The sequence below is a fragment of the Schistocerca nitens genome, chromosome 5 (genome assembly GCF_023898315.1).
Source record: "Schistocerca nitens isolate TAMUIC-IGC-003100 chromosome 5, iqSchNite1.1, whole genome shotgun sequence".
Classification (NCBI taxonomy): domain Eukaryota; kingdom Metazoa; phylum Arthropoda; class Insecta; order Orthoptera; family Acrididae; genus Schistocerca; species Schistocerca nitens.
In genome coordinates this window covers 808,520,985-808,665,163 of record NC_064618.1, presented here as the reverse complement: position 1 = coordinate 808,665,163, position 144,179 = coordinate 808,520,985, and the positions used below count along the sequence as shown (strand labels likewise).

The 144,179-nt window shown below is 41.1% G+C and overlaps 1 protein-coding gene across 2 annotated transcripts; it reads right to left on the bottom strand.

The window, feature by feature from the left end:
- Positions 1–35,577: 35,577 nt before the first annotated feature.
- On the bottom strand, positions 35,578–138,155 carry LOC126259599 (ubiquitin-conjugating enzyme E2-22 kDa). Of its 2 annotated transcripts, none has more exons than XM_049956508.1 (5): positions 137,953–138,155; positions 119,955–120,107; positions 89,596–89,678; positions 72,688–72,851; positions 35,578–36,109 (listed from the first exon to the last, which is right to left on the bottom strand). In XM_049956508.1, exons 1-5 carry the CDS (start codon positions 138,013–138,015, stop codon positions 35,973–35,975), a joined length of 600 nt encoding a protein of 199 aa, XP_049812465.1. In that variant the 5' UTR covers positions 138,016–138,155; the 3' UTR covers positions 35,578–35,972. The 2 variants fall into 2 exon arrangements, with proteins under 2 accessions (XP_049812465.1, XP_049812466.1); XM_049956509.1 differs by lacking the exon at positions 137,953–138,155 and adding an exon at positions 85,581–86,037 and having other exon boundaries at positions 119,955–119,986.
- Between the last annotated feature and the right edge of the window lie 6,024 nt (positions 138,156–144,179).

The following is a 144,179-nucleotide window of genomic DNA, read 5'->3' as shown; positions in this document are numbered from 1 at the left end:
ATTAAACACGAGGAGTCATGCCAAGTTGCAACGCAGCAGGTTTGATGGCATCTTCACAGTCCTAGATGAAAGTGACGATGCTGCCTTTCCAGCAGCCACTGCAGATGCAGATTTTGTCTACAACGCTCTCAGCCCACAACATGCCAAGAGGGAGGATGTGAGATCATCACTACCACCATTCAAGGGACAGATGATTGTTACCAATCTTGCAACTTGCCTCACAGTGAGTGAAGTCTGATATCATTGTGAAATAAGAAGAAAAGAATATGGTGTCAGGTAATCTCTGCAACTGCAAAGACTACCTCTGCAAGATAGGTGAAGCAACACAGGCCACTGATCGTTTTACACACTTGCCACACTCCACACATCCAGGCAAATCATCAAGCCTGTTTTTCATAGCTTCCTGCAGATGATACAGCCTGATCACCTTAAAGAAGAGCTGGAGGACCTAGGGTTCGTGGTATGCACCATTATGCGTATGAAATCCCCGAATGCAGGCAAAGATGACCCTGTCCTGCTGGCCACTGCTGTAGACAATTCCGAAAATCTTAAGTTGTTGCAAGTCAAGGTGATGGTTAAGACAGTGGTCATTGTGGGAAACTTGAAGTCAAGGTGAGTGTCGTGTCAATGCTTCAGATGCCAGTGCATTGAGTGTGTGGCATGCCACTGCTTCAAGCCTGACATCTGTATAAAGTTTGCTGGTGGCCATCCGAGTCAGTGCTGCTCACTTCAAAGAGAAGTGAAGTTGAAGTGTGTGAACTATGGCAGGAAACATGGCGAGTTATTGCAGTCACGAAAAATTCAGTTCTGTGTTAGCTATCCAATGTGGACTGCCTTACAGGATACCACAGAAGCAAAAGGCAGCCTACTCCAGTCACTGTCCACGCCCCAGCCAGTGACGAGATGCCAGCAATACAGAGTGCTCCATCTACCATCTGTATCCACTTGCACCACAGAGTGTGAACAGGGCAGACAACATCATCAGTGCAGAACTACCGCAGACACCAGCCACAGACACAGTAGCTGGGGCTACAAAATACCGTCAAAGACAGTGTGCTTGCGCCAGAATGAAAAGGGCAAAACTGAAGGCGATCAATGGTGAATGTACAACCAGATCTACAGGGAGAAGAAGCGCAGGACCTATGTGTTGCAACATTCACCATAAGAAGCTTGAAGGGGATTTCTGCGAAGAATGACCCAGTAGATACACATTGTAGAGGAAAAGTACTGTTGTAGAATCATAAACGATTATTCGATCATGTTGTTTGGAGAGAAATTGTACGAATTGTACTGTGAAGAAATTTATAAAGCAGTCATAGTAGATGGAAGTCTCAGCTATTTCTTACATATTTCTTCAGCACTTTGTCCAGTTTTTCCCTAAAACCAGCCACTGCAAAAGTGAGCAGAAGCAAAGGTTTGGGAAGGATAACTCCTAGGATTAAAGTAGCTTGAAATTAAACATGCCCTATGTTCTTTAAGTGATTATCTTTTACACAATTATGAAGCAATTTACAACATTATGAAAACGACTTTGCAAAAATTAGCTTTGGTAGAAAAGAAGACACACTGGTTATCACTGGCACCAAATTCAATGATTACTTCTTCACAGTAGCAATAAACATTGCACCCACTCACAAACAACCAAATACAGATGCATTAGAATTACTATGGTAGACACTGTGTGGCAGGGTGGGGTCGTTCTTTGGTCTCCTTCTGTTTCTCAAACACTTTCATCGAACGGTTCACCTACCTGTATATTTCTTCCTTCCGACGTCCCTTCACTCTGCAGTAGTAGATGCACGCTAGGCAGTGCAAAGCAGCGTTGATGAAACCATTACCTAATACCTACTACACAGAGGCCGTGTAACTAAAGTTGTAACCTCCTCCTCACTTATCGACCTTAATGACAGTGAAAAATTAAACCACATGTACCTAATGGAAATTTGGGAAAAGCAATCGTCACCGAAGTTAATCTGTCGGTAAAGAGGGAGGAAAGGTTTACATCTAAATGAAAGGAAAAATGCAAATGAAATTGGTGGAAATTAATTTTGAGAAAAGGGTAAAATTAATAAAGAAAGTAAATGTGTGGTCATAACATTAACAATTAATTGGCGTTAATTAGATATTTAAGATTTGGGGAAAATTACGGTCGCCAGTCCTATGGACAACTACTATCATAATTGAAAAAGAAAGGTTATTGCGCATATAATTAGCACTAAAAATGTGGCAACTGAAGGTTGACACGTGTTGTGTGAAAACTGAAAGTTTGTCACAAGTAATAAATTTCGCTACACTCTGACTTAATTTAGCAAAAGAATTAATAAAACCGGAAAATTGAAAGTTAATTTAGTGACTGAATTTAATAATGATATTTGTTTCTGAAGCACTACGAAATTCAGTAAAATAAGGTTAGTCTTGGGCTACCTCAACAATCATTTCAAAAGCTACTTGAATCCACGCAATTTAAAAATAATAGATTTAACTTTGAACTTGAATTAAATGATTCTGGACAATTAACAATAGTGACAAACTGCCTATTGGCTTCTGTCTCGGGCACCACCGGCAATGGAGGGTGAAGCTTTGACAATGCCAGCCACTCGTGCTGGCGAAACGTCAGAAAAATCATTAGATGAACGTCGGCCGAAGAACCCGAGACAGAAGCCAATAGGCAGTTTGTCAACAAGTGGCCACGAAAGCCTTAACAATTTTGAATTAACAATAGTAACATTTAGTACGTACCAAGCTGAGCTGCAGTCACAGGTGAGCTAAAATATGCTAACAAAACTCGCACTCTTAATTTGTGCTTGTGTAATCTAAATATTGTAGCCAGCTATGAATACCTTAACTGAACTTTGAAATTAAAGCAGTGAAACGGAATGATATTTCTTTAATGCTGGCGTCTGAATTTCAACGACACTCGGGTTCATTTCGGAAAAAGGAAGGGACCCTGTTTGGTAATGCAATTGGGACAACGAGCAACAAAGGTTCATGCTACGTTGCTGTAAGTTAGTGAGAAAAATTTAACAGTTTGAAAAGCTGAGGTCTGCCATACAGTTCTAAAACATTACGTGCTTCCAGTCTTCCTTGTTGGTTGATTGAAGGTTTGAAGTCGTCGATCGAGGAGGTGGCGACAGTCACTCATTGTCGCTGTTGCAGAAGCTGGATGTTGGCGCGCCTTCTTCTCGACACGGTCTCCAGCCGAAACGGGCTCTTGATGTGTGCCAGCTAACACTCCCGTCCGCGACACCATGTCAGAAACTAACATAGCAAGTCGAGCGCAATTACATGCTGCCAAACCCCGAAAGCGCGGCAACTCGCGGGAGCGTCACACTACACACCTGCTCCACTGCCCTCCTCCAGCCAGACTCTGCTCCGCCCGCGCTCCACGCGGCCGAGTTCACACTACCAAAGATCCTAAACACTTTGGTTCTCCACACGACCTATCGATGTATTCGTTCGATAGCATAGTTTTCCCTAGGCAAGACCCAGCGTAAAAATACAAATAGTATTTACAAAACAAACCAATTATACATCGACATAAATGCATGTATATACAAATAGTAAAACAATTAGAATATACAAAGACACAGAAACGTCATATCTTCAGGTAACAAAATAAGGAAAAAAATTTATAGTACAATAGATGGAAATAGGAGGATATGCATTTCCGGCGTTACAATGTTGCAAATCAGTTCCTGGAAGTTCATTGTCACAAATTTCGAGCAGTAGAAGAACGCAGTTTAATTGCAGTAAGCATTTGAAAATTCTATGAAGGTCTTTTTATCCATAAGGAAGCACATGAAATGGCTATCAAGTCCATATTTAATAAGGCAAATGCTCTATCATTTCAAGTTCACCGTCTATACAACATATTTCACACGAAAAAGCAGCCAGAATTTCTGCAAGCCCGACCCAATTAATTTTGCGATCTAATAGTCACTGACCCACCACTATTAGCGAGTTGAACATTCGGTCATTTCAGTCGTCTTGTATGTTAGAAGTGCTCGCCAAAGTATTCCATAAAGAATACTGAATATGCTACGTGGAACTGTATCTATGACCAAAAGATCACACGCTTATAAAGCTTTAACTAATTAGTTCCAAAACATCACACTTTCCTCAAAATGTTCACAACTTAAACTGCTTTAGTCATGACATATTCTATTTCTAATGATCTCACTAGCTCTTCATTTTACATACTATTATCGCGGAGACATCTAGCACGTTGTTACTTGGAAAAACGTTAGTAAGCGACTCTCTCGATGCTCCTCTCCTCTCCTCTCCTCTCTGCCTAACTAACTATCTGCACGCAGGAACCGCTTAATTCTAATTGGCTATTGATCAGAATCCATCCAGATCATTCTCGCTGCAAAACTTTCCTTAGCCAACCACTAATCAGATAGTCATTTACTTCATTACAATTTCAATTTCTTATATATTGTTTCATAAAATAGAACGAAATGCAAAATATTCTTTAAATTAATTTTGAAACTTATTCCGCTTCAGACTTTTATTCTGGCTGCTCTCTTACAAAAGCAAGCACACATCGACATACGTCTTAAGCATTTTCCCACAGTTCAATTTCACAAGGTTTTAGATAAAATGACATTAAATTTTAACGTATGTCCCACATATACTCTCTCATTCATTCCCATGTATTCACACAACAAAATAATAAGCAAATAATAATTTTGAACGATTTGTATAGTACATGATGTAGAGTAATTAAAGTTTTGAAAAGAAAATTCCAGTTAAGTGATTTTATATACTGTGAGCTTTGTTATGACTTCAGATGACACTAAAAGACATTTGGTTACTGTTCCTAACTGAGTTTTTAAAAATAAGTGTCCGCTTTAGGACATTTAAATAATTTTCTCAATCTTCAAAACTATAATAGATAAAACTCTGAAATTTTAAGGGGATCCCTTCCTTAATATGAAAAGATTGCGTACCAGTTTTGAACAAAATTGGATGATAATTACTATGGTTTATTTAGATTCGTAGGGGGTATGAATTTCTGTACCAACTGAATGTTACTTGAGACCGTTCTCATGGCTGGTAGCGTCAGCTGTGCTGTGAGTCAGAGGGAAGAAAAAATATAAACATCCTGAAGCCGCCATGCTACACAACCATGTGCCTTACTTCATGGAATGTCATCTCGTAATAACTTGCTACGTTACAACTGCATGCAACAAAAGTTTAAAAATATGTCCCATAAGGAGATTATATAATTCATCAGACTTAAAAAAAAATAGTAAATATACTTCTAGCAGAAAACTAAAATCTCGTGTTGACTTCATAGAGCTACCCTGTAGTTATCTTTGTAATCATTCAATGACTTATAACATATTCCCAGACAAACTTAAATATGCTATAGTAACACTTATCCATTAAACCAGGGTTAAGCTAACCAACTTCAATTTCTGGCCCGTTTCACTCCTTCCAGTTATTCTATAAGTTTTTGAAAAAGTGGCACTTGACAGTTTATGAAATATTGAATTTTTGAAAAAGTGGCACTTGACAGTTTATGAAATATTGAATTGAACATGACTTAATGCACAGAGGATCTCACAGAAGACGACTTGGTAGGGATAAACAGGATAAATTATCCTATTGATGTGTTTTATAATCTTGTCAAAGCCCTTGTGTGGATGACAAAATCCTACCAACCAAACTGGCAGTTGCAGTGAGCTGGACTCGGTAGCTTTGTGCACCTTCCTCAACCAATCATGTAGCGCGATTTTTTGAACATAGCACCATTTCAGTGTTGTCATATCTATACTGATGACTGTTGTTCTGCAGCTGTTAGCGTTACCCAGCTGAAAGCTGGCAACAGTTTAATTAATTGTCAGGGATCTTCTTATGCCAACTTAGCTATAGTATTGTGGTATCTACATCCATATTCCGCAAGCCACCTGACGGTGTGTGGCGGAGTACCTCTATCGGTTTTCCCTTCTATTCCAGTCTCGTATTGTTCGTGGAAAGAGAGATTGTCGGTATGCCTCTGTGTGGGCTCTAATTTCTCTGATTTTATCCTCATGGTCTCTTTGCGAGATATATGAAGAAGGGAGCAATATACTGCTTGACTCCTCGGTAAAGGTATGTTCTTGAAACTTCAACAAAAGCTCGTACCAAGCTACATCTACATCTACATCTATACTCCGCGAGCCACCTTACGGTGTGTGGCGGAGGGTACTTATTGTACCACTATCTGATCCCCCCTTCCCTGTTCCATTCACGAATTGTGCGTGGGAAGAACGACTGCTTGTAAGTCTCCGTATTTGCTCTAATTTCTCGGATCTTTTCGTTGTGATCATTACGCGAGATATATGTGGGCGGTAGTAATATGTTGCCCATCTCTTCCCGGAATGTGCTCTCTCGTAATTTCGATAATAAACCTCTCCGTATTGCGTAACGCCTTTCTTGAAGTGTCCGCCACTGGAGCTTGTTCAGCATCTCCATAACGCTCTCGCGCTACTGAGCATCTCTGCTGCAGAGTCTTCCACTGGAGTTTATCTATTATCTCCGTAACGCTTTCGTGATTACTAAATGATCCTGTAACGAAGCGCGCTGCTCTCCATTGGATCTTCTCTCTCTCTCTTCTATCACCCCTATCTGGTACGGATCCCACACTGGTGAGCAATATTCAAGCAGTGGGCGAACAAATGTACTGTAAGCTACTTCCTTTGTTTTCGGATTGCATTTCTTTAGGATTCTTCCAATGAATCTCAGTCTGGCATCCACTTTACCGACGATCAACTTTACAAGATCATTCCATTTTAAATCACTCCTAATGCATACTCCCAGATAATTCACAGAATTAACTGCTTCCAGTTGCTGACCTGCTATATTGTAGCTAAATGATAAAGGATCTTTCTTTCTATGTATTCGCAGCATATTACACTTGTCTACATTGGACTGATGACCATAGATGTTAAGTCCCATAGTGCTCAGAGCCATTTGAACTTGTCTACATTGAGATTCAATTGCCATTCCCTGCACCATGCGTCAATTCATTACAGATCCTCCTGCTTTTCAGTACAATTTTCCATTGTTACAACCTCTCGATATACCACAGCATCATCAGCAAAAAGCCTCAGTGAACTTGTGATGACCTCAACCCACAGGAAAAATAATTATCAAAATCTGAACTGTGAAGTCATCCAAAATTCTAGTTGGAAAACCACACTCTTTGTTTTACTTCTCAATTGCTCACGATCCCACTTTGTTTATAACTGAAAACTCTAATATTCACAAGAAACTGCTCTGAAATTAACCTGAACCGTCAAAATTGTGTATATATTCTCTGCAACTTGAAAGACATCTAAGACAATATCTGAAAGGAATTAGAAAAAGTGACAAAATTTCGTGAATCGCACACAATACTGTTAACAATCGCATGAACACTGGGGGAGTTTCACCATACATCTACCCACTTTTGAGTATAACCAGTGTCTTAATACTACGACTCGTAGCAATACAATTTCAAAAACTTTTATTATTGGGTAAACAGTCACTACGTGATTTGACAGCTGACATTTATAATTCCCGCTCACGTCAGGAAAAGCACCAATACGGGAATAGCAGCTTTTACGTTATTGGTCAGAACGCAAGCAATTATGGCGGTCGCCGTAATTTTCGCGCGAAGCCATATTTCGCGACAAAATACTCTTATTAGTCACTGTCATATATCTAATCTCATAACAATACATAAAACTACATAAAATAACTACAATAATTTTGACATGCCATACGAATTAGTCCTGATGAGAGGAAGAAGTTTATATTTACTGGTGTTTCAACAATGACTACCAGGCAACTTTTAATTCACTGATTGTAATTTTATTTTCGTTAGCGGAAAGCAAACAAACTAAACAAAGAATTTAATTAAATAGAGTCTGTAATTCTTTTACTTTTAATAGAGAAAGAAAGTTTCTAGATCAGGGGATAGCGTTCGGCGAAATCCCTTAACTTTTTGTTGCATACGAAGCGTTGCGTTAGGCAGCACGATGTCGGCGGGTTACGATGATGGGAGCAGGATACAGACAGTTCCGCTGGTTAATCTTCTCCGGCGAAACGTAAATAAAGTTCCGGCACAGCTCTATCATTAACCCCGTGGTGATTAACAAACCACTAGACGCCAGTATACGAACGTTGTTGACATGTCCTCTCTTTCAAAGTACATGACGTAGACATCGCTCGTTTTTATACTTTATGCACTGTCCGTGACGCTATCGTCCATAATTACACGGTTCGTCACATTCATATAGTCTTAGCCACAAATACACAGTTCATAGAATTGTTCTTGTGTGTGAAGCACACCGTAAACAATGTTCACTCTGTTCTCGCATTTCAAACTTCGACAACGTCACTGAAAGCCATTTATATTGCACAGTTAATTAGTCTTCACTTTCACGGCTTGATAGAATGTGATATACAACAGTTCCACCATCCAAAACCAATACCAGCTAAGTTCATTCGCATAAAAGCACAGTTCGAGTCGGCCACAACAAAGAAATGTTAGCGGCACTTTCACAGTCCGGTTTATTTGCTCTTAAAGTTTGCTGGCGATGGCATTACCTACTGCAGTGGTAAAGAGAATTAACAATCTGATAGTTCGGTATCACTGTCCATACAATTACGTATGCTTTTCATGAAACACAGTACTATTTTTCCCGCGCACACTTCACAGACACCCATCCACCATCCCCTCTACTACACAACAACCTTTCGACTCTCGACATCACTATCGCTGTCCTCTGTCTATAGACGTTATATCTCTATCGTAAATTACATAAACCTTTATAAATTTTATTGACTGCATTTTTCACAATTAATAATATTGCAAAAGAGAACTTTACAAACTTTACCACAGGTACAAAGCAAGAAACATATTTATCCATTGGCAAACGAAATAATCACAATTACATCTTTACATTTAAAAACCACAGTAGAATGTTACATAATCACAAATATAAATGCCCATATGAACAAAAGAAAAGAATAGAAATATAAAGAAAATCACGAAAAAAGTGTATATGCGTAATTAGCAATGCCTTCACAAACTTACGATGTTATCCACAAGGTCATTTATGTATATTGTGAATAGCGACAGTCCTACAACACTCCCCTGCGGCACACCTGAAATCAGTCTTACTTTGGACGACTTCTCTCCATTGAGAATGACATGCTGCGTTCTGTTATCTAGGAACTCTTCAATCCAATCACACAATTTGTCTGATAGTCCATATGCTCGTACTTTGTTCATTAAACGACTGTGGGGAACTGTATCGAACGCCTTGCGGAAGTCAAGAAACACGGCATCTACCTGGGAACCCGTGTCTATGGCCCTCTGAGTCTCGTGGACGAATAGCACGAGCTGGGTTTCACACGATCGTCTTTTTCGAAACCCATGCTGATTCCTATAGAGTAGATTTATAATCTCCAGAAAAGCCATTATACTCAAACGTAATACGTGTTCCAAAATTCTACAACTGATCGACGTTAGAGATATAGGTCTATTGGTCTTCACATCTGTTCGACGTCCCTTCTTGTAAACGGGGATAGCCTGTGACCTTTTCCAATCCTTTGGAACACTACGCTCTTCTAGAGACCTACGGTACACCGCTGCAAGAAGGGGGGCAAGTTCCTTCGCGTTCTCTTTGTAAAATCGAACTGGTATCCCATCAGGCCCAGCGGCCTTTCCTCTTTTGAGTGACTTTAATTGTTTCTCTATCCCTTTGTCGTCTATTTCGATATCTACCATTTTGTCATTTGTGCGACAATCTAGAGCAGGAACTACAGTGCAGTCTTCCTCTGTGAAACAGCTTTGGAAAAAGACATTTAGTATTTCGGCCTTTAGTCTGTCATCCTCTGTTTCATTACCATTTTGGTCACAGAGTGTCTGGACATTTTGTTTTGATCCACCTACGGCTTTGACATAAGACCAAAATTTCTTAGGATTTTCTGCCAAGTCAGTACATAGAACTTTACTTTCGAATTCATTGAACGCCTCTCGCATAGCCCTCCTCACACTACATGTCACTACGCGTAATTTTTGTTTGTCTGCAAGTCTTTGGCTATGTTTATGTTTGCTGTGAAGTTCCCTTTGCTTCCGCAGCAGTTTTCTAACTCGGTTGTTGTACCACGGTGGCTCTTCCATCTCTTACGATCTTGCTTGGCACATACGTATCTAATGCGTATTGTACGATGGTTTTGAACTTTGTCCACTGATCCTCAACACAATCTGTACTTGAGACAAAACTTTTGTGTTGAGCCGTCAAGTACTCTGTAATCTGCTTTTGGTCACTTTTGCTAAACAGAAAAATCTTCCTACCTTTTTTAATATTTCTATTTATGGCTGAAATCATAGCTGCAGTAACCGCTTTATGATCGCTGACTCCATGTTCTGCGTTAACTGTTTCAAATAGTTCGGGTCTGTTTGTCACCAGAAGGTCTAATACGTTATCGCCACGATTCGGTTCTCTGTTTAACTGCTCAAGATAGTTTTCAGATAATGCACTTAAAAAAATTTCACTGGATTCTTTGCCCCTGCCACCCGTTATGAACGTTTGAGCCTCCCAGTCTATATCCGGCAAATTAAAATCTCCACCCAGAACTACACTCCTGGAAATGGAAAAAAGAACACATTGACACCGGTGTGTCAGACCCACCATACTTGCTCCGGACACTGCGAGAGGGCTGTACAAGCAATGATCACACGCACGGCACAGCGGACACACCAGGAACCGCGGTGTTGGCCGTCGAATGGCGCTAGCTGCGCAGCATTTGTGCACCGCCGCCGTCAGTATCAGCCAGTTTGCCGTGGCATACGGAGCTCCATCGCAGTCTTTAACACTGGTAGCATGCCGCGACAGCGTGGACGTGAACGGTATGTGCAGTTGACGGACTTTGAGCGAGGGCGTATAGTGGGCATGCGGGAGGCCGGGTGGACGTACCGCCGAATTGCTCAACACGTGGGGCGTGAGGTCTCCACAGTACATCGATGTTGTCGCCAGTGGTCGGCGGAAGGTGCACGTGCCCGTCGACCTGGGACCGGACCCCAGCGACGCACGGATGTACGCCAAGACCGTAGGATCCTACGCAGTGTCGTAGGGGACCGCACCGCCACTTCCCAGCAAATTAGGGACACTGTTGCTCCTGGGGTATCGGCGAGGACCATTCGCAACCGTCTCCATGAAGCTGGGCTACGGTCCCGCACACCGTTAGGCCGTCTTCCGCTCACGCCCCAACATCGTGCAGCCCGCCTCCAGTGGTGTCGCGACAGGCGTGAATGGAGGGACGAATGGAGACGTGTCGTCTTCAGCGATGAGAGTCGCTTCTGCCTTGGTGTCAATGATGGTCGTATGCGTGTTTGGCGCCGTGCAGGTGAGCGCCACAATCAGGACTGCATACGACCGAGGCACACAGGGCCAACACCCGGCATCATTGTGTGGGGAGCGATCTCCTACACTGGCCGTACACCACTGGTGATCGTCGAGGGGACACTGAATAGTGCACGGTACATCCAAACCGTCATCGAACCCATCGTTCTACCATTCCTAGACCGGCAAGGGAACTTGCTGTTCCAACAGGACAATGCACGTCCGCATGTATCCCGTGCCACCCAACGTGCTCTAGAAGGTGTAAGTCAACTACCCTGGCCAGCAAGATCTCCGGATCTGTCCCCCATTGAGCATGTTTGGGACTGGATGAAGCGTCGTCTCACGCGGTCTGCACGTCCAGCACGAACGCTGGTCCAACTGAGGCGCCAGGTGGAAATGGCATGGCAAGCCGTTCCACAGGACTACATCCAGCATCTCTACGATCGTCTCCATGGGAGAATAGCAGCCTGCATTGCTGCGAAAGGTGGATATACACTGTACTAGTGCCGACATTGTGCATGCTCTGTTGCCTGTGTCTATGTGCCTGTGGTTCTGTCAGTGTGATCATGTGATGTATCTGACCCCAGGAATGTGTCAATAAAGTTTCCCCTTCCTGGGACAATGAATTCACGGTGTTCTTATTTCAATTTCCAGGAGTGTATAACATGGTGGGGAAATCTACTCGAAATATTTTCCAAATTTTCCTTTAGGTGCTCAGCCACAACAGCTGCTGAGCCAGGGGGCCTATAGAGACATCCAATTACCATGTTTGAGCCTGCTTTAACCGTGACCTTCACCAAAATTATTCCTATTTCGGATCCCCGTCAATTTCCTTCGATACTATTGCACTATTTTTCGCTATAAACACGCCTCCCCCTTCACTGTCCAGCCTGTCCCTGCAGTATACATTCCAATCTGAGTTTAGAATTTCATTACTGTTTACATCTGGTTTCAGCCAACTTACTGTCCCTAGTACTATGTGGGCATTGTGACCGTTTATTAATGAGAGCAGTTCTGGGACCTTTCTATAGACGCTCCTGCAGTTTACTATTACCACAATATTGTTATTCCCGGCATGGATGGAGTTTTTCCCGTATAACAGAAAGCACACGATCTCATTCACCATCTGTCTCAGACTGCAAAACATACCATGTGGTGTCCTACAAGAATTGGTTCTTGGCCCACTCTTGTTCTTAAACTATGTAAAGGATGGTTCAATAACCATTTGCAGATGATGCAAGTATGTTAATAAAGGGCCAAAATCAAAACTGGAAGACACAGTTAACTGAACAGGCCTAAAACTGATTTAGAGCAACCAGTTTTAAGTTTAATCTCACAAAGACTTCGATTATGCAACTTCAAAATGCAAGATAGGCTTGTTTGCACCTGAAGTACATATTAATGGTCATATATTAAATAAATCACTGCATCTAAAATTCCTTGAGGTTCCAGCATGGGCATCTGCAAAATTTTTCCATGAGAAGGTAAGATTCTAAAATTGCAATTTTTTTATATATCCGATTTAGGTAGGTTGGAAAACGTGTCCTGCATCAAGAACTATTACTTACATGACGTATACAAAACTTTTGTCTAACAATTTATTGTTATCCAATTAAGTAGATTACATTGATACCTAAACAGTAAGCATACTTCAATAGCACATGCAGAATAGATCTTTTATATTGTTAACATGAATATCGATTCCACATTTTTGATTCAACAATCTGAGATCTCATATGATTAAATTAAAGGTATCTAATGAGTTACAAATCTAGCTACAAAATATTCACAAAAAATGTTTGTATTTCGATAGTGTTAGGTTGACAATGAAAACCTAAAATTTAAAGGAGTCAGAATAATGGAGAAAAATTGTGCTGAATATCAACAAAATAGCCAACATCAAACGCCACATTAATACTCCTCAAGTGGAGAAAAAGGGAATAAACCTTAAATGTTTACTCAACTTTGACAACACTGCTTAAATACATAATTTCACTGCTCATCATGTTAATGGATTTATTGCATTACTTTCATGGTTTCTATTTTCCAATTCAAACTGACGTATCTACAGCTGAAAAAATGTGTTTTGTAAGCTACGATTGGGTAAAGTGTAGCATATTGCCAATACATGACTAAATTAACATGGGAAATCTCCCAACACCATCCTCAAATTAGCCTGTGTCGTTTCTTCAGTTTGCACATCACTGTGCAGCCATGCCATCTGAAGTACAGAATTCGTAGTTCTGTCACTACATGTGCCACTGTGGTGCATATCGTGGAGTTTGAGTAGGCCCTAATTCCAGGATGGTACATCCTGTCTAAGTTGAAATTTCAAACAGTTTTTGTCCCAATATAACATCAAGCTCCGGCACGTCGGCCTGAATCGTTACAGCTGTGAGAGAACGTCAGCCGATAGCACGCTGACTATGACTATACAACGACAGGAGCAGCCCCGTCTAGCCGCGGCCACATTATAAGACGAGCCATCATCCGAATGCTTTAGTCGTGACTTATGAACTGTTGTGTTTTATTTGCACTGAAATTGCCTATACCAAAGGACATTGATTATTCACATGTCACGAATTGCTTGCGACATGTCTTTGTGAAAATATGAAGTTAAGTATTGTCAATTTAACTTACTGTAATAAACGCTATTAATAAGTCGAGCTTTCTGAGAAAATAGATTCCTAGGCACCCTATATTAGACGAGTGGGCAGGATACGACATTTGGCGACGAAAGATAAGAAGAATCCAGTGCCTGGTGGCCACAGAATTTTCTTTTGTGTTTTGCTGGCACCTTAATTCTCTCTTATATTTACTTTGCTGGGGTTTTTACTTGCTTTAACAATCTCTTATCGCGTTTTTGCTACACAATGTTTTCAGGTGGGCTTTGCAGAAATTTTCTTTGTTTTTGTACTTATTTTTCTTACTTGCCTTTGTTTCTTGCATGTCTCTCTTCCAACATGCCACCCCACCTGTCCCTCCCCCTACTCCGGCGCCACAGCTGCCAGTGTTAGATGCAACACAGCTAATGCAGATGTTTCAGTTCCAGACTCCTCAGATATCTACACTGCTCCACCAACATGGTGCAGCAGCTACTGGCCAACACTGCGCCCCTGATGGAAGAAGCAACAACATCTACAGCAGCTATACCGCCTTTTCGCCAGTTTCATGAACAAGAAGAGGAATGGTTCGAGTGGTTGCAACAATGTAAAGTCCACGTAATTGCTCACAACGTTCCAGGCACTGTGAAACTACCCTATTTCTTGTCCACATTAAGAAGTGCGTTCTGACTTATCTGGAAGTTATATCCTAACACCACTTCCCAATTGAACTTTTGTATGATCAGGTTGGTGATTCGCTAACTAACTATTATGACCAAGTGAATGTGGTAGCAGCTAGGTATCAATTATTTACTTGTAAAAATGGTCAGGACTAACTTATCCCAAGTGGGTAACAGAGTTGCAAGGTATGACGAGGAAATGCAAATTCAAATGTGCTTGTGGTGCTTTATATTCCGAAGTTATGTTGCGTGATGCGATCGTGTACAGTGTACCTGATGTCAAACTCAGAGAACAGATTTTGAAACAGTCCGATCCATCATTTCAGCAGGTAGTGCAAATACGAGGTCAGTACAATTCAGGTGCCCTGTCGGCCGATAAATTTGAGCAGGCAGCAATTTGTCGGGTTAAGTCCGTTGCTTACGACCGGCCCATTTGGCAGCGACAGCTTGCGCTCTCCATGACGAGTAAACAATGCTTCACACCGCGTAAACAACTCCCTAAATAAGGAGCTACACTGGTGAACAGAATTAAGTCATGCCCTCTGTGTTATTCATGGCACAAACGCTAAGACTGCCCCTCCCGAGAAGCACAGTGTTATGCCTGTGGAAAGAAGGGTCACGTATAATCTGTATGTTTGCAATAGAACAAAGATAAGAATTCAGCCCACTCACAAAAACCTAGTCACAAGGCCCATGGCATTAATGCAGTACATTCAAAGTCTGCACAGGCATTCACAAAACTGGCACACAAGCAGTTTCTTCAGTGAATCGCCAGTCCAACGAACTTTTTTTTCAATTGCTTCTTTGTGGTAAATTTCAGTTGGACACGGGTGCCTCTGTTACACTGCTGAAGCGTCGCACATATGGAATGTTAGGCTCCCCACGCCTGCGACTGATTGCTTATAATGGACAAGACATTCCCGTTCTGGGAAAATATACTTTGCCTGCCATGCATCGCTCACATACATGAACAGTGACTTTTACGGTGCTACAATCACGCGATTGTGAGAACATATTTGGTCTTGACTCATTTGATTTATTTGGCTTTAACATTCAGGACAATGTATTGTCTCTGCATTCCATGAAAAAAAAAGTGTATAGCTAGCTTGCTCAAAGAATTCCCGAAACTCTTTTCTGAAGGTTTAGGCAAGGATAAGAATTTTGCTGCACATATTACTCTGAAAGACAATGCTCAGCCAACATTTTGCCGGGCCAGAACTGTTCCCATTGCATTACGGGACAAGGTTGCTGCTGAACTTCAAAGAACTGCAATATAGTAGAGCTATTTCATTCGTATACAAGCTAATCAATGGGCAAGTCCACTGGTTTTGCTACCCAACATTTCAGGTCGCATTCGCCTCTGTGTTGACTAAGTCTACAGTCAACCCACAAACTATGATTGACATTTATCCATTGTCACGCCCAGAGGATCTCATGGACAGCTTAGGTGCTGGACGCCACTTTTCAAAAATTGATTTGCGTGACGCATATCTTCAAATACCGCTTGATGATGAATCTCAAAAAGTGTGTGTCGTCAATAATCATTTGTGCTTGTTTAAATATTTGCGTTTCCCTTTTGGCAGTGCTTCCGCACATGCCATGTTCCAACGGTATTTGGAATAGCAAGTGCCAAACTGTTCAAACTATTTGGACGATATTGTCGCAGCAGGCCGCACACCTGAAGATAATATTGCAAATTTGAGTGCTTTGTTTTGTGTGTTATTTGATGGAGGACTAACATGTAGACTGGACTAGTGTGATTTTTTTAAACCTGAGTTGCAGTATCTTGGTCATATCATAAACAGTCAAGGTGTTAATCCTCTTCAGACGCATTTGTTAGTCATACGAGATTTGCCAGTTCCTCACAGTGTCGTAGAGTTGCAGCCACTCTTAGGGAAAATGAACTATTGTATACAGTTCATACCCAATGCTGCACATGTTGTAGCTCCAGTGCATTTTCGTCACAATAATGTCCCCTTTGTTTGGACACATGAGTTTGTAACGTCTCTTAGCAAAAGACATATTATGTAATAAAGAGAAAGCATTATGTGTCATGTTTTGTTCTTGTATAAAATTATGTACTGTTTTTTTATTTATTTTAGATAATATCTGTGTCAGCGAGTACTGAAACCGCCACAGACGATACTTATTAAATATCAAACAAAGATGAGAATATGTGACTAGTATAAATAATACAGAACGATTAATTTCTCTGTCGTCTTCTTGGAGTTACGTGAGTAGGATAGCCTGTGACATTATATTGTACGCTAGTGTAGCATTCTTTTGTCAAGATTGTAAGAGGGACGCCATTAGACATAGCCTTGGAAAGGTGTGTAATTAATTGAATTGTTTAAATGTTTTGAATAGAGTTACTTAGTGAAACCTTGCATTATGATTTGTAATAAGCTTGCCTGGTATTTTATCCCATCCCTTTAAGACATTTTCAGTTATTTAAATATTATTCGTGGGGCAGAGCTGCGCTACGAACGAACGAGCCGCTGCCGCGGCGCATTCAAATTGCATTAAATGAAATCTATCACACCGCAAAGAAGCGGGCAGGTAATAGTGAAGTAAAATTATTTCTTTCAGCTTTCAGAATTGCAGAGCAGAGCAGCAGATTTTATGATGTGTTTTACAGGTTGACGCGGGCTGCTGTTAATATATTACTAACAGTGCAAAAAGATAATTTACCTTCATAACATAAAAGAAATCTTGCTGTGCGTAGTTCTGGTCTGGCAACCTTATAGTAAAAACATCTTTTTTCTCCGATAATAGTCTCATGTTCTCGTGTTAGTCGTGGTACTTATTGTTGTTTTACTGTTAACAAAAATCCACTGCAAAATTTTGATGTTGAACAATCATTGCGTACTGTAACATCAGTATTGATAACGAAGTAATATTCATTAACCTTTTCAATAACTATAAAGTAAGGAAGATATGTTGAACTTTATAGCGAGTTACAGTAACGAAAAAATGTTCCTTTAATAGAAAGCCAGATCCAGTATAATAAGAACATAATATATTTTGTTTTGTTGAAAATTAATGATCCAAAGAAAGTCATAGCACAGCATCACTAAAAGGTATTTCGGGGCTCTTTTCGTAGCAACATATTTTATCTCATATATTAGTTGTTACGCGAGTAATAGTAAAACAAAGCAAATAATAATAGAAAAGAGACCAAGAGAAACTGGCGCCAGTTTCTCTTGGTCTCTTTTCTATTATTATTTGCTTTGTTTTACTATTACTCGCGTAACAACTAATATATGAGATAAAATATGTTGCTACGAAAAGAGCCCCGAAATACCTTTTAGTGATGCTGTACTATGACTTTCTTTGGATCATTAATTTTCAACAAAACAAAATATATTATGTTCTTATTGTTCTGGATCTGGCTTTCTATTAAAGGAACATTTTTTTTTCGTTACTGTAACTCGCCATAAAGTTCAACATATCTTCCTTACTTTATAGTTATTGAAAAGGTTAATGAATATTACTTCGTTATCAATACCGATGTTACAGTACGCAATGATTGTTCAACATCAAAATTTTGCAGTGGATTTTTGTTAACAGTAAAACAACAATAAGTACCACGACTAACACGAGAACATGAGACTATTATCGGAGAAAAAAGATGTTTTTACTATAAGGTTGCCAGACCAGAACTACGCACAGCAAGATTTCTTTTATGTTATGAAGGTAAATTATCTTTTTGCACTGTTAGTAATATATTATCAGCAGCCCGCGTCAACCTGTAAAACACATCATAAAATCTGCTGCTCTGCTCTGCAATTCTGAAAGCTGGAAGAAATAATTTTACTTCACTATTACCTGCCCGCTTCTTTGCGGTATGATAGATTTCATTTAATGCAATTTGAATGCGCCGCGGCAGCGGCTCGTTCGTTCATAGCGCAGCTCTGCCCCACAAATAATATTTAAATAACTGAAAATGTCTTAAAGGGATGAGATAAAATACCAGGCAAGCTTATTACAAATCATAATGCAAGGTTTCACTAAGTAACTCTATTCAAAACATTTAAACAATTCAATTAATTACACACCTTTCCAAGGCTATGTCTAATGGCGTCCCTCTCACAATCTTGACAAAAGAATGCTACGCTAGCGTACAATATAACGTCACAGGCTATCCTACTTACGTAACTCCAAGAAGACGACAGAGAAATTAATGTTCGTTCTGTATTATTTATACTAGTCACATATTCTCATCATTGTTTGATATTTAATAAGTATCGTCTGTGGCGGTTTCAGTACTCGCCGACACAGATATTATCTAAAATAAATAAAAAAACAGTACATAATTTTATACAAGAACAAAATATGACACATAATGCTTTCTCTTTATTACATAATTTTTTTTTTTTTTGCTAAGAGACGTTACAATTCCAAGTAATTTTTCAAAAACTTAAAGATGCATTGCTCAGTGATTGCTTATTTCACTTTGATCCTAACAAATCAGTTGTGTTTGAGGTTGACGCTTCCTCTTATGGAATCGGTGCAGTGCTTTCACTCAGAATCGGTGATAAAGACAGACCTATTGCTTTCGCATCAAAAGTGTTGTCCAAACATCAAAAGTGTTGTCCAAAGCGCAGTGTAACTACCCACAAATTTAAAAAAGAGACTTTGGCTATTGCGTATGGTGTCACCAAATTCCACCACTATTTGTATGGCAGAAAATTCTACTTAGTAATGGATTACAAGCCTTTGCAGTCCTTGTTTCATCCGACTAAATTGGTTCCTGTACGAACTGCCCAAAAATTGCAAGGATGGGCTTTGTTGTCTCAATGACAGTATGAGATTTTGTATCATCCGACAGCTAAACATGGTAATGTGGTTGCACTTTCACGTCTTCTGATTGGCCCTGATACAGATTTTGACGCTTCTGCTGTATCTTGCTGTTACATCAATGCTCAGGATTCTGAATTGCTTCAATCTTTTCTGATGAACTATAGGAAAATTGCACAGGTCTTGGAAGCTGATTCAGATTTGAACACTTTGCTAACATACATTTGCACATCTTGGCCTCATTCCTTGGATACCATAAAGAACTCTGTAGTGCACCAATACTTTGCACATCAGCATAGCCTCATTATACAGAAAGGAGTGATTCTTGTTCTACTGGGGGACTGTTTGTATGAAACAGCTAGCGCGTTGACAATGTACTTGGCGCGGTATGGACGCCCAAATAGAACAGCTGACATCACAGTGTCACGCTTGTGTGGAAAATCAGTCTGCTCTGTCACAAAAATTCTCTGCTTGGCCTGAGTCGCAATCACCATGGCAATGTGTGACCATAGACTTTGCGGGACCTTTTTGGAGCACTCATTAGTCGATTGTGGTTGATTCGTATCACAAGTTTCCTTTTGCTGTGCCAATGAACTCGACAACATCACATAGCACAATTCAGGTGTTGGCCTCTATTTTTTGTCTCGAAGGTTTACCTGAGGTTATAATGTCAGACAACGACCCTCAGTTCATGTGAAATGAATTTGAAACATTCTGTGAATGCAATGGCATACAGCATCTAACTAGTGCACCGTTCCGTCCACAATCAAATGGCGAAGCGGAACATTTTGTCAGAACTTTCAAGCAGCAGACGGCCAAACTTCGTTCTGCATACACCAGGAATCAAGCATTGCAACTGTTTCTCGCCTCCTGTCTTTCGCACCCGCGATATGGATCATTGCCGGTGGAATTGCTTCACAGCCACTGCCATCGGACACTGGCTCCACCGTCCTCAGCATCCGGTGCCAAAGAAAGGCCACAAGTATCGCTTTGCACTGCATGATATTGACTTTTACAGGGTTTTTAGCAGCAGAAGACGGTGGGCGAAAGGCGAGATCATCTGTTGACTTGGCACTTGCATGTATCTCCTTTCTGGTCCAGACAGGTTGCAGTGCCAACATCACAATCAACTTCGCCACTGTCAAGTGCATGGTGATACTTCTGTGTCTCTTCCCCCAGATTCGCGGGTCCTGAGGACAGTGAGGCCACAGCAATCACCAGAGGGTGTCATCATGACACCACGGGGTGACCCCACGGAGGCAGAGCCTTCTCTACTCCACCTCCTCTCGTCCTACTGACAGAGCTGGACCAGTCCACACCGCAACAGCCAACGCCTTCTTCATCTGGTTATTGGCCACTGGAGGGGGACATGTACCCTTCTGGAGGTCGTTTCCCCGGGGACGCTTCCAGCAGAGCGAAGGCCAGATGGCGGGATCCAACCACAAGCTTGACACCCCCTGCAGCTAAAGCTTCCGGTCCAGCACAGCATCCTCCCTCTGGTCTCCCCCACAATTGTCGCGCTCCCTACATGATGACAGCCTGTCACTTTGGGGGGGGGGGGGGAGGAGAGGAATGTTCCATGTTCCAGAACATCAAGCTCCAGCACATTGGCCTGGAATTTTACAGAAGAGAGGGCTGTGAGAAGACATCAGCCAACAACATGCTGACTAGGACGACATTACAACAGGAGTGGCCCCTATACAAAAAGAATATAAGCGCCGCTCCACCTAGCCACGGCCACACTGGAAGACGAGCCGTCATCCAAACATTTTAGCCGTGACTTATGAACTTGTGTTTTGCTTGCATTGAAATTATATATACCAAAGAACATTGATTATTTGCATGTCACTAATTGCTTGCGACGCATCTTTGTGAAAACGCAAAGTTAAGTTCTCTCAATTTAACTTACTGTAATAAGCTCCATTAATAAGATTTGCTTGAACTGTTGCTTAGCTATCTGAGGAAACAGCTTCCTAGGCACCCTATGTTAGACGAGTGGTCAGGATACAACAGTTTTCTCTTAGGAAGCAACAGACATAACATTAAGGATTATTCATAAGGTTTAATTCTGCCACAAATGGGATTACGCAGTATAGTGATATTTCATCAATGTATACCTTGACTTATTCCATGTCCATGAAGATTGCTCTACACTACGCATTGTGATAAAATGGCTCAAAGAGTGTTGTATTCATCAAATAAGTTTGGTGCCCAATTTAAAAGGTACCAGGAAGCGAACCCCCCTGCGACGGTACCTAATGGTTACGGCTAATGTAGTTTCTCTTCCAAACAGCACCCAATACAAGCAAAGAAGTTGCGTCTTTCCCTTGATTACTCATTCTTTAGGTACTTAAACTATGTACGGCTCTGTTTAAAAACAAATAGCTCGATGTAGTGACAGGGTTAAGCCGCGCATGTCTGCTTTCGTGTACCACAGCTAATTCACTGAAAATCATAACCTATAGCTTTGATCCTACAGTCAAATAGTCTATGCTTTGTCTAGAGTTGCAAGTTAATAAAATACACAAAAATACAAAATAAAAGTAAAATGAATAATTTAATAACAAGGGTTCTATTCTAACTTCTCTAATTGATATAGGTGACAAGATAAGTATGTTGAATAATGTTTATTTAAGAAAGGACATCTCAAATAAACAGGAAGTGGTAATACGATATTCAGTTAAAATACAGAGAGGAAACACCCTTATTAAATGCAGTAAAGTTACGTTGAGAGCGTTTTGGGAATGGTAGCAAAAATCTCCAAACTAAATAGTCATCAAAGATATGCGAAAACAAAGTCCGTTTCGTAATCAGAACACATGAAATATTCACCAGCTCAAAATAGTTCGGAGATCTACACGATGATTTACAAATTAACACATGTGATACAAAGGATAGTTACTCATAGTCTGTTCTCAGTTCCTTAACCAAGCAGAAAAAGTTAGTGTGTCCTACACTGGAGCACATTCAGACCTCTCCAAATATAAAGTCCCTTCAGTAGCGGTTGTTCACTGCCCAGAATCAAACACATCCCTGATTGAATATTCCTTGTTACTACAGGCAGTTCTGCATCCTTCCAGCAGTTGACAAAGTGTCCAGAATTGCTCCCCTAAATTCTTTTCTCAAAAAGTCCCTGTCCCCACTTGACTCCTGAAGTGTTCCACTATTGTTTGCTTTTGCATTGGCTGAAGGCCATCCTCAACAAAATACATCGTTCTTACATCAGTTATTCTCACAAGGGAACCTCCCCATCGCACCCCCCTCAGATTTAGTTATAAGTTGCCACAGTGGATAGACCTTGAAAAACAGAAGACAGATAAATCGAGAAAACAAGAAGAAGTTGTGTGGAACTATGAAAAATAAGCAAAATATACAAACTGATTAGTCCATGCACAATATAGGCAACATAAAGGACAGTGTCAGGTCAGGAGCACCGTGGTCCCATGGTTAGCGTGAGCAGCTGCGGATCGAGAGGTCCTTGGTTCAAATCTTCCTTCGAGCGAAAATTTTAATTTTTTCTTTTCAGACAATTATCAAAGTTCAGGCACTCGCACATAATCAACTTCGCTCTCCAAAATTCCAGGACATGTTCAGATTTGCTTGGACATATGCAGGATTTGACGGTCTACACACGGAAAAATTTGAAAACGTTAAAAACATATGTTTTGACGGAGCACAGGGAAAAGTGTGCGACTGTGTGACTTTTATATTCATTTGTTGCAGTTTATGTCACAAACTCTTATGTTTTCATCACTTTTTTGGGAGTAATTATCACATCCACAAGAAAACCTAAATCGGGCAACATAGAAGAATCTTTTTACCCACTCGCCAAGTGTACAAGTTAGGTGGGTCGACAACATATTCCTGTCATGTGACGCACATGCCGTCACCAGTGTCGTATAGAATATATCAGACGTGTTTTCCTGTGGAGGAATCGGTTTACCTATGACCTTGCGATCAAATGATTTCGGTTCCCATTGGAGAGGCACGTCCTTTCTCTACTAATCGCACGGTTTTGCGGTGCGGTCGCAAAACACAGACACTAAACTTATTACACTGAACAGAGACGTCAATGAACGAATGGACAGATCATAACTTCGCGAAAATAAAGAAAAATTTTTCGCTCGAGGGGAGACTTGAACCAAAGACCTCTCGTTCAGCAGCCGCTTACGCTAACCACGGGACCACGGCACTCCTCAGCTCAAACGATCCTTGATGTTGCTTATCTTCGCGTAGACTACTCAGTTTGTATATTTTGCTTATTTTTTTTATAGTTCCATACAACTTCTTCCTGTTTTCTCGATTGATCTGTGTTCAGTTTTTCAAGGCCTACCCACTGTGCCAACTTGTAACTAAATCTGAGGGGGGTGCGATGGGGAGGTTCCCTTGTCAGATCATTTCCAATAAATAAAGGTAATAGCTAGTTAATAAATAAATAAGCCAGCATTCTTGCACAAGTGTGCACACAATAAATGACAAGTTTTTCATTAAATATTTTTTAAACAATTATTGATGCCTGCTTAGCAGAAGTGGCTTTTTGGCACTCTTTACAGTAGTGGTGTCAGCTACCACAAGCGAATGACCACTTTTAATTTACCATGGTTTTTTAATAGCACTTGCAATATACATTTAGATAAAGTTACTGGCAAAATAGTAAATTATTAGGTAAATACACAACTATGACAAAATATGAGGCATTCAGGCTGCATTATTTTCATTGTGTTATTGTGGGGAATACAGTGTTCTGACAATCAATCATATAATGAGAAAGATATAAAAGATACATTAAACCAGTAAATAAATTAGATACAGATACATAGGTTTCAGGGATGATAGCTATAGTGCAATGCTATCATCTGAGATCATTTGTTGAAAACACAAAGTGATTAAAAGTTGTTAATTCATAGGTCCATTGTGTAAATGTCTTTCACTGTGAAATATTCACTTCTGCAGTTTTAGAGATACTGAATTATTGTTGTGGCACTGGACGCACCACATTATCTGAGATTGCCAATGTTTTCACATTTGTTTTAATACTTGAATGTGAATTATTATAGATTCCCAAAGAGCTGTACAAAGCCATCTTTCAGCTTGTCTGACACTCCACCATTGCTGAAGCATTATCTCCTGCACAAAGGCCATGCAAACGACAGCTGTCTAAAGTCCCAGCTTTGGGATTTATGTATTTCCAGTGGCACTGTCTGTTTTTGTACCTGACTGGTCTGTACTGGTTGCTGCGGCTTGCCCAGCTGCGGTGCTTTGGCTGAGGCTGCCATGTTGCACCCGAGCCCCAGGCCCACACAAGCAAATTCACCTCACCTCCTTACCAACCCTAGGTGGCCAAATCGCTCACCTACATACGCGTAACATTACACCCCCACAACAGAAAAGTCATTGCAGTACTTACGTTGTATGCTTGCAACTAGACTTGTCACAGGGCGATTAGCCAAAACATAAATTATGAATGGCAACATCATAAGTAACGATTATCAATCATTTATTAAAATAATGTACACAACTACTCATTTTTGGTTTGATGGTACAACACGATACTGCAATAATAATACGGAACACTGGTATGTCCTAAAATAGTGAAGATGGCTAACTAATCTGATAGTTGTTCAGTCTGGACTGTTAGTCTATTTGTTCAGACCGTGGCTGTGGTTACCCTTCACGCTGCATCACAGACAGGAACGCCTGCGATGGTGTACCCAACGACGAACCTGGTGCACGAATGGCAAAACGTCATTTTTTCGGATGAATCCAGGTTCTGTTTACAGCATCATGATGGTCGCATCCGTGTTTGGCGACATTGCGGTGAACGCACATTGGAAGTGTGTATTCGTCATCGCCAGACTGGCATATCACCTGGCGTGATGGTATGTGATGCCATTGGTTACACGTCTCTGTCACCTCTTGTTCGCATTGACGGCACTTTGAACATTGGACGTTACATTTCAGATGTGTTACGACCCATGGCTCTACCATTCATTTGATCCCTGCGAAACCCTACATTTCAGCAGGATAATGCACGACCGCATGTTGCAGGTCCTGTACGGGCCTTTCTGGATACAGAAAATGTTCGACTGCTGCCCTGGACAGCACATTCTCCAGATCTCTCACGCATATCAAGGCCGTTATTATGTCCAGAGGTGGTTGTTCTGGGTACTGATTTCTCGGGATCTATGCACCCAAATTGCGTGAAAATGTAATCACATGTCAGTTCTAGTATAATATATTTGTCCAATGAATACCCATTTATCATCTGCATTTCTTCTTGGTGTAGCAATTTTAATGGCCAGTAGTTTATTATAGAAGACAGTAATACAAGGATTGGATGCAAAGTAGTGGTAACACTACTGTAACATCAAACCAGTGAGTCGACAAGCTGCCATCTCTGTTGACACAGTGAAGGCCTGTAAGATGAGTTCATACCGTGAGCAGGGACAGTACTCTGTCAATCTACTGCAATGTGTCAACTGTTGAATGTCATAGCAATAGTGCAACTGCCCTAACATCATGTTTACAAAGACAGAGTGAAGTTGTTGGCTCAAAACTGAAGTGGCACGAGGCCAGAGTACGCAAAAATGTTTCCAGGGACTGCACGAAACATGTGGCGATGCAGCATTGCCATCATACAGCACAGTCGCATGATGGGTTAAAGGGTTCAGATTAGGCAGCGATGCATGAAGTATCACCTCTGTATGGTATGATTCCATGTGGAAGACAATATAGTCCAATTCCTAGATTCCTTGTTGGGCATTGATCACCATGGACTGCAAGTGAGTTAGCAGCAGAAGTCAGAGTATGCCATAAAATTGTGCTCCATATTCTGCATGACATTGTAAGGTACCGGAAAATTGCAGCATGTTGGATACTCATAAAATGTCTGAGGTGCAACAATGGCACCGCTTTGCCACCAAACAGGATCTGTTGGGCTGGTACCAAAGGGAATGTAACGACTTTCTTTGACGCATTGCAACTATCGACGAAACCGGGATGTGCTGAACCAAACTTGAAATGCCAATCCAAAAAATGGAGGCATCCAGGTCCTGTACACAGCACATTCCAGCCCACCAACTTCAACCAGCGCTCAGGCGAAAGTGATGACATTTCATGGAGTAGCACGCAATCGTTACACATGGCAATGCACAATGCCACATCACTGCTGCTGTTCAGGACCTCTGGTGCCATTGGCAATGGGAGAGTATGGAACATCCACCATTCTTGCCTGTCATGAGTCCCTATGACTCCAGTCTCTTTGTCAAAGTGAAAGAACTACTGCGAGAGACCCAGTACGACACCAGAGATGACATTAAAATCCATGCCATAGTCCAGTCAGTACAGGATGTCAACAGAAACAGATGCACAGATGGTATGCGCCGCCTTCTGGACATTTCGCAATAGGTCATAAATAACAGGGGCGACTATATTGAAGGTGTGTAACTATAAATACCTTTGCCAATAAAGTCATTTCTTGCCAAATATTAGTTAGCAATTGCACAACTAGGAGCAATTGCACTATTTTGGAACTTTAAATCAGGGGAAGAGTTGCCCATCAAATTGAGATTTGCCACATGGGGCAACCCTGCAACGCCTTTCATTGTACTTTGCTGACATTTCAGGTGGCAATAAAAGCCAACTTGTTTTAGCCATGTACTAGTTCCACCCGGCAGCTTATATGTGACATTCTGAGGAATTTAATATATAGCCAGACTGCTGTGTACCTGAATCAATTCTCTCTCATTTCCTGAGATTGCTTAAGGTCAGAGGACAGCAGCAGCATGCGACACACTGGCTGAAGGATTCTTGCGTGACAGACAATGGCATTCCCTTAAGGGATAATACCCCGTTGCAATATGCAGGTTGTGACTACTGATGCATAACAAATGAAGGAACTATTTTAAGACAATGAAAGTATAATAATTCAAGTACTTTACTGGTGATTTGGAATACTAAAAATGTATGTTTTGTTTATTTGGTCTGTTTCGTGTTCATTGTGAGGAGTGGAGAATGGACAAATCTTCATGTTGAGTGGCAGGTATCATCGTCTGGTAACAGTGCTCCCAAGTCATCAGTCACAGAATATAGCCTGATGCAACAAACCAGCCTCTATGATGACAAAAATGGAACTATGATAAATGTGAAATAATATTCTGTATTAGGTTCTGATCTAGCCACGATTGCTTTTGCTTACATATGGATTCACTTGGTTTCATGATACGGCAGCAGGTTGTATATAGTTCTGCCCTTTTGAAATTACATGAAAAAAGATTTTGAAAAAATTACATAACTAGAAGACACATCAAGGAGTTGTTAATATTGGTTTAGAACCAAAACTGGAATTATGGCAATAAAGTGAAAGTTTGTTATCTCTGGTAGTAAAATCTTACAACTGCTGGAAATTAATACTGAATATTTTAATGTTTGTGAAAAAATTGGAGGCAGAGATTGTCCGAAAGTGAGAAGTACTATAATTAACTATACAGAACATGACGTGAGCACTAAATTCAAATAACAACCTGCATCTACTTGAAGGTAACAATTATCTCTGAGTCATTACCTAGTTAATTATGACATCATAGTTATTCATTACATCAGGATTACCAGAATGACAGATCAACAGCTAATTTAAAATTATTTGATATCTATTAAGCCATCAAAGATCCATCATTTAATAAAACCGGCACCCACTAAATAAATTACACTTCCTGCAGTTGCAGCATTAAGTGTCTTGCATGCAATCTGATGTATAAAAAACACACACACACACACACACACACACACACACACACACACACACACACACCTCTGGCAACAAAGTTCAGTGAATAGTCCTGTAACATTAACACAGATGAACTATGAGCTTCAGTTACCTTACTGTCCTTCACAATAGCCACCTCCCATAACTATACACTGCTGAGTTTTGTGATATATTTCCTGGAAACTTTGCACTAAGTCTTCCTCTGGGATGGTGTTCAAAAACCGCATCATGTTTCGTTGGATGTCAGGAACATCGCCAAATCTCTTTCCTTTCAAAGCGAATCTGAGTCGAGGGAATAGAAAGAAATCTGGAGGATTGAGATCTGGTGAGTGTGGTGGATGTTCCAGCTGCACCACCCCCTTTGTTGCCAAGAACTGTTTGACAATATTGGCTGTGTGTGGGCGAGCATTGTCGTGAACAAAAAACCAGGAACCTTGTTGTGTGTACTGGGGCCGAACCCTGCATAGACTTTGCATGAAATGGGTAAAAATTTCAACGTACCATGCAGCGTTCAACGTCGTTCCCACAGATAGAAATTCCTGGTGGATAATGCCTTGACTATCAAAAAAGGTGATGAACATCGCATTGATGCATGATTTTTCGGCTCTGACATTTTCCCGATGAGGTGATGTCAGAGAATGCCATTCCATGCTTTGCCATTTCGTTTCGGGATAGTACCGGAGATACCAGGTTTCATCCTCCGTGACAATATGGTTCAAGAAATTTGGTGCCACATCCACCATTCCGACAAAATCCTGCCCACCATTCCAAGAAACTCCTGCGATGCCTCTAAACATGTCTGCTTCTGATCATCTATCAAGTGATGTGGCACAAGACGACAACACATTTTCCTCTTCCCTAACTTCTTGGTAAGGATTTGTCACTCAGATTCACAGTTCATCCACTATCGTGCCCACAATTAATCGATGGTCGTTCATGATTAATGTCCTCACTTTCTGGATATTTTCATCACTGACGGTGGTTGCCGTCGTCCGCTACAGGGATTATCAGAAACACTTTTGCGGCCTCCTTGAAAATGGGTTAACCACTCACACACACACTTCACGGACAGTGCTTGATCCCCATAAACATGTACCAGCAATGCCTGGATTTCTTCAAACAAAACTTTAAATTGATCGTTTGCTCGTTCATTGTCCTGCTCTCAGTTCAGAACCAACGCACTAAACAAGTACTTCATCCAACAGGTCTAACACTGAACATGCACGATGCTCAACTAAACTACCATCGGTGCACATTGTGAACACCAGCTGCTACGCAGGTGCAGTGTTGTGAGTCGCCAGTGTTGCCTGGTCGACTGTTCTGATTTTTTCATTCACCGAACTTTATTGTCAGAGGTGTGTGTGTGTGTGTGTGTGTGTGTGTGTGTGTGTGTGTGTGTGTCCAGGATCTCCTCCCAAACCCCTCAACTGATGGTAACCAAATTTGACACAACAGAAACAGCAGGCCTCAAGAGCATTAGCGTGTGGGGTTTATAACCTCCTAGACCGATAAGGAAAAGGGAAGGAGATAAGGCAGAAAAAAAGTGTTTTGTCCACCCCTGGCATATAGACTGCACTGAATGACGGGCAAGTGTAGGAACAGTGTTGTCCTGCCATATCAACATGCTCTGCAGAGCAGCCCATGTCAGGGGCAAGAACCAGTTTTCCGGGCTCTGGCATGTAGGCTGCCCAGCATGACAAGCATGTTGTGTTGGAGTAGTATTGCCTGCTTTACTGACCTGCTTTGCATGGCAGTCTGTAGGTGAGGGGCAAATAAATGATTTAATGCGTAGCCTGCCCTGCATGACAGGCATTTTGTAGTAGAAGTATTGACCTGCTTTACTTAACTGTACTGCAGGGGCTATATATGCCAATGAGTATGGCTAGAGACAGGTTTAGATAGACAGAGTGAGGAGGAGGAGGGGGAGGGGGGGGAGGAGATGCATGAGCAGGTGGAGGGTGTAGAGGGGTAGTGAGCAGATGGAAAAAGAAGAGTGGCTGGGAAAAATGGACAAAGGGGGAGGGGGCGTGAAGAAGATGGAGGGGGGAGGAGATACACAGATAGACATGGGAGGATGAGGGGTGGACACAGAGAGGGTAAAGCAGAGACGAGTTCAATATGTATGTTGAAAACATATGTGGGTGAAGCTAAGGGGAAAAGGGTAGTTAATAATTAATTAAAGGAAGTTGAAGTGCACAGTTACCAGCCCAATGTAGTATACACACTACATCCTCAAACCAGAATGTTAACTTTATAGTTCTGAAGTACTGTAATAGATTCCACATGTCAAATAACACCAAATGCAGTGCTTGAAAAAATTGTTACCTGTGGCTGTAATCATATGTGTCACAGTGAACATAATAAGGGCAGTGACTAGAAACTAGCAGTGACTAGAAACTAGCTGTCATCCCAATACAGCCATCCAGATATAGGTTTTCCTCTGTTGCTCCTAAATTACTTCAGGCAAATAGTTATAGAGTACATTTAACAATGGCCTATATTTTGCCCATACTTCTGTACTGCAAGCTTGTGGCTGTCTCTAATGACCTGATTATTCTGTTTTTTAACCATCCCTCACATTACACGTTGATGTGGGCACAAAGTACTATTATGCCCTAACCATTAACAGATAATTGAAGAATACCTGACCTAGCACCACGTGACTTATCTATTCCCCAAAGTCAAATCTGCATTAAAAGGAACAAGCTTTCAATCCACTGCAGCAGTGGAAGAAAAAAAGCGTCATGCGTCATCATAGAGCTCACAGAGGAAGACTTCCAGCACTGTTTCCATCAATGGAAAATTCACATGGAGCATTGTAGGGATAGAAGAGGAGAGTATATTGAGGATGGCAATAATTAAATATATATGTTTTTGAAATAAACATTTTGCAGCATTTTGAACTGGAAATTTAATTATAATCACTTTGGATCTGGCTTAATCTTTAACCCTCAAGCAGGTGCGCTGATTTTTGTTATCACGAGCATATGCACAGTATACTTTGTACACATGTAAACAATAACTGTATGTTACCAAGGTACCATGTATGAGAAAAATCGCGGTTTAAAATTCTTTTACTTTAACAATGATAAAATAAACTTTATGAGCCAAATCACTGTTTAATTAAACAATAAGAAAATAAACTGTCATTATATCACTCTGCTACTGCATGCAACTGTTACCACATGATACTGAGCCACTTGAAGCGTTAAACCGCACAGCTGCATCAGATTCCAGCCAAAGGCTTATTCAATTACTAATTACCTCATAAACAACTGCCTCACTGTGGGATCATGCTGTTAGCTCAGAATCTAGAGCATTTTGTTGCGTGGGTTGTAAATTTTTTCTCACCGAGCTCACTGTTTATTTTATATTACTGCAGCTTACTTATATGTATGACAACACAGCATATCACGTGTAAGCTGAAGCAATAATGAAGGAATAGGCATGGGCTCACAATTGTACAACAGTGGAGCTGAACAGTACAACTTTGTGTCTGGTTGGTGCACTGCTCAAGGTTTAAGTTAAATGATACCATATCTCACTATAAGAGACAACACCAAATTTGAAAAAGACTACAGACAACAGCAGGCATCATCAAAAACTAAGAACATTTGGTACACTGGAACAACGTTAACATCAGGCATCATCAAAAACTAAGAACATTTTGTACATTGGAACAACGTTAACATTAAAAACCAAATTTAACCTTGTTAGTGATTCATAGATTATTGCAACAAGTTTTGTGGAGAAAAGGAAGAATAATGTACAACAGTCCAGCTATGAAGGCCTATAAATGATGAAATTCTTGAATAAAAAGATATAATGATAGCCTACCAATAGTGCAATTTTTTTTCCAGATGATTAACTGAAAGTTTTGGATTAAGTTTATAACAGAAGTGGCAGTGTAGTTTCAGCTCTCTGAGACTGCAGATGTGTGTGCAAGTTGCACTTGCATGAGTGTGTGTGTGTGTGTGTGTATGTGTGACTACTGCTGGTGTTTGTGTGTCTACTGCTGACAAAGGCCTTAATGGCCGAAAGCTATGATTATGTGAATCTTTTTATTGTGCCTATCGCGGCTCAGCATCTCCACTATATGGTAAGTAGCAACTTTCCTTCTCTTGTATTGTAACAAAAGAATAATATCATATATAGAATCAAACTAACATCTGTATTGCAATTAAAGTCAGAGGTATTGCCTCACAAAGCGCACTCAGATCCCAGCTATAGCAGGATTAACTTGATCCTGTGACAACTAGGTACTGCTACATTTTAGCTCACCTCTGCACAGCACGCATGGAAAATAGACAACAGACATATTTCTTAGGCATGGTGGACAGTTGTTAATTTCACTGAATTTAGTGACAATAAGAAAGAGAAAAAGAGTAGAAAACACTTACAAAATGTTCAGTAAGTCAATGGTTTGCATCTAATGATAGGGAATTAATACGGAGGGAAGTGGAATTCATGGATAAATGTGCTATTAGGCAGCACTTCCAGAATGCTACAAAGAAATATTAACTGTTGGCAAAACTACATGCCTTTTGTCAAGCAAGATTTGTGTTCCAGGTTAGCACAGAAGGACTAAGAAAGATTATTCTACCAACAACTCTCGTTTTTAAAAAGTAACACATTAAATGAGCTACAACATGTGAATAACAAAACATAGTTGGAAAGAGAGCATATTCATGTGTGTTTCATGAGAAAATGAAGCATCAAAACTCTAAAAGGATTTATTTAGAAAAGATATAAATTCATACACCGAAAACGAATGCTGGCACAGTGAAAGAGGAATTGTTGAACACAAGTGCCAATCAGCATTAAATTGTTCTAGACATTTAGTGAGTGACAGTGCTCCACTTTTAATAACACAAGAGCATATTCTCTCTCTCTCTAGGCATGTTTCAGATACCACTCTGGCTGTGATGCTAGTTTACCTTACTAGGTAAACTTTTCCCAACATCCTACTCAGTTTTGGCACAGTATCACTATTCAACAATACAATCAAGTTTTAATACAATTCTTATAGGTTGTTGAGTGCATCATATTGTAAAATTCTGAACTAACAACATTTCAGTCACTACTGTAAGTAGCCTTCATCAGGTTATGTAATACTAATGGAGTAATGCAAATTAAACCAATTTCTCTCCTTAACCAAAAAGGTGTAACAGTATGTAATAAAATTTTCCATATGACTGGATGTAAAGATAATGGTAGTTGATGTTTTTTATTGTTTTTAATTTGTGACAGGTTGTATTGGCTGACTGAGCATTTGCAAGTGAGTTGCTTTTTGTGATGTGGTGGTGCTACTGCTACATCCAGTGGCTGTTATGATTGGTCACATAATTTTAAGCCTTCTGTGAGTTTACAGCCATAAATTCAGCACAGCCTCACAAGCACTGTCTGTCCATACACTACCTACTTATAGCAGCCAAGAAGGCAGTGGAAGCTTGTTTGCTTTCACCACTGTTTATGCTGGCAGGTTGCTCATCTATCTCAATCACTTCTTGTATCTTATTTAACTGACTGTCTAGCCAGCATGCAAGCCTCCTTGAACTATATATGTTTACTGCATTTGTTTTGCCACCACCAATTTTATTATGTAGCCAGAGACATTCGTGAAATTTGTGCTCTCCGCTGCATGCCAACAGGCTGCTCCGTCCTACTGATGAAGGCTAATTCACACACACAGCCGATATCACAAACTTTACATGTGCGCAGAAAAATCTATGGAAGAACAACATGTCTCTATGTTCATTTCTACAATTAAAGAAAGTTTAATGCACTGTTGGCAAAAAAATACTCCACACACAATCGGTGACTTCCTGCACGTATAGAAGAATGAGGCACACCTGTTTAACTCATCTTTATCGCTCATGTTCTTTATACACCACTTATACTTTCTTCACTGCCAACTATTAGATCTGAAACTGGTATGTAGTTTCTATCAGCCATCAAGCACATTACTGAAAATTATAGACAGAGACGAGTGTTTGTCAGTGTGTCATCTTTGAAGGCCACTTAAAGCTTTATGTGCTATCAAATGCACAACTTATTATGTCTGGGAATAACATAGTTAAGTGAACTGGACAAACAAACATTCTCAAAGATGGCAGTGTCTGTTCATAAGGAGCACATCGTATATGAAAGAACGTTGCCACACCTTAAGCTTACCAGGCACGAGAATAAAACAACCGTAATTGAGCTGTTTTTTTACTTTTCATGTGTTTCAGAGCCTGTGCTCAATCTTCAGGGGATGGACAAATTGCATAATTTGTTCTTTCAGTTTAGTTTATTGCCACCATAGCCTATATGGTTTTTGATACGAGAGAGAAAATGAGTACTCGTGTTTTTCTCCTGTATTATTAATTAAAAGTTAAGTAACAGGTACAACCTACAACCAATATACAAGCATGTGGAATGGAAAGCTTTCAGTCCACCCTTGGCTATAGTTCTACTTTTTATGAACACTAAAAAGTTGCAAAATACTCTCAAAAAACAATAGATGCGTGTATCATAGTCAAGTTGGTTCATACTCTCAATTACAGGTAGCAGTACAATTGTGATGATGGCTTAAAGTTTCAAGCAACAATATTCCTTTTCAGAGTAAGATTTCCTCATTCTGTAGGTTACACGTTTCCTTACTATTTTCATTGTTACATTTTATTTTGATATTCATTAGACTTCTGTTTTCACACCTGATTAATTTCCGACAATGTGAGAACTCTCATTTGTTACTGTTTATGCAACCAGGTGGGCAACATTAGGAATACTGTTTAGTGTTATGTTAAGAAACTGGTTATCGGATATGGGAAAGCATTCAGGGCTGCGAGAGAAAAAAGGTAAATAAAATGTGCTCTATACAAAAAGACAGGAAACAGAGTTTTATATAATAAACAAGAACAGCAGCCAAGAACAGCAGAAGTTATATGTTTAACTTAACAAATGAACTTAAACTGTGTAATCACTGGTATGGAATGTTCTTGTTACAATAAAATGAGGCAGAAATAGCAAATTAGAGTTGCGTGTGTGTATATATACAGTAAAACAATACAATCATTTTAATATTTGTGAATCTTATCATTTTCTGACTCTTTAAAAAAATGAGAATATTCATGGCTATTGCTTACAGCATAAACATCTTTACTTTTTTACGTGTAGCACTATCATCGGCAGTAACAACAGTTTCGTAACAAATTTCCAGGAGTTTTTTTCTTATGGAACAAAATTATAATAATTTCTGAGACTATGGTCTTCCAAGGTTTAATTTCTTACTCAACAACTACATGTGCTGCAACTGGAAATACCTATTTTATTCTTTACATTACAGCAAAATAAAAACTTCAGTGTGTGTGTGTGTGTGTGTGTGTGTGTGTGTGTGTGTGTGTGTGTGTGGGCACACGCATGTGCGCATCACAACTGACATTAGCTAACAGATTGTTGTTATAGTGTTACTTAATTCAGTTTATTTAGTGTACAAATTCCAAAACAAAAAGAAAACTTAAAAATGACAACTTGCATACATGTAAGGTATTATATTCGTATTTACATTTCACATACCGTCCATCCATTTTCACAGTATACATACATTAGTAAACTACTTGACTGCCATGTGACAATGTTCCGTTTCATAACATGACTCGCATAACTGCACTTAAGGATGGATTCCAAAGAGGTGACAATATGAATATAGCTATTTCACATCAGTTAATTCTCGTCATTTCACAGCTGACACTGTTAACTAACTGAAGAGCTGTTCTGTGGCTCTCTCCAGATCCCAGTTGTATGACGATAAGGCTACTCGTGCTTGATGATCTTCTATTCCCATATCCGTAAGCCGTCGTATTTTCAAGTCAAAATCTGAATTCCTGTGAGGACCTAGCAAAACAATAGATTAAAAATCAAAAGTTTTACAAAATGAAAATTTTCATAGACATATTTTGCACTGCATCTACCACTGCACCCACTTTTCAACTCTTCTTGAGTTTATGACTTCCTATTTAGCTATCTGATCTTGCCAAACAGGATTAATTATTACATCAAACTTTAGAATTAAATTTTTAATAACTGTCCTAAATTATTCTCCTTGATGATATCGAACAATATGTGCAATGGCTACACTTCACTTCAGATACTTAATTTGACTAATTTAACACAGTTTTTATAACGCTCGGCACTTTGTGGAAACTGATATCATATTCAGAATATTTTTTATTCGTAGACACTGCACTTCCTGTACTACAATGACAATTAAGTTTAGATAATAAAACAAAAATACTGAATACCATAATCAGGCATAGTAACTTGGATATAATATTTAGTTATACATGACATGAAGAAAAGTGAGACAAGATTTATGAAGCAGACAATATGAATATTTGATTTACATAATTTTTGTGATATTGAAATATCTGCTGATATTCCACTAGTCCTTTCATTTTCTGTATTTATATCACTATTTCAATATTTGTATTTATAAGCCTAACAACATTTTGATATAAATTATTAAATGTAACTTTTTCCAAAACCTTGGCCCTGTTCAAGTTGCAGTATTTTGCTTTGATACCATTTCTTTCAACCTGAACTACATTTCTTTTAGAGCTCTGGCTTTCAGCAGCATAGAGCTAGTGAAAATATGGGAAAATAATGGGATCTGCTGGATATTGCTTTAAGCAAATGAGTGTCTGTCGTAATATGCCACAAAAGCACCACTAATCATGTGCTGACCATGGTACACATGATGTAACCAGGTCAGTGGCAACACATCAGTCGCATCCCTTCCCAAATAATTACCCAAACATTACTTTAACACATTCTACAGCATGCTTCATCCAGGCAAGGGCTATTTGTATGGTTTAAAAACTAGCATCTTCAGTGTTAGTAGCAGTCTCAAATGTTTACCTAATGTTCATGCCAATTTTCTTTCCCAAATCACAAATGGCAAGGCTGAGCAAGGCACTTAGCCAAAAAACAACCCACCGAGCTTTGTATTAGTTCTGGTAATTCACTCCTATGACATAACTGCCAAAAAATATTTTGAAAATATAATTTAATTGGGCAAATAAAAGAAATCTACTCACCAAGTGATGGCAGGGAAAAACGCATAATTTTTAAGAAAATGTGCAAGCTTTTTGAGCCAGTCCTCCTCCTGGCAGAAGGGCTGAAGGCAAAGGAAGAGGGATGAAGTAAAAGGACTGGTGAGAATTGGGAAAATGGGGGAGAGCTACGGAAAATTTATCCAGAACACCGGGTCATGGATACTTACAGGATGGAATGAGAAGGTAAGAACAATTGTTGGTGATTGCACTGGATGAGATTTAAAAACCTGAGAATTTAAAAGTTGAAAATAGGGGAATAAGCAAGAAATAGATCACTGACAAAACAGCATGCAAGAGTTGACACAAGCAGAAAGCTATGTGCATTATACATGGTAGAGGTGGGTGGGGGGAATAGATCACAAAATAAAGATATGTAAAAAGCAAAAAGCGAGTGAAGAAAGTAATAGTTGCAGAGAAGAAATCCTGAGACCACAGAAATTAACGTAAATGAAAGCTAGTTGGGTGGCGAGAATCAAGCACATGTTGCAATGCCAGTTCCCGCATGTGGAGTTCTGAGAGACTCTTGTCAGACGGAAGAATCCAGATGGCAAGTATTATGAAACAGGCAGCATGGTCTCACCTGCCATGTTGTAGAGCAACAAGATAATGGGTGTTGCCAGTATACACCTTCTGTCTATGCCCATTCATCCTAACTGATAACTTGGTAATAGTCACAACATAGAACGCCAAACAGTGTTTATGTAACAGCTGGTACACAATGTGTCATTCCACAAGTGGCTCTCCCTTTGACAGTACATGTTTTTACCAGTTACAGCGCTGGTGTAGGTAGTGGTAGGAGGGTGCATAGTCAAGTCTTACAGTGTAGACAGACACACATGTAGGAGCCACAGGGTAGGGAAATGGATGCAGAAGGAACATAGGGTCTGACCAGGATATTGCAGATTGGTTGGTTGTTTTGGGGAAGGAGACCAGACAGCGAGGTCATCGGTCTCATCGGGTTAGAGAAGGACGGGGAAGGAAGTCGGCCGTGCCCTTTGAAAGGAACCATCCCGGCATTTGCCTGGAGCGATTTAGGGAAATCACGGAAAACCTAAATCAGAATGGTCGGACACGGGATTGAACCATCGTCCTCCCGAATGCGTGTCCAGTGTCTAACCACTGCGCCACCTCGCTCGGTGATATTGCAGATATTGGGGAGACAAAGTTATTCTAGGCATTAAATCCTTCTTCATACAGGATGGTTACGGGACCTTGGCTGTTCAGTATACAGTGTCAAATCAAAAACACCTTCAGCAGTCTATACTTCCAATTTTATTTTAGATTTGCTACCAGTTTCCACACTATACAATCTTCAAGTCCCCTGAGTGACATGTAGGAAGAATCCCACCTTTTGTACAATTCTTTTTAAAAATGCCATCCCTTCGTTCATCAATTGCACAGTCTGCAGTTGATGAACACAGGGACAGTGTTGTTAAAAAGAAATCTACAGATACCAGTGACTATATGCTGGCCCGTATTTCGATTGTAAAGAGGTGGGATTCTTCCCACACACCAATCACGGGCCTCAAGATGGCATAGTGTAATGCTGAAACTGGCAACAAAAATAAAATAAAATTGGAAATACAGACAGCTGAAAGTGTTTTTGATTTGACATTTTATTCTAGGTGTGGTGGGCAAAATGTCAGAAAGAATGGACCTCATTCCAGGGCATGATTTTAGGAAGTCATAGCCTCGTCAAAGTAGCTGATAAATACATTCCATAATAGGATAGCACTGAACGACAAGAGGTATACTCCTCCTAAGTTGTTTTTTGGAAGGATCAGCAGTACCAGGATTGGATGTGATGGCCCGGGAAATCTGTTTTTAAACTAGACCGGTGGGTAAGTATGTCAATTGAAGGCTGAAGTGGGAAGGTGATGTACCACTGTAGAGAGAATGCATCTAAACAAATACTTTTGCCTTGAATGCCAAGACTGTATAAAAGGGAACGTCACGTCAGAAGTGTGTAGCTGACCCTCAGTGAGGATGAGGTCAATATCAAGAAAAGTGGCATGGGATTAGGAAATTTAATGTGGAGAATGTATGTATAGAGTCCATAATTTTTTCTCATTTTAGCCTCACCATGAGTCCATATGGCAAGGATGTCATCAATGTGTCTAATCCAACACAGGGGCTGAACATCCTTCGATCCCAGAAAAGCTATCTTCAAGCAATCTATGAAAAGGTTATTTATAAGTATAAAATTGTTTAAGGTGAGCAGAAAGGATGTCATAGATTTGGAATCAGTTGGATGCTGCAGCAGACAGACAATGTACATGGGGGATGTTGGTATAGAGGGATATAGTGTCAATGGTGACAAGCAGGGGGCACACACAGATTTCAGATGATTTAGGAAATGATCGGTATGTGTAATATAGGATGGGAGTCTCTGTACTATAGGATCCAGGTGTTGACCAAATAAGGCAGATATACATTCAGTGGGTGCTTTGAAGCCAGCAACAATGGGAAGACCAGGGCAATTGGGTTAAGATGTGAGTGTGTGGTATGCGTGGGGTAGGAAGTTCTATGGATTGAGGTGTTAGTCCTTATGAGGGACCTGAGGTTTTAAAGATGGACCATAGGTCTTTTGTTTTCTGACCGGTCTATTGCCCCCACCCTCCCCCTCCTCAACACGTATAATGCACTTCTAATTTGGTTTCTGCTCTTATGAAGTTGATTTTGGTCTTATGAATGATTAATTTTGTCATAGTGTTAACCCTTTTGAAATGAAAGCGTCCCTTTTGAAATGAAAGAAAGAGTACCAGAATACTTGAAAACAATGCCACCTTAATTAAGCTTCTTTACAGGACTAAGGATGTATCTGTTACTGAAATCATCTTCAGAACCATACAAACATTCACACAGTCATCTGGATCTTAATTCTCATTAGGAACATCTGAATAATCATCATCAAAAAACATCTGAAAGTATTTCAGATTACATGTTGTTTTGTGAGTAATCTCTCCCTTAATTATTACGCTAACTTTCAGCTTTAAGTTCCCAGATTTTCAAATCTCACCTGGTGCAGTCCCCAGCAATTAGTCTTTCCTTTCCTTCTCGCCCCATCCACTGAGTCTCCCCTGACTCAGGGTCTTGGGTGACTTTCCCATAACTGTCCCCATTTCCTAACCTCACTAGTCCTTTTCCTTCTTCATATCTCTTCCTTCCCCTTCAATCCTTCTGCCTGGAGAAAGAGCCACTGGCTCCAAAAGCTCATACATTTCCTTAAAATTTGTGTGTTTTCTCCTGTTGTTGCTAGGTGAGTGGATTTTTTATCTACCCAGTTACATTACAATAAAATATTTTGGTCTTCTTAACAGTTTCCTTTCTAGCCTTAGATTGCACCTTAAGCCATCTCCAAAGCAATAGGACTATTTGGTATATTTAGACTCAAGTTGTAACACTTGCAAAATCTGAATTTTTTTCCCCACTGACTTTGAAAGCTTTCATGGAATCCAAGACAGGATATTATGTCATGATCATTAGAGATGAAACACAAGCTCAGATTTGGGATAGGATGTGCATGGAAATCGCCCCAGTCCTTTTTGGAAGGAATCATCACAGCACTTGTCTTAACACATTCGAGACGGTGCTCAGGTCTCACTCGTGCACTTGCACAGTCAGTGTCTGAGGAAGACTCTGATGCCATTTCAAACGAATCATTCACAAGGAATCACCTTCATTGGTATTGCCAGAATCAGTTGAAAACACTGCCACCTTATGCTTCTTTAAAGACTAATGATCATGGAATCATCTTCAGAACCATACAAGCATTCATTTACATAGTCATCTGGATCTTCATTCTCACTACAAACATCTGAATAATCAAGTCAAAAACTTCTGAAAGTAATTCAGATTCGTTCATTCAATCATATTTGATGCATTGACTATTGGTGTAAACACTTAAATAGACAAAGTAGTTAAAACACCTCACAGTAGAAAACATGAGTTACTTCAAGATCCGTCTGTAACGGATGGCCTGCAAAACATGAGTAAACTCAAGATCTATCTGCAGTGTGTTAAACAATTTAGGAAAACCACAGGAAACCTAAATCCGGATGGTTGGTCAGGGATTTGAACCACAGTTTTCCTGTATACAATTTCATTCTCTTACCATTACACCGCCTCACTCATTTATCATAAACCAGGCACCTGATCTAGCCCTAATACTGTTGCTCTTGTACCCATTCTCCTGTGCAATTGGCAAACTAGTTTGATGTTTCAAAATTAAATTTCCAATATTGCTTAGTGATAGCTATCACTACTGACCAGCATCAATTTTCATGTTAATTGTAGCACAACTGCCCCCACCCCTGCCCCTCCCATACAAGAAGACACTGGAATCTCTGCTATGTTCAATTTTTGACAACTCCACACTTGACTATTTTAGCAGTATAAATTTTTAGTTAGATATCATGATAGACATATGTGGTCTGCCATAAGCACTATGGAACTTTATAGATACTTTAAGTGATGATGGACGAACAATTATACTGTTCCAAGGGCTGTATCCAGTCATTCCTTAAATTAATAAGAACACACTTGCACTGATGTTGATTGCAAACTGTATCTTTTAATCAAATAGACATGTAACATTTGCTTGTAATTTACAATAAAAAGCAGTACAGGTCACAATTTCGGCAACTGTTTTTGCTCTATACAACCATCATCAGACCACAGGCTCTGAGAAGTACATTTATGATAACATTTTTCCTGCTAGAAACCAACATAAATGTAACATAATTATGATATAAAACAGAACAATGTGTTTTCCACATTACATGAGGAACTAGTTAATGGAGATGCTGTGTAGCATCTACTGTTGCCAGTCACACACTGTTAACTAGCTAGCAAAGGCGAGGTGTTAAAAAGGAGAAGCCCTACCCACCATATCTCAAATGATATGCAGTACTAATGTTTAACATTAACAAATATTGTGTTTTTAAACAAAAAAAGTCATAATGTACACAAAAACATGACGTAAAACTGCTTATAATCTACTATTACATTTAAAAACTTTAAAAGTTAAAAAGATTAAAAGTTAAAGATTAAAAGATTAGATTAAAAACTGCCTTCTGGTGTGTACATGAATAAGCTACTCAAACAATGGAAACTCCACGTAAGAATATCAACAATGTAGGAAAAAAGACAGATTGCTACTTACCATAAAGAAGACATGTTAAGTTGCAGACAGGCACAATTAAAAGACACTTACATAAAGCTTCCATCCACAGCCTTCATCAGCAAAAGAGAGACACACACGTCATTCATATACACAAACAAGCACACCTCATGCACACAAGACCACCAACTCCAAGCACCTTGGGCTGGAATGAACTATTCAGAGATGTAGATACTGCCTATGTGTCTAGCACTGCAGCCAAGCACAGTGCAGTTCATGATCTAAGTTCATGGCTTGTAGAAAAGAAACTAATACTAAATCACAGTAAGACTCGGTTTTTAGAGTTTCTAACACACAATTCAGCAAAACCTGACGTTTTAATTTCACATTAATGGGCATATAATTAGTGAAACTGAACAGTTCAGATTTCTAGGTGTTCAGATAGATAGTAAACTGTCATGAAAAGCCCACATTCAGGATCTTGCTCAAAGACTTAATGCTGCCTTTTTTACTATTAGAACGGTATCTGAAGCGAGTGCTCGTTCAACAAGAAAATTAGTCTACTTTGCTTATTTTCATTCGCTTATGTCGTATGGTATTATATTTTGGGGTAACTCTTTCCATTCTGAAAGGATATATTTGGCTCAGAAATGGGCGGTTCGGGCAATAAGTGGTGTAAGTTCATGAACCTCTTGTCGACCCCTGTTCACGAGTTGGATCGGACTTCCTTAACTCTTGTGCAGAAAGGTGTGCAGTATACTGCTGCATCTATTTTCAAACTCAAAAATCTTAGCAGTAATCCACACGCTTTCAAATCAAAACTGAAGTGTTTCCTCATGGGTCACTCCTATTCTGTCGAGGAGTTACTTTTGAAAAATTAAGCTGATCCTTCTTGTATTGTTTACTTAAACTTATGGATTGACTTTTTTCGGGTTCACAAACATTTTATTTTTATCTGTTTTTACTTTTATGTTGTAATTTCATGTACTGACACATTCCATGACCTTGGCGATTTGCTCCTCAATTTGGTCCTATGGAACTTGACGTGTAAATAAATAAATAAATAAGTCATGCTGTGCAGGATGTCACTTGTCGCCATGGAGACGCAATGTGGCTTGCACTGCCAACCTAGGTGTTATTTCTCCCACAGATGTGCAATACAGTACGCGTCTCCCTTTAAACTCAGTATAATGCAGTTGACTAGACATATCCTGCATACTTGTACAGACAGACACTCTACTAATTAAAACATGTCAAACAATTTAATAACATCTTACAATAAAACCTGATAACAATTCAAACAAAATGTTGCCATCTGTCATGTATTTAAAAGAACTATTAGGTAGTGTTGCAATTGGTATGGTACTACCATGAAAAGCCCAGTTCTCTTGAGCAATAATTATGTTAAACAGGACCCACATGGTCAGACACGATAGCCATTATGAAGATACACATAAGCTCGTGTCGTCACCACAGTAGTAGCTTCTCTTGCTGGTGAGCCAGTGTAACCATGTACAATGCCCAGTACTTGGCATTGGAGAAGACTGCCACTACATTGTCTAATCACAGCCTTCTTCCTTGCTTCACAAGAAGTACCTACCCACAGACATACCAACATGAAGATACCATGTTTTGATCTGTGAAGAAGTCTGTAACTGTCTGCTGTACATCATCAACTAACAGGAATCATTGCCCCTTCAAGGCTTTTTTAAAAAAAAAAAAAAACAAAAAAAAAAAAAAGTAAAGAGAGAGAGAGAGAGAGAGAGAGAGAGAGAGAGAGAGAGAGAGAGAGAGAGAGAGAGGAAGGGACAGAAGGTGTGATAATCACATGGGGTGCGATTAGGATTATGGGGGAGTGCTCGAGTATCTTTCACTTGAGTCAGCGTAGTGGATGAGGCTTGCCTCCTAGACTGACCAGCATCTTGTGTCAAATTGGGACCAGCACAGAACTTGGCACATCATTCCACAATGGTGATTTCTGACAGGTATGCTGCCCCATACACATTCTTCATTCTCTGATGAATGTCTACCGGTATTTGACTTTCGAAAGCCAAGAAAAGGACAACAGCACATAGGTCTTGTTTAGACCCATTTGGTGATAACTTCATCATAGTTCACATTTTAGCACATACTGCATATATGTTTGACAGACAGAATGCCACACTAATCCCTTGCCTACATGCCAGTGCTTCTGTGCCCACAAAAGAGTCATGCTGTGTTGCATATACACTGCAGCAACACCCTCAATGGAAACTTTTTGATCCCCCCCCCCCCCCTTATATGATAAAAGAAAAATGATTATAATGAATCATACCATACAAATGTAATGGTTTCATAACAATTCCAAAAGTTATACTATTTGCTCTAATCTATTCCTTATAAATTTAATAAAATAGCATCTCATTATGAAACCACATTATTATGTGCACACATTGACACAAAAAATTGGTTAAAACTATGTTGCTTTAAGTGTCTCATACTATTTACATTAAAACATTTTCAAAATGTAAAATACACATGATATTTGTGAATTTTAATCATTTATATTACTGATCACATGAAGAACAGTGGGCAGATATTCCCCTTTGTAACGTCTAGCCTTTGTTAGCTAGTTAGCAATGTGCAACAGGTACAAGTAGGTGCAACACACCAGCTCCATGAACTGGCTCCTCACGTCATTCAGGTAACACATCATTCTATTTTCTATCATAATTATGTTGTTTTTATGTTGATTTTTAGGTGGAAAAGTTTTGTCATACACGAGTCATTATACAAGGTGTCCCATTTATCTTGACCACCCCAAAAATCTGTTTGACCAGATACAAATTACAAAATGTTTCAAGCAAATGTTCTTTAGCTGTCAGGGGGACATCAATCAGCATGGTTGCCTTCGTTGTAGCTTTGTTTTTTTATAAAGATATGAACAGCGGTAAGACTTTTTTAAATGGCACCCTGTATTTTTTATTCAGTAGTTCATTTCCGCTCCTAAAGACCTATTCAAAAATGTATCACAGTGTGCCATTCACTGAAACACAACATTATTAATTACATAACACAACACTGACTTTGAGCCCGGGATCACAAACTCTTCCACTTGCTGGAGTTGTCAGAAAACAAATGAAAACCAAGTAAAAACATAACAGAAAATTGACTGACTCACCTGCACCACTGCCCAGGATTAGAACATTCAACGGTGCTCAAAGTGGCGACCCCGGACACCGATACACTGGTGCACTCGTTGAATGAAAGAATTATTTACTGCTTCCAGTGCTGCCAGCTGAAGAGAATTACAAGCAAGCATGATACATTCCTGCATGTCCTCTGGAGTTGTTGGAATATCATGATAGACCATGTCTTTAATGCATCCCCAAAGAAAGAAGTCCAGAGGATTTAAATCCGGAGACCTAGCAGGCCAAGTAACTGTTCCTCCTCTAACAATCCATCTGGTAGGATACCTTTGATTCAGAACATGATGTGCACGCAAGGCATTATATGGTGAACATCCACTGTGTTGAAACCGCATAAGCAGTCTGGTTCTTAACAGCACTTCATTCAGAAGAGGAGGAAGAATTCATCCATGCCGTTTAGACTTCCATTGATGAAATAAGGGCCGATAATTGTGGTACCAAGCATCCCACACCAGACGTTAACTCTCCATTGACACTGTTGTTCCACCTGTCTAAGCCATAGTGGGTTGTTGCTGGACTAATAATGCATGTTCCTTGTATTTACCTGTCCTTTGTTAGAGAAGGAACATTCATCGGCAAATAGAACATTGGAGAAGTAGTTTGGGTTGGCGAGGATTTGCTGCTATGCTCACTGACAGAACTGTACATGATTCTGGAAACAATTCCCATGGTATTATTGATGTAGGTGTCCATGGTAAGGATGGAACTGGTGACGTGTAACAATAAATGTACACTGGTCTTAGGAATGCCAATCTTGTGTTCAAGCTGTCATGTGTTCACATGTGGATTCATGGCAACGGAAGTGAGAACAGTAATTTCGGCAGCTTCATCTGTGAGAGTGCTATGACAATTGCGTTGTCGTGGGTTGAAACTTCCCATTTCCTGAGGCATCGCAGCAAGACGAGAAAACAACTGTCGGGAAGGTGGGTTCTTGTCAGGATATCGCTGTCTGTACAATTCTGTTGCCTGTGTAGCATTTCGTCTATCTTCAACAACAATTAAAGAAACGTTATGTCAATGCAGTTTGTAGAAAAGACAGCCTTTACTGTATGCCTACTCTACACAACAGTATTTAAAAGGATTAAACTACTGTACTAAATGTACCTGTACGTAAGAAAACAGTACTGCAATTACTGTTCTGCTAAATTACATTCCCCATAGATGAGTAGCATTTCTACCTTCTCTTCGTTAGTGTACATTCTACTCACACAACTCTTCAACTGACGATGGTTGACGGAATGACGGATGTGCATTCTACTTATGTTTACATTTGTCCTCTGTCAACATCAGCATGTGGATGTGTTCCATTACCCCAAGTATCTGCACTAAGCACTGTGATCCCCGGCTCAAAGTCAATGTTGTGTTATGTAATTAATAACGTTGTGTATCAGTGAATGGTACACTGTGATACATTTACGAATAGGTCTTTAAGAGAGGAAATGAATTACCGACAAAAAAATACAGGGTGCCATTTAAAAAAGTCATACCACTGTTCATATATCTGTAAAAAAAACAAAGCTACAACGAAGGCAATCATGCTGACTGATGTTCCCCTGATGGTTAAAGAACATTTGCTTGAAACATTTTGTAATTTGCATGTGGACAAACAGTTATTTAGGGTGGTCAAGATAAATGGGTCACCCTGTATATGTTATACATTTCAGAGACTCTGGAATGAAGGTCATACAGACCAAAGCTAGTTCTGAAATTAAAAATAATTAATTTATTGGGAACTGGACTGCTTTTTATTATACATATTAAGCATGATAGCATGTTCCTAAATAACAGAAAAAATATATTAACTTCTTATACGTACAAGAAATTCGCAGTAATGTACCAATGAAATGAAGTAGTATGTGTAAAATTTCCTCAAGTACAAGCTACAAGAGATTATTGTGTAAACAGTATATTGCCAAGCTAATGAAGAAAACCAGTTTCACTGCATTGGTACACTCAGAAGGATCTGTCCTTTTGTTGAACTGCAGCTTAAAATGTTAGACTAATTTGTAAACTTCCACATAATAGTGCCTCAGCAATAATTCCTGGTATACTGTACGGAAAAATCAATTAGTATACATCCTTTTAAATGTGAACATTGATAACACAGTGAAAAGTTGGTAGCCTACCTCTCAGTGGCCTCTCTCAGAACTCATAAAATCTTACTGTTGATTTCCAAGACGTACACTTTTTAGTAGCACATAAGGCTAAAATTTAGGTCCATCTAGGCCGTACTATAGTACAACACTAAATATAAAAATCAGCAAGCCAAACTGGTAACCTGGCCATGGTAGCAGCATTGTTTCATTTACACCCAAAAAGCAGGGGTTGGGGGGGAACGGGGATAGCAATAAAGTATACACTCCAGTATTCTTACAAGTGGAGTTCTGGAACACACTACACACCTTTAAATGTCCCTGAATGAAGTGCTCATTAAGAGCAAGAACAGAAACAGAAAGTATAAGGGGCATTCAAAAAGAAACGAGCCGGAGGCATAATTACAGAAACCAGTATCTGTATGTTAGAAGTATTGACCCTGGCTGTTGAGACACTTGTCCCACTGTGACACAAGGCAGTGAATGGCTGTCTCATAAAATTCCCGGGGCTACAGTGTGAATCAGTTCCGCATGTACAGCTGGACATCATTGTGCAGAGGAGATCAGGAAAGGTTATGCTGACATTGTTCTTTGACCAAGATAGCCTCCTTCTGATTCACTTCCTGCAGCAAGGGACAACAGTGAATGCCTAGCATTACTCGCAAACCTTGACCACCCTTCGCCAAACGATCAAGTCAAAACGACCAGGCAATCTTGCCTGTTAGGTCATTCTGTTCCACGACAATGCAAAGCCTCATACGGCCAACACAGTCGTGGCAGCCCTGCAGAAATTCAAATGGGAGGTTCTCTGCCACCCTCCATACAGTTCAGATCTCTCTCCCCGTGATTATGCCATTTTTGGTCCCCTTAAAAAGGCTCTGAGGGGCAAACAATTCACCTCAGACAACGACATCCAGCTGTAAGTGCGGAACTGGTTCACATCGCAGCCCCGGGACTTTTATGAGACAGCCATTCACCACTTTGTGTCACAGAGGGACAAGTGTCTCAAGAGCCAGGGTCAATACTTATAACATACAGGTACTGGTTTCTGTAATTATGCCTCCAGCTCATTTCTTTTTGAATGCACCTTATACAATATTTCTCACATTAGCTGCTAATGACATTTTGCTGACAGTATCCATCAAGCTATCTTCCCTGGTGATGCTGCTATTTCCACAGCTGAGACTGTTGATTCATTGTCTGCTGTTTCAGTAACGGATTATGAAGCAGACTCTTTGTCTGAATATGTGTAGACTGATTTTATTGTATTTTGAGTTTCCTCAGACATCTAAGTCACAGCCAGTAGTCATCACACATATTTTTGGCATGATAAACGGCCTTTCAAGTCTTTTACTGTCACAACATTAAATACCAATGTCATGGCAATAAGTGTAAACTGAACATGTGGATTAGTCATTAGTGTTGTTGGCTAGTAACACTGAGGTCCTGGTTTTAATCCCCACTGACATCTACAATTTTTTCCAATGGAAAGGTCTGGATAGAGGTCCACTCAGTCTTATGAGGCCAACTGAAAAGCTACCTGAATAAAAGCTGTGAAATGGGTGTGCAAGTCACCAAAGTAATGTTATATCAAAACGCTTGCACCAGGTAATGTGACACAAAAAGTTTATTTATGTGCAGCACCATCATCAGATGTTAATTTTTTGCATTAAGAGAGTGAGCAGCTGACTGTATTACAACTACGGAATTCATTCTTTGCATGACTTCAGACTAATTCTATAGTATTTAGGATTTGATAGTGTGGTGGCATTAGGCAGGGAACAATTCTGTTACAAGATTTTGCCGGTGGAATAATGAGGAGGGTGGTACTCCTTACTTAATGCCAAAAGTTCCCCTTTCCTTCTCTCTATGCATTTTTAACTTTTTTCCTGTTGATTTCTACATGACAGTCACAGTAAAGAGCATGAAATGGAAGTCTGTGCTGCAAATAACGAAATGTTGCCTTGGCACTGACATTTGACAATAACTGTTGCACAATGTCACTTTTCAACATTTATTCTCAGTATAGTGTATTTGAAAAATAAAAGACTCATTTATTCAGCAATCTTTCAAAATCAAACCCCACAGACGGAACACTTTTTTCTCACATTTTCTTTGCTAGCCTGTTAGCCCAGTTCTACTCAACAAAAGCTGTGAAATTTTTGTAAAGACAGTTTTCTTTGTATTGTTCATAAAATAACCGAAACTGCTGTCTAATAATTTACGTATCTATATCATCAACGGAATATTTATTGTGTACATTTTACTTGTTCTAATTTGGGCCAGATACCTGAATCCTGCTACACCCAGCTGACACTTTCACTCATAATAAACAAACATAGTTTGTTACCTTGCCTGGTATAAGCCTTTCGACATAATGCTACTTTGATGACTTGCATGTCCATTTGGCTGCATTTATAGTCAAGTAGCTTTTTTTCCTTTGGGCTCATAAAACTGAGTGGATCCCCTTTCACACCTCTCCCCCCAGGAAAAAAACGGAAATAGTCAGTGGGAATCGATTCTGGAACCTTGGCATTACTAGGCAAAAAAGTTGCTAGATCACACAGTCAACTTGCCTTTACTCCTGTGATATTAGCTTTTACTGTTGTGGTATTAGAAGACATGAAAGACTATATACCATGGCAAAAATGTGTGTGATTACAGGAAAAGACATTTTGACAGCCATAGAAACAGAATATAAAAATATAAATCAGTATAGTCTCTCTCCTTCCATAATTTGCACACAAATGACTAACTTACCTTTTGTTTGCCAACATTTGCTTGCACTTTCCCTTGCCTATCACGCCTTTCTCGTTTTCAACATTATCATGACGTTAACAGCAATTTGTTGTGGCTTCCCAGGAAGGTATTTTCCGCAATCACTTTTCACACTTCCATTGCAAGCTAACAACGCACACTACTTTGAATTGGAACTAGACTGTACCTTGTCATGTGACCAAGTTAGGTCCTGCTACAGCCGGGTAATAGTTTGAATCATGCTATAAAGTTTGTATTGTATTCTGTGTACCGGTGAACAAGTTCCCTACCTATACATGGCAGGAAACCGGAAATTATTAGTAATTAAAAATAGCACAATAATTTGTCAGCTGTTCTAAAACCAACATGTTTTTTTGGAATGTAAATTTACACTAGTATTGACAAGAATAGGGAACTAAGCCCCTATTCCTATATTCATGTGAAGTACAGAGTGGTAGACAAACCACATTTACAAGTAGAATCAGAAAAACAATTATTACTGTTCCACCAGAGTGCATTTTTGTTTACAGCACATCTGCTAACGTATTTCTTTGATGTACTGTAGAGCTCAATTCATCGAGAAAACAATGGAACAACAACATATGAGAGAATTAACTATGGAACTAACCATCAACACTAAACAACGGCAACATGAAACGTATTCAGCTTGGCTCAGAAATGGTATTGATATTTTCAGTGAAACTTTATTTTTTGTTAATATGGTACATATTCGGCAATATCTTCAGTATCTGCAGAATAGTTTTATTTATATGACTCATAAATGTGTGTTGTTAAAAATCAATAAATTGGAATACAATGTAATTGCAAAATTATTTGTTATCATCATTTATAAACTACATAAATTTGCCCATATTTTTAAAAGTTTATAGCCAAGACCGGAAAAAATAATTTTACTTTTTGGAAAATTTTTGTGTTTTTTTCCCAATTTCAATGTTATTATCTGATGGCTTATTTTTCAATTATATTCTTTATGTTGGTTGTGTTCCATTACTTTTCGTTATTATGATTCATAGGGTTAGAAATCTGGAGAAAGTGCTGTCTGTGTGTTTACATGAGGCTTAACATGATATTCTCAAAAACAGCTTTCAAATACAATAACTACTACACCCTCTTTCCTTATACACAGAATGTGGACGGCATCTGCTACTACTTTATGTGGTTGCACTGAAATTGTGAATAATACACTGAAAAACGCAACACCAAAAAATTATTAATGTAGAGTAATGACATTTCAGGAAACATTTGTCTAGGTAACATACTTAAGTAATTAACATTGGAAAATCACAGGTTAATGTAAGCACGAGATAAGTCATTACAAATGTGAAATGCTGGTGTAACTGCCACAATATTGAATGCAAGAATATAAATGTGCATAAACTGTGCTGTACAGGTACCAGATGTCAGTTCTTGGGCTGGAGTTTCATGCATGGTGGAGTTGGTTAGTCAGTGAAGGGATGATGAACGCTGTTTGAGAATGACACTGGAGTTGTCATCTGTTGATGTCCTTGATTGGTGACAAATCTACTGATCGAGCAGGTTACGGCAACATGTCGACACTCTTAGAACATGTTGGATTACAATTGCGGTATGTGGGCAAGTATTATTCTGTCGGAAAACACTCCCTGGAATGCTGTTCATGAATAGCAGCACAACAGGTCGAATTACCAGACTGTACAAATTTGCAGTCAGGGTGTGTGGGATAACCACGAAAGTGCTCCAGCTGTTATAAGAAATTGGACCCCAGACCATAATTCCAGGTGTAGGTTGAGTGTGTCGTACAGGATGGCAGCCAGTCAAGAAATGTTTTAGGGAATTGGTTTAAGAAATTTATTTCAAAGTTTTCTCCCAGAGTAATTCACGCCATGTCTACATGACAGAAATCGCTTGTCTTTCAAAACTGAGGCAGTTCTGTCCAGTTAAAGTTTTGACAGGAGACACCCTGAGCCCTCTGCTGAAACTGCTAGTAAATTCACGCCAATATCGTGCGTGGGATACCAATCACACGTGCGGACGCCGGAGCGTCCTGCGGTGCAGAACACACTTGCTTCTCTCTCTCGGAATCCAGACATCGAGGAGCACAGACGTCTTCTTGGAAGGCAGAGCCTCTGGCTCTGCTACTCGCTACTGGCCACCAACATAAGTCAAAATGAACCGTTGCCCATTCCATTTAATTGTTCAACCTCCTAGACTGGCCTAAACCTGCTAACTTCTGACCATAGGTGTGCCTTTTGTACTCCATATATTGAAATACATCCTCTTTATTATACTTAATTCCCTGTTTTGTCATTTAACGGCAGCCCTGGATGCCCATTCTCTAATCCTAACTGCTCGACCTACTGCACCCTGTCGTCACAAGGCGTATGTAACAACAACTGCCTCCCCCCCCGTACGCTCTACAGTGTGTACCACGGAGACAGGTCAATCGCAGGCCTTCAACTAGTCTCCTCCTAACCAATTCACGGCCATCAATGGTGCTGAGGCAGAATCAGCTTTCATCACAAAACACAACAGTCCTCCAATAAGCTCTCACTTGACACAACTGAAGTCACAAGTAGTGGTGGTTTGGGGGTCAGTGGAATGCAAACAACAGGACATCTGGCTCGGAGCTGTCCTTGAAGTAACTGATTTGTAACAGTTTGCTGTGTCACTATTACACCAACTACTGTTCAGATTACTGGTGCAAATTAAGTACAATGTGCCAGCGCCATACGACAACTGTGAAGGTCGTCCCTCTCTGTAGTGCTCCGTGGTCATCCCGAGCCCGGTCTTCTTATGCCCATACATTCTCGTGACCACTGCTGCCAGCAGTCACACACGGTGGCTACATTCCTGACAAGTCTTTATACAATATCTCGGAAGGAACATCCAGCTTCTCGTAGCCATATCGTGCAACCTCATTCAAACTCAGTGATGTGTTGACAATGGCATCTTTGTTGCCCTAATAGCATTCTTGGCTGACATCAACTCACCACATCCAATCTCAAAGGTGTCAAACACTCACAACTGTTGCAGTGTGAATTTGAAGTAAATCTGATTTGCATCCTCATAGTGGTGCTACTAGCACCATTCTTAAGCAACTGGTGTGAAATTTTAATGGACATCATCTTTCGAATGTAGAAATAAGCTTACCAACTTTCATTTATGTAGGGTTATTCCATATCAAATCACCCAATAAAAAATAAATTTTACACCCACCTCCTTAGATTTTCATCAAATTTGGCTCAAATGGTTCTAATACCATCCTGACAACACCTGCAATTTTTTTTGCTGTATCTCTTATAGTTTTTTTTTTTTTTTTTTAAGTTGTTATGTTTTGCGTTTTCCGAACCTTTGGAAATGGTAAATTTAATTTGTATTCACAACTTTAAAATTGCTTATCTTAAAAACTTTTTTAGATAACATCATGAATTTTTGCAGCAAGTTTATTTATTATACATATTTGAAGATAAAAATGATACTATTAAAATATATTAATATTTTCTATGAAAAAAAATATATATGTATTTTTTCTTTTTTTTATGGATGTTTTGTTTTATAAGAATTGCAATATCTAGAGTCTCAGAAATGATAAAATGCTCAAATTTGTTTTAATTTACTCTTAAACATATAGGCTACTTGATAAAACAAAAATAATGATGGCTTTTTGACAAGTTTATTAATTATAGTAGATTACATTAGAATTATGTACAAAGATAGTGTACTTACGACTGATTGCTTGAAACATTGAATTTTTTGAGTAATTTTGTCTTTTTAATAAACATTAATGCTGATTCAAACTGTTTTTCCACTTCATCCAAGAGCTTTCAGTTCTTTTGATACAGTCTTTTTTGAAGTAATACATTCTTCCAGTGCTGCTTGATTGAGGTGCGTCTACTACACAGACTATGTGCTCCAAAGGCACTATGCAAGAATCTTCTCTTTCACGCCAATAAAATGATGCAGCTGGTCCTGAAGGATGTAGAAATAGAATTTCTGCATCTTCTTCATCATTGAATATTGTTTTTACCAGTCCAAAGTACCAGTTACCATCATAATTTGCAGCCACATAGCTATTTATGGATGGTTCAACATGAACCCAATCAGAAGAAGAATGGAAAGAAAAGACTAAGGAGGGTTTTAAATTATCTGTAGTCCTTCTAATTTCAAGGTTGTTTGTTGGAACTGGTTTGAAGTTATGAAAACTTCTTGTTCCAGGAATGGTTCGGGTTGCTGAAAAACGTTTTTCTAGTTTTTACCGTAGCAAATCAGCTTCTTTTTTGTCAATAAAGTGAAAATGAATGTTCTCAATATTTTTTTTCACAAAACTTGTACACATCGATTGCTGTCATTATTTGTTCTTCGTCTGAAAGCTGTAGACTGGCTTTCCTTAAAATTCTTTTAATAGTTCCTCCTAGGTCATCACAAATTGACTTCCCATGACTTGTTGCAAAAAAAAAAGAGTGTTGGGCCTTCAAATTAAAGTCTCTCAAGTGTTCAGTCAAATTTTTAAAATTTTTTCTATTTTTGTACTGCCCAGCACAACCATCTGTAAAGTAGTGAACTGAGTCAATGTCAGTATGATGTAATGACAGCCACTTTGTAATTTCTTTTTGTACAAACTTAACAAAACCAGTGTCATGTTCTTGGTCATCACTAATAAAACAGTGGTTGGAAACAAAAACATTGTTTTCCTCATTTCTTAGAAAAACACCACCTGGGTGTAGAGTACAACCACCTCTATTCCAGTGGTAACTTTGGATCTCATTTTGTATAACAAACGAATAATTTTCACTGAAATCCATCACAGTAATTGCTGTTTTGGGTGGTGGGTCTTCTTTCAATCTTTTAAAGGCTGCTGATTGGGATTTTGCTATAAACGAGTGCGGGGTGAGCTTTTCCAATGGCCTAACCAATAAAGAAAAGTAGTCTTCAACACTGATAGACTGTTTGATCATTTCTGCCCTGTCTGTGTTAACCCACTGACTGATTACAATTTCTTCTTCTAAATCACAATCTTCACTTAGTTTTTCAGTTAAGTACTCAGTTAGCGCAGTATTTGCAGGACAGCTGTCGCAATGATGTAACATGCAGTTTTGGTTTTCCGTGTTGCACGCAAGCATCTTAATTAGGTCTTTATAAGATTCTTCAATTTTCACAGCATCCACTAATAGTTTAACATTCTGGTGGATACAGCATACACATACAGTGTGTGTGCCTGCAGCACCAGCAAGGATACACCATTTAGGTCTCAAGAAACAAAATTTTGAAAATCCTACTTCTACCTCGGGACTCTCCCATTTGAAAGAATAATAGAGTTCTCTCAAGTTACACAAAATGAGTCTTTTTTGCATGTACACATTTTTTTGAACACTTACTTTGTCTTTTGTTCCAGGTAGCACTCTGGAACTTTCATCCTTTTCATAAAAATCTGTTACAAGTCTTACTTTATTTTCAGAAAGAGTTTTACCTTTCTTTGGACCAGGAGTTTCCAAAATACCCTTTTCAGATTTTAGCTTTCTAGCTTGTCGCACCATGTACTCACTTACATTAAATTCTTTCATCACTCCAAGAATCTGGAGCCAAGGTCAGAATCTGGATTTTTCTAGACCTTCCAACAGATGAAATATTCTCTTTCATAAGAGAAATCATTACATCAAAATCCTTTGCTTTCTCAACCACACTTGTATCTTCTTCGTCATCATCAGAACTTGGTGCATCATATTTTAATGCTTTTGAAACCGCCTTTTTTGCAGTCTTTTCAATACTGCTAACCTTCCTTTTAAAATAAGACCCTTTACTTTGTTCTGACAAGCCATGAAGCTTTATCGGTGTTAAACCTAAATTATCACGAGCAATGTTTGTTTGTACGAGGGATTCACTTCTGGATTCCAATGATTCTAATTCAATCATGACTTCATCATCTGCTTCACTTTCATTGACTTCAACTCTTAATTTTTCCTCACAAAAGTTACGGCATGTTGAGCAAAGCTTTTGTCCAGGTTTTATGCTAATATTTTTGGTCAGTAATTGTTTACAAAGATCCAAGCCTACACTTCTCAATGATTGTTTGATGGGCTTTTTGTGTTTTTTTTAATGGGTCTACACATGTTGTTTGATACTTTTCAAAAACATTTAAAAAGTAGTAGCTGTGGTGTGAACATATATTCTTAAATTCACACAGATTAATTCCAGATCGTAAGTGGATCAAATCTTTTTCTTCTTCACTCAATTCAGATACCAGTTGTAACTTTTTTGAAGGTGTGTTTTGGAAACAGTCAGATTTTTTAAATAACCCTACGCTACAGGTTTGAATATCTGACATACTGATTTCACTTTTGGTCTGATTACCATTCTGGTTACTTTTATAGGATATTGGAAAAGAAACTCTGTAAACTAAGTAACAGTACTTACTGAAAGTTCGAATAAACTTAATAAAATACTATCCAAGCACTATTTAACACTGTAATAATTTTTTTACTTCAGAACACAGGAGTAACAAAACAAAAACCAAGCGTACATTGTTACTCCAAGAAGACAAAAACTTATTTTCAGTGTCTAAGTCACTTGGTACTTTTTATTTTTAAAATATAATTGATATTATTTTAAAAATTAGATAACTATTAAACAGGTTAAAAAAGCCAACATAATTTTTCTTTCATCTAATAGCCTATGCAATTAAGAGTATTTTAAAACAAATTTGAGCTTTCTATCAGGTCTGAGACTAGATATTGACAAAGTTGATGTGACTTACCAAATGAAAGTGCTGGCAGGTCGACAGACACACAAACAAACACAAACATACACAAACATACACACAGAATTCAAGCTTTCGCAACAAACTGTTGCCTCATCAGGAAGGAGGGAAGGAGAGGGAAAGACGAAAGGATGTGGCTTTTAAGGGAGAGGGTAAGGAGTCATTCCAATCCCGGGAGCGGAAAGACTCCTTACCCTCTCCCTTAAAACCCACATCCTTTTGTCTTTCCCTCTCCTTCCCTCTTTCCTGATGAGGCAACAGTTTGTTGCGAAAGCTTGAATTTTGTGTGTATGTTTTTCTTTGTGTTTGTTTGTGTGTCTGTCGACCTGCCAGCACTTTCATTTGGTAAGTCACATCATCTTTGTTTTTAGATATATTTTTCCCACGTGGAAGGTCAATAGACACACAAACAAACACAAACACACACACAAAATTCAAGCTTTTGCAACAAACTGTTGCCTCATCAGGAAAGGGGGGAAGGAGAGGGAAAGACGAAAGGATGTGGGTTTTAAGGGAGAGGGTAAGGAGTCATTCCAATCCCGGGAGCGGAAAGACTTACCTTAGGGGGAAAAAAGGACAGGTATACATTCGCACACACACACATATCCATATACACATATCTTGTTGGGTTCAAATTAGTGATATCAATATAATAGAGGGAAACATTCCACATGAGAAACATATATCTAAAAACAAAGATGATGTGACTTACCGAACGAAACACACAAACAAACACACAAAATTCAAGCTTTCGCAACAAACTGTTGCCTCATCAGGAAAGAGGGGAAGGAGAGGGAAAGACGAAAGGATGTGGGTTTTAAGGGAGAGGGTAAGGAGTCATTCCAATCCCGGGAGCGGAAAGACTCACCTTAGGGGGAAAAAAGGACAGGTATACACTGGCGAGCGCGTGCGCGCGCGCGCGCGCGCGCGCGCGCACGCACACACGCACGCGCGCGCACACACACACACACACACACACACACACACACACACACATATCCATCCGCACATACACAGACACAAGCAGACATTTGTACACACACACACACACACACACACACACACACACACACACACACACACATCCATCCGCACATACACAGACACAAGCAGACATTTGTAAAGGCAAAGAGTTTGGGCAGAGACGTCAGTTGAGGCGGAAGTGCAGAGGCAAAGATGTTGTTGAAAGACAGGTGAGGTATGAGCGGCGGCAAATTGAAATTAGCGGAGATTGAGGCCTGGCGGATAACGAGAAGAGAGGATATACTGAAGGGCAAGTTCCCATCTCCGGAGTTCTGACAGGTTGGTGTTAGTGGGAAGTATCCAGATAACCCGGACGGTGTAACACTGTGCCAAGATGTGCTGGCCGTGGACCAAGGCATGTTTAGCCACAGGGTGATCCTCATTACCAACAAACACTGTCTGCCTGTGTCCATTCATGCAACTGGACAGTTTGTTGCTGGTCATTCCCACATAGAAAGCTTCACAGTGTAGGCAGGTCAGTTGGTAAATCATGTAGGTGCTTTCACACGTGGCTCTGCCTTTGATCGTGTACACCTTCCGGGTTACAGGACTGGAGTAGGTGGTGGTGGGAGGGTGCATGGGACAGGTTTTACACCGGGGGCGGTTACAAGGGTGGGAGCCAGAGGGTAGGGAAGGTGGTTTGGCGATTTCATAGGGATGAACTAAGAGGTTACGAAGGTTAGGTGGACGGCGGAAAGACACTCTTGATGGAGTGGGTAGGATTTCATGAAGGATGGATCTCATTTCAGGGCAGGATTTGAGGAAGTCGTATCCCTGCTGGAGAGCCACATTCAGAGTCTGATCCAGTCCCGGAAAGTATCCTGTCACAAGTGGGACACTTTAGGGGTTTCTTCTGTGGAAGGTTCTGGGTTTGAGGAGATGAGGAAGTGGATCTGGTTAACTGCTTCTGTACCAGGTCGGGAGGGTAGTTGCGGGATGCGAAAGCTGTTTTCAGGTTGTTGGTGTAATGGTTCAGGGATTCCGGACTGTAGCAGATTCGTTTGCCACAAAGACCTAGGCTGTAGGGAAGGGACCGTTTGATGTGGAATGGGTGGCAGCTGTCATAATGGAGATACTGTTGCTTGTTGGTAGGTTTGATGTGGACGGACGTGTGAAGCTGGCCATAGGACAGGTGGAGGTCGACGTCAAGGAAAGTGGCATGGGATTTGGAGTAGGACCAGGTGAATCTGATGGAACCAAAGGAGTTGAGGTTGGAGAGGAAATTCTGGAGTTCTTCTTCAGTGTGAGTCCGGATCATGATGATAACCAAGAAGGCTTCCTCTAAGCCACCCATGAATAGGTTGGCCTGCGAGGAGGCCATCCTGGTACCCATGGCTATTCCCTTTAATTGTTGGTATGTCTGGCCTTCGAAAGTGAAGAAGTTGTGGGTCAGGATGAAGCTGGCTAAGGTAATGAGGAAAGAGGTTTTAGGTAGGGTGGCAGGTGATCGGCGTGAAAGGAAGTGCTCCATCGCAGCGAGGTCCTGGACGTGCGGAATATTTGTGTATAAGGAAGTGGCATCAATGGTTACAAGGATGGTTTCTGGGGGTAACAGACTGGGTAGGGATTCCAGGCGTTCGAGAAAGTGGTTGGTGTCTTTGATGAAGGATGGGAGACTGCATGTAATGGGTTGAAGGTGTTGATCTACGTAGGCAGAGATATGTTCTGTGGGGGCTTGGTAGCCAGCTACAATGGGACGGCCGGGATGATTGGGTTTGTGAATTATAGGAAGAAGGTAGAAGGTAGGGGTGCGGGGTGTTGGTGGGGTCAGGAGGTTGATGGAGTCAGCTGAAAGGTTTTGTAGGGGCCTAAGGTTCTGAGGATTCCTTGAAGCTCTGCCTGGACATCAGGAATGGGATTACCTTGGCAAACTTTGTATGTGGTGTTGTCTGACCCTGACGCAGTCCCTCAGCCACATATTCCCGACGATCAAGTACCACGGACGTAGAACCCTTGTCCGCCGGAAGAATGACGATGGATCGGTCAGCCTTCAGATCACGGATAGCCTGGGATTCAGCAGTGGTGATGTTGGGAGTAGGATTAAGGTTTTTTAAGAAGGATTGAGGGGCAAGGCTGGAAGTGAGAAATTCCTGGAAGGTTTGGAGAGGGTGATTTCGAGGAAAAGGAGGCCGGTCCCACTGTGACGGAGGACGGAACTGTTCCAGGCAGGGTTCAATTTGGATAGTGTCTTGGGGAGTTGGACCATTAGGAGTAGGATTAGGATCATTTTTCTTCGTGGCAAAGTGATATTTCCAGCAGAGAGTACGGGTGTAGGACAGTAAATCTTTGACAAGGGTTGTTTGGTTGAATCTGGGAGTGGGGCTGAAGGTGAGGCCTTTGGATAGGACAGAGGTTTCGAATTGGGAGAGAGGTTTGGAGGAAAGGTTAACTACTGAATTAGGGTGTTGTGGTTCCAGATTGTGTTCATTGGAATTTTGAGGTTTTGGGGGGAGTGGAGCTGGAAGTGGGAGATTGAGTAGATGGGAGAGACTGGTTCTGTGTGCAATGAGAGGAGGTTGAGGTTTGCTGGAAAGGTTGTGAAGGGTGAGTGAGTTGCCTTTCCGGAGGTGGGAAACCAGGAGATTGGATAGTTTTTTGAGGTGAAGGGTGGCATGCTGTTCTAATTTGCAGTTGGTCTGTAGGAGGATGCTCTGGACAGCCGGTGTGGATGTGGGAGAGGAAAGATTGAGGACTTTTATTAAGGATAGGAGTTGACGGGTGTGTTCATTGGCTGAGTTGATGTGTAGGTGAAGGATTAGGTGGGTGAGGGCAATGGATTGTTCAGTTTGGAACTGGTATAGGGACTGATGGAAAGAAGGGTTACAGCCAGAGATGGGAACTTTAAGTGTGAGGCCTTTGGGGGTAATGCCAAATGTCAGACAAGCCTGAGAAAATAAAATATGGGAGTGTAATCTGGCTAGGGCGAATGCATGTTTGCGGAGGGAATGTAAATAAAACTTAATGGGGTCATTGTGGGGATGTTGTGAGGGTGACATGGTATTAGAAGGTGGAAAGTGTAACATGAGGCTGAAATGAAAATGAAAATAAAAATATATGGCAAGAGATAAAGGTGAACTAGAAAGCAACTGGAGATCTGATGTGAAAAAAGGCGAAAAAGTGTTGGTTATACATGGGCTATGTTGATCCTGTGGTGAACTTGGGTTGATAGACAATGATGTGCACAAAGTTTATGTGGTTGTGTTGCCGCCAAAACACGTTAAAGAGTGGAGCAATTCGGGAAAATTTCGAAAAAACTGCGTGTAAATGTATTAAAAGGAGTGGTTTTGTGGTGGCAGATTGTGAAAATGAGGCTAACAATTGTCTGACTAAGAAATAATAACGTTAAAACCTGTGGGAAGCGGCTAAAAAAGATCAGTGATGTGGGAAAACCGGAAATGGAAAAAAAAAGCGAAAAAAAGCGAAAGTTATTAGAACTAGCCGAAATGGCTGTTTAATAGCTGAAAAGAACTGTTTGTGAACTGGTTCAAATCGCTCTGAGCACTATGGGACTTAACATCTGAGGTCATCAGTCCCCTAGAACTGAGGACTACTTAAACCTAACTAACCTAAGAACATCACACACATCCATGCCCGAGGCAGGATTCGAACCTGCGACCGCAGTGGTCGCGCGGTTCCAGACTGAAGCACCTAGAACCGCTCGGCCACTACGGCCGGCGTTTGTGAACTGGAAACGGTGGATTTTGTAGCAGCGGTAGTGTTGAAAGCGGAAAAAAATGTTTGGTTATGGTTTGGAAGTGGGTTATGTTCAAAATGGTTCAAATGGCTCTGAGCACTATGGGACTCAACATCTTAGGTCACAAGTCCCCTAGAACTTAGAACTACTTAAACCTAACTAACCTAAGGACATCACACACACCCATGCCCGAGGCAGGATTCGAACCTGCGACCGTAGCAGTCCCACGGTTCTGGACTGCAGTGCCAGAACCGCACGGCCACCGCGGCCGGCAGTGGGTTATGTATTATTGAGTATATATAGGCGGGATAAAATTGTATGGTAGATCGGTAAAGAGGAGAAGGTGAATACAAAGTGAAACTACTAGCAAAAACAGAAAGAGAAAATAAGATGACAGGAATGATTTCGAAATGCAACAGTAACAAACGTAATTGTTGGGTCCAAATTAATGATATGAATATAACAGAGAGAAACATTCCACATGGGAAAAATATATCTAAAAACAAAGATGATGTGACTTACCGAACAAAAGTGCTGGCAGGTCGACAGACACACGAACAAACACAAACATACACACAAAATTCAAGCTTTCGCAACAAACGGTTGCTTCATCAAGAAAGACGGAAGGAGAGGGAAAGACGAAAGGATGTGGGTTTTAAGGGAGAGGGTAAGGAGTCATTCCAATCCCGGGAGCGGAAAGACTTACCTTAGGGGGAAAAAAGGACAGGTATACACTCGCGCACACACACACACACATATCCATCCGCACATACACAGACACAAGCAGACATTTGTAAAGGCAAAAAGTTTGGGCAGAGATGTCAGTCGAGGCAGAAGTACAGAGGCAAAGATGTTGTTGAAGAACAGGTAAGGTAAGAGCGGCGACAAATTGAAATTAGCGGAGATTGAGGCCTGGCAGATAACGAGAAGAGAGGATATATTGAAGAGCAAGTTCCCATCTCCGGAGTTCTGACAGGTTGGTGTTAGTGGGAAGTATCCAGATAACCCGGACGGTGTAACACTGTGCCAAGATGTGCTGGCCGGGCACCAAGGCATGTTTAGCCACAGGGTGATCCGCATTACCAACAAACACTGTCTGCCTGTGTCCATTCATGCGAATGGACAGTTTGTTGCTGGTCATTCCCACATAGAAAGCTTCACAGTGTAGGCAGGTCAGTTGGTAAATCATGTGGGTGCTTTCACACGTGGCTCTGGCTTTGATCGTGTACACCTACCGGGTTATAGGACTGGAGTAGGTGGGGTGGGAGGGTACATGGGACAAAAAAAAATTTTCCGCTTTCAACACTACCGCTGCTACAAAATCCACCGTTTCCAGTTCACAAACAGTTCCTTTCAGTTATTAAACAGCCATTTCGGCTAGTTCTAATAACTTTCGCTTTTTTTCCATTTCCGTTTTTCCCACATCACTGATCTTTTTTAGCCCCTTCCCACAGGTTTTAACATCATCATTTCTTAGTCAGACTATTGTTAGCCTCATTTTCACAATCTGCCACCACAAAACCACTCCTTTTAATACATTTACACGCAGTTTTTTCGAAATTTTCCCGAATTGCTCCACTCTTTAACGTGTTTTGGCGGCAACACAACCACATAAACTTTGTGCACATCGTTGTCTACCAACCCAAGTTCACCACAGGATCAACATAGCCCATGTATAACCAACACCTTTTCGCCTTTTTTCACACCATATCTCCAGTTGCTTTCTAGTTCACCTTTATCTCTCGCCATATATTTTTATTTTCATTTTCATTTCAGCCTCATGTTACACTTTCCAGCTTCTAATACCATGTCACCCTCACAACATCCCCACAATGACCCCATTAAGTTTTATTTACATTCCCTCCGCAAACATGCATTCGCCCTAGCCAGATTACACTCCCACATTTTATTTTCTCAGGCTTGTCTGACATTTGGCATTACCCCCAAAGGCCTCACACTTAAAGTTCCCATCTCTGGCTGTAACCCTTCTTTCCATCAGTCCCTATACCAGTTCCAAACTGAACAATCCATTGCCCTCACCCACCTAATCCTTCACCTACACATCAACTCAGCCAATGAACACACCCGTCAACTCCTATCCTTAATAAAAGTCCTCAATCTTTCCTCTCCCACATCCACACCGGCTGTCCAGAGCATCCTCCTACAGACCAACTGCAAATTAGAACAGCATGCCACCCTTCACCTCAAAAAACTATCCAATCTCCTGGTTTCCCACCTCCGGAAAGGCAACTCACTCACCCTTCACAACCTTTCCAGCAAACCTCAACCTCCTCTCATTGCACACAGAACCAGTCTCTCCCATCTACTCAATCTCCCACTTCCAGCTCCACTCCCCCCAAAACCTCAAAATTCCAATGAACACAATCTGGAACCACAACACCCTAATTCAGTAGTTAACCTTTCCTCCAAACCTCTCTCCCAATTCGAAACCTCTGTCCTATCCAAAGGCCTCACCTTCAGCCCCACTCCCAGATTCAACCAAACAGCCCTTGTTAAAGATTTACTGTCCTACACCCGTACTCTCTGCTGGAAATATCACTTTGCCACGAAGAAAAATGATCCTAATCCTACTCCTAATGGTCCAACTCCCCAAGACACTATCCAAATTGAACCCTGCCTGAAAGAGTTCCGTCCTCCGTCACAGCGGGACCCACCTCCTCTTCCTCAAAATCACCCTCTCCAAACTATCCAGGAATTTCTGACTTCCAGCCTTGCCTCTCAATCCTTCTTAAAAAACCTTAATCCTACTCCCAACCTCACCACTGCTGAAGCCCAGGCTATCCGTGATCTGAAGGCTGACCGATCCATCGTCATTCTTCCGGCGGACAAGGGTTCCACGACCGTGGTACTTGATCGTTGGGAGTATGTGGCTGAGGGACTGCGTCAGCTTTCAGACAACACCACATACAAAGTTTCCCAAGGTAATCCCATTCCTGATGTCCAGGCGGAGCTTCAAGGAATCCTCAGAACCTTAGGCCCCTACAAAACCTTTCAGCTGACTCCATCAACCTCCTGACCCCACCAACACCCCGCACCCCTACCTTCTACCTTCTTCCTAAAATTCACAAACCCAATCATCTCGGCCGTCCAATTGTAGCTGGCTACCAAGCCCCCACAGAACGTATCTCTGCCTACGTAGATCAACACCTTCAACCCATTACATGCAGTCTCCCATCCTTCATCAAAGACACCAACCACTTTCTCGAACGCCTGGAATCCCTACCCGGTCTGTTACCCCCGGAAACCATCCTTGTAACCATTGATGCCACTTCCTTATACACAAATATTCCGCACGTCCAGGGCCTCGCTGCGATGGAGCACTTCCTTTCACGCCGATCACCTGCCACCCTACCAAATACCTCTTTCCTCATTACCTTAGCCAGCTTCATCCTGACCCACAACTTTTTCACTTTCGAAGGCCAGACATGTTGTTGTTGTTGTTGTTGTTGTTGTTGTTGTGGTCTTCAGTCCAGAGACTGGTTTGATGCAGCTCTCCATGCTACTCTATCCTGTGCAAGCTTCATCTCCCAGTACCTACTGCAACCTACATCCTTCTGAATCTGCTTAGTGTATTCATCTCTTGGTCTCCCTCTACGATTTTTACCCTCCACGCTGCCCTCCAATGCTAAATTTGTGATCCCTTGATGCCTCAAAACATGTCCTACCAACCGTTCTCTTCTTCTAGTCAAGTTGTGCCACAAACTTCTCTTCTCCCCAATCCTATTCAATACCTCCTCATTAGTTACGTGATCTACCCATCTGATCTTAAGCATTCTCCTGTAGCACCACATTTCGAAAGCTTCTATTCTCTTCTTGTCCAAACTATTTATCGTCCATGTATCACTTCCATACATGGCTACACTCCATACAAATACTTTCAGAAATGACTTCCTGACACTTAAATCTATACTCGACGTTAACAAATTTCTCTTCTTGAGAAACGCTTTCCTTGCCATTGCCAGTCTACATTTTATATCCTCTCTACTTCGACCATCATCAGTTATTTTACTCCCTAAACAGCAAAACTCCTTTACTACCTTAAGTGTCTCATTTCCTAATCTAATCCCCTCAGCATCACCCGATTTAATTTGACTACATTCCATTATCCCCGTTTTGCTTTTGTTGATGTTCATCTTATATCCTCATTTCAAGACACTGTCCATTCCGTTCAACTGCTCTTCCAAGTCCTTTTCTGTCTCTGACCGGGGCCCCCGGTGTAAAACCTGTCCCATGCACCCTCCCACCACCACCTACTCCAGTCCTGTAACCCGGAAGGTGTACACGATCAAAGGCAGAGCCACGTCTGAAAGCACCCACGTGATCTACCAACTGACCTGCCTACACTGTGACGCATTCTATGTGGGAATGACCAGCAACAAACTGTCCATTCGCATGAATGGACACAGGCAGACAGTGTTTGTTGGTAATGAGGATCACCCTGTGGCTAAACATGCCTTGCTGCACGGCCAGCACATCTTGGCACAGTGTTACACTGTCCGGGTTATCTGGATACTTCCCACTAACACCAACCTATCCAAACTCCGGAGATGGGAACTTGCTCTTCAATATATCCTCTCTTCCCGTTATCCACCAGGCCTCAATCTCCGCTAATTTCAAGTTGCCGCCACTCATACCTCACCTGTCATTCAACAACATCTTTGCCTCTGCACTTCTGCCTTGACTGACATCTCTGCCCAAACTCTTTGTCTTTAAATATGTCTGCTTGTGTCTGTATATGTGTGAATGGATATGTGTGTGTGTGCGCGAGTGTATACCCGTCCTTTTTTCCCCCTAAGGTAAGTCTTTCTGCTCCCGGGATTGGAATGACTCCTTACCCTCTCCCTTAAAACCCACATCCTTTCGTCTTTCCCTCTGCTTCCCTCTTTCCTGATGAGGCAACAGTTTGTTGCGAAAGCTTTAATTTTGTGTGTATGTTTGTGTGTGTTTGTGTGTCTGTCGACCTGCCAGCACTTTCAGTTGGTAAGTCACATCATCTTTGTTTTTAGATATATTTTTCCTACGTTGAAATATTTTTTTTCATTTGGAAGATTTTAATATATCTTTATGGTATTTTTTTTTTAACATTTAGATATAATACACAAACTTATTCCAAAATTTCATACTGATATCGTGAGTATTCTTTAATATACAAATTATTTTAGTTGTGAGGAGACGTTTAAGTTACGATTTCCGACTGCTGAAACAACGCCAAATCTAAAAACTTTAAAAATTTATTAAAAAAAAACTATAAGAGATAGAGCAAAGAAATTTTACAAGTGCTTTCAGGATGATAAAAGAAGTAATTGTACCAAGTTTCATCAAAATCTGACATGGTTGGTGTCAAGGCCTGGGTGACTTGACATGGAATGACCCTGTAGCATCCTTCTTGGCGATGGGAGTTTTCCTCTGTCAATGTTTGTGCATATTAGCATGTAATACACTTACGGCCAGACTGACATTTGTTCCATGCTACCTTCAAGTTGGAGCAATTTTAATGGTCAGAAGTGTAATTTATTTTCATTATTGGAAAAAAGAACCTTAGACCTTTTAAATTTACTAAATTGAAGAACAAATAATGCACCAATCACACACTGTTTAAAGTCATATACAGTGGATGTTCCTGAGACATACTGGGTCTCACCTTTATTTATGCAAATGATGTAGGCTGAAGCAATGAATTAAAATTTGGACCAGCACCAAGATTTGAACCCAAGTCTCCTGCTTACTAGGCAGATGCGATAACTGATGCACCACACTGGCACTTTGGCTACCACAGCTGCCCAGATTATGCTAGTATGTCTCCTTCCCCGAAACGAAGTCCAATTCCTCCCTCAGCCCATTGCTATTCCCCTTTTTAAACTTGCATCAGTATTGCAGAGGTTCTCCATTATTAGCAATGAGCAAAATGGAGTTATCCTGTCTGTACCTCAGGCGTAGCTGGTATACACAGTGCTAGCATGACGCAGCGGTTAACACATCAGTTTAGTAAACAGGAGATCTGGATTTGAATCCTGGCACTGGTACTAATTTTAATTCTCTGCTTTGGCCTACATAACTGATGTTTAAAGTATTTCAAAAGAAAATATTGTCACAGATCCCAAGTTTCAGTCTAAAAAATAATGCCCTCTAACTGTCAACACTGTGTTACCATATAAAAATGCTGCTCGGACTCTTATATTTGAACATGGAAGTCAAACTTTCTTCAGCATAACACCAGATATTTTACTGTGATATTATTTCTAATGACATGGAAACTTTGCCTGTCATTAAATTTGGAAGGGATTTGTACACCTTCAGAATATCTAGATTGCAGAGACCTGCCATACTAGAGATACTGCAAGCTCTTTTCTGTGTCATCATTAAAAGAGCTCATCACTATCATCATAAGGGTGAAATGACAACCTTGGTCTGTGAACACAGTCTAGTATCAATCTGTGGTCATTAGAGTTGGCAACATTCTTTCACCCTTGCCTGAAGTCTTTGTCTTGAAGTTTCTGAAAAGTTTGCTAGTTTCTAGCTGATGTGCCATATATGAGCTTTTTCATATTCATACCTGCATGTTACGAAATTATCGAGTTTTACTGGTGCATCACATTAAAGCTCTCTCCAAAAGATGCCATTTTTGCTATGATTTACTGTACAAAAGCACTGGGAAATATGACCACAGACAAAACTGTTACCGACTAACACCACACTTATGTACTAGTTTTTTCTAACTGGAAATGAACAGTCATTTTAAGGTTATAATTGCGTCTCAAGCCTTTAGGAAAAATTCAAGATCTGACTCCAACATTAAGTAAACATCAGTTACTAAAATTAGTAAACTGCTGCCTTCACATTTATAAAATATTTACACAGCAATGGGTAAAATGCCAAATTTCATGACTTTTGTAAAAACTGCTGATTTCATGTTATTTGTCACATTACCATTTACTTAGAATTTTCCTGTCCCTATTTTTAAGGCTTCTGCTCCTTCATTTTCAACAGTTATGAAGTGGCCAGCAAAATTCAAACATTATCATACTTCTCTTGAAGATGATCCACAGAGAGTTCCAAAACTGCAATCAGCCGTGAAAATATTGAGGAATTTCATTAAGTGGCATTAAATGGGAACCAAGTAATTTGCCCAAAATCACCAATACAACTGCCATATATAAAGTAAGTGTACCATATACGAGTACTTTGTAAGTATTATTAACAACAATTAAGCTTTGAGCAATATTGTGGGTACAACATTTGCTTAACGCTGACCACAAAAGCAAATGCAAAAATAAATTTTGCAGCAATGTTTGGACTGTTTAAATAAAAGAACCTGCAGATTTAGTGCACCATTTCATTACTATGGACAAGACATGAGGTCAACAGAGAGAGGAACTGATGCAGTGGTGAAGTAAGAGACCCTCTACAATTAAGGGTGAAGTCTATTTCATCTGCCAGAAAGTTATGGCAAGCATTTTCTGGAATGTAAAACAAATTCTTTTTACTGAATAACTTGCAAAGGATGAAACAATTACTGTCTAGCATTACACAAGTCTTTTGACAAAACTATATTTTTAAAAAGTATGCAAGAAGAGACCTAGATTTAGAAAAGGGGGAAAAAATAAGCATTCTTCAGGACAATGCAACTGCCCACAAATGTGCTTCGGCAATTGGAAAATTTACAAGGATACGGCCCAAAAACAACTCAGGTCATAAGCGCCCATGTCATAAAAGATCGACATCATACCCTATAGAGACAGCGGAGATCCAGAACCAAAGATTGAATGTCCTCCACCATATTGCACTGCTATTATGGATAAAAAATAAAATGGGGTCGACAACCTGCATGTCATTCACTAAAATGGCCAATAACTCATACAGTAAACATACATTAGAACGTAAGTTGTTAAAACAAGGGCATTCGACCAAGAAATGGTGAACCGTCAAAGGACAATGAGCACAAAGTGGTGAGGGATCACCACTTAACAAATAATGATGGCTAAAAACACAATGCCCAATACACAACTTAGGTAAAATGATCTCACAGCGAGAGGACCGACAGGAGGTCGGCCAAGCTGCTGGGAGAGGTTTAATTCCCTGGAGCTTGTTCCCACGAAGAGAAGACCAGTGGTGTTGCTGAAGTGACACCATCTGCCAACAAGACAGCAACATGGAGATGATCAGAAAGGATGGAAGAGATAGCAGACAGAGGTAGGAGGACTGCAGCCTTGGCACGAGCCTCATTTCCCATCAGACCAATGTGACCAGGAACCTACGTGAACATCGCTGTGGCTTCCTAAACAGCAAGCAAATGGAAGCTTTCTTGAGACCGTTTCACTAAGATATAGACTATGTACAACACAGAGGCTCTGAAGGACACAGAGGCTCTGAAGGACACAGAGAGAACTTGAGCATACGACACACTTAAAAAGCCTGTGTCACCACATACACTGAGTGGCCTGAAGAAGGCAAAGTGCTCTGCTGTAAATATTAAGCAGTGTTCTGGAAGCTGATGCCAAAATTGGTCGATGCCAATAATGAATGCATGCCTGACACCAGTCAGTCTTAGAGCCATCAGCGTATATGAAGGTGCTATCGTTAAGTTGGATGTGAAGTTTGAGAAACTTACTGCGATAGATCGAATCCGAAGCAGCTTCCATAGCAAGCAAATGAAGTCCAAGATGAACAATGGCTGCTGCATGAATCCAAGGTGGTGGAGGGTTCACACCCATTGGGAACATGGCAGGTAGTGTGAAGTTAAGCTGCCGGAGTAGGAGCCGAAAATGAGCTCTGGGAGGTAACAGAGAACAGGTATGCGCCCTATACTGGTGGTCAAGGGAGTCATCAAAACAGGAGGCATAGGATGGGTAACCAGGCATGGCGGAAAAATGGAATGGGAGGTAACAGAGAACAGGTATGCGCCCTATACTGGTGGTCAAGGGAGTCATCAAAACAGGAGGCATAGGATGGGTAACCAGGCATGGCGGAAAAATGGAATGCGTATCTACTGAGAAGATCATGATACTGGTATGGCAGCAGTAGTTCAGTAATGTCTGCATAGAGACTCTCAACCAGGCTAGTGTAAAAGGCGCCAGAGGCGAAACGGATTCCATGATATTGGTTTGTGTTTAGAGGCTGTTGAGATGGATGGACATGCACATGAATAAACAAAACATCCATAGTCCAGTTTCAAACGGACAAGGGATCAGTGTAAATGGAGGAGGGTGGTCCAATCCGCTCCACGGGAAGAACCGCTAAGGGCACGTAGGACACTGAGAGACCAGGTACAGCAAGCGGCCAGGCCAGACATGTGGGATGACCAAGAAAGTTTCCTATCAAGTGTGAGCCCCAAGAATTTTGTAGTTTCAGCGAATGGCAGAGCAACAGGCCCAAGATTTAAAGATGGTGGAAGAAACCCACTGTGCTGCCAGAAATTCATACAAACGGTTTTGTCAGTGGAAAATCGAAAGCCACTGTTGACGCTCCACAAGTAAAGACAATCGAGACATCGTTGAAGACGCTGCTCAAATGGACATGTCCTTGGAAAACTGCAATAGATCGCAAAGGTGTTGACAAAACGAGAGCCAGAGATGCCTGGTGGGAGTCAGGCCATAATAGGGTTAACGGCTATAGCTAACAGGACACACTCAGGACAGAGCCTTGAGGCACCCTATTCTACTGGATAAAGAGGATGTAAAACTGAATTACCAATACAAATAATTATTATTGAATAGCTGCATAGGTTTGTACCTTCCAAAGAAATGGCTATAACTGTTCTGCTGCAACTTCGAGGCTGGACCCGGTGGATGAGCATTTCTTATTCTCATTTCCAATGATTACAATTGCAAGATGAGAAGAGTAGAGGCATAGGAAAAAGAGTGGATACGCAAATAATATAGGATAGAATAGTAATGGCCAAAATGACAAAGGCTAAATGCAACACAAGAGTACCAAAACTGACTTAGTAGTTCGAAAATGTGCAAATTTTAAGTGTGGCACCTTGCAACATTTCTGACACATTACCATGAGCATAGCAGATGGATATTCCATACAAAAGGCACACTGTAAAGACAACAGTCATAGCCAGAGAACTGTGTAGCATACTGTAATGATTACACACTTCAAGAAAGTCTATTTGCATTATTGTGTTTGTTGTTCTCCTAACATCTTATTTACTGTATGTTCTGAAAGGTTTCAACTGTAGGCAACAAACTGAACACTACCAGCATGTATTCAAGAAAAAGTTTTTGAATTTACTCACTTGTAAAGAGCAATTCTACTCTATGACTCAAAGTGTTAATTTTGCTTTTTTGCAAACAATAATAACTTGAATATGTTATACTTATTATTTGTGGTATTGTGCACAATTTTGCTAGCACATAATGTCAGACAAACTAGCCAACGTCTAGTGTATGTTAATTAGAATGGAAAAGTTGAGTATCAAATGAAACAGAAACATTAAAATTGCAAATATCTAAAACTAGCACACATAGCTGAAAAATAAACAATCTTATAAACATAACACATTTAAAGATATTTCAAATAACGAGTTATGTATGTGAGGCTACAAAAAAGATTGGGTCTTCATGTATATAACACAGAAAATAATTTAAGCCATATGATTTTAAATTATATAAATTGTTCATAGTCTGTAATATTATATTTTTGGAGGAATACTATCTTAGAATATGGTTTGTTGCTGTTTCTGAATAATTCATGTTTGTTACCTCCAGCATAAATGAATGTCCAATGTCGAGCTGTTTGTCTAAACATGTCCTGATTTTCTTTGAACTGCTTTGCTACAACAGCATCTTGAGGATCATCTGGCTCAGCTGCAGCCAGAAGTGCCTGAAGGGACAGCAGAACTGTTCTCAGTGTCATTGCAGCAGCCCTGAAACACAAATGTAGGATACCACAAAGAAAAATAAATGTGTGAAGTACAGTGAACTAGCAAATACCATGGACTTGCAATGACTACTGTAGATATGGTGTCACCTATAATTATGTTGGTACATAAGTTCACAGCATTTTTGTTTTGCACATTGGTATTTTGGTTGCTCTGGGTTTATTTATCGATTTACATTTTTTATTTGTAGTTCACTGTTGCATGAGTTTACATATTGTCATTCTGTCATTAGGAAATAGCGAGTGGAGTTGTGGCTGCCAGAAAATGAAGTGCCAACTAGAGAAATTGGAACATTTCGAACACATTCTTCTGTTTGAGTTCCAAAGAGATGAGACAGCAGCTGAGGTAGCCAGAAACATTTGCAATGTGTATGGGGGTAATGCAACTGGACAGAGCACGGCAAGAAAATGGTTTTCTTGTTTTAAGGAGGTTTGTTTTGACAGTAATGACTCTTCAGTTCATGAAGATCTTGATTATTATTATTATTATTATTATTATTATTATTAGGGTTGAGAAGGGTGCTCGACATCATGGTCATCAGCACCCTGACAAAAAAGTCAGCGTGCAAATCTCATGGGTGGGTGCAAAGTATGCTGTGGAGATGGTTCCAAAAGTAAGTGTATGGGTACTGCATGCTCTAAGCTAAAATCACAAAAATCAGCAGGTGGCCAATGTGCTTGCTCGTCATTAATTGTCTCATGAACAACACTGAACATTCCTTTCGTGTATCATTTCTGGTGATGAGAAATGCTGTCTTTACACTAATATAAGGAAAATAAAGGAATGGTTGAGCCCAAAAAAAGAAGCAACTCCTCATAAAAAGACCTACATGCACCCGCACAAAAGGTAACATCATGCATCTGCTGCAGAAGCGATGGTGTGGTGTACAAACTGCTTCCCTGAGATGTAACCATCTGCTGAAATTTATTGTTAACAACTGAGACGCCTCACAGGTGCAACCCAGAAACAATGACCAGGAAGACAGCATGAAGTGATGCTACTCCACAATAATGGTTGCCACATTCCACTAGACTGACAAAAAACACTACACAGGAGTTGGGCTGGGAAGTCATTCCCCACCCACCTTATTCACCTGATCTTGTGACCTCAGATTTTCATGTTTTCTATTGAAAAACCTTCAAGGAACTTCATTTCCGGATGAAAATGTGCTCCAAACTTGGCTCGACGAGTTCTTTGCCTCAAAACCTTGTGATTTCTTGAGTCGCATAATCTAAAAGTTATCCCAGCATTGGCAGATTGTTGTAAACGGTGGAGGAAAGTATATCAAACAATGGAAAACCCATTATATTGATGACCAATGTCTCTTTTATGTTTATCTGTTGTGCTTATTAAACTTATGCAAAAATGCTACAACCTTATGCATCTACCCAATAGTATGTTTTTATGCCATTATATGCTTCAGAGACCACTGCAAGTTCTATACAATTTGTCTTCTTTCTTTTTTGCCCATGAAGCTGTTGGCAACACTGCATCCATCATAAGCTACTGAGTAACCTCACTGTTTGAAATTGTTGATATTAATTTCCAAGCTATTATTACTTGAGTGAAAGATGGGACAAATGTTCAAAGCAGTTCTGTGTAAAAGTAGGGAAAACTTGTCTAGAATTATTTGAAGTTCTGACGCAGGCTCACACAGATGATGCTCTACGTTAACTGCAATGTTACCAATTTTTTTCCAGTTTGAAAGTAACTGTCACAAAACTGAAGGTGACTTAAACAGGAATACATTCAACTCCCAACTAGTGATGCTTAATAGTGTGCTTCCGGGTATTCTGCAGAGTTGCTATTTCTAGTTTCTACACAATATTTAAACGACGGGCCCAGTCACCTTTGTCACAAACTGTGAGTTTTGCTGTTATGTGTACTCACTGCCTGGACTCCAAAACCATACTGTGAACTGATGATGTGCTCTTTGTTTTTCAGAGGTCACAGCAGTATTCTGCGAAACACAAATTCTTCCAGCATTTTCCTACTCTGGTGGGTATGGTGGCCAATGAGATTTCAATAAATTGAGTGCCAGACCCCAAACGTTATTTGAACTGAAACCCTTTATCCCTGCTAATTAGGTTTTCCAATGTCTATATTTTGATACTCCCCTTTATTATGCTGTCCCACAAACTTTGTGTTTGTACCGTAATACTGGTCAATTCATTCCACAATTATATTCGAGGTAGTGCTTGGTGGCAGTTAATTTGCTTCATTGTCATAACTGCCGTCTGCTTCACGTCTGCTGTGCAGCGAGCTACGTTAATTTAAGTATTAACTGTATTTTTCTTACTTGTCACTTCTTCTTCCGTGTGTTTTTGCTTAAGCTTTAACTATCGAGTGCTAGTAATAGTGTTCCATATATTTAGCATTTGTTTTGAATACAGTCAGAGAGAGTCCCTTTAGTCAGCCGTAGTGCCAGTAGCGCTAGTGTTTGTTTTGAATACAGTTCAGAGGCACGTAGTGCTATTTTCATTGTTTTCTACAAGAAGTGTCTAGCAACCACAGTTTAGTCAACTATCAGCCGCCTTTAGTGAATTAGCAGTATAGTTAAAAGTTGATTAACTCTCTATAATAAATTGATTTCCTAGGATGGATAGGATGTGTGACTGCTGTGTACGGACGCAGGAGGAGCTGGCCACTGTTCGCGAACAGCTGGACATGTTGATGGCCGCGGTCAGCCGTCTTCAGGCTGCTGCCTCTGAGTGTAGCGGCAGTGGGGAGTCTGGTGCGTCGCATGGTACACCCCAGGTGTTACATGCTTCACCCACTGTCCCTGCTGTCGAGACATCTTCGCGGGTACCGGCCGCAGTTGGGCCACCCTCTCCCCAAGGGGAGCGGCGGGTTCAGCGGCGTTCACGGCACACGAGGCGGAGGGTCAATGTGGAGGCTGGCCGTGTGGCATCATCCGCTCTGCCTGTGAGTAGACATGTGGCTGCTCCTTCAGCAAGGTCCGAGCAGGCACACGGGGGGAGGGGTTTATTAGTTATTGGGAGCTCCAACGTTAGGCGGGTGATGGAGCCCCTTAGGGAAATAGCGGAAAGGTCGGGGAAGAAGGCCAGTGTTCACTCTGTCTGCTTGCCGGGGGGTTTCATCCGAGATGTGGAGGAGGCCCTGCCGGTGGCGATAGAGAGCACTGGGTGCACCCGACTGCAAATTGTTGCTCATATCGGCACCAATGACTCCTGCCGTCTGGGTTCAGAGGTCATCCTCAGTTCGTACAGGCGCTTGGCGGAATTGGTGAAGGCGGAAAGCCTCGCTTGCGGTGTGGAATCGGAGCTAACTATTTGTAGTATCGTTCCCAGAACCGATCGCGGTCCTCTGGTTTGGAGCCGAGTGGAAGGCTTAAACCAGAGGCTCAGACGATTCTGCGGAGATCTGGGGTGCAAATTTCTCGACCTCCGCTATCGGGTGGAGAAATGTAGGGTCCCCCTGAATAGTAAACTGCAGGAGCGTCTACAGAAAGGTCCCAGAACTGCTCTCATTAATAAACGGTCACAATGCCCATATAGTACTAGGGACGGAAAGTTGGCTGAAACCAGACTTAAACAGTAATGAAATCCTAAACTCAGATTGGAACGTATACCGCAGAGACAGGCTGGACAGTGAAGGTGGAGGCGTGTTTATAGCGATAAGAAGTGTAATAGTATCGAAGGAAATTGATGGAGATCCGAAATGTGAAATAATTTGGGTGAAGGTCACGGTTAAAGCAGGCTCAGACATGGTAACTGGATGTCTCTATAGGCCCCCTGGCTCAGCAGCTGTCGTGACTGAGCACCTGAAGGATAATCTGGAAAATATTTCGAGTAGATTTCCCCACCATGTTATAGTTCTGGGTGGAGATTTTAATTTGCCGGATATAGACTGGGAGACTCAAATGTTCATAACGGGTGGCAGGGACAAAGAAACCAGTGACATTTTTTTAAGTGCTTTATCTGAAAACTATCTTGAGCAGTTAAACAGAGAACCGACTCGTGGCGATAACATATTAGACCTTCTGGTGACAAACAGACCCGAACTATTTAAAAAAGTTGACGCAGAACAGGGAATCAGTGATCATAAAGCAGTTACTGCATCGATGATTTCAGCCGTAAATAGAAATATTAAAAAAGGTAGGAAGATTTTTCTGTTTAGCAAAAGCGACAAAAAGCAGATTATAGAGTACCTGACAGCTCAACACAAAAGTTTTGTCTCAAGTACAGATAGTGTTGAGGATCAGTGGACTTAGGTTCAAAACCATCGTACAATATGCGTTAGATGAGTATGTGCCAAGCAAGATCGTAAGAGATAGAAAAGAGCCACGTGGTACAACAACAGTTAGAAAACTGCTGCGGAAGCAAAGGGAACTTCACAGCAAACATAAACATAGCCAAAGACTTGCAGACAAACAAAAATTATGCGAAGCGAAATGTAGTGTGAGGAGGGCTATGCGAGAGGCGTTCAATGAATGCGAAAGTAAAGTTCTATGTACTGACTTGGCAAAAAAATCCTAAGAAATTTTGGTCTTATGTCAAAGCGGTAGGTGGATCAAAACAAAATGTCCAGACACTCTGTGACCAAAATGGTACTGAAACAAAGGATGACAGACTAAAGGCCGAAATACTAAATGTCTTTTTCCAAAGCTGTTTCACAGAGGAAGACTGCACTGTAGTTCCTTCTCTAGATTGTCGCACAGATGACAAAATGGCAGATATCGAAATAGACGACAGAGGGATAGAGAAACAATTAAAATCACTCAAAAGAGGAAAGACCGCTGGACCTGATGGGATACCAGTTCGATTTTACACAGAGTACGCGAAGGAACTTGCCCCCCCTTCTTGCAGCGGTGTACCGTAGGTCTCTAGAAGAGCGTAGTGTTCCAAAGGATTGGAAAAGGTCACAGGTCATCCCCGTTTTCAAGAAGGGACGTCGAACAGATGTGCAGAACTATAGACCTATATCTCTAACGTCGATCAGTTGTAGAATTTTGGAACACGTATTATGTTTGAGTATAATGACTTTTCTGGAGACTAGAAATCTACTCTGTAGGAATCAGCATGGGTTTCGAAAAGGATGATCGTGTGAAACACAGCTCGTGCTATTCGTCCACAAGACTCAGAGGGCCATAGACACGGGTTCCCAGGTAGATGTCGTGTTTCTTGACTTCCGCAAGGCATTTGATACAGTTCCCCACAGACGTTTAATGGACAAAGTAAGAGCATATGGACTATCAGACCAATTGTGTGATTGGATTTAAGAGTTCCTAGATAACAGAACGCAGCATGTCACTCTCAATGGAGAGAAGTCTTCCGAAGTAAGAGTGATTTCAGGTGTGCCACAGGGGAGTGTTGTACGACCGTTGCTATTCACAATATACATAAATGACCTTGTGGATGACATCGGAAGTTCACTGAGGCTTTTTGCGGATGATGCTGTGGTATATCGAGAGGTTGTAACAATGGAAAATTGTACTGAAATTCAGGAGGATCTGCAGCGAATTGACGCATGGTGCAGGGAATGGCAATTGAATCTCAATGTAGACAAGTGTAATGTGCTGTGAATACATAGAAAGATAGCTCCCTTATCATTTATCTACAAAACAGCAGGTCAGCAACTGGAAGCAGTTAATTCCATAAATTATCTGGGAGTATGCGTTAGGAGTGATTTAAAATGGAATGATCATATAAAATTGATCGTTGGTAAAGCAGATGCCAGACTGAGATTCATTCGAAGAATCCTAAGGAAATGCAATCCAAAAACAAAGGAAGTACGTTACAGTACGCTTGTTTGCCCACTGCTTGAATACTGCTCAGCAGTGTGGGATCCGTACGAGATAGGGTTGATAGAAGTGATAGAGAAGATCCTACGGAGAGCAGCACGCTTCGTTACAGGATCATTTAGTAATCACGGAAGCGTTACGGAGATGATAGATAAACTCCAGTGGAAGACTCTACAGGAGAGACGCTCAGTAGCTCGGTATGGGCTTTTGTTGAAGTTTCGAGAACATACCTTCACCGAAGAGTCAAGCAGTATATTGCTCCCTCCTACGTATATCTCGCGAAGAGACCATGAGGATAAAATCAGAGAGATTAGAGCCCACACAGAGGCATACCGACAATCCTTCTTTCCACGAACAATACGAGACTGGAATAGAAGGGAGAACCGATAGAGGTACTCAAGGTACCCTCCGCCACACACCGTCAGGTGGCTTGCGGAGTATGGATGTAGATGTAGATTGTTTTAGTCGCTAATGTCCCTAGCATCTTTGTTTGATTATTCGGATAGTCTGCCCCACTTAAGATATGCCACATTCGTTGGGAAGTGGTACACATCCAGCTTTCAGAGGCCTAGATTGTTTTTAACATTACAAACAACGCTTTTTATTTTAGCTGAAGAGAGCAAAATACACCATATGTCACGTTTCACTCGATGCTGGGCTGGGTCAATCATCAAAATACTGTGCAAAAAATGGAAACAACAAGTCGGCAAAACATCCGGACACACACTATTAATCAGTCACGCCAAGAAAACCTGAGAGGTCATAGCAGTGCTTAGAGTGTCAAGAATCTGGAGCACACTAACACTTGTCTGTCAGGCGGCATGCAGAAATTGTTGAAATCTCAATTGGTTCTTGTCATAAGTTTTAACTGAAAAAATGAACATGCATCAAGTTCTAGCAAAGTTGTTCCTTGTTTGATGACATAAGAGCAGAAGGAATTTTGAGTTAATGCTTGCAACGCTCATTCTCCTCCTCCTTTTTATGCTTTTGTGACTCTACAGCTCAATGTGTGAGCATTGCCCTCTTCAACAATTTTCCAGTCATTTGCTAGAGCTCCCCCCCCCCCCCCCCCCCAAATCCATTTTTCAGAGATTCTGACTCCATTCTCCCATCTAATTCTCAGCTGACTGTGTACTCTGAATTTCCTTGTAATACCTTTCAGGATACTTCTGCATCACTCATCAAAGGTATAGTTTCCCACTGTTATTGAAGCCAGCATGTTCTCCTTCCATGTCTTCCTGGCAGGCACATTTTTTGTTTTCTGTTAGTTGATGTTTAATCTCATATTTATGCTAGCCTGTTAAAGGGTGACTCTTCCACTGCCTTTCGGGTTCTTGCCACTATACCCATGTCATCTGCGTAAGCAAGCATTTGCACTTATTTATGGAAGATCGTCCCCCTGTTAAAAATGTTTGCATCTCTCCCCACCTTTTCCAGAGCAGCATTAAAAAGGAGACAGGCCAATGCGTCTCCGTGCCATATTCTGTTTTCAATGTTTAGTGTATCAAACATCATTCTTCTCATTCTTATGCTCCATTGCGTCTCACTCATTGTCATTCTCACTAGCCGTACCAATTTTCTATGGATTCCCAATTCAGGCAGGGCATGATATAAAGACTCTATTATCTATACTATCATACGCTGCTTTGAAGTCTGACCCCGGCAGCATGAGATGGTGGTCGTGTGTGTGTGTGTGTGTGTGTGTGTGTGTGTGTGTGTGTGTGTTTACTTCAGAAGATCTTTTGGCCGAGTGCTTACTTGTTTAGCAGTGTTTTTGTTGTGTGTGTCTGCAACTCAAGATCTCCACTATATGATGAGTAGCAATGTGTTCTTTTCATAATACTGTCATTATTCCATGTTGGATTTTCCATTGTTTGACATGCTGCTTTAAAGTCTGTGAAGAGGTGTCTTCTCTAGGATTTGCCTTAGGGTATACATATGCTCTACAGCTGACTTTCTTGGAGAAATCCACACTGATATGGCACCGTCTCTCTCTGAATTACTGGGAGGACATGGTTGAACAGCATGCTGAAAAATACTTTATACTCCAAGTTAAGTAAAGAGATCCCCATATAGTTATCACATTGTAACTTATCTCCCTTCGTATATATGGGGCTTATTATTCCTTCTTACTAAAGCTGGGGCATTTTCTCCTCTTCCATTACTAAAGCAGTCACCTTTGAGAAGACCCGTTCCAATTTGCTACGTCCTTGCTTAAGCAGCTCTGCTGGCATACAGTCTGTTCCTGCTGCATTGATGTTTTCTAGATTCTTCATGGCAGTTCAAATTTCTTCTAGGTTTGGTGGATCTATGCTATCAGAGTAATTATCTCTGTGTATCTCTGTCTCTTGATGTCATTATTCTGAAGTTGAAGAGCCTTTTCGAAGTGTTGGCGCCCTCTTTCATGTCTCTTTCCCATCAGTTAAAAATTTTCGTTTCATCTTTTTTCAGGGTTGTTTTACCACCAAAGGTTTTCCATGACGCATTTACTCCTCTGCACAATTTCCTTGCCTCACCCTTATTCCTCAGAAGCCCCATTTCTTCAGTCTTTGTTTCATCCACTCTCTCTCCTTGTTCTTTGGTGGGTCCTCTTTTCAATCTTTCATTTTTCTTTATAATCTTCAACCATACTTTTTGTACACTGTGACTGTAGCGTCCTTTTATATGCCATGTTCTTTTCTTCAATTACTATTTCGCATTCGACATGAAACCATCTTATATGGCTTACTTCACTTCCCCACATTTCATTTTATGATATCTCCACTGCGCTTTTAATTATTCCCTATATTTGATGTTATTGCATACTCCAGATTTTTCAAATATCCATGATTTCCTCTGCTGGTACTGCTCTCAAATTCAGCCAATTCTTGAAGTGCTATATTATATTTAGGCGTACTGGGTCGTGTTCCTTGCACTGCATTGGAGATCCTAGCACTCACTCATGGCTATACTGGGAAATGATGCAACTCTTTATTTGAGCCTCTTAAGGCTCCCCTCATCCAATAGAACTGATCTGTGCCCCAAACCTATAAGAACATGGTCAATTTGACTTATTACGTTTCCATCTGATGATATCAGTGCTTCTTTGTGTATATCTTTTTGTGGGAACAGTATTGAACCCACAACAACATTTTTAGATGCTGCAGATAATATAAATCTTGTTCTGTTATCATTGCTTGAATGTTTGATGTGAAATCTCATTGTTGCCATAAAGATCTGTTCTTTCCCCACTTGAGCATTTAGATCACCAGCTACTATTTTAATGTCATGGCCTTGATGGCCATCATATGTTCTTTTCAAAAGTTCAAAGAATACTTTTTGCTCTTCCTCCTCAGATTCTTTGGATGTTAATTATAATCACAGAATTTGCCCTTTATCTTGAGTATTGATAACTTTGGCTAATAGTTGGTTGGTTTGTGGGATTAAAGGGACCAGATGGCAACGGTCATCGGTCCCTTTGTCCAAAAAATTAAAACCAACCAAAGAGAATAGAAACGAACAGCAGGAAAGACGTCAGACGACACGGGACAAGAAATACGCCGACAGAGATCAGACAAAACAAATTAAAATCACACAGAGTGTGACGGTGGTTGGCCGACCATAGAGAAAAAAAAAGGAAAAGCCAACCACCGAGAACACATTAAAAACTCAGTTTAAAATCGGAGGCCAAAAGCCAGAATCAACACTAAAAAACAGAAACACTCAGATTAAATGATAAAAACCCCCTGCCCGAATAAAACATAAAACTAAGCCAGCCATAGCAGGGTCATCAGTTAAAAGGGCAAGGAGCATGTCAGGCAGTGCGAACGTCTGCCTGAGCACAGCTAAAAGCGGACACTCCAAGAAAATGTGGACCACAGATAAAATGGAGCCGCAGCGACATAGAGATGGGTCCTCACGGCGCAATAAGTGGCCGTGGGTCATCCGTGTGTGCCCAATGCGCAGTCGGCATAGGACGACAGACTCCTCGCGAGAGACGCGCAAGGAGGAGTGCCACACAGTCGTCGTCTCCTTGACGGCATGGAGTTTGTTACGGGTGGTCAGACCGCGCCATTCAGCGTCTTTGGCTAATACATGTAAACCCAATTACCAAAGGTTTTAGTTGGTTATGTACCACAAACCTTGTGACAAACTCTTGCTTCCTCTTGCTGCTGCCTTAAAATATATGAATACCTTCCTCTTTTATAGAATCCTGCTTCCAGTCCACCTTACTTTTTGCACCACTATGATTATCTGTTTCAGTTTCGTTATTTGATCCAGTAACACTCTCAAGGCTTCTGGGCAATATGTAGAACCCACATTTCATTTTCTCTCCCCAAAAGTATTTGTCCATTATAGTCAATACTTTCCATGCCAAGTCCATCATTAATCTTCCCTGAAATTTCACATCCCCCCCCCCCCCCCCCCAGCATGGGTTGTCAGTCCTATGTCCAACTTCTGTCAGAGTATGGTTGATTTTTTAATCAGGGTTGCCTTCCCTTAGCCTTTGGAGAACTAAAACCATCAGCTCTTTATTAACCTCAAGGAAGAGGGTGCCTCTTCTGCTGGCCATGTCATTTCAAAGGATTCCTTTTCCACCATAGCTGCCATTGGGGTCTTCGCTGTATCACTGGCTAGGAGCTCTTATTAGGTACTGTCATCTGGGTTTGCAAGGGTCTTTGTGAGTAATCTGACAGTGGTAATGCATTCATCATCACAGTGAGATGGCAAAATATCTCATGAGGGCATAATCAGCATAAGTTTGAATTTAATGTCAAAGTGATGCTCACTCTCATATTCCCCCACAAGGAGAAATGATCATCATAATAAAATAAGAGAAATCAGAACCCACATGGAAAGATTTAAGTGTTTTGTTTTTGCTGCATGCTTTTTGGGAGTGGAAAGTAGAGAAATAGTGTGAAAGTCGTTCAATGAACCCTCCGCCAGCCACTTATGTGTGAACTGCTGACATAGAACTCTGCACTTCAACAGTTCTGTGCAGAAGATCAGGCGACTGTCCTGCCCAGCCCACACAACGATCCATGAATTTTTTTGTTTTGTTTTAAAAATAACTGCTGAAAGGATGCCCTTTGAAATCATTGATGACATTAAGGAGAATTCACTGGCAGTGAAGAGTGTTCCAAAAAATGCTGGTCAGAACAGAAAGGCAAAATGAAGAAACGGCTTCCAATCTACTTTTAATATATTATACTGGCATCAAGAGCCCGCACAACCAATGCAATTATAAACATTCCTAACAACACATTTTAAAAATATTTATCTATTCAAAAGGTTCTATAATAAATATTATGGATGCACAGTGCTCCACAGCTTGCATAAATTTCATGAATGATAATTTTTGTACATTCAGATTACAGCTGCCAATTTATCTTTTTATATTATCACTGTATCACTACTCTTACCTCTCATATTCACATACGTTGAGTGTCAATAAAACAAGCTAACCAACTACCACTCATCAAAATCTACTTACAAACACCTGGTTTCTTTACACATTCTATAGATCATATTCAAAATCAAAATTATGACTTGGAATTTCATTACTTACTGTTATTCAAGAGGTTTTTGTGAGAGGAGATATAACTTCAAATTGTTTTTAGTGAATTTGTGTCATTTGTCAGAAATTTTTAGTGTTACCTTATGAAATTCAGCTACAAGGCATATACTCTTACAACTTTTGTCATATTATTTATAATGCAAAAGTGTTCTTGTGTCATTGATAGTTCTGGATATTTTACCAATTTTTCTTTCCTGAAAATGCTCTTCTGCCAGTAGTGACAAGTTTTCTCTGGTAATTTTTTAATTTAGTACTTAATAACTTTTTGTCAACTAATTTTCAAAACAGATCTACTTGTATGACGAAACCTGAAAGTACTACCGACATTTCCAACATTATTAATTCAACGTTAATTGAAATGTAAGAGTTGAACATTCTGCCAACATTGAGGTAAGAGTTGAACATTCTGCCAACATTGAGGTCATTACAGGTTGTGCTCCAGCATAAGAGGACTAATTTTGGAGGGCTGCAATTTGCTCAATGCCCCTCTTCTTCTCCCCCTCCTCCTCCTCCCCCTCTCCTTGTCCATCTCCTCTTTCTCCCTTTCTCAGTCCATCTCCTCCTCCCTCCCTTCGCCTCCTCCTCTCCCCTCTCTATTGTGCTGTGAGTGTATGTACTTAAACTAGAAAAAGGAGCAGTAGTATGAAAGCTAACAAAGTTTATATGCTTCTGTGTCTATGCACAACACATTAATCAGTTATGTGTGAGAAATTGCCTTTCCTCACGTTTATGTATTTCTGAATTTGCTAGGTGCTGCACTGTGCTTCAGACATCACAGAACAGTGTGTTTTAAGTAATATAACTGAACACTGTGAATCACATAGAGGAAAGGAAGTATAATTTTGAAAGATATAATCTGAGTAGTGACTGGCACTTAGTTGGCATCTTCTGGTAGATTAAGCTAAAAATTGATACATTAGCCAAAAATGGTGTAATTTCATTGGTAATTTTCACCACAGCCATCTGAACAAACTCTGATGACAGCATCTGGGAATATTCAAATTTAGAATGATAGAACTTTTAAATACAGATGTATCCCTCTCATGCTGTTTTACAAAGTTGAAATTAGTTATTTTTAAAACATCCTTCTACACACACACACACACACACACACACACACACAAAAACAGTCAAGTTCATGATTGGGCGGTAATGGAAAAAGCTAAAAAAATTACAATATATTATCTGCAAAATATTGTTTTGCAATCTTATAGGTGACTGGCCACGTCATATGCAAAAATGCTGAACAAAAGGGTGGTATAAGAAATGAAGTAGAATATCTTTTCAGTTCACAGATTTATTCAGTCTGTACACAAATTTCCTTTTAACAATATACCTATGACACTCTAAAGGAGGTCAGTGTTAGGAACCCAAACAAGATACGGCAACTCACTGAAAATCCTCCTTTGATGTGAATTCCGTGCCAATCACAAACTCTTTCAACAGTTGAAGCAGATGGAAATCACCGGATATAGCACCAGGGCTGTTGTCAGGGTGGCTTTGTATCTCCAAACAGTGGCACTGTAACAAGCCACATGTGTTGTTGACCAAGCATTCCTGGGCATTATCGTGTGATAACACGGTGATTTGTTTGTAGTAAACTAAATCCATCTTCAAGAGCTGTCTCATTGCAACTGCCTCAATCTGTTGTAATGGTGGACAGTTACTGCTCTATCTTGGTGAGTAAACCAATGAGAAACATATACTTATGATCCCCGAAGAGCATCAGCATTATCTCCATTGCAGTGAGAGAGGATCCTGAACTTCTTGAAAGATGGAGATGATGTATGTTGCCATCACAGAAGCTTGCTGCATCATTGGTATCATATGCTGCACTAACATTTCATCCCCTGCAACAATACAGTGCACAAACTGCACTTCTTCCTCATGGTATAGTATCAAGTACATGACAGAGAATCCCATCGTAGTAACTCTTACCTCATGCAAGTTACCTTGGAGCTCTGGATGAATATTTTTCCCTTTTATCAGCAACTTATGATTGAAGTCTTATTCTGCTCCCAGCAAGATGTTCATTGTCTTACCAATAATATTAATTTTTTTTGGCAAAATGAAGAAGAACATTACCTTAGTATCAGATTTTATATAATGTCTTCTGTGGACTAAAAGTTTTGAAATTCGAACAATTTGAAACCTCTCACTGTGTTTCTGGATGCAATATCTGATGGTACATAAGGGTCTATAATAAAGCTGTAGCCAATCTGTCCTATTGGTTATGACACTCATAGTACAGAAAATGGGGAGTGATGTGTAGCATTGATTAAATGACACACATTTCAAGAAAATACAATGAAACGATTCCCCCCCCAAGTTTATTAAACCAGTTCTCCTAATACCAGCACAAGACAAGTGATATACTGGAAAGAGTTACCCTAAATTTCAAAATTAAGATGAGAGAAATAACAGCAGGAAAGGGATGAAATAAATTAATACAGTTCAGGCAATACGATGAAATCCTGTTATGGCCAAGACATTTTCAGAAATAAATATTTACAAAAGATATCAACACAAGGAGTCCTTCACTGGCAGAAAAATTCAAATATTTAAAAGAAAATTACGAAGGAAGGCCATAAACAAAATAAGGAATCCTCGAAAGTACACATAATAAATGTAGAGAAGAAAGAATGGGATATACCACTAAGGTTAGAAATCATGGGACACGAAACTGTTTGTTACATCAGTTCACTGCTTAAAGAAAAATCCAGGATGAAATGTAACAATATTATGAAAAGGAGAGTTGCCACTCACCATACAGCAGAGATGCTGAGTCGCAGGTAAGCACAACAAAAAGACTGTCACAAATAAAGCTTTCTGTCAGTAAGGTCTTCGTCAAAAATAGACGACACACACACACACACACACACACACACACACACACACACACACAGAGAGAGAGAGAGAGAGAGAGAGAGAGAGAGAGACGACTGCAGTCAACTTTCCTTTTCATAATATCGTTACTGCTTAAAGGTTGTGATATACATACAATATACTGACTAGTATTTTATTTCTTAATTTTTAACCTTGTATGAAGTAAAACAATAAGTACATAATTAGGACAACACACTTTTGTTTACAGCTTCCAATTTTTTACCTTTAAATTGCTTTTCAGCACACCATTGAGAGAAACAATAAATGAGTCTGCGCACAAACAACAAACAAAATTCAAAAAAATCGTAAGACTGCTTCTATACTATCTGAACTGATAGACAATGGGCAGAAAATCGGGCAGTCACAACTCATTTGATTTTTATGGAATTGGAAGCAAAGGTAGTCAAATGCATCCATCAAACCCCACAAACAGTAGGCACACAGGAAAATGGAGAGTAATGGTCCCTATACTACGATGAGTGTACTTGACTGTGGGGGGGGGGGGGGGGGGGGGGGAAATCATAGTTTCTCTAGAATTGTGTGTTGCAACACCGAATTTTAAATTCACATGTGCTTTAGTGGTGTAAATAGTTACGTAATAGATTCATACGATTGCAACGCAACCTCCTCAAAAGGCATGCTTACTCCAGCATTACATCCATTGAAACTGTGTTGTGCAGAGGTATTATCTTTCCCACAGAAATCATGAACTGCAGTGTTTGAGTTTTGAATTGTATTACGACACTGTGTTCCACCTGAACTGATGGATGAAGAGAAGGCTTAAAAGAGCCATTTCATCTTTTTTTTCTAATATCTATTCTGAATATTTTCAATTTTTATTGGCCTGGCATATGTAAAAAGGACAAAGTAAATGCAGTGTGAATACAACTTTAATAATGGCATCTGTGATAAGACATATGCGATTTTAACTGTCTTTACCCATTTCAACTGTCTTTAACTGTCAAATCCACATTAATTCTACAGCTTTAGGGCAACTGCTAAACATCTGGCATGAAAAAAAACTTCTCAGATGAGACAGAATTATTGTATAAAAAAGCATTTGTGAAGAATCTACACTGATACCAATAATCACTGTTACTATGTGTCCTTTTTGACATCATACAGTATCAATCAAATGTATGGCAAGACAGAGGACTTTTTACAAAAAGTATTGGCTATATCATCGTCAATGGTGGAATCACCAAAGCTGAAAGTAACATCGAGCATAATTAAGGAAGTGTGGTAGGGCAATTACTATTCATTATATAAATGATTCACTATACAGCACCAATCATCATCTCTGACTACTCATGAAAGAACACTACGAAACTAATGATGATACAGCTTATTAGCACATGGTGCAAAGAGTGGCAAGTGACTTTCAACACAAACAAATGAAACATGATGAACGTAAACAAACAAAAACCTGTTCTCCGATATAGATTATATAATAATTGGCTAGAGTCTGTGAATACTGTGAGGAAAGCATACGCCATGGCAAAGTTAATTGGAATAAGCCTTAAATAACATAATTATGAAGGTGGATTCATATGAAACATTTGCCAGATAAAGTCTTGAATGTTGCCCTTTCATCTCTGATTCTTACCCAAAATGAATAATAGATGAGGTGAAAAAAAGTTCTTAAAGGAATCATTTGATCTTAAAGGAATCATTTGATTCATTTAAGGGTTGAATAATGGAAGGAGTAAAGGTAACAGCTCACCATATACTGGTACATAAGGTGTAGAGTGACTGAGAGCCAAGAGTGAAAATGTTGCTAAACTTTTGGACAATGTCCTTCTCCAGAGACAATCTCTACAGAACACACATACATCTGCATGGCTACATTTTACTGGCTGACTATTGGGAGACTGTAAGACATGCAGGTATGCGAATTCTATAGTAGCTCTGAAAGAGAAAACTACCCAAAGCTTTAGCAACAAGCTCAATTTTGTTTATGTATCTACAGATTACTCAATGCCTCAAATATACACCTTCCAATATTTATATTCCACTGAGGGTTTTCATTTACTATCATTGTAGGCCTGACTAATTAAAATTGGGGTAGGAGACTGCTGTTAACCACGAAGCCACCTCCCAAAGCAAATAAATAAATAAAAAATAATAAGATCTGCACGAATATCATCAAATAATGTCAATGTTACACCTAAATTCAGAGACTTTCAAAGGCATACTGTTAGTTGTTGTTCTTACACCTAACCTATTCACTAGTAAAATAGGAGAGGACAGAAAGGAAGAGAGGTGTAAAATTCGTACACTTTGCTCCATTTTACTCACTTCTTTGCAGAATATAAATGTAGATGTAAATACAGTCTCACATTTCAAAAAGGTGGGAAAAATATCCTCCAATTCACTCAAGTTACCTATTGAATCATATGTTAAAAGAGTCCCTGTGGTACAATTTATACAATGTTATTACATTTTATATAAAATTATTGCACATTTTATTTTAATGTTATTTGAGTCAACTACGTTAATGAAAGTGATAAAGAAATACATACCACTGATCTTTTAATATGTCCAAACATATTGCACCTGTTACAGACGATATATTTGGGTGCCAGATTTTTGTTATAAACCGTACCTGGAATAAGATAAAAATTTATAATTACGTTTTCAAAACAAGAAAGTCAAATTCAATGTAAAGAAAGCTTCAAATATAAAGTTTTTATTGTGTGATCGTGTATAGGTATGCTGTTTTACTAGTTTCGACAGTATTGAGCTGCCACCTTCAGATACACAGTGTACAGCTTAAGAAATCATGCTGTCCAATAAACCCCATGTTTGTTTTTGTGCCATCATAATGGACTCATAAAAAAAGGCAGTAGAACATTAAGAAATATAGCTGTGTTCACATGGCAAGACAAGAGTCATTTAAGTGTGGCACATCAAGAAGTATTGCATGTGCCTGGGTTGGCTGCAGGCTGGGTATGTAGTGGCAGCTGACCCAGGCACATGCGACACATCTGTGTATCACATTTTTATGACTCCTGTTTTGCCATGTGGACACAGTTATATTTTTTATGCTCTACTTTCTTTTTATTATGAGTCCATTAAGATGGAACGAAAACAAATGTGCAGTTTACCGCATAGCATGATTTCTTAACTTGTAAACTGTTGATCTGAAGACAGCAGCCCAGTCCTGTCAAAAATAGTAATCCGGTGTACCTACACATGATCAAGACAATGAAAACTTCATATTTAAAGTTTTCTTTACAACGAAACATTGATCACTCTCCAGCCAACGATGTAAGTTATTTATTGAAATGAAATTCATATGGTTACCAGTAATGAAAATAGATGTACAGGGGTCGTTTGATAAGTCTGGTAAATTTTGATGAAAGAATGTAACATTTTTCTTTGCGCCTTCAATGCTGGTTAGCTTGATTATTCCAAAGATCGTATAAAGAATTTCAACAATGTACAGTTCATTGTTGACAGCCATCTGAATTGATCAGTATGTCAACTGCGATTGAAATGAAGCAAATCAAGTTTCATATTATTATTAAACATTTTCATTTGAAGATTTGGACTGCCACACAAATCAGAACAGAACTGAAAGAAATTCACGCAGACTTTGCACCATCATTGAACACGATTTACCTATGGATTACTGAATTTAAAGGTGGTTGGACAAGCACCAAAGATGAAGTGCACTCTGGCCGTCTCCCTGAGTCACCATCTACATCTACATCTACATTTATACTCCGCAAGCCACCCAATGGTGTGTGGCGGAGGGCACTTTATGTGCCACTGTCATTTCCTCCCTTTCCTCATTCAGTCGCGTATGGTTCGCACGAAGTACGACTGCCAGAAAGTCTCCGTGTGCGCTCGAATCTCTCTAATTTTACATTCGTCATCTCCTTGGGAGGTGCAAGTAGAGGGGAGCAATATATTCGATACCTCATCCAGAAACGCACCCTCTCGAAACCTGGAGAGCAAGCTAAACCGCGATGCAGAGCGCCTCTCTTGCAGAGTCTGCCACTTGAGTTTGCTAAACATCTTCGTAACACTATCACGCTTACCAAATAACCCTGTGACGAAACGCGCCGCTCTTCTTTGGATATTCTCTATCTCCTCTGTCAACCCAACCTGATACGGATCCCACACTGATGAGCAATACACAAGTATAGGTTGCACAAGTGTTTTGTAAGCCACCTCCTTTGCTGATGGACTACATTTTCTAAGGACTTTCCCAATGAATCTCAACCTGGCACCCACCTTACCAACAATTAATTTTATATGATCATTCCACTTCAAATTGTGCCGTACACATACTCCCAGATATTTTACAGAAGTAACTGCTACCAGTGTTTGTTCTGCTATCATATAATCATACAATAAAGGATCCTTCTTTCTATGTGTTCACAATACATTACATTTGTCTCTTTTAGAGGTCAGTTGCCACTCCCTGCACCAAGTGCCTATCCGCTGCAGATCTTCCTGCATTTCGCTGCATTTTTCTAATGCTGCAACTTCTCTGTATATTACAGCATCATCCATGAAAATCCGCATGGAACTTCCGACACTATCTACTAGGTCATTTATATATATTGAGAAAAGCAATGGCCCCATAACACTCCCCTGTGGCACGCCAGATGTTACTTTAACGTCTGTAGATGTCTCTCCATTGAGAACAACATGCTGTATTCTGTTTGCTAAAAACTCTTCAATCCAGCCACACAGTTGGTCTGATAGTCCGTAGGCTCTTACTTTGTTTATCAGGCAACAGTGCAGAACTGTATCGAATGCCTTCCGGAAGTCAAGGAAAATGGCATCTACCTGGGAGCCTGTATTTAATATTTTCTGGGTCTCATGAACAAATAAATTGAGTTGGGTCTCACACGATCACTGTTTCCGGAATCCATATTGATTCCTACAGATTAGACTCTGGGTTTCCAGAAATGACATGATATGCAAGCAAAAAACATGTTCTAAAATTCTACAACAGATCGATGTCAGAGATATACCGTATTTACTCGAATCTAAGCCGCACTTTTTTCCGGTTTTTGTAATCCAAAGAACCGCCTGCGGCTTAGAATCGAGTGCAAAGTAAGCGGAAGTTCTGAAATATGTTGGTAGGTGCCGCCACAACTAACTCCTGCCGTCGAATATATGTAGCGCTACACAGGCATGCTTTACAGGCACAAAGATAAATACTGGCGCCAAAACCTCTGAGTCAGTAAATAAATTAAAAAAAAAAAGGTGGAAGACGAGCTTTTTTTCTCCGCCCCGAATTTCGACCACTGCATTTTCATACATTATCCAACGAAGTAAATACAAATTCCGTATTGTTCATCTTCGAATGTAGCAGCTTTTCAATGTACTACGAAAATCCGACTGGCAAGACCGTTTGCGATGTTTGTCATTATGGCCAATTCTACGTTCTGATTTTTTTTCTACCTGTGAGGAGAGATGGTTGCTAATGGGAACTTTTGTGAATTCTGAATCACATGCAGTATTCCCTTCACCATAAGAATAATACGAATATAAACATTTTGCCATGTATTCTTTCGTGTTTGCTGCTATCTCATTTAAATCCTGTCTGCCTAATAAACTGCGAAACTAGAGTGAGACAACACAAACGCTGAAGTATACACATATGTCATGTTCATATTCGTATTATTCTTATGCCTAATAGTGATACAGTCAGAAATGAAGCACGGCAATTGACTAGATTTTTAAATCTAAGATGACTCTAATTTCTGTGCAGAAAATAATGTACTAAAGAGGCGTCTGCAAAGATTTTCAAACGGAGAAAAATTTTCGCTAAACTCTCGTTCAGAGCATCTTCTATCATACGCAGTTTATTATTTGGTTCTTGTTGATCATTATCAAAGAAAGCAGCAGTGTAAATAACAACAAATAGCAGTCTCTTGCCATTGTTTCGCTACTGAGACAATTACTCTCTCTTTTTTTTTATTGTAAGCGGCGGTAGCACGCACAAAAGCAAACCATGCCGCGAGCGGCGACAGGTCGTGAACATTCATTATCGGAATGCGACAAACAATGCATGACACAGTACAGTAATGCATTTTCAGCTTAGAGTGACGAAAATACCTATACAAGGAGAACGGCAATTATCAGATCAAAGAAAAATAAGCAATCAATTCAAACCAGACGAAGCACGTGAAAAACGAAGGGTACCCGCATAAATAAGGACGGAGCGCCTGACGCATAGCAATGGCTACCTGGTAAAGCTTAACTGCTAAGCTTACGGCTCGAACCAAACTACTGTAGCTGTATCGTCATTCATTCGACCTGAATTCTGTCTCATATTACAATGGACCAACTTTGTTTCGATTTGGAGGTGCGGCCTAAAACTTTTCTCTCCCCTTGAATTTCGAGTCTCAAATTTCAGTTGCGGCTTAGATTCGGGAAATTATTTTTTCCTTTACTTCGAGTCTCATTTTTCAGGTGCGGCTTAGATTCGAGTGCGGCTTAGATTCGAGTAAATACGGTAGGTCTATAGTTCTGCGCATCTGCTTGACGACCCTTCTTGAAAACTGGAACTACCCGTGCTCTTTTCCAATCATTTGGAACCTTAGGTTCCTCTAGAGACTTCCGGTACATGGCTGTTAGAAGAGGGGCAAGTTCTTTCGCGTACTCTGTGTAGAATTGATTTGGTATCCCGCCAGGTCCAGTGTACTTTCCTCTGTTGAGTGATTTCAGTTGCTTTTCTATTCCTTGGACACTTATTTCGATGTCAACCATTTTTTCGTTTGTGCGAGGATTTAGAGAAGGAACTGCAGTGCGGCCTTCCTCTGTGAAACAGCTTTGGAAAAAGGTATTTAGTATTTCAGCTTTACACGTGTCATCCTCTCTTTCAATGCCATTATCATCCCAGAGTGTCTGGATATGCTGTTTCGATCCACTTACTGATTTAACGTAAGACCAGAACTTCTTAGGATTTTCTGTCAAGTCGGTACATAGAATTTTACTTTCGAATTCGCTGAACGCTTCACGCATAGCCCTCCTTAAGCTAACTTTGACATCGTTTAGCTTCTGTTTGTCTGAGAGGTTTTGGCTGCGTTTAAATTTGCAGTGAAGCTCTCTTTGCTTTCACAGTAGTTTCCTAACTTTGTTGTTGAACCACGGTGGGTTTTTCTCGTCCCCCACAGTTTTACTCGGCATGTAACTGTCTAAAACATGTTTTACAATTGCCTTGAACTTTTTCCATAAACACTCAACATTGTCAGTGTTGGAACAGAAATTTTCGTTTTGATCTTTTATGTAGTCTGAAACCTGCCTCCTATTACTCTTGCTAAACAGATAAACCTTCCTCCCTTCTTTTACACTCCTGGAAATTGAAATAAGAACACCGTGAATTCATTGTCCCAGGAAGGGGAAACTTTACTGACACATTCCTGGGGTCAGATACATCACATGATCACACTGACAGAACCACAGGCACATAGACACAGGCAACAGAGCATGCACAATGTCGGCACTAGTACAGTGTATATCCACCTTTCGCAGCAATGCAGGTTGCTATTCTCCCATGGAGACGATCGTAGAGATGCTGGATGTAGTCCTGTGGAACGGCTTGCCATGCCATATCCACCTGGCGCCTCAGTTGGACCAGCGTTCGTGCTGGACGTGCAGACCGCGTGAGACGACGCTTCATCCAGTCCCAAACATGCTCAATGGGGGACAGATCCGGAGATCTTGCTGGCCAGGGTAGTTGACTTACACCTTCTAGAGCACGTTGGGTGGCACGGGATACATGCGGACGTGCATTGTCCTGTTGGAACAGCAAGTTCCCTTGCCGGTCTAGGAATGGTAGAACGATGGGTTCGATGACGGTTTGGATGTACCGTGCACTATTCAGTGTCCCCTCGACGATCACCAGTGGTGTACGGCCAGTGTAGGAGATCGCTCCCCACACCATGATGCCGGGTGTTGGCCCTGTGTGCCTCGGTCGTATGCAGTCCTGATTGAGGCGCTCACCTGCACGGCGCCAAACACGCATACAACCATCATTGGCACCAAGGCAGAAGAGACTCTCATCGCTGAAGACGACACGTCTCCATTCGTCCCTCCATTCACGCCTGTCGCGACACTACTGGAGGCGGGCTGCACGATGTTGGGGCGTGAGCGGAAGACGGCCTAACGGTGTGCGGGACCGTAGCCCAGCTTCATGGAGACGGTTGCGAATGGTCCTCGCCGATACCCCAGGAGCAACAGTGTCCCTAATTTGCTGGGAAGTGGCGGTGCGGTCCCCTACGGCACTGCGTAGGATCCTACGGTCTTGGCGTGCATCCGTGCGTCGCTGCGGTCCGGTCCCAGGTCGACGGGCACGTGCACCTTCCGCCGACCACTGGCGACAACATCGATGTACTGTGGAGACCTCACGCCCCACGTGTTGAGCAATTCGGCGGTACGTCCACCCGGCCTCCCGCATGCCCACTATACGCCCTCGCTCAAAGTCCGTCAACTGCACATACGGTTCACGTCCACACTGTCGCGGCATGCTACCAGTGTTAAAGACTGCGATGGAGCTCCGTATGCCACGGCAAACTGGCTGACACTGACGGCGGCGGTGCACAAATGCTGCGCAGCTAGCGCCATTCGGCGGCCAACACCGCGGTTCGTGGTGTGTCCGCTGTGCCGTGCGTGTGATCATTGCTTGTACAGCCCTCTCGCAGTGTCCGGAGCAAGTATGGTGGGTCTGACACACCGGTGTCAATGTGTTCTTTTTTCCATTTCCAGGAGTGTATATTCCTATTTACTGCCATATTCAGGGATGCTGCAATGGCCTTATGATCACTGATTCCCTGTTCTGCGCTTACAGAGTCAAAAAGTTCAGGTCTGTTTGTTATCAGTAGGTCCAAGATGTTATCTCCATGAGTCGGTTCTCTGTTTAAATGCTTGAGCTAATTTTCGGATAGTGCACTCAGTATAATGTCACTTGATGCTCTGTCCCTACCACCCATCCTAAACGTCTGAGTGTCCCAGTCTATATGTGGTAAATTGAAATCTCCACCTAAGACTATAACATGCTGAGGAAATTTATGTGAAATGTATTCCAGATTTTCTCTCAGTTGTTATGCCACTAATGCTGTTCAGTCGGGAGGTCGGTAAAAGGAGCCAATTATCAGCCTAGCTTGGTTGTTGAGTATAACCTCCGCCCATAATAATTCACAGGAACTATCCACTTCTATTTCACTACAAGATAAACTACTGCTAACACAGGGTGTATACGTGGACAAGGAAAAAAAAAATTCCCAGATTTTTCCCGGTTAAAAACAAACTTTCTCCCGGGTTAAAATACACTTTTTCTGTGTTAAGTGACAGTATACTCTTCCTCGGCACTGAAAAACTCAATCCTTTTAATGTTTATGGTTTTATATACCGACATAGAATTTCCAGGCACTTTAGAAAACGAAACTCAGGGGGGAAAACACGTTTTGAAAGGCATTTGATGTGCAGCAACATGTACTCTGCACATTTTCGTATTACGAAGGTATAAATTTGAATTCTACCAAACACCGCATGTCACTGTCCGAAGCATTGAAATCGAGATTGCGCAACTGCCAGTCAAAGCTCGTGTCACGTGATATCGCGAGCTGATGACAGCATAGGGCAGGTGATGTAGTCAGCCAATAGCAAGTTCAATCTTCAGTAGCGCGAACACACAAATAAGAAAAGTTAATGGTTTAAATTTATATACATAGAATTCACATATAATATTGGTCTCTAAGATTAATAAGCTGGAAGAGAAGCTAAGCTTCCACATATAATGTTGATCATTTTTGCGCATGTTACACTTTAATATACATGTAAATGTCTGATCTTCTGGGCTCGCATTCTTCTAAATAGTCGTCCTCAAACAGTTGATTTTTATATGAGAGTCAAACACTTTGTGATTTAAGAAATTCATTGTACATCTTACACTTAGTTTATCTTGCGTAAAAGGAAATCTGCTTTGAACCATTAGCAATATTTTCCCGCGACCTGTTAGAAAAGGGTTCGTTTCAGCAGTTGCAAGATAGCGCCAGATAACAGGCGTCACCACGCTTGCACAGCTAAGATGACGCAGGAAGCCCATATGTTCGTACGTGTAAAACATTAAAAGATCTTAGATTATGTCATAAAAGAAAAAAGACAACAGAGGATACTTCAATAGCGTCGGAATTTTGTCAACCATAAAAATATGCATAATTCGGCTTAAAATGCACATTTGTATGTAAATTTTCTTGGAGTACCAGTACTTTATTATGGCATAATTTCATACGTGCACTTGAAATGCAGCGAACAGTTGAAACTAGTCAATAGTGTGAAATTAAACACTTCGTTTCAAATAAATTGACTGCCTTGGCAGAAAAGATTAATAAAAGCCTAATCTCTTTAGCAAACCGGCAAAAATAACTTCATTGTTCTGTAAGGCGATGAATGCTTGACTGTCAGAAAGGTGGGAATAAAATCTCAAACTAACAACATATTTTAGCCTTCCGTAATTATGCGCATGTATTTTAATTCATTTGATAGCTCCTGGACACAAAAATCCGTTTTGTTATCATTTAACATGAGAACAATAAACAAAGACGAAATAAAATTACTGTATGTAAGCACAGGTCGCGTGGAGACGACCCACCTCCCCACCACAGCTCAGACTGCTCTGTGCATCAGCCCCAGATTTACTTTATTTCCAAACCGAGGCAAAATTAAGTAGTGGCGCCCAGCCACACTTCTGCAAGCAGAAGCGGGAGAAGGTACTATTCATACGCGACTCACCTGCGCACGTGCAAGAGCCCGGCCACAACTGCTCAATCGAATCTAATTTAAACAGTTGTCAAGTCATGCTCATCGGAGGCAATTTGTTGTTATAAAGCACTGCATAGTCTTCCTGAAGCCTTTGACACACTGCTGTTGGCAGACGCTTGTATGAGTATTGTTTTGTTGTTGCATACAGCGCATTTCCTTTGCAACTTAAGTTTTATTTTCGTTTTTTTCCTCTCGTTCATGTTTTGTTACTATAGTATTATTCTGCTCTAGCGGGATACAGTAATATTCTTTGTTAGAGTATTGGTTCTTACCAGTCAAAATCACAAAAATTTAACTAAAAACTAAAACAATGAAAAATTCCCGGATTTCCAAACAATTCCCGGGTTTATCCTGGTTTTCTCCCGGATGAAAAAATTCCCGGGTTTTTCCCGGATCATATACACCCTGTAACAGCGACAAACACTACACCCCCGGTTGCATGCAAACTATCCTTTCTAAACACCGTCTGTGCCTTTTTAAAAATTTTGGCAGAATTTATCTCTGGCTTCAGCCAGCTTTCCGTACCTAAACCGATTTCCAGTTTCGGTGCTTTCTATCAGCACTTGAAGTTCCGGTGCTTTACCAACGCAGCTTCAACAGCTTACAATTACAATACCGATTGCTGCTTGGTCCCCACATGAACTGACTTTCCCCCCCACACCCTTTGAGGCTGTTGCCCTTTCTGTACTTGCCCGAGGCCATCTAACCTAAAAAAACTGCCCAGTCCACGCCAGACAACCCATGCTACCCATGTAGCCGCCTGCTGCATGTAGTGGACTCCTGACCCACCCAGCGGAACCCGAAACCCCACCACCCTATGGTGCAAGTCCAGGAATCTGCAGCCCACACGGTCGCAGAACCGTCTCAGCCTCTGATTCAGACCCTCCACTCGGCTCTGTACCAGAAGTCCGCCGTCAGTTCTGTCGACAATGCTGCAGATGGTGAGCTCTGCTTTCATCCCGCTACCGAGGTTGGCAGTCTTCACCAAATCAGATAGCCGCCGGAAGCCAGAGAGGATTTCCTCCGACCCAATAGCAACACACATCATTGGTGCCGACATGAGCGACCGCCTGCAGATGGGTGCACCCTGTACCCTTCTTGGCATCCGGAAGGACCCTTTCCACATCTGGAATGACTCTCCCCGGTAGTCACACGGAGTGCACATTGGTTTTCTTCCCCTCCCTTACAGCCATATCCCTAAGGGGCCCCATTACATGCCTGACATTGGAGCTCCCAACTACCAGTAAGCCCGCCCTCTGCGACCGCCCGGATCTTGCAGACTGAGGGGCAACCTCTGGAACAGGACAAGCACCCATGTCCGGCCGAAGATCGGTATCAGCCAGAGACAGAGCCTGAAACCGGTTTGTCATACAAACTGGAGAGGTCTTCAGTTCAACCCTCCGGAATGTCTTTCACCCCCTGCCACACCTCGAGACGATCTCCCACTCTACCATGGGTGAGGGGTCAGCCTCAATGTGGGCAGTATCCCGGGCAGCCACAGCCGTAGTCTGATCAGGGGATGCGTGGGACAAGCTGGCCGTCCCCGACAAACCCCCATCGGACCCCCACAGTGATGACCATTGGCAACAGTCTCAAGCTGTGTACGAAGCCAACACTGCCTGAAGCTGGGAGCGAAAGGATGCCAACTCAGCCCGCATCTGAAAACAACAGTCGCAGTCCCCACACCACAAAGGAAACCACTGAAATATCCATGATATGGTAATTCAAGCCACCAAATAGAAATTTTAGAGACTACCAAGACTATAGGGATCTCAACTGAGCCATGAAGAACTGGCTAGGAAGAAGGTATGTGCAAGATGGGTGACACAATTGCTCACACTTGACCAAAAGCGCATCCAGAAGAACATTTCAACATAACATCTGGCAATGTTTAATCACATCTGCAAGACTTTTTGCACATATTTGTGACTGTTAATGAAACCTGGGTAAAGATACTGGTGAAAGAGCACCAAAGAAGGAAAAAGACTATTTTGTCAGATAAGGTGATGGCTGCTGTGTTTTGTGATTCCCAAGGAATAATCCTCATAGATTACTAGGAAAAAGACAGAACCATAACTGAACCCTATTATGCTCCATTGTTGGATCATTTGAAACTTGTGTTGGCTGATAAAAAAACCAAGGTTGGTACGCAAGAAAGTACTCTTTCACCATGATAATTCACCATCCAATACATTAGTGATAACAATGGCGAAAGTGCATGAACTGCGCTTTGAATTGGATCCTCTACCATCATATTCACCAAACTTTGCCACCAAGTGACTTCTTTCTATTCCCTAGATTGATACTTTGACCTGCTGGAAAGAAATTTTCATCAAATGAGAAAGTGACAGTTGCAGTCAACAAGCTTTTTACAGAGTTTGACAGAACCTGATTTTCCAGTGGGATGTATATACCACAAATGCTGAGAAGTAAGGTGAGTTGTTTATGAAACAAACATTTTTTCTTATAGCAACAAAAATCATCAAATTTTGACAATATCATGTAATTGGATAGATAAAAGATCTACTCACCAAACGACGACAGGACAACACACATATACAAAAAGGTTTTATGTATGCAAGCTTTTGGAGCCATTGCCTCCTCCTTCCAGCAAACAAAATGAAGGGGAAAGAAGAGGGGTTGTGAGGTAACAGGAAAGTTGTGGCGCCCTGAATACATTCTAAGTTCGGAGTTGGCATGGCCACACAGGCCGCTCGGCAGGCTGACTGCATGGTGCCGGACAACAGGGGTAGCCCCAGCACGTGGTCCAGGGACCGCGTGGCTGGGAATTCCATGGTGACACTGTGTTGATGAAGGAGAAATGCCAGGAGTGTCAAAGATGGTAGACTTTGCGAAACCCTAATGGCAGACATTTCACAGTTTGTATAGAAATTAAAAGTAGCCAGATGAATCATGATACCTCAAAAAGAAACATTTACATTACCATTATTTTCACGCCGATTCTGACGGTGTAATCAGATTTTCAATATCTTTATTAGTTTAAAGTTTAGTATCTGATGATAAATTATACAAGTAACATCCAGCAACGAATTTCCAAAATCTAAACAGTTCATCCGATTTTGCCGATCGACGTGTCTTTAGAAAGCTATTAGTGTAAACCTAAATTGGTATAAATTACAGGCATGTAACTTGAATAGTACATGAGTTATTGGAGGTCCAAGTGGCCGATTACTATCGATTGTGTCAGGCCATAAGTACTCCACAGTTATACGGAAAAACGATAGCAGCATGCTTGTAAATATATTTATTCACCTGTGTCTTTGTTTACATCCAATATATACTATTCCTGAAGAAAGTGGTCAATTATTTACTGTGCTTTAGAAAGCAGAGAGACATTAGGTTACTGGCTTACTTCTGTTCTATTCCTATGATATATGTTTGTTTAATTTGTTTATGTATTTAACAATGTGTGTTAAAGCGTGTTTATGGTCCAGCCATAGGAATATTTATTTAATTTGATGTTATTTAAATGTAAATCCAGTATTTCGATTGTGTTTCATTATGTTTGTGAGTGTGCGTTGGCTTGGAGACAGGGCAGGAGCGCTCTAGCCAATCACAGCAATCATTTCCAAAAAGGACACGTGGAGAGACTGTATGGAAGTGGGCAGTTCTGAAGAGTGCGGCACGATGGACAGTACGGAAGAGGAAACAGGAGAGTCCTGGATGGTACAGCGCGATGGACGCACGGTCGTAGGAAAGACTTGGAGAGTGGAGCAGTTTGCGGGAGATACAAATATTTTGTAGTGCTGACTTTTGCACTTGTGGGACTTCCGTGGCTTCTGCGGTGAAGACGTAGTATGCGTTTAGAAGTGAGTATCTCGTGAGCTATGTTGTTGTTCATAACTAATTATGTGAAGTAGGAATCTATTGTTTCCTGTTATTCAACTTATATTTTATTTAATTGCTGGGTCATTGGCACAGTAACAAATGGCGTTCCTTAAGGGTACTTCTGCTATTGTACTCATCATTTTAAGTCATTAAAATAGTACCTGCAGATTTTATTTAATTGGAATCTTTCATTTATAAATTTATATATGACATTCATAATTACGGAATGGAAGTTTGTGGTGACTGTTTGGGAACAGAAGAGTGGGGATTTCTTTGATATATGACTAAATTTTGCAATTGTCAAGTGATAGGAACCTTCGACAATTTGATTCACGTATATATTCATATTGTATACTGTAGACTCAGTAGTATTTAGCTTGTAATGCAGCAACTATGTATCCTAGCCCCTGGACAACAAAACCAGCCAAAACTTTTAATATCACAACTCTGAGTCAGAAGGTACATAGTTGAGGGCCACACATTTCAATTTTTTTTTAAGCCCACAGGGTGAAGGGAAAATGGGTAGCATTCAGAAACGTCTCCCAGAACCCCAGGTCAGAGGACACTTACCAGACAGGATGAGAAGGAACAATCAGTCTTTTCTTCTCATCCCATCTGGTATGTCTCCCTGGCCGTGGGTTTTCCGAACTCTACTCCTTTTCCTAAACTTCTCCAGTTCCTCTCCCTACAGTCCCCTTCGTTCCCCTTCAACCCTTCTGCCAGAATAAGGAGCCAATGGCTCCGAAAGCTTGCATACGTAAAACATTTTTTAATATATATGTGTATGTGTTCTTGCTGCCACCTGATGAGTAGAGTTTTTTATCTATACAGTTACATTGTCAAAAATGTTCTCTCTTGCTTTTTTACCAGACATATCAAACCACCCTCATATAGGCATTATCCAGCAATTATGTTTTTGTTCATGTTTAATAATTTTCAAACACAAAGAAGTTTCAGGCTGCATTACATCTCAGTAGATGTGGAAACACTGCAGATACCAGGAGGCTATAAAAAAAAAACCAACTCTCAAATTCAATTGTGGGGCTTGTCATCATGCCAAGGAGGAAATAAATTATCTACTGAAATTTATTCATTTAGGTTTAAAATTTATTAATTAACGAGTTAGAATTATGATAATAATACTAATATGTAAGAATGCAGAGACTGATGGCGCTAATATTGAATAAAATGTTTTTGGGTTTCCAGCTGTGTCCAGTGATTAAAATTACATGAGTTTTAGGCCAAGCTATCCTTGGACACTGTCAAGTGGTATGACTGCCAGTGGGCTGCTGATACTCTCTTATAAACACTAGCTGCCAGCTTTGAAGTCACTGCTGCTTGCATCATCATCATATGTGGGCACATGGTTCAGTGATCTATGTGCCTGCTTCAATCACACGATCACTGGATCCTACGCTGCACTGAGCTGCAGCCATTGTCTCTATTTATGGTGTTATTGGTGATTATTTTTTCAATGGCTTCTTTAATTGCACAGTCCCAGAAGCCATTAGTGTGAGCCATGATGGAGGTTTCGTAAAGTTTTGTTCGGTGAATGTTTTCTAAAGCATGCTCAGCTAATGCGGATTTCTCGGGGGTAGCATAGACTATAAAACCTCTCATGTTCCTTCCTGAATTGTTCCACAGTGCTTACTGTTTGCCCTATGTAAAACTGGCTGCAGTGGCGAAGTATCCTGTAGACACCAGGTGTTCTGAGAACTGTTGTATCTTTAACCCAGGGCAGGCCAAATGCCGCACAGTGTGCAGACGTGCGGAAGTGCTGCACATGTGCGCACGTGTGCGACAGCGACATCTGTTATTAGACAAGTGTGCTAAATGAACGGCGGCGGCTCCACTTCCCTGTGGTACAAGCAAGAGCGCAACATATACAGTCTCGTTTACCCCTGGTGACCGTAACCTAACAGATAAGTACTGAGAAATGGCAAGTACTGTGAAAAAGCAAAGGACGGGAGATCTATGTTCTCAGTCGTAGAAAAATGACTGGAAACTGCAATTCTTTTTTGTAGCCGTTGATGAAAATTCACAGTGTTTGCTGTGCCGCCGAATAATAGGCGGCCAGCGTAAGTTTTCAATTGAAAATGGTACAAATGGCTCTGAGCACTATGGGACTTGACATCTATGGTCATCAGTCTTCTTGAACTTAGAACTACTTAAACCTAACTAACCTAAGGACATCACACAACACCCAGTCATCACGAGGCAGAGAAAATCCCTGACCCCGCTGGGAATCGAACCCGGGCACGGGAAGCGAGCACGCTACCGCACGACCACGAGCTGCGGACTTTTCAATTGAAAGACATTGCAGTACATATCACAAAGACGAGTGTAGTGTACCCAACAGTGAAGAACGGTAAGCAAAATTAAATGTCCTGAAGAAAATAGATGAGACACATCAACTTGATTTTACTGTACGTCAAAGTAACTGATACTTCTTGAACTCTTAGTTTCTTGTGTTATATTTATGTCTGTTTTACTGTACGCTGTACAATGTACTGTTTTCAGTTTTCCAGAATGACAACCACACTAAATCTTCACTGCGAGCAAGTTTTGAAATCGCATTAAGAATTGCACAATCTGGGAAACCCTTTTCCGAAGGGGAGTTTGTGAAAGGGTGTCTGATTGATGCTGCAGAACTTGTGTGTCCCACGAAAGTTAGCAGGTTTCAAGAAATCAGTCTATCCAAACAAACAGTGACAAGACGTATCAGTGCTATGGCCCGCGATCTGCACAGGCAGCTAATAAATAAGGCTAAATACTTTGTTGCTTTCTCTGTTGTGCTCGATGAAGCAACAGATCTTACAGATACAGCCCAGGTTGTGATATACATACGAGGTGTCGATAACACACTTTGTGTATCAGAGGAGCGACATCTGTGCGCAGAAACATGCACTACATGAACGCTGACGGCTGCGGCGTGCACGCTGTGACCCGGAAGCTGCACATGTGCAAGAGCACCGCACGCGTGCAGAATTTCTGGCCGGCCCTGCTTTAACCAGTCTCAGTAACTGACAAATCTTTGTCAGAGGCCTGAAGATATTTGATCTTGTATCTTTTCAGCACCTGGTTTCTTGCCAGACACGGAAACACAGAATGGCAAGAAAGCTCATTTCCAATCCTGCTTCTCGACAGTGGTCTTATTGTGATTCTTGTTTGATATCATTTCATTTCTTTAGCAAACACTGTTGTCGTCGTTTCTGAAGATCTTATCTCAGCTCGTGGGGCAGGTTGTTGGTGTCTGATCTTGTTCTTCCTTGATGCATCAGTGTTACTGCTGTACCAGGAGGTGGTGGCTGATGGAGTGCAAGTTCACATCAGTGAGGTAAGTTTTCTGTACATGCTGTGGCAAAGCCATCCATTTCGTATGTAACAGACGAGGATGAAATGGAAAGGCAATGCACTGTCTTTTTCTATCTACATTGTGAACTCAATATTACTGTAAACGCCACTGAGGCATTCCAAGAACACATCAAGTTTCTCACATCCATGGGGCCAAATGATGAATGTGTCGTCAACATATCTTAAGACACACTATGCTTTACAGCGTTGTTTCTAAGACAATATCGTCAAAATTCTGCATGAAGAGGTTTGCAACAGCATGAGCTAACAGGCTATCTGTTGCAACACCTCCCGTCTGATCGTAATACAGGCCATTTACTAATGTGCTTATCAAAGACTCTTTGGACCTAGCATCCCAGTTCTTTGTATTTGAAGTGGTTGAGCTATTTAGGTACACTCTTACGTCTTCTTATTTTTTGTGCTACAGCCAATATTACGATCAGATGGACAATGTTGCAATGGGTAACTTGTTGGCGCCACCTGTTGCAAACCTCTCCATGGAAAATTTTGAAGATATTGCCTTAAAAATGTCACTATCAATGCCCAGTTGTTTCTTTCAGTATGTTGATGTATTTGGCCTCATGAACGTGAGAAACTTGATGAGTCCTTGTAACAGGTCAATGCCATGGAGGTAGAAAAAGACAATGCATTGCCCTTACTAAACAGCGGTGTATGTCACAAATGAAATGGATGGTTTTGCCACAGTGTCCACAGAAAATTTACTTCACTGATATGTACTTGCATGACATTGGCCATCATCATCCAGTACAGAGGCATACTGTGTTATAAACATTGATGCATCGGGAAAGAATTATATCAGATGTCAATAACCTGCACCACAAATTGAGCCAAATACACAAGATCTTCACAAACAACTGCATATCGCAAACAAAAATCACAATAAGGGGCACTAGAGAGTAGCAGGAAAGGAAATGCACTTATTTGCTATTCTGTGTCTCCGTGACAAGCAAGAAAGCAATCAGCTGAAAAGACACAAATCAAATGATTAGGCCTCTGACAAAAATCCGTCAGTTACTGAGACCAGTTAAAGAGACAGCATTTCTCAGAGCACCTGGAGCCTGCAAGATACTTTGCGAGTGTGGCCAGTCTTACATTGGACTGCAAACAGAAAGCACTGTGGAACAACATAGAAAGGAGCATGAGAGGTTACATACCCTACGCTATCCTGAGAAATCTACTTTAGCTGAGCGTGCTCTAGAAACATTTTCACTGGATAAAATTTTACAAAACTTCCATCTTGTTTCGCACTAATGACTTCTGGGACTGTGCAGCTAAAGAAGCCATTGAAATAATAATAACAATCAATAACACTCACAATAGTGATGGTAGCCTGCAGTTCAGCACTGCATGCGATCAGCGATCGCTCAGTTGAAGCAGGTACATCGAACGCCGAGTCAATAGATGCACACCTATGGTGATGCCAAATGCACTAGTGACTTCACAGCCAGAAGATAGTATACAGGGTGTCCCATTTATCTTGACCACCCTAAATACCTGTTTGTCCAGATGCAATTACAAAATGTTTCAAGCAAGTGTTCTTTAGCCGTCAGGGGGACATCAATCAGCATGATTGCCTTCGGTGTAGCTTTGTTTTTTACAAAGATATGAACAGCAGTGTGACTTTTTTAAATGGCATCCTGTATTTTTTATTCAGTAATTCATTTCCGCTCCTAAAGACCTATTCAAAAATGTATCACAGTGTACCACTCACTGAAACACAACATTATTAATTACATAACACAACACTGACTTTGAGCCGGGGATCACAACCTCATCCACTTGCTGGAGTTGTCAGAAAACAAATGAAAGCCAAGTAAAAACATAACAGAAAATTGACTTTGACTCTCCTGTACCATTGCCCAGGAGTAGAACATTCAAAGGTGCTCAAAGTGGTGACCCTGGACACCGATACACTCGTGCACTCGCTGAATGAAAGAATTATTTACTGCGTCCGGTGTTGCCTGCAGAAGAGAATTACAAGCAAGCACGATACGTTCGTTCCTGCATGTCCTCTGGAGTTGTTGGAATATCACGATAGACAACATCTTTAATGCATCCCAAAGAAAAAAGTCCAGAGAACTTAAATTCGGAGGCCTAGCAGGCCAAGTAACTGTTCCTTCTCTAACAATCCATATGGTAGGACACCTTTGATTCAGAGCATGATGTGCACGCAAGGCATTATGTGCTGGACATCCATCGTGTTGATACCACATAAGCAATCTGGTTCTTAGCAGCACTTCATTCAGAAGAGGAGGAATAATTCATCTGAGGAAGTTGGCATACTCTGTGCCATTTAGACTACCATTGATGAAATAAGGGCCAATAATTTTGGTACCAAGCATCCCACACCAGACGTTAACTCTCCACTGACGCTGATGTTCCACTTGTCTAAGCCATCGTGGGTTGTCCCTGGACCAATAATGCATGTTCCTTGTATTTACCTGCTCTTTGTTTGAGAAGGAGCATTCATCGGTAAATAGAACATTGGAGAAGATGTTTGGGTTAGCGAGGATTTACTGCTGTGCCCACTAACAGAACTGTAAACGATTCTGGAAATCATTCCCATGGAATTATTGATGTAGGTGTACATGGTAAGGATGGAACCGGTGACACATAATAATACGATGTACAATGGTTTTAGGAATGCCAAACTCATGTTCAAGCTGTCATGTGCTCACATGTGGATTCATAGCAACAGAGGCGAGAACAGTAACTTCGGCTGTTTCATCTGTACGAGTGCTACGACGATTGCGTTGTTGCGGGTTGAAACTTCCCGTTTCCTGAAGTGTCGCAATAAGACGAAAAAACATCCATCAGGGAGATGGGTTCTTGTCTGGATATTGCTCTGTACAGTTCCACTGCCTGCGTAGCAATTTGACTACCTTCAACAACAACAATAAAAGAAATGTTATATTGATGCATTTTGTAGGAAGGACAGCCTTTATTGTGTGCCTACTCTACACAACAGTATTTAAAAAGACTAAACTTCTGTACTAAGTGTAAAAAAAAAAAAAAAAAAAAAAAAAAAAAAAAGAAGAAGAAGAAGAAGAAGAAGAAGAAGGGGGCTACAACGAAGACAATCCTGCTGATTGATGTCCCCCTGACGGCTAAAGAACATTTGCTTGAAACATTTTGTAATTAGCATCTGGACAAACAGTTATTTAGGTTGGTCAAGATAAATGGGACACCCTGTATATGAGAACATACCAGCAGTCCACTGGCAGTCGTAGCACTTGACAATGGCCAAGGAGTACCTGGCCGAAAGCTTGTGCAATTCTAATCACTTGATGCACCTGGAAACCCGAACAATTTTTATTCATAATACTAATATAGTTACAAAATAGACAATAATACTGTTCAGCTTGGTATCTTTGTAACATCAGGGTTCTGCACTGGAAATTTTCCTGTGGCTATCGTGACAAGACTTAAAGATAAAATATCTTTTTGTAAACAGGGATGTTGTCAAACACGCTAAAAACATGCAGCTATGTAAGGTGAAAAGATGCGTGAATGGCTAAAGAGAAAAGGGAAAGAGGAGAAGACTGAAGAGTAAATGGGAGTGAGGTTGTTTAACGTAGGTTCAGTCCAGGGGTATGGCGGGATGAAAGGATGTGTTGGAGTGCAAGTTCCCATCTCCGCGGTTCAGAGGGACTGGTGTTGGGTGGGAGAAGCCAAATGGCACATACGGTGTAGCAGGTTCCTAGGTCCCTAGAATTATGCTGGAGGGCATGCTCCGCTACTGGGTATTGGACATCTCCTAGGCGGACAGTTCGTCTGTGTCCGTTCATGCGCTCAGCCAGTTTAGTTGTCATACCGATGTAAAAGGCTGTGCAGTGCAGGCATGTCAGCTGATAAATGACGTGTGTAGTTTCACACGTGGCCCTGCCTTGACTTGTGTATGTTTTACCAGTAGCGGGGCTGGAGTAGGTGGTTGTGGGGGGGATGCATGGGGCAGGTTTTGCAGCGGGGTCGGTTACAGGGGTAGGAACCGCTGGGTAGAGAAGGTAGTCTGGGAATATTGTAGGGTTTAACAAGGATGTTACGGAGGTTAGGGGGGCGACGAAAGGCAACTCTGGGTGGTGTGGGGAGAATTTTGTCAAGGGATGATCTCATTTCAGGGGTTGACTTGAGAAAGTCATATCCCTGGCGGAGTAATTTGTTGATGTATTCGAGGCCAGGATAATATTGGGTGACAAGGGGGGTGCTTCTGTGTGGTCTGGGGGTAGGAACGTTATTGTTGGACGGGGAGGAATGTATTGCTCGGGAGATCTGTTTGTGGACAAGGTCTGCGAGATAGTTGCGGGAGAGGAAAGTACTGGTCAGGTTATTGGTGTAATTGTTGAGGGATTCGTCACTGGAGCAGGTACCCAGAAGCGGAGCGTGCCCTCCAGCATAATTCTAGGGACCTAGGAACCTGCTACACCGTATGTGCCATTTGGCTTCTCCCACCCAACACCAGTCTCTCTGAACTGCGGAGATGGGAACTTGCACTCCAACACATCCTTTCATCCCGCCATCCCCCTGGACTGAACCTACGTTAAACAACCTCACTCCCATTTACTCTTCAGTCTTCTCCTCTTTTCCTTTCCTCTTTAGCCATTCACGCATCTTTTCATCCTACATAGTTGTGTTTATCTTTATACTATATACTTCTTTACTTCTGTATGCATCCTCTTTGGTTTGAAGCTGGCACAGTACTTACAGTAGAATATCTTTGGCCTTCCTCTGACAACCATGCCTCCATCCTTGCTACCCTCCCTGTTTTCCTTTCCCTGTTGCTTCATAACTTGGGTTGTGAGTAACTGAATCCACTTTCCCTTCTTCTCTTTCTTTCCCCTCTCTCCTCCCTGATGAAGGAACATTTGTTCTGAAAGCTAGGAACGTAAATTTTCGGTTCTGTTTTTTGTGTATCTATCGGCTGTAATGAGCTGAGGTAAGTACTGGCCAGCCCCTCTATCTCTTTGTTAGTATTTGTTTCACATATTTATATGAGATTTTCCATTAATCATTTAAAATCATGCATTACACCAACAGACCAAGAACTGCTTGGATTAAAATTGATGTTGTAGCATACTAAGCCACTATGAAAAAAAGTGTCCAGGCTGAATGTGGATGCCAGACTTAACACTCTACTGTGAGAAAATAGAACTTGGTGATCCATCAGAGATGCTCATAATAACCAAAAGGTATGACAGCTTTCCAGTGTTAGCACAGACAATGTCTAATGTGTTGCATTCCGAAGTACAACCCTCCCTACTGCAAAAGTTCAGAATGCAAATTCTGAATACTTTTGGCTGCAATCTCTCTATACATGTGGTGATTTTTTTTTTTTTACACTAATACTGCAGGATATGCCTGCAGAATGGATAGAATATGTATTTTTCCCAGATAATGTTGTTAAATTACAAGTAATGAAATTTTTCTTAATCTAAGTAGCTATCACTCACAGTGAATCATTAAATGCCTTGTTATTATTACGCTACATACTAACTTTTATATTTTTTAATCAATGTACAGTGGAACTTTGCTTAACAAACACCTCCCATAATGCGCAATTCACATAACGAGCAAAACAAATTCTAAAAAAATGACTCACTTAATGAGCGATGTTTCGCATAATGAGTGACGACAATTTAATGCAACATCACCAGCTGTTCACCCGCGGCAGGGGAGATGTTCGATGACACGAACACCTTTCATTGTCGGCAGTGGCATATGAACAATGTCATAAGTACGTACTGCAATCTGGATTTAGTGCTCTTTCTGCTACCATCTCAGTGCAGCTTGTGACCACACATTTTTCTAGACTTGTGTTCACACAAAGTTTTTTGTGTGCAAATTTTAATAACCTTCGTAGATATGTCGCTGAAGGTAAAGTCACAAGAAGACGGATATAAGAGAAAGAAAATTACCTTGGATGTGAAATGTAAAATCATTAAAAAATAAGAATGTGGTGAGTGGGTTGCTGATTTAGCACGCACATACAATCAGTCTACACCAACTATTTGCACCACCCTCAAGAACACGGACAAGATTAAAGAGACAGATGCTTCAAATGGAGTGACAAGAGTATCTAAACAACAGTTTCGTACTATGGACAAAGTCGACAGGTTGCTCCTTATATGGATAAATGAAAAGCAATTACAAGGTGACACTATTAACGAGAACGTCATCTGCAAGAAGGTGAGAATGATTTTCCATGACCTCGTTAAGAAGACGCCAGGCCCATCAGTGGCTGAAAAAGTGTTTAAAAGAATCCGTGGGTGATTCAAAAAGTTTAAGAGAAGAAACATCATCTACAGCTTTTGAGGCAAGGTGAAGCACCCAGCTCTGACACAAAAGCAGCAGAGAACTTCATCAGCAACTTCAAGAGGCTCATAGATTCTGAGTGTTATTTGCCACATTTTAATTGTGATGAGATGTGTCTATTCTGGAAAAAGATGCTGAAGCGTACCTTTATAAGAGCGGAGGAGAATGCATCACCAAGCCAATGAAGGACTGTCTCACACTGCTATTTGGTGCCAATACAAGCAGCAATTTGAAAATCAAAACACTACTTAGAATGAAATTTCTACTCTACAGTGGAGTGTGTGCTGATATGAAACTTCCTGGCAGATTAAAACTGTGTGCCGGACCGAGACTCGAACTCAGGACCTTTGCCTTTCGCGGGCAAGTGCTCTACCGACTGAGCTACCCAAGCACGACTCACGCCCCATCCTCACAGCTTTAATTCCGCCAGTACCTCGTCTCCTACCTTCCAAACTTCACAGAAGCTCTCCTGTGAACCTTGCAGACCTAGCACTCCTGGAAGAAAGGATATTGTGGAGACATGGCTTAGCCACAGCCTGGGGGATGTTTCAAGAATGAAATTTTCACTATACAGCGGAGTGTGCGCTGATATGAAACTTCCTGGCAGATTAAAACTGTGTGCCCGACCGAGACTCGAACTCGGGACCTTTGCCTTTCGTGGGCAAGTGCTCTACCATCTGAGCTACCAAAGCACGACTCACGGCTGGCCCTCACAGCTGTCTTGTTTGGCATTATAATATTAGAGAATTTAAATACTATCTGTAACCTTTTTCCTCAATCTGTTGTCACTCACTTCTAGCACATACATGTCAAGTTGTCTCCCTCCCCTTTCTAGGTGACTGCTGATAATCACACCCTATCTACACACAAAATACTAACTGAATCATAGCTTTCTAATGCAAGGAAAAACTACTGTCACAAGGTGTTTCTTTTGCTGTTTGTTCTCCTTATAAAAAAAAGAATTTACAGACACTTCATACTATTTCAACACTAAACTCAACTTATGATATTTTGAGAATTATTAACAGATTTTATCTGCAAATACACAGAAACTGCAGTAGTCAGACTACCAATACATTTAATTCAGTTGGTAATAGGAAATTTCATGCCCAAGTGGGAATAGAAGATTAGTATTGTCCAACAACTGGTCCTGATAGTAGCCATGAAACAAGCAGAGATACTTGTGTCAGGCTGATTACCTTTGCCAAAACAAGGTGAATGACCATTAGAAGCATGTATTTCCCCCAAAAATTAGCACATAATGTTACCTGGATTAGCACATAATGTTACCTGGATATCTCCAGACGATGAACTAGATCTGGTAGATACCCCTGGCAAATCTTGCAACCCAGAAAAAGAAGTGTGATGGCTTTGATTCTTCGACTGCTATGAACTGACTTTCATGGTGTTCCTTTTTCTTCTCCCTACCATCTACCAGATGATGAACCAGATCGACCATGTTCTGGTTGAGGACATCATAGCAGTATCGAACATGCATAAACTTTCTGTGGGGCAGATATGAAATCAGAAATTTTCTGGTGGTAGTTGAATTACGTCTGAAACTGTCTTATCAAGTGACAAAGTAATGCTGAAAGGATGGTCCACTTTGATAAGGATAAATTGGAGGATGTAGAAGTGAGACAGCACTGTCAATATAAAACTACAGAACAACATACAACATCATAGTATCCTAAAACATGGAAGGTGTATGGCTAGCATCATTGAATGCAGTGCTAACGAGTGCAAATGAAAAGCTCATTTGCCATCCAAAATGCAGGGAATCTGTAGAGACCAGATCAGTGAAGACACTAAAATAGCTAGAACAACTTTTGTAAGATGCAATGATGGCTTATTATAAGGTGAGGCATTAACACCCATCAGTCCATAAGGGAGAAGAAAAAGGAACACAATGAAAGTCAGTTCATAGCAGTCGAAGAATCAAAGCCATCACACTTCTTTTTCTGGGTCACAAGATTTGCCAGGGGTATCTACCAACAACACACACTGGGTCTGATGAATGTGACCGGTGGAGCTGCAAAGATTATTTTCAAAACATTTTGAGAACTTACTGAATCATGGCACTCCTACAGTGGTGAAAACACAGATGCAGGCCCAGTTTGATAGAGTGGAAATGCCTGAAATCAGTGTTGTGCTAAAGGCCCTCAAGAACAAGGAGGTAGTGGCATCACAGCTGAGGTGCTCCGCCTGGGAGATGAAACAATGCTGGATGCTCTGAGTACATTATGGACAGCAGGAATAATTCCTGTAGAATGGAAGGGAGCAATTATATGTCCCATCTTCAAGAAGGGTGATGCTACACAAGTATCCAAGAATCAACAGATTTCATTACTTGAATTTGGTTATAAAGTCTTTACAATGCTGTTGTTAAACTGCATGAAACATTGGCTGAAGGAATTGTAGACCTCTAACAATGTGATTTTGTCCCTGGACAGTCAACTGTTGCTGTTGTGGTCTTCAGTCCTGAGACTGGTTTGATGCAGCTCTCCATGCTACCCTATCCTGTGCAAGTTTCTTCATCTCCCAGTACCTACTGCAGCCTACATCCTTCTGAATCTGCTTACTGTACTCATCTCTTGGTCTCCCTCTACGATTTTTACCCTCCACGCTGCCCTCCAATGCTAAATTTGTGATCCCTTGATGCCTCAGAACACGTCCTACCAACCGGTCCCTTCTTCTAGTCAAGTTGTGCCACAAACTCCTCTTCTCCCCAATTCTATTCAATACATCCTCATTAGTTATGTGATCTAGCCATCTAATCTTCAGCATTCTTCTGTAGCACCACATTTTGAAAGCTTCTATTCTCTTCTTGTCCAAACTGGTTATCGTCCATGTTTCACTTCCATACATGGCTACACTCCATACAAATACTTTCAGAAACGACTTCCTGACACTTAAATCTATACTCGATGTTAACAAATTTCTCTTCTTCAGCAACGATTTCCTTGCCATTGCCAGTCTACATTTTATATCCTCTCTACTTCAACCATCATCAGTTATTTTGCTCCCCAAATAGCAAAACTCATTTACTACTTTAAGTGTCTTTCCTAATCTAATTCCCTCAGCATCACCCGACTTAATTTGACTACATTCCATTATCCTCGTTTTGCTTTGGTTGATGTTCATCATATATCTTCCTTTCAAGACACTGTCCATTCCGTTCAACTGCTCTTCCAAGTCCTTTGCTGTCTCTGACAGAATTACAATGTCATCGGCGAACCTCAAAGTTTTTATTTCTTTTCCATGGATTTTAATACCTACTCCGAATTTTTCTTTTGTTTCCTTTACTGCTTGCTCAATATACAGATTGAATAACATTGGGGAGGGGCTACAACTCTGTCTCACTCCCTTCCCAACCACTGCTTCCCTTCTAAGATAAGTCGTAAGGTCAGTATTGCCTCACGTGTTCCAATATTTCCACGGAATCCAAACTGATCTTCCCCAAGGTCGGCTTCTACCAGTTTTTCCATTCGTCTGTAAAGAATTCGCATTAGTATTTTGCAGCTGTAACTTATTAAACTGATAGTTCGGTAATTTTCACATTTGTCAACACCTGATTTCTTTGGGATTGGAATTATTATATTCTTCTTGAAGTCTGAGGGTACTTCACCTGTCTCATACATCTTCCTCACCAGATGGTAGAGTTTTGTCAGGACTGGCTCACCCAAGGCCGTCAGTAGTTCTAATGGAATGTTGTCTACTCCCGGGGTCTTGTTTCGGCTCAGGTCTTTCAGTGCTCTGTCAAACTCTTCACGCAGTATCGTATCTCCCATTTCATCTTCATCTACATTCTCTTCCATTTCTATAATATTGTCCTCAAGTACATCGCCCTTGTATAGACTCTCTATATACTCCTTCCATCTTTCTTTCTGCTTTCTCTTCTTTGGTTCGAACTGGGTTTCCATCTGAGCTCTTGAAATCCATACAAGTGGTTCTCTCTTCTCCAAATGTCTCTTTAATTTTCCTGTAGGCAGTATCTATCTTACCCCTAGTGAGATAAGCCTCTACATCCTTACATTTGTCCTCTAGCCATCCCTGCTTAGCCATTTTGCACTTCCTGTCGATCTCATTTTTGAGACGTTTGTATTCCTTTTTGCCTGCTTCATTTACTGCATTTTTATATTTTCTCCTTTCATAAATTAAATTCAATATTTCTTCTGTTACCCAAGGATTTCTACTAGCCCTCGTCTTTTTACCTACTTGATCCTCTGCTGCCTTCACTATTTCATTCCTCAAAGCTACCCATTCTTCTTCTACTGTATTTCTTTCCCCCATTCCTGTCAATTGTTCCCTTATGCTCTCCCTGAAACTTTGTAAAACCTCTGGTTCTTTCAGTTTATCCAGGTCCCATCTCCTTAAATTCCCACCTTTTTGCAGTTTCTTCAATTTTAATCTGCAATTCATAACCAATAGATTGTGGTAAGAGTCCACATCTGCCCCTGGAAATGTCTTACAATTTAAAACCTGGTTCCTAAATCTCTGTCTTACCATTATATAATCTATCTGATACCTTTTAGTATCTCTGGGATTCTTCCATGTATACAACATTCTTTTATGATTCTTGAACCAAGTGTAAGCTATGACAGTCAACCACTAACCACATATTTACCCTGAAGTAGTTGATACAAAAATTTTATATGTCTGATTGGGAATTACATGTCATCTTTCATTTCCAGCAAGCTTATGATAGGATTGAATGCTCCATGTTGAGGAAAATGTTTGAGGAATTTCACATCCCACAGAAAAACTCCAACCAACTCCAGTTTGCTACTCTCAATCAACTTGTCAAGTACAGGTGGACAATTAACTACCACCACCATTAAGTAACTGAAATGAAATGAGACAAGGAGATACATTGGCACCAATACTATTCAAATTGAGCTTGAAAAAAGTAAGCTGTTATAATTCTTGAAGCAGGGAAATGGAGATGAAGGGAGCACACATAATCCTGGGATTTGCTGCCGCTGATGAGATTGTTGGTGATACCCCAGAGTAAGAACGTGCTGATACTTCCGGATTCCTCCGCAATGCGTAGGAAACTGGGTTTCTGGAGCAAGTACGTGCTGATACTTCCCAATTTCTCCACAATACGTGGTGAATGACGATAAAACCACATATCTTGTGCCACAATGTCAAGCTCTCCTTCCTTACATTGTTGTTGATGGGCATACCTTTGAACAAGTTAAAGACTTCAAGTACCTGGGGGTTCCATACTGACTAATAAGCGAAGTGACAAAAAAACTGCATCAACAAATAATCAACATAAATAAAAATTTCTTTAGTCTGAAAAATTAATTCAAGTCACAACTGAGGTCAAAGAAGAATAAGATTCGGCCATACATAACACTAGTACGGCTGGTACTTTTACATGTTGTGAAACCTGGGTGACATCAGCAACGATTGAAAAAGCAATCTGTAACTTTGAGAAGAAAGTAACTCAAAAGATGTATGGACCCTTCCAAAATACCACAGAAGGTAAATGCGAATGAAGAATGAAAGAAGATTTGCACCAGCATTTTGGAAAACTACACATTGGCCAACTATTGGAAGGAAAGATGCTACAGCGGTTTGGCCACATCCCGTGAGCCAATAACTTCCTCCCATACAAAGTCCTCCATTCTGAAGCTGCTAAAGGGATGTCTAAGCATGCAATGGAAGTACTGAGTATTAACAATTCTTAAAGAAGTGAAGCTGACAGCAGTGGAAGATGAAGTTACAGACCAGCAATGATGGACTGCCATCTGCAGTAGATATCTACTCTGCTGTAACTTACTGACCTCCTTTCTGGGGTTCCATCCATCAGTCTGTAAAAACAAAACTCTTATAGAACAACTTTGTTGTCCATCTGTCTGCCTGACTGACTGTTCCCAGCCCGTTTCTCACGGGTATGGATAGATGATTCAAGTTGAAATTTATGTCACAAACTGAGATTCGTGGTTCCTTCGCAGTGTAAAATATTGAAATTTATAAGTCAATACAATCAAAAGATACAGCCATTTATGTCACATATTTTGATACTCATAAACTCACTCATCAAAACATACAAGGTATTTCCCGTTGACCTAGAATCAATGGAATTTGGCAAGAAGCAAGGTTTCACAGTACTAGTGATGGAAACAATCCAAAAATTGTTAATCTGAAATTATATCATATGAAAAAAATATTTCTTCTGTCACTTGTTATCTGACATCAAACTTAAAATTAAAACAACCAGTAGTTCTGCATTTAAGAAGACTGTGTTGCAATGGTAAAAATCAAGCATCAGGCAAGGAATGACTTTATTGCTCACATAATATGTTTTGCAATTTATCCATTATCAGATATCCACACATACAACTTTCAATTCTATATAACAATATTATGAAAATGATAGTTGCTATATTATGCAGAGTCACAGATAGGCACAACAGAAAGACTGTCGGAAACATGACCACAGTCTCTGGCAGGTGAAGCCAGACTGCGAGTAGCAGCACTTGATGAGAGAGGCAACTGGGTGGTGGGGGTAAGGAGGTGTCTGGGGCGGGGAGGGTGAGGGAGAGCAGTAAGAGCGGGGTGGGGGTGGGGGATGGAAAAGTGCTGCTTGTGGGAGCGTACAGGGACAAGCTAGAGAGCTGGTAGGGAAACTAGACAGAGGGTGGGGGGGAGGGGGGGTGGGGGGGGGGGGAAGGAGTGCGTAGTGGGAAAGTAAAGAAGTAAAAAGATTGAGGGTGCATTGGTGGAATAGAGGGCTGTATGGTGCTGGAATGAGATCACAGAAGGGGCTAGATGGGTGAGTATAATGACTAAAGAAGGTTAAGGCCAGGACAGTTATAGGAATGTAGGATATATTGCAGGGAGAGTTCCCACCTGCATAATTTGGAAAAGCTGGTGGTGTTGGGAAGATCCAGATGGCACAGGGTGTGACACAGTCACTGAAATGAAGAATGTCATGTTGAGCGGCGTGCTCAGCAAAGGGTTTTCCAGCATCTATCCATACCCGTGGAAAAGGGGTTTTGAGAAAAAGAGGTTTTGAACAGTCAGTCAAGCAGACAGTTTTCTTGGCTGACGAACTGTGGCCAAGAAATAGATGGACCAGCTCCACTGCTGAGCACACCGCCCAACACAATGTTCTTCATTTCAATGACTGTTTCACACCCTGTGCCATACGGATTCTTCCCACCAACACCAGCTTTTCTGAATTACGCAGGTCAGAACTCTCTCTGCAATATATTCTAAATTCCCGTAACACTCCTGGCCTCAACTTTCGTTAATCATTGTCCTTACCTATCTACTACTTTCCCTATTCCCATTCCAGCGCTACACAGCCCTCTATTCCACCAATGCACCCCAAGTCTTTTTACTTCTCTCCTTCTTTTAAGCTAACCCCCCACCCTCGCCAAACCTCCTGACTGCACCTAGCTGAGCTGCCCTACCCACTCTCCACCTCATTCCTGTATGCTCCCACAAGCAGCACTTTTCTGTCCCCCACTCTTAGCCTGCAAACCCCTCCTACCCCCCCTCCCCCTAGCCTCCTCCTTACCCAAAAACACGGTTGTCTCTCTCATCAAGCACTGCTGCTCACAAGACTGGCTTCAGCTGTCAAGAGACAGGTCTTGTGTGTGTGTGTTTTGTCTATTTTTGATGAAGGCCTTGTTGGCTGAAAGTTCACTTTCCGACAGTCTTTCTGTTGTGCCTATCTGTGACTTAGCATCTCCACTATTTGATGAGCAGCAAATATTGTTTTCATAATCCTGTTCCATTCCATCCTGGATTTTCCATTTTTTAGATGCTATATATTACGTAACTATGAAAGAACAGTTCTATCTTGTCAGCAACAAATCCTGTACTGTCAGAAGAAGGGATACTTTTGAAAATAACCATATTATATATCAACACTGCTGCCATGCCACAGTGCAGCTTCTGTACTGCCACTATACCCCTTATTATATTGTATAATTTGTTTAACATCACTTTAATATTAAAGCAGGGACAACTCCATCTTTTGTAAAAGATATTATCAAAGCACTCAGTACACTGTCAAGGATTTTAGAAATAGTTATTTTATTATTTATTAACTTATTTTATAAATAAATATCTTTGGCAAATCATATGAGTAAAACCAACTGAATACGGTGAAGAAACGTAACTGCCACACTATGACACGAGGCAGCTTGACAATAGCTGCTTCACATGTTACATGAGGATCATACCAACCAGATTCTCTGAAACAAGCATATGGAAACTGTTGTTTTATGCTTATGTCACACAATTTTCTATATTGTTTCCTATAACACCCCCTACCATTCCTGAGTGAGAACCTGCCATTGGGGTGTCACAATCTCCATTCTTCTGCTCCCATGCACCTTCATACCATCCTATCCTTCCTTACGTCTTTTTCCTCTCCCAACCCACTTCCCACCAGACCCGTCCATGCTGAGGCCCTTATAATCACAAGCATTCAAACTAAGCATTAGCTGAAAACATAGCACCCTAGCCTGCTTTTGTATTGCACTACTGCATATCATTCCAGGTAAAAATACAGTTTTTTAGTACACAAAAATACCTTTGGGGGATTAAATGGATAAGTTTCTGGTACTTTTATTTCCAAAACAAAGGTTCCACCTTCATATGGTGTTTCTGGAGGACCTGCAATTTCTCCTTTCAGTTCAGTGTAATTGTCATTCACTAGTTCCACCTTTATCGCACATTTTGCAACCTGGAACAACAAAAATTCACATGTTAATTCACATCAATGAACATAGCTTTTCCTCCACTGCATTCAGTAGTGTATATTACACACATATGTAAGAATGATGATGATGATGATGATTGTGTGTTTAAAGCAATTAAACTACTGGACCATCAGTCCATTCATTTAATGAGGGAAACATGTAAAAAAAGTGGGGACTTGGCAGCTCCAACTATACAAGCAAGTCAAAGAGTTTAAAAAAGGGTGTGACAGCAGTTGTAACATGATAGGTAAAAGAAAACAGGGATAACCCAGGCAGCATCATGCACAAGAAGGTCTAAAGGCACGTCAAAGTGAGGGAGGAAGAAATTAACCTGCAGTCGCATGGGGGTACACGCCACAGAGGGAGGCACACTCTCCCCCCCCCCTACCCCCACAACCAATCCTAACACTGTAAGTGGGGGAGTATTATAGTTAATTTTTCAACCTACTCTCCCTAAGAAAATGCAACACTTTAGTAGTGGCTGTCTTGTCATCTGCAAGCATCTGAGGTAGTGAGGTAGGCAAGCTGAAAGTATGTCACAGATTGGCCAGCAGGGCACACGCAACAAGAACATGTGCTATCGTCAGCAGACTACCACAACTGCTTTGAGGAGGATCCTCCAGATGCAGAAGGAACTCATGGGCGAATCTTATGTGGCCTATGTAGAGTCAGCACAATGCCATCTTTCTGGGAGGCCTGGAAGGATGTATGCCACACATTAGTGGACCCCTTCATCACTCTTAACTTGGTTTGGGTCATAATATTCTGCTTTTCCAATTCTCAGCGCATCAAAAAATTGCATCAATGTTGTAATAGTAATTCTGTCCCTGGTATTCTGACAAAGTCGATCTCCTGCAGTTGTGCCTTTAGCTAGACAGTCATCTAGTTCATTTTCTGGAATGCCTATGTGGCTCAGTGTCCAGAATTGTAGATGCAAACCAGTAGGTCCTCGATGTTGGCGACCAAAAGATTTTTGGGATAGCAAACTGTCCACTTCCATTTCTCCTTAACTGGCTTTCGTCTTGAGGCATGGCCAAAGACTAAAGTGACATAGGACTGTAAACCTATGCTTTCCCTGTTCCTGACTGTTGAGATGGCCGAGTTTGATCCATGTCATTGCGGATCATCCGCCCCAATGTCACTCACTCTGACGTGAGGATCTCACCGTGGCAAAGGCCACCTGGCACAGTAGCCATTGCCGGGAGTCCCGGTAACCCGAAATGGATAGGCACTTATTCCTTGGCTGACATGTGAAGGTTACAGCTCAGGCATCAGCAGCGCAATCCCTGCATTGTCAGGGGGCTACCACTGAGAGAGTACATGACAACCCCACCACAACGGACCGGCTAATGCACTGGATTTCGGGTGCAGAGGTAGATCCACTTGACTGGTAGTTATGTCATTCCATCTCAAGTGATCATGGGTCTCCCACTCCTTGAGCTTCAATTTTTGTGAAATTTGCTGTGGGTGTACAGCTATCCCAGAAATGAATCTGCGTAAAATTTTAAATCATAAGCTTAAGTATATGAGAAACAGTGGCCTTCTATATGGCTAGCTTTTTGATGAATGTGTGTGGAAATGAACAAAAATGAATGTTTGAAGCTCTTTCATTACAAGTCAGAAGCAAGTAGGAAACTCTCACTTTCAGGTCTTGGATAACTTATGGCTGTGAATCAGAAAAAAAAAAAAAAAGTGACAAAATGTAAACAGATTAAAGTGATTAAAAAAGAAAACCTGAAGAGAAAATGCATAGGTTTTTGACCCTCTTTGGCATCATATATCTCAGGAAGAAAAACATGTAAAAGAACTACAATTTGGCATACTTGTTTTCGATGCCAGGGACTTGGTTGTATAAGCATCTTTTCTTGCTTAGTCATTTATTTCTGATTATACTCAATCACAAACATGGTGTTGAATTTAAAATTACAATAAATGAGCAAAGTTCAGATGTAAATATTGCAAAAGGGTCATTTCTGAAATTCTTCTTTCCGAAGCAAGAATGACAACTCGTAGATTAATGCTCGTGTCCCAACTAACAACGGAAATTTGATGACTCAACCAGTTCCAAACCATTATTGAGTCAGTTTCTAACACTATCATGGAAGTAAGCATGTATGATTTGACACTGTCAAACATTGCTTATCCTGTTACATGCAGATGGTTGTGTTTGCTGGTTTCTTCATCGAGATTCCAACGCCTCAGTTGGGCTTCTTTCCATGGTTCCTAAGCCGATATGTGGGTCTCTTCATGTGGATTCCCAAGCATGCGCTACTTAAAATTACTACTTCATGGAATTAAATTTTTCTTCAATACTGTTCAATATGGCTTCTGGAAAAATTTCCTGAACTCCTGGTCTAGTTGCTGAAGGTGCTGCAATATTAAGTTTCGGAATGGACACATCAGCAGCTTGATGGATCATATGGTCATAATGTGATGTACACTGCATCACTGCTACAACAATTAAACACAGCCATTTGATGGTGCAGTGTGCAGTTTGCCTTTCTGAGATTTTTCAATTTTTAGTTAATGACTTGAAACGGTGCATTTTTCAAGTAACAGCACTCTATATTGATTTAAAAAAGATTAAATTCTACACAACCTTGATTGTCCCACTTTCTTTTGTCCACTGCATTGTTTTGCTGCAAAAGTTAATGAAAAGTATAGTGGGCAGCTTTGTGGCTCTCTGTAGATTCAAATGCTGATCAAGTGCAGATCAACCCGAAATTTTTCAGGTAGCAAGGTGCAAATGCTGTGCAGTGGCTGGTGGAGAAACAGTTCTTCCCTTTTGTCCCTTCTGCTTTGTGCTGGGCCATGTCTGTGTTACTGGGCACCTGAGGAATGCCTTATTACTAGCCTTCAATGTCAGTTTTGTTTTGTTTTGTTTCACTGTTAACCATTATGGTCTCCCATTTTATTTTATTTTTTTATGTTCAGCCTAAGTGCTTAAGAGGAAAATTCTAGTAAAATGAGCAAGCAGACATCACATCCCCACTGAAAGCATACAGATCAGAAAACTCTTACTGTTATAGATGTTTTAACTGAATGAAAGTAAACATGTATCTGATGAAAAATGCATTTTGCAGTAATTGTGTACTCAGTACCAATATTCAAAATATCCACGGGTGTGCTGCCGGTCTATAGTGTGCCCGTTGGACACTATAGACCGGCAGCACACCCGTGGATATTTTGATTATCAAATACGCCGGGAGAAACTCAAGAATCACAGTACCAATATTAATTAACTATTTATAAAGTAGATACTGACAGCACACACACACACACACACACACACACACACACACACACACACACAAATGGACAAGTTGACCAGTAACATTCAGCAAGTGACAGTGCACTAAAAAGAGAGAGAATTTAATAAATTTACAGCAATTAAACACCATCAAGCCAGTCACAGTTATAATGCTGATGTTAACTGCAGTCATGAAAATGTTTTTAGGACAGACTCTAGACATGTCATAATGGACAGCTGAACCACTGTCACAATCCTATCCCATGCATCCTTCTCGCGGTAGCGTTCTCGCTTCCCGAGCACGGGGTCCCAGGTTCGATTCCCGGCGGGGTCAGGGATTTTTCCTGCCTCGAGACTACTGGGTGTTGTTGTGTCGTCATCATCATTCATCCCCATTATGGTCTGAGGAAGGCAACGGCAAACCACCTCCATTAGGACCTTGCCTAGTAAGGCGGTGCGGGTCTCCCGCATCGTTCCCCTACGCTCTGTAAAGAAGCATCCTTCTCAGCAGATAACAATACAGTAGTCAGTGATTTGTCACTTGGCATTCTTGGAAAACTTACAATTTTTACAACTTCTTAGCTTAATTAAGCAGTAAAAATATATATTTTTTTGTTTCTTACTGGGCTTCTCATTTCACTGGTTTATTGGCTTGCTTATGCACCACAAAATAATTGTTCAAACATAGTGAGGAAATGAAACAAGCTGTAGAAATAAAGTACATAACAATGTGCAGGTATATAATGTACCAGTAACATATTTTATTACGTACAGCAGACAGATCATATTGCAGGAGCTAAATATTTTAATCTAAGTGGTGTCTGTATTATGGAATAAATGATGACTGACTGACAACCTCAGCTGCCGACAGGTGTTGTTATACCTCGATGTGGACAGCTGAAAATGCGTGCCCCGACCGGGACTCGAACCCGAGATCTCCTGCTTACATGGCAGACGCTCTATGCATCTGAGCCACCGAGGACACAGATGAATAGCGCGACTGCAGGGACTTATCCCTTGCACGCTTCCCGTGAGACTCACATTCCCAATTGTCCACAATTCTACATATGTATTGTACCTTATAGACATTTGCCCACCCACTCGTTACTCGCGCACGCTTTGGCGATTCCCGTAAGAGTTTTGGGCAACCTGTGCGCATTCGCACAGACGAAGGTCAATGGCTGGGTAACCTTTAACTATATATATGAAGACAGTAACTAGTTCTCGAAAGAACAGTTACTGTTGATGGCAGTGCAGCTTTTCCTTGGAATAAATGATGTAAGCCATGTAAGGAGGAGATCCCGGGTTCGAGTCCCGGTCGGGGCACGCATTTTCAGCTGTCCACATCGAGGTATAACAACAACACCTGTCGGCAGCTGAGGTTGTCAGTTAGTCATCACTTATTCCAGGGAAAAGCTGCACGGTCATCAACAGTAACTGTTCTTTCGAGAACTAGTTACTGTCTTCGTATATATATGTATTATGGAAGATCAGAGAAGCTCAATGTCATCTTCCTTACAAATTCTGATTGTCTGCAAAAGGCATAAATAGTGCCGAATAGTTCCTTCACGTACCTCCCTTCCATTACAAAATATTTAATTCCTATGCAATTAGGAGATAGTACCCATCAAGGATTACGATAACATTTGAAACTTTGGGATTTCAATGTCGACTTACGAGGATTTCTTGTACCTTCAGATGATATGGCAGGTCAAGTTTTCAAAAGTTCTTCATTACTTTCCACTGCACCCAACAAAGTTGTGAAGAGGTGTCACTGTTACTATGAGGATCTTTTATGAACGGCTTGCAAACTACAAAGTTATTTTACTAGGAATAACATGGGTGTATCACACTGGAAAAACTGCTACAACACTGTTTTTATTATAACGCCACAAGAAGTCCGGCACATGAAGAATTGGAGCTTCTGAAGCTGGATAAAGATTATGAATATCTTCTAACTTAGTTGCATCTGATCCTACAAGATTATTCCTCGTGAGGTTTTAGCTGAACAGCTTCACAAGTTCACATCAATTATAGCGGTGGTAAATCTTTTACTCAACGAATGTTATCATCTGGAACTAAACTTTTATGTATGAAACACAAAGTTCCTTCCTGTCAAGTAACTGAGCATTAAATCTGCATTGCTATTAACAAGTTGAGAGAAGTGTTGCCCCTGAACTTTCAGAGATTAATTCATGATTACTAATGCTCATTATATAAAAGTTTGCCTGTAAGGTGAACAAAATCTCAAATGAAGTAATTTCTGAGAATCATACTTTTTTTGTAAATATGCAATAACAAGTCTTCCTGCAATGGCCAAGGGAATTAATTTAGCTTCACATAATTCATAATACTGTGTGCAATTGTGGGTCAACTTCTTCTCTCATTTCTGACTGCCCCCACATTTTCTCTTCAATATAACAACATCAAATGAGAGAGTTTCAGGAGCTAACTACCTGCATCCCTTCAAAAACAAGTGTGACAGCAAGTATTGTATATTAATGAAATTCTCAAATCATATGTTGCAGCAGCTGTCTGAACTGTCATTAGCCACTGACCTGTTGATGTAAACCACTTCATGGCCTCGGTACATGTCGAGAATCACGAGCAAGTGGCAGTGGAGAGCCGCGGAGTTAACTGAGTCCTTAGAGCTATGTGAAAGGTCCTGGCAAACCCACGGCCTAGGTGTGCACCATGGAGGTGTACGTGAATGGACCTCAAGTATAGGTGGGAAAGGCAAGGACTCCAGTTCGGAAAGAAGGGATCGGACACGAACTGCAATTGGAAGCCCTAACCTGGGCCACCAATGTGGGAGAGAAACCGCCACAGGTGGGAAGAGGAGCCGGTAATTCGGATGTGCAGGAGAACTATGAACGTGTGCAACGTAAGTGGCCAGCAGTTGTGCACACCTAACCTTCAATGGAGGGACTCCGGGCTCCACCAAGACACTGGTCACCGGACTCGTCCTAAAAGCTTCTGTTGCTAGGCGAACGCCACAGTGGTGCACTGGGTCGAGTAAACGCAATGCTGAGGGCACCACCGAACAGTAAACTAGACTCCCATAGTCAATGCGGGAATGAATAAGGGCTCTGTAGTGTTGCAGCAGCATAGAGCGATCTGCACCCCAGTTGGTGTTGCTAAGGCAGCACAGGGCACTGAGGTGCTGCCAGCACTTCCGCTTAAGCTGACGAAGGTGAGGAAGCCAAGTCAATCAGGCATCGAAAAGCAGTCCTAAGAATCAACTTGTCCACACTACAGTGAGTTGACCATCATAAAGGTAAAGTTCTGGTTCTGGATGAACAGTATGATGCCAACACAAGTGCATAACACACGACTTTGCGGCCAAAAACTGGAAACCACGGGCTAGAGCCCATGACTGCACCTTGTGGATGGCTCCCTGTAGGTGCTGCTCAGTGACACCAGTACTGGAGGAGCAGTACGAAATGCAGACGTTGTCTGCATACAGAGAAGGTGAGAAGCCCTACAGCTGCTGCTAGACCATTAATGGCCACTAAAAATATACACTCAATACAGAGCCCTGTGGGACCCCATTCTCCTGGATATGGCAGGTACTATGGGAGGCACCAACTTGGACATGGAAAGTACAAAGCAACAGGAAATTTTGGTTAAAAATCGGAAGCGGGCCTCTGAGACACCACTCGTATAATGTGGCAAGGATATTATGTCACCGGGTCATGTCATATGCTTTTCGTAAATCAAAAAAGTGGCAACCAGGTGTTGGCATCTGGAAAAGGCTGCTTAGATGGCACACTCAAGGGACACAAGATTATCAGTGGTAGAGCGACCCTGGCAGAAGCCGCCCTGACATGGAGCCAGTAGGCCACATGACTCCAGGACCCAACCGAACCGCTGACACACCATATGTTCCAACAGCTTACAAATAAAGTTGGTGAGGCTGATGGGATGACAGCTATCCTCATCAACTGGGTTTTTACCGAGTTTGAGCACTGGAATGATGGTGGTCTCCCACCATTGCGATGGAAAGACACCATCGCACCAGATCCAGTTGAAGATGACGAGGAGATGTCACTTGTAGTCAGATGAAAGATGTTTAAACATCTGACTGTGGATCCGATCTGGCCCAGGAGCAGGGTCAGGGCAATGTGCAATGGACCTCGAAGAGAGGTGGTAACGGGAAGGACTCCAGTTCAGACAGACAGAAGGGAGCAGACACGAACCGCAATCGTGAACTCTGATCTGGGCTGCCGATGCGGGAGATGAACCGCCGTGGTTGGGAAAAGGAGAATGTAATTCAGATGCGCAGAAGAACTACAAACATCTGCAATTTAACTAGTCAGCAGTTGTGTACACGTAACCTTCAATGGAAAACTCCGGCCTCCACCAGGACACTGGTCAGCAGACTCGTTCTAAAAGTTCCCGTCACTAGGCGAACGCCACAGTGGTGCAATGGGTCGAGTAAACACAATGCTGAGGGCGCCACAGAACCGCCCTCCCATAGTCAAGGTGGGACTGAACTAGGGCTCTGTAGAGCTGCAGCAGCATAAAGCGATCTGCACCCCCATTGGTGTTGCTCAGGCAGCGGAGGGCATTGAGATGCCGCCAGCACTTCCGCTTAAGTTGAGGAAGGTGAGGTAGACAAGTCAGTCGGGCATCGAAAAGCAGTCCTAAGAATCGATGTGTCTCCACTACAGTAAGGGGATCATCATTACGGTAGAGTTCTGGTTCTGGATGAACAGTGTGACACCGACAGAAAGGCATGACACACAAATTTGCGGCTGAAAAATGGAAGCGGTGGGGTAGAGCCCATGACTGCGCCTTGTGAATGGCTCCCTGTAGGTGCTGCTCAGCGACACCAGTACTGGAGGAGCAGTAGTAAATGCAGAAGGCATCTGCATACAGAGAAGGTAAAACTAATGGCTCTACAGCTGCTGCTAGACCGTTAATAGCCACTATAAATAGAGAGACACACAATAAGGAGCCCTGCGGAATGCCATTCTACCGAATACGGGGAGAACTATGGGAGGCACCAACATGAACACGAAAAGTATGGGGCACAGGAAGTTTTGGATAAAAATCGGGAGCGGTCCCCAGAGACCCCACTCATACAATGTGGCAAGGATATGATGTCGCCAGGTATAGTATGCTTTACATAAGTCAAAAAAGACGCCAACAGGATGTTGGCGTCTGGAAGAGGCTGTTCCAATTGCAAACTCGAAGGACACAAGATTATCAGAGGTAGAGTAACCCTGGCGGAAGCCACCCTGACGTGGAGCCATTAGGTCACGTGACTCCAGGACCCAACCCAACCGCCGAAACACCATACGCTCCAGCAGCTTACAAAGAAATTTGGTGAGGCTGATGCCCCAGTAGCTAGCCACATCAAGTGGGTTTTGACTGTGTTTGAGCACTGGAATGATGGTACTCTTCCACCACTGCGATGGAAAGACACCATCGGACCAGATCCAGTTGAAGATGACAAGGAGATGTCACTTGCAGTCAGATGAGAGATGGTTAATCATCTGACTGTGGATCTGATCCAGCCCAGGAGCAGTGTCGGGGCAATGTGCGAGGGCACTGAGGAGCTCACACTCTGTAAATGGGAAGTTATAGGGTTCACTGTGGTGTGTAGTGAACATGATGACTTTCCTTTCCATCTGCTGTTTGAGGATGTGAAAGGTTGGGGGGTAGTTCTCTGACGCAGAGGCTCGAGCATAGTGCTCAATAATCCTGTTTGTGTCGGTAGATAACCCACCATTGATGTTAATGCCAGGGACATCTGTTGGGATCTGGTACCCAAAAGGCATCTGATCTTTGTCCAGACTTGGGAAGGTGATGTATAGCACCGAATGGTCGAGACGTATCTCTCCCAACACTCCTGTTTCTGTCGTTTTATAAGCAAGCAAACGTGGGCATGGAGCTGCTTAAATCCAGGTGCTTTAGGGAAGGGTGCCACTTATGTCGCTGTAGATCTCGCCGACGCTCTTTCATTGCCTCAGTGACTTTCGGCGACCACCAGGAGACTGCCTTCCACCGGGGGCCCCCTACAGAGCGGGAGATCGCATTTTCTGCCACAGAAATGATCGCTGTAGTGATCTGCTCAACGACAACATTGATGGCACCATGTTGGGGAAATACAGCAGTGACAGCAAGGATGAAGGCTTCCCAGTCTGTATTGTTAAAAGCCCATCTGTGTAGGCGTCCATGAGCATGGTGCCGGGGGAGTGACAGGAAGATGGGGAAATGGTCATTATTACACAGGTCATCATGTGCTCTGCAGTGGATAGATAGGAGAAGGCCAGGGCTGCAAACCAAGAGATCAATGGCCAAATATGTGTCATGTGCCACACTGAAATGTGTGGTGGCACCTGTATTTAAGAGGCAGACGTCGAGTTGTGACAATAAATTTTCGACCTCCCTACCACGGCCAGTAAGCATGGCGCCACCCCACAAGGGGTTATGCGCATTAAAATCCCCCAAAAGTAGGAAATGTTTAGGGAGTTGATCAATCAGTGCAGTTAATACATTCATGGGTACTGCACCATCCGGAGGAAAATATACCTTGCAGGCAGTTATTTCCTGCATCGTCCTTATCCTGAAAGCCACAGATTCAAGAAGGATTTGAAGGGGCACTGTTTCAATACAGACTGAGTTTAGGATAACACGAACTCCACCTGACACTCTATTACAGTCATTACAGTTCGTGTAATATCCCTTATAGCCGTAGAGGGCAGGGGTCCGCATTGCCGGGAACCAGGTTTCCTGGAGGGCAATGCACAAAGCAGGTGTAAAGCTTAACAGTTACCATATCTCAGCCAGGATGTGGAAAAAACTGCCACTATTCCACTGGATGATTATGTGATCATGAGACTGGAAAGGCCACGCCTCAGGGTCACCTGCTGCCACCATATGGGTACCTGTGCGATCGACATCCATTGTGTCTGAGGGCCCAGCGAGATCTAGGTCCTCAGCTGACGGCAGAATCTCCACCTCATCCTCAGACACAGAGCTTGTAGGTAGTGATGGTGTCACCGCAGTGTCTTGGTTCTTGGGGGTCTTTTTCTTTTTAGGTTTCTGTCGCTGCTCCCCACATTGGTACGGCTGGGAGGGCTTCACCGATTCAGTCTCAGGAACTGAGGATGACTGCAAAGCCCTACCTATGACCAGCTACCTGTGGTTGCTGCAACCACTGGCAGATGTCAGCTTTTCCCCTGGTAGGAATCTGTGAAGGTGAAGGGAGTAACCCAAAGGATCCATTCCTGGCAAGAGAAGCCGAAGAAGACTTATGCTTTTCTGGCTGAAAGTGGGGACTGACATCTCCGATGCTTGGGGGACGGAGGGGGGGGGGGAGTGTTGCTCCTGAAGTAGGTTGTGCAGGAGCAACAGGGAGGGAAGTGCCCCCCACTATCAAGGGGGCAGGTGGAGTCTGATGGCTCTGAGAGCCAACTGTACGCAGCAGAACAGAAGATGGTAGAAATGTTGCCATAGCGGCGGCATAGGATGACGTCATATGAACAGGATGTAGCCTTCTCTCTGGAGAATCCTGCAGTCTGGCAAGCAAGGCGAATGGTGCTCTCCGCAGCTGACAAAGATGGTAGGTGGGGTACAGGCAGTATTGGGATGTAAAGGACATCCACAGTCCCAACGAATGACGCTGGAAGTACAGTGGGAAGACAGAAGGCCGAACTTCCAGCACTTAAAGCACCACATCGGGGGAGGGATATACGGCTTCACATCACAGCAGTAGACCATCACCTTGACCCTCAAAGACCAAGATGAAGGCACTGGAGCCAACCTGATTATCCCTCGGACCCCAGTGGATGCAGGACGCACCGGATGAAACGGACACCTCGCCGCTCTAAATTGGTGCACAGCTCATCGTCAGACTGCAAAAGAGGGTCTCTTTGAAATATGATACCCTGGACCATATTTAAGCTCTTATGGGGCATTATGGAAACAGAAACATCCCCAGCTTGTCACAGGCAAGTAGTGCCCATGACTGGACAGAGAATGCTGTTTTGATCAAGATGGACAAGCCCTCCATCTCCCCAAACTTGTCCCCTAAATGCTCCACAAAAATCAGAGGTTTCATTGACAAGAAAGATTCCCATCAACTCTCCTTCATACAAGGTACCGGGATGAATAAGCTTCGCTGCCATCCTTAGCCTGGTGTTCCTCCAATGGTGTGGCCGAGGGGAGGGGGACGATTTGGGTTCGTATTTCTTAGCATTGAAGTTAGAACTTGACCACTTGGAGACTGCTGATATTTGCTGACCACCAGCAAGAGATGATGTACTATACTTCACAGCATGTCATCCACCCTGATGCCACCCACTCTGACCAGGGGCCCTCCGCACAGGTGCCACCCAGCTGCAGCAAAGGTCACCTGGCAGGATGGCCACTGCCGGGAGTCCCAATGCCGCAGGGTGAGGGGCATCTACTCCTTGGCATACTTGGGGAGTTAATGGTGCAGGCAATAGAAGAGCGATCCGTGTGGTCAGGGGGCTACAACCAACAGAGTACAGGGTAGCCCCACCATAATGGACTGGCTACTGTGCTGGATACCAGGCCCAGAAGAGCTAAGAAGTACATTATCGACAAATTTTGAAAAATGGAGGTCAAATGCTACAGGGGACCATCAAATAAAGGCCAAAATGTTTGAGACTCCTTTTAGTCGCCTCTTACGACAGGCAGGAATACTTCGGGCCTATTCTAACACCCAGACCCACATGTGGGAGTTTACTGATGGCTATAAGAGAGAGTGTAGGCCCAATACTGCGCTCTGAGGATCACCATCTCTTGGACCTATGGGGAACTGAGGGATGCACTGACTATCACAAATAAACAGTAGAGGAAACAAAAAGTTGTGGTAAAATAAATTGATAAAACATTTCAGAAATCCCAACTGTGAAGAAAGGTTAAGATGTGGTTGATGCCAGGCAGTATCACACTCCTTATGCAAACTGAAACAGACAGCAATAAGATGGTGATGTTGAAGGCATGCAGTATGTCATTCCCAACTATATTAGGTGGTCAGTTGTGGGCCAGTCCTCCAGAAAGTCACACTAATGGGTGGACAACGGGATGTGTGATTAAAGGGTACAGCACAACTGATGTTCAAATTTATTGAACAATTTGTGTAAAATTTTTGTAGACTGCTTGGTCTGTCGCTATCAATGGTAACTAAGTGTTTGCCTGGCCTTGGGACTGGGATGACGGTACTGCCCCATTACTTAGAGGAGAATTCCTCTCTAACCAGATACGATTGGTAACCATAATTAGGTAGCATTTATGATCCATTTTGAAGTGCAAAATCATTTGACTGTGAATTGAGTCATGGTGTTAGGCCTTGTTGAGGATTCTACACAATCCTCATTCATTCCACGGCTCAAGGCAGTTTACAGTAAAAGAAACTCATCATTCACCCACTATTTACACACTTGTGAAGTTCTGTAATAGGAAGTAGAGGCTGATGTAACTGCCAAGTGGTATGCAAAGCTTTCAGCAAGGACAGATGAGTTGGTAGATACCATCATTAAGTAAGAGGCTGATGACAATCATTTGCCATTAGCGGACAAATGGATCATGCAGCTTGGCCAATACCTGGGAGGAAGACAATAATTCCTGAAGAGGCAGCATAGAAGACTTCAGCAAAGTCATCTGTGATGACGTTGCCAATTACACCTGAACTAAAGTTATCTCACAAATTCCCAGCACGGTGGCTGGCTGGTTTAGTTAGTTACATGTTCCATAGATAGTCTGAATGATTCTTTTATCGAACTGCTGTGGAATGAGTCAGTTTACAGAATATGTATCCGAGTAGTATTAATATTACTAAACACATCATTTTTTAATCCTACTCATGCGACTCCATTTCTCAAATCGAAATTCATCCATGGAATAGAATGAGTTGTCCAGGAGAAATGATTTTAGGTTAGATTTAAAACCTACCTGTCAGACATTTTATGTTATTGGGCAAAAACGGGTAATAAAGGTAATTTTTTCCTGCAGTGAAAAAGTATGGACATCATTGTTGTTCTCAAATTTTGATGGATTATTTATTGCGAGTTTCATTACCAAATATATGTATTGTGACAGCACAGTTAAAATGCCCAACTCCTTGACAAGTTACCTATATGACAACTGTGAGCGAATACTGTATATTACTCTTACTGCCTGTTTGTGCAATTAATACTTTCTAATGGGTTAGTTAACACAGAAAATAGTTGCGTAAGATGTTATTGAGCAGGAATATGCAAAATATGTCAGGAAGTTTATTTGTTTGCTTCCAAGACTAGCAATTATATGAAGAGCACACACAGCCGAACTTAACTTTTTGAGAAGCTCAGCAATATCATTCTTCTTGTACAAGTTTTCATCAATGTGTAAGTGTCCACCAACAAATTTGGAGCATTCTACCCTATTTGCCGACTCCCATTCATGTGCTACATCAATTGTTGGTATGACTAGCTGTTTTACAGAACTGGATATACTGTGTTTCCTCAAAATTTAGAATGCCCATTTTCAGAGTACTACTTATATCTGCCACCTTCAGAAGGTGGCAGGGGTAAAACACAGGGAGCGAAAAGCTATTTACAATTTGTACAGAAACCAGATGGCAGTTATAAGAGTCGAGGGACATGAAAGGGAAGCAGAGGTTGGGAAGGGAGTGAGACAGGGTTGTAGCCTATCCCCGATGTTATTCAATCTGCATATTGAGCAAGCAATAAAGAAAACAAAAGAAAAGTTCGGAGTAGATATTAAAATCCATGGAGAAGAAATAAAAACTTGGAGGTTCACTGATGACATTGAAATTCTGTCAGAGACAGCAAAGGACTTGGAAGAGCAGTTGAACAGAATGGACAGGGTATAAGATGAACATCAACAAAAGCAAAACGAGGATAATGGAATGTAGTCGAATTGAGTCGGGTGATGCTGAGGGAATTAGATTAGGAAATGACACACTTAAAGTAGTAAAGGAGTTTTGCTATTTGGGGAGCAAAATAACTGATGATGGTCGAAGTAAAGAGGATATAAAATGTAAACTGGCAATGGCAAGGAAAGCGTTTTTTAAGAAGAGAAATTTGTTAACATCGAGTATTGATTTAAGTGTCAGGAAGTCGTTTCTCAAAGTATTTGTATGGAGTATAGCCATGTATGGAAGTGAAACGTGGACGATAAATAGCTTAGACAAGAAGAGAATAGAAGCTTTCAAAATGTGGTGCTACAGAAGAATGCTGAAGATTAGATGGGTAGATCACATAAATAATGAGGAGGTATTGAATAGAATTGGGGGAGAAGAGAAGCTTGTGGCACAACTTGACTAGAAGAAGGGATCGGTTGGTAGGACATGTTCTGAGACATTAAGGGATCACAAATTTAGTATTGGAGGGCAGCGTGGAGGGTAAAAACCGTAGAGGGAGAGCAAGAGATGAATACACTAAACATATTCAGAAGGATGTAGGTTGCAGTAGGTACTGGGAGATGAAGAAGCTTGCACAGGATAGAGTAGCATGGAGAGCTGCATCAAACCAGTCTCAGGACTGAAGACAACAACAACAACTTATATCTGAAAAAGATCATTAACAATCTCCTTTGTGACTTGCTCTCTTCTGGCACTTATTATAACACTAGTACTGTCTGGGGAAGTGGGGGGAGGCTTGATTAATAGTGGCATGGAAGTGACAAGTACATCAAAGTGATCACTTTCACAGATATTTTTGTGCATGAGAAGTGCCATGATCTACACTAAAACAAAGTGGCAAGTGGTTTCATCATTGAGATTAGCAGTAGAAATTAGAAAGTAGCTGCTCCATCGGGAGACCACTTCCAGACTGTCTGATGCTCCCTCACACTGAAATCCCCAAGTGGGTGGAAGACTGGAGGGAGTTGCTGCCCTCAAGCTGATCACCTCAGGACATTATTTCTCTATCAAAAGGTGCATTAATATTGTGGAAGATGAAAGTAGTGGTTATCTGAACCACCACAGCGATTACTACTACATATGCAAAAAAGGCACCTTCTCGCTATGACCATCAGTGAGAATGAGCATACAGAGTCCTCCTGATGGCCCTCTGCACGTGGCACAGTTTATACCTACTGTAGGAACAGTAATTTATGAGGGTAGGATAGGGATTGGTAGAGAGCAGTTTTTCTTATAGGGCTATGCTGACTGTGAACAGTAGGAACAGTAATGTATGAAGGTATAGGGCTATGCTGAATGCTGACTGTCAAGTAGGATGGCAATAACTCTGTTGCAGTTCAGAGAGATGTCAATAATACCAATTAAAATTCCACTGAATGATCACTCTGCGGGTGAGTTTGTGGAGGAGGAGGAGGGGGGGGGGAGACCCAAAATGGTGGGTCATGACCCAGAATAGCATTTTGCACTGATTGAGAGGGTAAAATATGTACGAGCATGGTGTGCAAATCAGGTGAGATAGAGGCTCCAGTGCCAAACAGGTCATCGGAATCGCCATTGGCTTGAACTTTTAAAAATATTCTCAGAGCTGACAAGTGTGGATGCAAATCTGCAACCAATGAAGAATGTGGCACTCCGTGATCCACTGGCTCTTTGAAATTGACTTCACACTCCACCTGGTCTTAAATGTTGTCTTGCTGAGTCTCAGGAAACACTGAAAAAGAAACATGATCAGTTTTGGAGCTCACTTTCAACTTGTTCCTGTTTTTGATTGGCTGTTTAGCATTTGGGTCAGGTGATGCTGCATTTTGAATTACAGCATTTTTCTTTACTTTTTCTTCTGGTCAAGTATGAACAGCGATCTTCATGGACACAGTTCTCTGGTTGTATCCACCAGTATTTTTTACAGTCTGTTTACCTACAAATGTCCTAGGAGAGCACCAATTTGTTGCCAAGATGAATGATTTTATATGCCTAGGTTATGTAGGAGGGCAACAATTTCGTTGAGACATCAAAAAACCAATGAATGGGAATATAAAATAAATACTGTGATAACAGATTCATCTGTAGCATACACAGGAATTTACAGTCACACCACTGTGAAGGAGGCACTCAATATAAAGAAGAGATTATTATGTGGCACACTAGATGAAAGTCTGAGGTAAAGACTTGGCAGGTGTTTTACCCGGAGCGTGGCACTCTACAGGGCATAAACATGGACAGTGAGATGAGATAATGAGAAACGGCTAGAAGCATTTCATATGTGGGTGCAGTGGAGAATGAAGAGGATAAGCTGGATGGAAAAGTAAGTGTTGGAAATTGTTGGTGAGAGAAGAAGACTGATACAGGTTATAAGAGAAAGGAAGAAGAACTGGATGGGACATTTGATGAGGTGGGAATGCCTACTAACAGACACTTTGGAAGGTCTAGTTCATGAGAGGAGACTGAAAGGAAGGAGGAGATACAAGACGATAGATGACATAAAGGCAAGTAGAAATTACGCGATTTGAAGAGGATGGCAGAAGACAGGAGTAACTGGAGTTATGTGAAAATCTGCCTCTTCTTGGTGAAAAGTCTGCATTTTATAACAGGGACACCTCCAACGAATATTTCTATGCACAATATTTGCAAGTATCATACATCAGCAAGGATAAATAAAGGGGCTCCGCTCCAGACTTTATTTTCTTTATCAAGGGGGAAGAAACCTCACACTAAAGGTCCTACTGGACCTTACAGCCTTAAACATTCATGGGAGAATATGTACACAAACTGGAATATGTTACTTTTCATACAATGAATAAACAACACAATCTATTAAAATACAGAGTGCAACTGTATAAGATTAGAATCAATGCATGTAAGTGGATATTGCTGCAGCAATCACAAATGATTTGTGATGAGTAACAAAGCTAAAGTGGCTAGCGTTACAACACACAGTGCCCAACAAGTGAAAGGGTTAGCATTATTTCCCATATGTAAGATCAAGAAACTTGCACGACTACCAAGTACACGACTGCTTTGATTAAAAAATGACAATGACACAGCGTTGTAGCTCCAAGAGTCAATGAACGTCTGCCTGTAATATCATAAATAAACAGTTCCCGACTTAGTGTGTGAGTTGGTAAATAAAATGATCATGTGGCTACATCATTCCATCCCCTAAGGATCAAGTCTTCTCTACAGTAATTCACTTTACATAAGCAACATAAAAAGCTATATATACGACTAATACTATATGGACAAAGAGGTTCCAACGCACCAAAACACATGATTGTAGCCAATGTCAGTTCACTAAGAAATATAAATTGCATCTCTTGCATCTGTTTACACGGCGACTGAACTATCAAGAGCACTTCTAACGATACGTACTAAACAGTGTTAACAGTGGATTTCCTCAGTGTCATATGCTGTACTATATTTCCACAACTATGCACTGTGATATATTATCACAGTTAGGAATGTTGCTCGCCACCCTTTCACAAATAACTCATGATAAAATAACTACTTTAAATCCATTGCGTTCCTGCGTGTGAAAGTAGGTCAGCATACAAAAACAAACTAGGTGGAGGTTTATGACACTATAATATCCAAAGACTGTAAACACAAATTGGCAAACTTCAGTTCTGATAAACACATCTCAAACAATATTTGTCATATATTAAGCGTAACTAGAATTTACCTCTTCACTTTTAATGACTTCTTTGAATTCTCGTTTGATTCTCTGTGCAGCAATGTTCGCCATTTCAGAAAATTAAAATATACATTAACCTGGTCGTTAATCACACAGTTTAAGATACACTAAATAATTTAAACACGCAACATCACCCAACGAACAACTTCCACTACACATAATATTTTCTGCAAGCACAGATACACGCTTAGCCAAAGATGTATGCAAAGATGATGTATCGGAACCCCAAACAAATGCGTAATCGAAACAATATTCCTCAACGTTTCTAGAAACAACCAAGATTGACACCTATCTTTGTTGATAGAGGCAACGGAATAAACAACGATATTCTGAAAAGCAAATGTGTTGCTATAGAAATGTATCTATGAAATAGGACCTTATCAATGCAAATAAGCCAATTGTTAAATAAATTAAAGGTAATGTAATTCACACTGGACGTCAAAAGAATGAACGTAAGGCGACGTCATCCTAAACTAAAGACAATGTTATTTCACTTAGCCCAGAACCAAATGGTGAGAGGGTAGTTCTAAGATATGACCCACGATTCAAAATGTTGAAATATTGTATCAGAATTGAGGTACTAGCATCATAGCGAATGTCCTCAACAAAGTTTCCATGGTACACTGCTTGGAAATGAAACTTCAGAAAAAGTGCCTTTCAGACATTGTAAAACATTGACGTTTATCTGTTAGAGAAAATATGGATGTACAAACACACCAAACAACTTTTAGAAGAAAATATATAGAGTCTTTCTATCTTATCCAGTGCATTCACTATTAAAAAAGGTTATTTACGGCCAGTTCACACTGGCCATCGCTTCCCGTCGCGCTACAACATGGCACCGTCACCTCACAACGTATTCACACTGTCCGTCACATCATTTCACGTCAATTCGTTTAGTCCAGTGCCAAACAATGGAAGTGAGATTATAAGTTACTATCATCTATACAAAAAGTCGGAATACAGTATCGGTATTGAGAAACTAGTAACGATGAAGTTTATTAATGGCCAAAGCAAACTTCACAAAGTTAGTTCCTGAGCAGTTTTCCGTGGTAAAGTGCTGAAACTGAAGAACATTTCAAAACATTGACATTTATTTTCTAGCGAAAATATATACATACAAACACATCTAACAATATTTATATAGCCCGGTCCACACGCAACGATCTGTCTGCGCAGACATCGGCGCAGATATCTGTACATGCAAAAGATCGATGCAAATGTGGTGTGTTCACACGACACAAACCCCAATCTACTACTCGCCCGCCATCTGTCGGTGTAGAAATGAAATATCAGTGGCAAACGACTGCGCTCCGCGTAAACGTCAAAATGTAATTCAGTTATTTTGAAATATAGAAATGGAGGAAGTTCTGTTGTGGTTCGTGTTCGCAACTTGTGTTGCAAAAAACATTCAGACCAACCGCAGGAAACAGAGAAAGCGGTCAAAATGGTGTAGACAGTGGCTGCTAAAGCGAAAGCAGTTTTCTCACGTAAATTTACTGCCAGAGTTGCAGGGCGAAACAGTTTTGTTTTACATTACCTCGTGTCCCATTTCCTCGCACATTGACACTCCAATTTCATCTTCAATTGTATTCCTGCTTGGTCTTGGCGTTTCTTGATCACTAAGAAAGACAAGCAGATCAAAATACCATAACGTTGTCTGGTATACTTGATCTACTCCTACACCAGATCTTCTAGATTTCTGAACTTTGGATAACTCTTTTCGGTAAACAATTCGCTGACAGACTTAATTTACTTGACTTGCCTTCATGAACTCATCCTTCAGGAAAGCGTAAATAGCTTCACATCTGTTGGGTATTATTTCACTCATTGCTTGTTTCGATATTGCAGATGAAAATTCCAAATCCTTGTAGCTCCTTCCTGTTGCTAGGAATCTTAATGTTACCGCCAGCCGTTCATGAGGAGAAATTGCCCTTCTCATACAAGTATTTTTTCTCATAAAATGAGGGGCTACAAGCTTTAAGAGATAATTATAAGTTTCGACATCCATCCGCAAATAATTTCGCCAATTCGCAACGAAATTATTTTTTTATTACCGTTTCTCTGCTTGCCGAGGCGTCAACTGCCCGCAATTTTTCAATTAGAGCATTGTATGCTGCTGTATTTTTGTCTCGGTCACTATATTCTTTACTTTTAATCTTCCACAAACATGGGTGGTTTCTGCATATTTCAATGAATTCACTTACAAACTCCCGAGAACACTGACGAGTATCAGCCATTTTAATGCTCTGTGCGTACAATTACAAACACTAGACTGAGCAAACAGCTGTTTCGCGCCAGATTTGCGGCGATCTCCTGTCCACACGCTCCAACTTGTCTGCGCAGATGTGGTTTGAACCTACAGATTTGAGAGGTTTCGCTCAAACCTCCAACTCCAACTTCCAGGTTTGCACACACCTCAGGTTGGTGCAAATCTTCTGTCCACACGCAACGATCTATCTGCGCACATGTGATGTGCGCAGACATTTGCGCAGACAGATCGTTGCGTGTGGACGGGCCTTATGAGAATAAATAGAGCCTGTTTACCTTGGTTATTATATTTTTTATTACATAATTGTAACATCATAAAACAGCTACATATTTCATCTTCATTAGAGATGACTTAAAACGTTATTTAATAAAAACTCTTTCACAAACGTATGTTGTTACTTGTATAAAGTGTGTGAATCAGCTTTGTTCAGCTATTGTAAAACCTAAACAAATTTCACTTTCGCATATCTGAGCTTATGGAAGAACACTCTATGGAAAAAATGATCAATTCGTCATAGGATATTTGCAGTTTGTAACGAAAACAAAGCACAAAAACAAAATAAATATTAAGAAGACAGAAAAGCACTACTACAACATGAACCAGTGTGAAGAAAATAGGTTAACGTCCGATATTAGCAGACGGCAACACCGTCAAAAGTTTCTTCTGGAAAACACCTGACAAAATGTGACGGTCGGATAACGGCCTTTGTGAATGCTGCCACCTGAAACGCATTGTGAAATGCTTTAGCGTGACGTGTCGGCCAGTGTAGGTTGGCCTTTAAAGAAAACTATTCATCAATTTATGTTCTTATTGATGCACGGTGCAGGCTTTTCGTTATTAAAGATGTGGTAAAACCTAAATATTTTTTCGCTCCCAGGTACTGTTAGTATATCTAGCGACTTCTGTGGAAGAACATTCATGGAAAAAGTATCCAAGTCGTCATGGGACAACTCACATTCCATCTCAATCCACTTAGTCAAGTGTGACTCGAACTTAAATTACTTTTTCAAAGTACTTTATTTATCTCATTCTGGATACTTTATTTAATTTATCCACATGTCACTTCTCCGAATTTTATATGATCACATCTAGGAAAAATACTGCCCTATATATGACAAATTCAGTTGAGGTAGGATGATATTTGCCTCAACCAGGAACAGCATTCAGTGGCATTTGTGGAGTCCTCGGTAACACACCTTGGAGCCCACATACCAAAATTATTGATACTCTCCATCCTCTATAAGAACAGTTGGCAACTAGAGGACGCAGTCAACTCCGGACAGCAGAAGTTCAAAAACTGGATGGCTGAAAGTATTTTGAAACTATAGTAAAGAAAATTATTTAAAAAGTACTTTTATGTATAAAACAATACGTTTGAGTGCCATCCTTACCACTTTTAATAGCACTGTACAAGTAACTGCATAACTCATTTGAGTTCTTAATGGTTAGTATGTAGATTAAGTACATAGTTCCTACGCAGTGTATGCAGGAGGGTGCACTGGAGAAAGGGAGCAGAGGGGAACAAGTTGGCCGGGCAGCACAGAGTGTTGTGTCGATCTACAAAAAAGCTCTGTATACCTGAAGGCAATAAAAGAATTTTATTTAATGAAATAGGAAATTTACAAATCGATCTTTGGCAACCTATGAAGCCTATTTTAATCAGAGCAGGAATATTCAATTCGACACAGTTTTTGTGTCTGTAACTCGAACGAAAGTGTAAAGCCGCTTTATGAAACTGTGATGCGAAAAGTCAATTTTACCTTTCAGGCAGGTGTACACAGCGGCGGCGGCCTGTGTCGTGGAAGCAGTTGCCTTACGGAGCATCAGCACATGCTTTGTGCTGCATGGTGGTATTTTTATAAAGAAGGAATCCAAATAAATAAACAAATTTTTATCTTCACTTCATCAAGAGTTGTTGCAATACTGCACAGAGCTTTGTTAATTGTTCTTGTAATAAAAAGAAGCTTATAACGTTTCTCTGCATCAAATTGGATCCCAAAAATCGTAAAAAGATAGTAAAAACAGGAAGTTTTTGATTGAGTTGATGGAAATTTTTTTTTTTAATGCTGTGTGATAGGCTTGGATCTGTTCCATTTAGCCTGATATGCAACAAAAATGTCGCTTGAGTTAAATGCGCCAATTTAAAGTAACAGCACCGAATATCTCATCAACAGTTCGTGTAGTGAAGCTTGTCAAAAAAATCTCTAGGCATATCTACATTCTTTCAAAAAAAGCATGGTCTTACAAAATCGCTCTATGACCAGCCAAGCAAAATCTTCCGAAAAAGTGTTGCGCGTTTGTTGGGCTCTTAATGAAGCCGTTTTCAAATTCTGAGATAGTAAAAAAAATCTTATTGAACATCATAGCAGCACTTCTTGTAGAGAAAAGGGATGTTGTTGTAGTTCCTGAAGCACCTCCATAACACTTATATGTTGTTTGCACCTACTGGTAACGAATTAAGTAGCCCACATCTGAATTGCTTCGATGTCTTCCTTCAATGCGACCTGGTATGGATCCCAAATACTCGAGCAGTACTCAAGAATAGGACACACCAGCGTTCTGTATGCGGTCTCCTTTACAGGTGAATCACTCTTTCCTAAAATTCTCCCAATAAACTGACATCGTCCGTTTGCGTTCCCTCCCACAGTTTTCACATGCTTGTTCCACCTCATATCACTTTGCAGCATTATGAACAGATATTTAAACGACTTGATTGTGTCAAGCAGGACACAAGTAATACTTTATCCGAACATTATAGGTTTGATCTTCCTACTCAGCCGCAGTAACTTATATTTTTCAACATTTAGGGCTAGCTGCCATTCATCATACCAATTGGAAATTTTGTCTAACTCATCTTGTATCTTCCTACAGTCACTCAACTTCGACATCTTACCGTACACCATGGCATCATCAGCAAACAACTGAAGATTGGTGCCCATCCTGTCTGCCATTCATTTATGTATATAGAGAGCAACAGCGGTCCTTTCACACCTCCCTGGGGCAGTCCTGACGATACCCTTGACTTTGGTGAACTCTCGCTGTCAAGAATAAGATATTGGGTTCTATTATTTAAGAAGTCTTCGAGCCACTCACATATCTGTGAACTTATTCCATACACTAGTACCTTCGTTAACAGCCTGCAATGGGGCATCGTGCCAAATGCTTTTCGGAAATCTAGAAATATCCAATCTGCCTGTTGCGCATCATCCATAGTCCTAAGTATATGGTGCGAGAAAAGGACAAGCTAAGTTTTGCATAAGCGATGTTTTCTAAAACCATGCTGATTCGTGGATATAAGATTCTCAGTCTCAAAAAAGTTTATTATATTCGAACCTAGAATATGTTCAAGGATTCTCCAGCAAACGGAAGTTAGGGATATTGGTCTGCAATTTTGTGGGTCCATTCTTTTACCTTTTTTATGTACTGGAGTCACCTGCGCGACTTTGTACTGGGCGAGAGATTCACGATAAATGCAAGCTACGTAATGGGCCAATGCTGTAGAGTACTCTTTGTGAAATCGAACTGAGGTTCCATCCTGACCTGTTGATTTATTTTCTTTCAAATCTTTCAGTTATTTCTCTATGCCAAGTATGTTTATTGCTATGTCGTCCATACAGGAGTCTGTCCGATGGTCAAACGACAGTATGTTTTTACTACGATTTACCTGTGTGAACGATTTCTTGAACGTGGAATTTAAAACTTTGGCTTTCGTTTTGCTATCTTCAATTGCCACACCAGACTGATAAACAAGAAACTGAATGGGATCCTTAGACCCTCATAGGCATTTTACATAAGACCAAAATTGCATCAGGTTCTCTGCCACATCTTTTGCGAAGGTGTGATGGTTTTAGTTGTTGTAAGCTTCGCGCTTAGATCTTTTCACAGATGCACGAATCTCTACTAACCTTCATTTGTTGTCATTATTGCGTTCCCTTTTGAACTG

Coding starts and splice junctions, on each gene's coding strand:
- LOC126259599 (XM_049956508.1), bottom strand. CDS start 138,015: ATGGCGAACATTGCTGCACAGAGAATCAAACGAGAATTCAAAGAAGTC. Junction 120,108..137,952: donor AAGTCATTAAAAGTGAAGAG/GTAAATTCTAGT, acceptor TTGTTGTTCCAG/GTTGCAAAATGTGCGATAAA. Junction 36,110..72,687: donor GACATTCATTTATGCTGGAG/GTAACAAACATG, acceptor TTGTTTTGCTAG/GTCCTCACAGGAATTCAGAT.